At 31.7% G+C, this 102,458-nt stretch overlaps 1 protein-coding gene across 1 annotated transcript; it reads right to left on the bottom strand.

Annotated features, from left to right (window-relative positions):
* Positions 1-4,966: 4,966 nt before the first annotated feature.
* LOC148283274 (whirlin-like) lies at positions 4,967-101,938 on the bottom strand. The gene is made up of 11 exons (XM_088223751.1): positions 101,561-101,938; positions 77,596-77,752; positions 55,155-55,285; positions 21,619-21,837; positions 18,546-18,671; positions 17,872-18,050; positions 16,714-16,900; positions 12,101-12,205; positions 10,623-10,712; positions 7,082-7,185; positions 4,967-5,153 (listed from the first exon to the last, which is right to left on the bottom strand). Exons 1-11 carry the CDS (start codon positions 101,936-101,938, stop codon positions 4,967-4,969), a joined length of 1,863 nt encoding a protein of 620 aa, XP_088079877.1.
* Positions 101,939-102,458: the final 520 nt, after the last annotated feature.

Raw genomic sequence — 102,458 nt, forward strand, 5'->3', positions numbered from 1 at the left:
TTGCAGAGCTATATTTTTTATCTATTCTATAATCTAATGGATTGCAGCTACATATTAACTATTTTCCACATACGAGTTAAAAAAATATTGTGCAAAACATTGTGATTTGTACTAGTTGATAAAATAATATACTTGATCGACCTAATTTACACAATTCGAATTGCTTAATTCAGTACAAACAGAAGTAAGACTAAATGAAGTTTTTTGCCCTGAAAATATGCCGGAAATAATTATACTCCTTGTTTTATAGGATAAGAAAACCCCTTTAAATTAAAGGAATTTGTATAAACAAATCGGAATCTGAAAATCACAATAAAATGAGGAAAAATAAAGAATTGTGTTTTTTTATAAATGCTAGAAATACGTTCTTTATAATGACTACATTATATTACAACATTTGAGTTTGTCCAAATGTTTGTAGATAAAAGACTGGAGTCATTAAGATTAACAAATTACAACAGGGATGGAGAATACCTTAAATAAGGGAATATGGAAGTCTAGGCATTTACAGGGCTTGTGACCTGTCATTGGTTGGTCTAAGGTACACAGGTGTAAAGTGGCCACTTAAACCAGCCAATGACAGGTCACAAGCCCTGTAAATGCCTATACTTCCATATTCCCTTATTTAACGTATTCTCCATCCCTGTTGTAATTTGTTAACTACATTATATCTTATTTATCGTAAATATGTTGTTCGTATACGAAGATTTTAACAGAAAACACAAAAAATATTACCAATATTAATATGACATAGACTGAATTTAAAAGAAAATCCTTTTGATTGTATTTGATGATTAATACACATGTTTTATTAAAAAGTTTTTTTTTAAACACTGACAATATCATTTCTACTGATTTTTAATTACAATCTAACAATTGAGTCTGTGAGACAAGGTTGATCTGTATAAAATACAGTGTACGTATTACTTATAACTTTCATCATTTTTAAAAATAAATTAATGTGACGTCACTGTAAATAAATAAAAACATTAATGATTTTCTCGATCAATATTAAAATATAAAAAAATATAAAAAAATATACATCAATTATTAAATACACCTGACAAAAACATTTGAAAGTAATAAATACAATAAAAATAAACGAGTTAGTATAACCAAATTGAAAATAAAATCAATAGCACTGCATTTCGACGTGTATTTTAATATGTTTTTATTCTTTTATTAGAAACGTTATTTTCCAGAACTATCAACAGTGAAAAGTCCATTGCGAATAGACAAAAGTGCATATATACTTTTCACCTTCAATATAAAGGTATTTTTTACGTAGTGTAAAATAAAATGTGCCGTGAGTGTCGTAAATACGTCCAATTAAAAACGATCCTTCCGAGTAAAATTTCTACATTCTGAACACTTACTAGGCGTACTTACACGTAGGAGCACGAGAAGTAATAAGTGTTTGTCTCTCTAGAATACTTCTCACGCCATCTTGTGTCGCTTTTCCGAGCTAGTCGTGTCTTGGAAGTATCGTTTCAAAACTTTGGAAGAAAAGGTGCAGGGAAATGTGATAAAGCGGTACCGTGGAAATATTTAAGAAATAACCAACACGTATTTGGCAAATGTCAAAATAATTTAATGTACAACCGTTTCATTATAATATTATAATTAAAGTATTATTAGATACACGCATGCACTTCTCAAGAAGCAATTGTTTTTCTCTTCTCTCCTTTTTTAAATTGATTTATTTCACATAAAACTTTTCATTTTTTATTTTCTTAATGAACAATTTTATTCCATAAGTTTGCATATCAGATAAATTAAGTATTAGAAAAAATAAATAAAGTATTATAATTAATAAATAAAATATTGTTTTTTTTCTCGGGTGCATACGTTTAAATTTCCAAGCGAGTTGTTATCGATTTTGTTTTTTTTTTAAAGTTTTTACTGCTGAATCTTTCTTTCTGCATTGGGCGCTGCATTGCAACTGAAGTATTAAAAATATATAAAATATAAAGGTAAGGAAATCAGTTATATGCTTCCAGATTACACGGATTAAAAGAGCGTAGTAAAGAACGTTGTTTTATCCATTTCTGTATTTTTCTAAACCAATAAATATACATAAAATATTTTTAAACGATGTAATAATTTTAGTGAAAGTTAAGGCCCTTACAGAGTTCTGTACGTTAAGACCTAGCTAGAAAAAACCTTTCAGAAACTTCTAGATGTAGGTTCTGCAGTGCAGATAAGAAAACAGCTGTATGATGATACTTAGTATCACAAAAGAAGCTGCATCTTTTGAGGCCACTGGTTAAATTTGAGGATGTTAGAGCGCTCGTTTCCTACCCATTAGCCTAATACTTTAATGGTCTGGGTTCGGAGGGCGAGATTCAGCAAATGAGAATACTCGCTCTCCACTCAGAAGTCAGTAGCAGGGCTCTTTAAATAGCCCAATACTTAAACGGTCTGGACTTGGAGGTTGGAGGGCGAGATTAAGCAATATGAGAATATTCGCTCTCCACTCATTACACAGTAGAAAGGCTGGCTCTTTAAGAGGAAATGCGGTCTGACTTTTCTTCATACAAAAGTATTCCAGTATTTTCTTTTTAGATTATGGCACTATTTTTTTACACAGTTTAGATATTTACCATAGGCATGGCATGTCTCTATTGTTTTTAAATTTAAAAAAAGTTTCTTATGGGAGCTAGGACCATCCAAAACCTCATAAAAACGCCCAGTTTTATCTGCCATTTTCGGACGTACGGTATACAAAATGATAAATAATTTAAGAATTTTGAAAAACGAAAGTGGTACCGACAATTTTATTCCGAGAATTTTTCTAAAAAAAAACTATTAAAGACTTTTAATTTTGGAAACGTTGATTTGGTCGATATTAGAACCATAATCAGTCCGATGTGCAGTTGTCTTTTTTGCACAGTATCAGGGAAGCATTTGTGAGAGAGTGACAGAAAAACAATGTTCAAATACTTATTCGTCAAATTTGTTGAGCACCGCATACCCCCTTAAAAATCTGGGCTTGGGAAGGCGAGAACAAATTTACGGGGACCCATTACAATAGATTTACACAGACCGCAGGGATATCAGAATCTTAAATAGCAAAGACCCCCATTTTTCAGAATAACAATAAAAATATAAAAAAATCTAGTATCTACAAAATATTTCAAATAAATATAATAATTTAATGAAAAAATATTTTTTCCTAAATGGGATTCTCCCTTTCTATTAAAATATATGGCACATATATTTCTAAAGTGACACAACTCAAAAACCGATGTTTTCGGGTTATCGCTATGTGGATAATTGGAAAATATTCCTTTATGAATCATTTGAAGCGTAGGATCTTGGCTTTAAAAATCAACGGACAAATGGCTCTAGTGTCACTTTTGTTGTTTCGACTCCATCAAACAGTGTATTGGTAATGTTCTAAACTGTATTATGTGGAGTTGTGTCATTTATGTCAATGAAACTTCAAACTTTTTGGCGTAGCATTTAGAGATAAGATATTTTTGTTGACAGAATTTCTAAAAGCAAAAGAGTTTTATTTCGAGTTGTATCAGTTTGGAAATTTACATAATTAAAAAAGGGATATCCGAGGCTCGAAAAGTATCATATAAAAAAAAAAAAATTCAAAGCGTCATAAAATTTGGTTTTATAAAATAAAAAAATATATCAAGCTCAAAAACTATTTTTCGCCTTTTGCTCAAAAAAGTCGTTTTTTTCATCGTTTTTCTTTATAAATACATGTGCGATATGTCAATTTAAAAGTAATGTTCATAGACGTTTTATGTAAAATTTTATTTAAAAAAAACAGAGAATGTACCTTGAAATAAGATAATATACTAAATGTTATTAAATATTTATATATAACCACTTACCGACTTTTCTATGTCTACCGGTTTCGAGACGTACCCGTCTCTTCGTCAGGACACCAATTAAACCAACATGCAAAACCCACTATATACGTTTACCATAGTTGTTGCACAAAAATATAAAACCAACACGACATGCATTTTAATAATCACATGCACTGATTAGGACAAACATGCACTGATCAAATTATGAAAATATTCTGTTGTTTGAGAATTAGTGAAAAAAGTAGAGGGGATAGAGGGAGGGGGTAAGCTTAATAGGTTTAATAGGGTGACCATTTATTTATTTATTAATGTATTTCACAGTTTAAAAATGTACAGAGTTTCTTTGTTTCAGATCCCGACTAGCTAGGAAATTCTGGTGTTCAGGAAGGACTTTTTTTATTTCATTAAATGATGCTTAATAAATTTAAAGAATAATAATAACATTTAAAAAAAATCAATATAAATATAAATTAGAAAACATGCGGGTTAATATAATAAAAACTGAATCATAAATATAAATTAGAAAATATACCATTAATATTCGTAGTTAAAAAATGAGACATAATTATTATAAATTAGAAAACATACCGATAATAATAAAAATTGAAGCATAAATACAAATTGTAAAATACAGCATTAGTAATTAAGAAATTAAACATAAATATAAATTGGAAAACATACCGATAATAATAAAAATTGAAGCATAAATATAAATTTGAAAAAATACCGATAATAATTAAAAATTGAATAACAAATTACTACCTATTAAACCTATTAGGTTACTTCCTCCCTCCATCCCCTCTACTTTTTTCATTTATTCTCAAACAACAGAATATTTTCACAATTTGATCAGTGCATGTTTGTCCTAATCAGTGCATGTGCTTATTAAAATGCATGTCGTGTCGGTTTTATATTTTTGTGCAACAACTATGGTGAAGGTGTATAGTGGGTTTTGCATGTTGGTTTAATTGGTATCCCGACGAAGAGACGGGTACGTCTCGAAACCGGTAGACATAGAAAAGTTGGTAAGTGGTTATGTACAAATATTTGATATCATTTAGTAATTATATTAATACTCGTAGTATGGCGATTTTCCACAGTCGTTTCCGGTACTTTTTACAAAGTTTTCTGAATTATTATTCACGTTTCGCTAGAAGAAGGCCGAAAGAGAGGTGAAGTTTAAAGTAGGGTGTTGCGGGGTGCATGAAGTGTAAGGTAAGTGTTAGGGTCACCTGTCCTGGTTGGTCCACGTCAGCGGGGGGCACGGGGGCGGGGGGCGGACACCCCCTCCCGAGCCCCGCCGCACCGCGCACGGCGCCGCCCCTGGGGCCCAACATGGATTATTTATTTATATTTAAAAAAACACACAAAATAACTCAACTAATGGTTTGAAAAAAGTCAAGTGTATTTACAACCTTAAAACTGTTTTATTTTAAGTGCAACTTTCGCCGCATTCTAGAATATTTTTTGTTACAGATAATGAAGAAGGATTTTAATTTACTATTTGGATACTAAAAAATGCGTCTTTATGATTACTGTACTTTTTTTTAATGGTTAGAATAAATATTGTACCAAAAGTTAAATAAATAAACAATGAATACTTACGTTTTTACATGTTTTAAACACAGTCACGTTAGCATCAGAATTTATTTTTAAACTTTTGCGTTTCATAAAGTGGGTATACAAATTTCGCCTTGTAATTAATTAATAAACTATGTGTTAGTTTTCAAATTAAGTTGCATTTTTTAAATTTGGAGAACAAAACGAGTTCATTGAAATTGAAAGAATAAAGTTTACATCCGTGGAAAAAATACTGAATATTTTTTGTTTTCACGTTTAATCAAGTTTTTTTGTCAGGAATTCCTAGAAAATGTGTTTTTATTTTTAACTATGATGGAAGTATTTAGAAAATAAAATAATGTTTAAAATACTTGTCAAGTGATTTACCCAAATATTTATCTTCGGTCGTTTATTTCACAACAGTAAAATTAATTTCACCCTATTAAAAATGAATCGATGAATTGAGTCATCGATGAATTGAGCCAGCCAGTGAAAATTCTCTTCCCTCTTTTCCTCAATCCAATGAAGTAGATATAATGGATTACTTTCTTTAAGCACAAATATGCCAAGACTACTAGATTACTGAGAGCTTCTTCGGGCAGCTTTTCTCGCTCAGTAACGAGAAATTTTTCGCGCGGTATGTGGTGGCAATCTGTTATTAGAAACTGGATACCAAGTTGTGGAAGATCGGGGTTCGAACTCCGGACCTCTGATCCGCGAGTCCATGATACTACCATAGATCCACAAAGTCTAAGCACAACTAAACGAAATTCCCTGGAAAATTCATGTTTTGTTTATTTGGAGTTATTCATACTGATATCCAACGATTATGAATCACGATTCAAAATTATACGGGAAAAGCTTTCTGGGTTTTCCATAATACTCGTATTCTACAGTTTCAAGCTACCTTTGGTTCTTATTCGTAAAGTATTTTAAACTTGTATTTGAGTTTGTAAACAAAATTTTATGTATTTAAGTAGGCAATTTATACATTTGAAGTATTTTCTCCCTCTAATTAAAACAACGCGACGGACGGGAAGTATTTAGCACTCCGAAGAACTAGAAGTTTGATCACTTGCCAAGAGACTGAGTGCACTTCTCTGAATTTTGATTTATTCTGCTGCATATTATTTTGAAGCATATTAAACATTTAAACGTTTATTTAATTAGACGAAATTTGCATTGAGTGCATTTTGCACTCTTTCATAGTTCCGTTTTTTTTATTATTTTACTATTTTAAATAACAGATTTTAAGCAAGTAAATATACGTTTTGACCCAGAATTTATTGAAATATTGCGTTCAGCCTATAGAAAGATCTTTTTATGTTGAATGAGATTAGAATGGTATGAAATATTTTCCGAAAAAAATGTTTTAATCCAATAAATCCGCCAAAAGAAATGTTTGCTGTGCAAAAGGCATATAGTTTTATTTTTAATTTTTTTTTCCTAATGCCTTAATTTCAAATTTTGGACCCTGAGTTGGAATTTATTTTTAGGAAACAACACGATTCGCGTATGAAAAAACAAAACTATACAACTCTTGCATGCCAACATTTTGCAGAACTGTTTCTATCGATTTAGTTTAGATATTTTCATATGAACGGGCTCAGCAGATCTTACTGACTTCAGCATTATCACTTGGTGCATTAAGTTGTATGTAAGGTGCGCTCCGGTAGCGGACATGACCTCACCTGGTGGCGTGGTCGTGTGGGGGAAGCCCCAGGCCCGAGTCCTCACTGGGGGACCTGCCGTCCACGGGCCCCCCGGCGGCTGCGCCCTCCATGTCGCTACCCTCCTGAGGTCGCCAAAACAATTTTTTCAACATCATTCCACCCCCAAAATGTCCACGTTGCAACGAGCACAAAAAGCGCAAGATGGCGGAATTACGCAGTTAACTAGGGTAGATTTATATTGGAATAAAAGCTTCTCCATATAATTGTGTTTATATAGGAAATCGATTTACGCTCTTATAATACAATATTAACAACTTCAAAATGGTTTACTTAATAGCGAAACTACACGCTTGTCTATAAAAATAAATTAATATAAATATTTTTCGTAGCAAACGTAATTCACAACTAATGTTTTTTTCTTTAGCGAATTAAACAATTTTTTCTACAATAAAATAATAATTTTCTCTGACAACTAAGGAATTAATAATTTTAAACTCTGCAAAGTTAAAACTTTATCTTTAATCTCCATTCCTTATCCACACCTAATTATGCATAGGGCACTGCATTGGTACACCAATCGCAGCCTATCTTGATCATTTTTGTTATATGAAGGAAATATGATCAGTCGTACGCTTCAGGTGCCGTCCAGGGACAATGAAATATTCTTGAAACACCGTTTGAAGTCAATATTTCACATCAACCAAGTCGGGAATCGAACCCGAGACCTCTTGTATAGCAGGCAAACGGCCAAGCCATTACACCACGAAGCCGGTAAAACTTGAACTTTAGTTTTTTTTTTTTGAAATCAAACGTTTGCCAATTTTTTGAAGAAAACAGACCATCTGATCACTAAAAAATGAACAATTTAAGCACAAAAATAACTCTTTATTAAAAAATCTTCAAGGGTTTTACTATCAGATGATGATGATATTTACTTTAAACTTTTTGTATCAAATTTAAAAGTCGTTATTGCGACATATTCTTAGTTGGGAAATAATAAATTATAGATGGTAGGAAATATAATGCTTAGATATATGACATGGACGAGAATATGGTTATACATCTATTTTAAGGTTTGCTTAACAAAGTTAAAATCTAAGAGGAAAGTAAGTAGTAGATAATTTTATTTCTATATATTGTATCTACGGGAATTCGCAAAATGTCGTTCATTACAATTTTCGTAAAACATTTATTTCCATATATTTAAAAAAATAAATAAGCTCTAAGTATAAAAATGTCCAGCTTATGAAATTTTCTATATGGAAATATGTAAAATATAAATGTCTTACTTAAATTTCTACTAGTTCTACAAATACAAGAGAAACCAATATTTCCTAATAAATTGCGAAAATTCTACAGAGGGCTGGTAAAGAGTTATAAATATTGGGAAATAATGGATCAAATTACTTCTGAAATAGAAAGAACATGCTTAGAGTGATCGATGGCCAAAACTGTAAGTCAAGCAATATGAGTTTCAAAGAAAATTAAATATTTACGACGAACATTTTTATACGTTATTTTCTTCCAGCAAAAAAATATTTTTTATATGGGATAAAGTATATAATTCACCGGCACTCCCAGCTTTTTGACCTCTTTAATTTGAACGTTAAAAAATCTAATTTCTTGACACCTGATAGTTTGTGGAGTCATTTAACTCATAGATAGACTTTATGTGATAAATATAATGCATGTAGTCTACCGCCAGAGTGCAGCATAATCCGTACTATGGAGACTTTTATTGCCTACTGCAGTGTGCAGTGCCAATTTAGAATCCGATGGTGTTGGTTCTGTTTTTCGTAAGAAACGAAGCAAGGTTTTCTATCGTGATCTTCTAAATCACAATTTAAAATCTTGTTAGTGTTTATTTCAATAAGTATTTAATTTAAATCGTAGAAAATCAAATTATTGAACCATTTTAGTTTAAATTTAGCATTTGGGCATAGTGCCAAATACATCACAAAAGAAGCCTCATCCTCCTAAAAAACTTGCCCCCTACTTAATAGCCCGATACTTTACGGATCTGGGCATGGAGGGGTAAATTTAGCAAAATGTAAACTCTCGCCTTCCACACAGCCAGGCTCTTTATAAACCTGGGCTTAGAGGGCGAGAACTATTCACCAGTCACCATAGATCTTCACAGATCGCAGTGACAAGAGGAGCTTGCATAGCACTGACCCCCACCACTAAGAATAAGAATTAGAATGGTGCCAAATATCATTATAAAAAGGGAATGAGTATGTTTATCCGCATCGGCTGCAGATATTTTTTTACTAATTTTCTGTAGAAATTGTTATCCGAGAATTAAAAATATACTCATTCTTCTTGTTTGAACTATTTTTTTTTACATAAAAACGTTATTTTTATTCAAATATCATAAACGTAACTACTTTATTACTTACCCAAACAAAATATCATCTCTTAAGTGCCAACAACTGTATACTTTACCCTAATGCACATATTTATTTTCTCAATTAAAGTGCTCCGATGAAGTCATTAAAAATATAGAATTGATTGCATAAATAGTAGCGTTTCCTTTGATTTCAAGATTTATATAATATTGTTAACATAAACCGGTAAAAAATTGTTGTTTTTTTTTCACTTTTTGTTACGCTTCTTAAACGTTCATTTAATTTTACAGTAGGTTATAAACAAATTTTTATTTAATTTTGAAAACGTTTAAGGAAAATATTGAAAATCTGGTCAACAAATTCATCATAATTTTATAAATATTTTTGAAAGTTCTCATAAAAAATGTTTCTACATCCATCGTTATGAAAGCAGTATTCAGATAAATAAATAAAATATAATATTGGATTTACATGATGTTATGTTAGAATGTCGAAAAGGCTGGTGTAATATTGATAATAACCAATACCTGTTTTTACCAATTTTTGTACATCTATTTTTTTAAATAATGTATTTCGCAAAGCCTTTATGTAAAAGTGTGACCGACATAAGACAAAGAATACACTTCAATCAAACAATAATAATTTTATTGTACATTATAGGTTTGCGAAGATCGGAATTTTTTTGTAAATCGATTATATAGTTCGTTTACACACAATAATATTGGATAGTGCCATGGATCGCATATTTGTTCTCAAATTGATAGTATATTAGATATATACTGCATCGATATGATACTACATCGAGTATATTGATAAAGTAAAGTTTTTGTGATGAAAGTTTCATCCCAGTATGTTAACACGACGCGACGTATTTACTAAACGTAGATAATTGTAACTAAACTTGAAGAAAGATAATGTTGTGTAGCGGAGAAAGCAGTGAACATTTCTGTAAGTGCTGTTGTTTAATAATGTTGTGAGTTAAAATCGAAATGCAGTACAAAATCGTGATAAATAAAACATACAAATAATAAAGACTGTAAATAACCCAAGTATAGTAGGAAGGAATCAAATTGGAGTTAGCTCAAGTAAGAAATGCGTGTTTACAGTGACGCAACAAAATATCATAGAAAAACATGTTTTTATTTAATTTCGCCAGTTTTTCTGTTACGCCACGGACATAGGAATTGGCAAATTGTGGAAGCGGAACTTACCGTCGCTTGGAGATCATGCATTGTAGATGACATCATCATGTGGTGATGATGATGGTGATGGTGGTGATTGTTCTCCATGACTCCTTTTCTCTGTAGCCATAAAGGCGGTGAGGAATAAAAATCAAGCGCATTCAAATCAACTGGCTTATCTCCTCTACTGCATTTATAGTAAAATACAACCTCAACGTCATAGCGGTAAAAGCTTCTAGTACTTCATATGACTAAAGCCTGGATCCAACGAGACCAGAGTAATAAAGAAGCCTACTAAGGTGGAAAATTGAACTACAGATTTTCTTAAACTAGATTTTCTTATACTTAACTTTACGTTATTTCACAATATTTTGCTACAATGTCAAGAAAGACAAAGTAATTAATTTTACTGCATTATGAATTTTAAAAACTGCTATTGAAGATTTCAAAAGTTGTTTTTATTTACTTTGCAATAAATAAATAAGTCATGTAAATTGTTGAAATATAAAATTAATTTGTGTGAAATTCAAAGTTTCGGGAAACGCTGATGGTGTTTCCTATATTTTAATAACATTTTACAAAAAAAAACAAAAGAAGGCTGGTAGTTTGAAAAACTCTTTTCTCTATACATACGTACTTTCCTTTTATCTCGGCACGCGCAGATACCAGGCTTTAGTAGATATATTCTTTATAAAAATATCAATTAAGCAAAAAGATGGCATCGATGCCTTTCTGATAGTGTTTCAAGAAACATGTGCAATAAGAAATTCATTAGGACCACTAATTTACTCTAAAGTTGTAAAATCACTATCCGAAGTATTTTTTAACGTAAGAAGCATCAAGTTACGGCTAGTTATTTAAATTTGAATAAGAAAGTTGAGTTATTTGCAAAACATGCGAAAAAGCTGATAGAATTGGAAAATATTTGTAATGAAGCAAAAGTTAGAAAAATATTTACATTTTCAAAACAACTGTTGAGTTTTTAAGAATAATTTATATTACTATTCAGAAACAAAACGTAATCTCATCAAGGAAAAATAAACACCTACATTAAAAATAGAATATCACAGTATATGGGTTTCAACCATATTTCATAAAATTGATGAAAATATGTTTTACTAAATAAAAAGTTTTTTTTAAAAACATTTATAGGGTACATTAAAAGTTTAATAAAAATGTTATATCTGAGATGTAAATATAACGACAAACCGTCTAAAAAATTGTAATAATATAACAAATATGGACACATTTTAACTATTTTGTAAAATAATGCCGTTTCAGGTCTACATTATACGATTTATTATGACACAAGTCATAAGTAGGCGTATTAAAGCCATAATTCACAAGTATATTTTTCTTTAAAATTTGCGTATATTTTAAACCAACCATTTTCGTGATTAGTACGTTAAATTTCATCAAAAAGGTAATAGTGGTAAATTATTTTCTGACACAATTTTCCTCGTAAATACGAGTTTAAGGTAAAGCAAACATAATGTTATAAAACTCACCCGAACATGATGATCCATTGAAAAATCTCTTCTATAAACAAGTTCATCAAATCTGGATCTATCTTCAGGGGCAATTACTTCTCTCAACTCCGTCATCAAGGTGAACTAATTAAAAAAATAAAACAAACAACATTATTTATTAATTTTTTAACTTTGTGGTTATTCATCATGATAAAATAAATAAAACAACTTTGGTTTTAACAACTAATTCTTTATTATTATTTTTTCCGACCGATTAATGAATTAATTCCTATTTGATTTATATCATGTTAAATCAAGTCTTTTTTTCTTACAATGGTGGTAATTTGAAATCAGTATTTTAGAAGCTAGACAACTAGCTTAGAAATTAAAAATTAAAAAAGCGATTCACAATACGAAAAAAATAATTAATAACCAAATAAACTATATTTTTTTTAGTCCTCTCCTGTCTAGCTTCGAAAATATTGATATCAAATTACCACCCTTGTAAGAAAAAAAGACTTGATTTATTGGGTCCACGTGTAGGATTTAGTTAACATGATAAAAATAAAATAGGAATTAATTCATTAGTTACGTAAACCTTGATGAAGAAGCTTGTATGCTTTGAAACCGGTCGGGAAAAAATAATAATAAAGAATTAGTAGTTTGATACAAAGCTGTTGTGTTTATTTCATTTTATTAAAAGTTTTTTTATTAGGGAAAATATATTTGTAATGTTTACAATACAGATGTATAAATTTATGTGGGTAAATTTATCTACCACGCACCCCCACCCAAGTTAGATCTGCGTCTCGTAGTTTGGACAATACAAGTTGTTGATGAAGCATCAGCATGGTTGTCCAGGATTAAGCCTTGTAAAGTAGTCAAGCGCAGATAAAGCTCTCGGGAGGCATCTACAGTAAGCGACCTAGCCAGCCGGATGCTTTCCGCTTGATAACAGCTATCACTTATACGAGTAGATTATTACGCCCATTGTCTAACTTCTATGTGGCTTGCGCCAAACTATCCGCTTTCCACACCGAGTATCATAATATAGTCGTTAAATAAATAGTTCAGTTAATTAGTAAACCATCTTCAAGTTTAGAGATATACATAGACATTTTCATGGTCACCTGAAATCTAACATCGATTTTTATTTTTTAAGGAACCCGCTAAGCTTTTATTTTAAAGACTTGTCAGCAGATAGGATAGAGGGGATATGGAAGGAGGTTTTGAAAACACACCACGACACTAATACCAATTGAACGTAGTTATACAGAAAGCAGCCAGCCATAAAAAAGTGAAACTGAGATAATGGCCATTGTGTGAAAAGACTGAATTATAAAATCTTCACAATAGTTTGAATGTTTTTGACATTTAAAAAACGATAAACAATGAATACATAAGTTTTTTATAAATTACAAACAAGAATTTTATTGTGTATTTGACCAGTTTAAAAGATTTTTAAAGTACCATAAGATTTTTCTAGTTTTGTGGGTGTTTTCTGCAAATTGAGAAATGCCGTTTTTGTGATCGACACCTTTTTCCGGAGGTGATTAATACAGTTTTTTTTTAAATATAAAAACGGTCTGGCTGTTTTTAGCAGAACATAGAATCGACCTTACTGCATCCGATAACATCAATATCTAATTTTTCCGAAATTGTGGACTGGCTGCTTTCTGCATAACTACGGTCAATTGAACGTAGTTATGCAGAAAGCAGCCAGTCCACAATTTTGAAAAATAAGACATTGGTATTATCAAGTGCGGTAAGGTCGATTCTATGTTCTGCTAAAAACAGCTAGACCGCTTTCATACGAAAAACTGTAATAATCACCTTCTGAAAATAGTGTCGATCATAAAAACGACATTTCTCTATTAAAAATATATATATCTAAAGAAAATACCCACAACACTACAAAAATCTTACGGTATTTTAAAAATCGTTAAAACTGATCAAATACAGAATGAGATTTTTGTTTGTAATACAAAAAAAAAACTAATGTATTCATTGTTTGTTTATCATTTGTCAAATTCAAAAACATTCTAACTGTTGTGTTGATTTGATTATACCCACTATTCATAAAAGTGCTTTTATCTCAGTTTCACTTTTCTATGGCTGGCTGCTTTCTACATAACTACGTTCAATTGAAAAAGTAATCTTTCTCGACTTATTCTTTTTTTTTTCACTTTATATAAATCTACAATATATGTACATTAAGGGCGGGCATATTGCCTTAAGGCCATTTCTTCCTACCTACCCAAACCTTTCAGTTTGAGAAAATTACAAATACATGGACATATTGAATCTTACAATTTTATACAAAAATTAAAAACAAAGATTAACAAAATAAAAATATTTTAAAAAATAGTACTATACTACGAATATAAAAAAAATTACACTATACTATGAAGAGAGGAAAGGGGAGGGGAAGGAAAGAAGAAGGATAAGGAAACAATTTAAATATTTAGAAAGTGACATTTCAATCTTGACTTAAATGTAAATAAGAAGAGGCGTCTCTAATATTAGTGGGTAGATTATTCCACAATCGAGCGGTTACTAATATGAAAGAGGAGGCAATAATATTAGAGCTATGACATGGTATTAAAAGGGTTCTCTCGTTACTAGAACGAAGAGATAGTCCGTGTTGTGAAAGAGGTTGGAAGAGCTCTCTCAGAGAAACAGGCGAAGTGGGATTATTTAAAATATTGTGAAGAAGTGATAGAATGCGAATGTTTCTTCTATGCCTGATACTGAGGTTATGTGGTCAAATTTGCGAAGATCAAAGATATAACGTATACAAATATTCTTTAAATAAAATAAATAAATAAATATAAACTTCTTTTCGTGCAACTGACAGGAATCGAACCCGCGACGCCAGATTCACAGTTAGCCGTCTAATCAACTGCGCCACGGCGCCTGTCTTTTAAATTGTAAAATTTTAATTAAGATTTAAAAAATGTTTTCACAACCGATGCCGATGCGATGTTTAGTAATGACGTATATTGGCAATGTGTTTGCTTTATTAGTAAGATATTTGGAATGTTATTAAAATGATCAAAGTACTAATATTTATTTTAAGTTTACAATTTGGAGTTCGATTGTTGTGAACTCCTGAATCTTATTAACTTCGAAATATCGAATCGAGTAACTAAAATGACAGTTGTTTGCAACTACATACGTAGGTACTAACTATGCACGACACTCTCCGATTCCGCGTTTACATTCCCTGGTCAACAAATTTACTTGTGATATAGACAATTATTCATTTTTAAACGTTCTTAAATGCATTGTTTAAAACTAATTATTAAAGTCGTAATAAAACTTTCTCTTTAATGCAATTCTTTCTCTATTTTTTACTTGTATTATTATTATCTTATCTCATTCTGAAATGAATTTTTCAAATATTTTTAATATGTGTACCATATGTTATATATTATTATCTTATATACTTACTGTAAATTAACATTTATTGTTTATTTTTAATATTAATTTGATAATAAAACTATTTACAATTTGATTTTTAATTCTAAAATTTTTCTTATAGCCACATTCACTTTTGATTTTGAATTGCAGCATCCTTTTTCTGTTTCTATATGTATACAAAAAACGTGTTTTTTATTTTTAAAATTATTACTTAGTTACTATGTTTGTACTTAGATTTTTGTTAAATGCACCTTAGGCGTATTGTAAAATTATTTTTTTTTAAAATTAAAAAAAATTCCTTTGATTCCTGTTGAAGTTTTGTGATTTGTGATCTCAAAAGTTAGTCGAATAGAAGGCTTAAATACATTACTTAACTTAATTATTTTTTTAAGACTTGTCTTACTAACGAGCTGTACTATCGATATATCGTCGATCGCGCAAGTCATTTTTGTTATTTTTACAGGGCTGCGATAAAAATAGCTTATTATATTGAATTGAAGAAGAATTAGATTTAGGGTTTTTAATAAGGGACAGTTTATGGATAAATGTTTTATTTTAATACATTTTGAGTAGTAATAGGGAAATATCACATACTACGAATACCGATAAAAATATATTAAATGGATTTAGAATAATTAATTGTAATTTCAAAATCAATATGGATATTGTGAATAAATGTTTTCATACATAAATGTAAAAAAGAAATTTAATAAAATATGTTGCTAGAAAAACGCGACATGTTTGGCCATGGTAGTTGTGAACAAATTTGAATGGTCAGGAACAGATAAACACGAATCTTGACGTATTAGGGGCGTGGCCAATGGAATGACTGTTTCAGCGGGAATTCAAAATTACAAATTAAAAAATATTGTTGATGCTACTTATTATTATAAGCAAAAAAAAATTTTGACTGTACAGTATTTCATAGACCCTTATTATTTTAAAAATGTAAGAAAAAGTCATATTTCCCTATTTAATTGAGCTTTTTAATTTTTATTATTTATTGCGGAGTTTTTTCATCGTCATGTAAAAATAACAAAAATGAATTGGTACGCGGTATTGTTACATAAGGGAAGATATGCGACATTGCGAGTAACTGAGTGAGAGTCTGTTCTTCAAATACCCTTGATACTTGATGCGGCGCGGCGCCTACCAATTCCAGCAACATTCCCAGTAATAATCGAATGGTGCTCAAGTGTAATTGACCGAGTGAAATTTGGCTGGTTTACCTTGTCGGGGGAGCTAAGCAGCTCCAGAAGGACGGTGACGAAGGCCTCCACGGTCATCTGGCGGCCGCTGTACTCGTCCATGTAGTACATGAGGGTGGGGAACTCGCTGTTGGGGAGCAGCGAGCGAGCCTTCTCCTCCACCATCTGTGCGGCGGGAGAGCGGCGTGGCGCGCGGCACGAGTTCGATCTGCTCCTGCCACGGGACACATTACAAGGGTGGCCGGAAGGAAGTAAACAGAACTTATTTAGCTAGGAGAAACTCGTAAAGAGTCACTCGTTTATTGACAAAAAAACACTGCTTTTTACAATATTTGAGTTTGTTCAAATGTTTGTAGACAAAAGACTGGATTTACTCCCTCGGGAGTCATTAAGATAAACAATTTACAACAGGGATGGAGAATATGGAAGTCTAGGCATTTACAGGGCTCATGGCTGGTTTATGTGGCCACTTTACACAATGTGTAATATTCATCATTCTGCCAATGTTCAAACATCCATATTTCTTTAATTCTTCCATTGGTTGATTTGAGTGAAGTTAAAGAGCTGAAACCTTTATTGTTGTGAAGAGATTCATCTGACTGAACTATTTCACATACTAGGCAACGCCTGAAAACAATTTTCCAATTTAAAACTTCTTAGACCAGTTGGTTTATTACAATATTTGAGTTTGTCCAAATAAAATGTTATACGGTGTGTAAACTGGCCACTTAAGCCAGCCAATGATAGGTCATAAGCTCTGTAAATGCCTAGACTTCCATATTCCATTTTTAAGGTATTCTCTATCCCTGTTGTAATTTGTTAAACTGCTTTTTAGTATAAGCGGAACAAATAGGAAGATCCACTGTATTTAACCCTCCATTTCATGTTTTTTCAATGCCCTGAGAAATGGTAGAAAACAGGAAAAAATAATCATTTAATCATGTACTAGTCATATAAAACTGCACACAGAAACAGTTTGTACCAATATTGTTACAATATGACAAAGGCAATAATTATCCTCTGAACATTTGTACATTTCGTGGGTAGTGGTTTTTTGAGCTTGTAGCAAATTTGCGCCAACATGAAATGAAGGATTAACGGTTTTATTAAAAGTTTTCGGGTATGTGGAGGAACTATCACTGCACATGTTTAGTAATAAATTTCTATTGCATAATTTACCCAGGTGGGCTCAGTGGCTCCCAGGCGTCATGGTCGTACGCCGTACAGGAATGAGGAACTTTCCCCACATCTCTAACCAGGAGTGACATTCTCTTGTGGAACTTGAGTTGGTTCACCGCCTCATCATGCGTCACATCAAGAAAGGACTGCCCGTTCACTTCCAGGATCTGGTCTCCGATCTACAAACAGCAAGAAAAAATATACTTCGTTTGCAGTAAATAAATACCACCGAAATAATATTAAAAATAGTATTTACAAATAAGACGTCTACGGTAATATATTTGGAACAACTGGCTTACAAGACGTAGCTTAAGAAGCATAAATCAAAAACATATTTTAACAGACATGTCTAGATATTTTCAAGTTAATGTTGAAAAAGGTATTATAAATACATTTTTCAAATATTGAATTTACGAATGACAACCCTATTTTTCTTCTTCTTATGGTTGTCATCACTGGAATTGATTTGCAGCAGATACTCGCATCTCCTTATCCATCAAAAAGTCTCCACATTTATATATATATAATAATTTCTTGATGTTCTTATAGTATTGAGTGATTTTGTTCTTCTACTAAAAACTTATAGCGATATATTTTTATCTTAACTGTATACTATCGCTATTCAATGTACATCTGATATGACAAGAATTTATTGAACAATATGACAAGATTACCATTAGGCCAGCTCTGTCAGCCACAGAATCCTTATCCACCCCCGTGATGAATATTCCGAGATTGTATTCCAAACCCCCTCTTATCATTAATCCTAAAGATTGTCCTGGTTCTATACACAAGTCCACCTGAAATAATTAATCAAACTATTAATTTGATGATATGATGACACAAACATTTTTTGGTGAGAGAAATAGCGTATCTAAGTATAGGTAAATATTATGTATGATTGATCAACGCTCCAACGTAATAATGCTTCATCGAAAAATTATATCGAATCAATAATCTAAATAAGCATACATCGAATAAATAATCGAACATATAATCGAAAAATTATATCGAATAAACAATCTAAATAAGTACTCAATTAAAGATTAAGATAAACTAATTAAAGATTAATAAAAAAGTTCAGTTAACACGGAAATGTGAGCGTGATTTTAAAATACCAAAAAAAAAATTCCTAGAAAAATTAGGCAAAACGCTCACAGAGAACTTTGAATATAAATAAATGATGTTAGTTGATTCACTTGATCTGCAATGGCTCATAGCGTTTAACACAGTTTTTGAATCAACAGATTACCATGACTTAGTTTGTCTAAATTTTAACAAATATTTTGTAATTTACTAAAGCAATAAACTTATAAGTTTTATAATGTATATAAATACTATCCACATAATGTCACGCTGAAAATTTGTATGGCAATGTATATTTTTGTTTGTTGTTCTTTCGCTAAAAGCTCTTGAACCAGACACTCAAGCAATATGAATTTCTAAGCCAAAGTAACTGTTTTCAGTTCACCATATTGCTTCCACCCAAACTGTGAGTTTTACGTTTTATTTGAACCCAGGAACAGAATATTCCCGCGCAGCGAAGTGAAATGTTTACTAGACGAACTTTCGGAAGTATTTTTAGTTCGCATGACCCATTTTTGGAGCTAATTCTATGGATAAACTTACGTGTTTGACAATAATACTAAAATCTGATAAATAATATCCGGATAAAAACTTTTGTTCTACAAAATAATATACTCAGATGTAATATTTAACAGACAGCCCCTTGATTAATGAATAATGTTGGTAAATACTTTTAATCCGAGTAATCTAAAGAAAAACTTTTCGTTATCTAAGAGACTTGCTCTTTAAATAATTCAGTACTTAATATTATTCAACAGTATATAATAGAGAACGGTAGTGGCTACACACATAAATATAGACAAAAACCCCATTATCAACCACAATCATAATACAAGATACTCCAATAGGGATCTGATACTAAGTGAAGGGGTCAACACTCTTCTGGCATTGAGGCAACACTATTATGTTGGCAAAAAGGTGCTTAATTTTTTGCCAGAATTGTGGAAAAGCGGGAGAGTTGTCAAGTTGAAGAAAGTGTTTACCGCGCTCTTTTATGACATTGGTCGTAGGGTTAGATGTTGAAAAAAAAAAATAATAATGACAAAATACAAAAGGCAATCATAAAGTTTTGCATGTATTAATTAAATTTTATATTTTTATGTATGTATGTATGTGTACGCACATAGGTATATGTATGTGTGTATGTGTATGTATGTGTATGTGTATGTATGTATGTTTGTATGTATATGTATATATGTGTGTATGTATCAATATGAGTATTGTTATAAGTTTATATTTTATTTGTCTGTTCTTTCTTTTGACTAGTAAATTTTTAATATGTATTTAAATGTAATTACCTAGCTTGGCAAAGTGTACTAGAATGTATGTAATATGATAATATTATCTATAAATAAAAAATGCACGTTAATGTAAGCTAATAACAAAATGCGTCTTATCAGCACGCTGGTTTTATATTTTTGCGCTACTACTGATTACGAATTATGTGGGTATGTATTGTTGAAATATTGTCACACTTCAAAATCCTTTTTACCCACAACAACTGTTCACTTCCCACCTTCAGTATCCTTTGATAACCCGCCACAGCAAGACCTCGTGTCGTACATATTATTTCGTTGAACACGTGCCGCATCATAGACTTTGTCTCCACTAACCACCAGTGTTCAGCTCCAGATCGGGGGCCTGTCCTAGTGTTGGTGCCGCTTGCAATTGACCAGTCGGACCACCGCAATTCCATCAAGAACAAACCAGGTTAGGGACATCCATTCCTAATCCATCTCATTTGTTGGGGTTGTGACTGATTGACACTGCATACCGCATTTCGAGGATATTCACTTGTTATATAAAATTTAAAATACAGTCTACTATATCGTAGAAGCCCTAGAGCTTCACCTCCCGCTATTTCTCGAATTCGGAATTCGTTTTCCCACCAACCACTGTGATAAAGGTGTAAAGTGAGATTTACATGCTGGTGTAATTAGTGTCCTGAAGAAGAGACTGGAACGTCTCGAAAGCGGTAGTTAATGAAAAATCGGTAATTGGTTATTTACATTTGTATACCTTGACATAGCACATATTTCTACAGAAATTCCTTTTCTATTCAAGGTGCCAGACTTTAAAATGAGCTACCTTTTCATGTCAAAGATGCACCGCACCTTCTTAGGCCACTTTTATGAAACGACTGAAACATTATTATTAAGTATATCCTTAGAACCCTAACCTCACTTCATTTTTTTTATTCCTTCTCTTTCCTGAATCCTCTTCCTGTCTCCTTCTAAATTCATTACCTGATCCCATAATCTTCATCATTTATTGTGTAAGTTTGTATATTTTCTTAGTTTATATGTGCAAGTGTAATCTGCATACTAAATTGAGCTGTTATTTGAAATCAATTGACAGTGCATACATAGTTTTTAAAAATTTAAGTTTACAAATTTTGACCAACTTTTCTTTTGACTGGTCTGTTTTTTGGTTGGCTGGAAGATATTGCTTTAAGAAATAAGTCTGCCAAATTGCATATATTTTTGTACTTCAAGATTTAAGTAAATTAATAAATTTGCTAACATGATTAAAATGTTTGACTGCATAGTTAATCACTTAAATATTAATTATGAATTATGTTTGCGTCACGCATGGAGGTTCCGAGTTCAGTTCCCGGTAAGATTATTTAATTAAATGATTAATTATTGAATTATAAATTACCCTTCGTATGCTTCTGTCCTTGCTGCTGGAGCGAGAGCCAGGTGGGGCGGGGCGCGGCGCGGGCGGCGGGGGCGGAGCGGCGCGCTGGTACTCCAGGGGAGGGGACACGGGTCTCCCCTGGCGGTCCATCCACGAGCACGTCTGGCGCTGCGCCCCCGCCCCACAGCCCCCCGTGGGGCTCCGTACCGTCATGCTGAGCTGGCGGCAGGACTTGAGCATCTGAAACATTCAACAAATGCTTGGAAATGTCGGATCGGGAAAGCGTTATAAATTTATAGTAGCGACTTTGGATTAAAGAGATATAATGACGGCCTCGTGGTGTAGCGGTCAGCGCATTTGCCTACCATGCAAGAGGTCTCGGGTTCGATTCCCGATACGGTTAACATGAAATATTAATTCAAAAGGATGTACCAACGCAGTGCCCTAGGCACCATTATGTGCGGAAAGGGAAATGATGAATATATAATCTGTTCATTATTACTAAAATTCACAAATAAAAAAAATCAACCACGTGATATCCGACAGAGAATAGTATACTTCACACGTATTGTCCAAATCCACACAATACTATAGTATACTCGTAATGTGAGTTTCTAGAAACCGTAATATCCAATTATGATTTAAATTATGTTATTGTATTTTTTTCTATTGATTTCAATGATACTATAATTTTACTATGTTTTTTATTGTTAATTATTATGGCTCAATACTAGCATAGCCTAAAAAGCCTCAATAAGTTTATGATTATATAAACGAGTGTAATTTTGAATAAATTAATAAATAAATAAATACGATAAAATTAGGATGGATTGACATTTACTATATTTTATTGTATTTTTATTAATATTTTAAACATATAATGTAAGTTATCTCTACATTGTTATATTAAAATTAAATACATTTTTGTTTTATATGGTAGAATTGGCTCTGCTTAGCCATTTTACTGGAATAAAAGTTATTAGCATTACTATGTAAGGCGTTATCGGCTAAATCAATAAAAGAAGGGCTGCGGTGGTTTAGACATGGAGAGTAATTTGACAGCGGAAGAACGGCTAAATAACTGCTTAGAACGTCAGAGATGAAATTACTAAGGGCAATCGCAGGGAAAACCAAGATTCAAAAAGAGAAAAAAAATCAAGAGTCAAGAAGTTAGACGGACTTGCGATACCCAAGGTATAGTTCATAGATTATGGAGAGATAACGTCAATAGAGTGGACAGCTCCAGAATCGACTTAACGATGCGATTGTTGATGGATGCAAAAAATGAGGAAGATAGAAAAACATGGCATCACCAAATTAAAAAATACTTAAAGATAGACAAGTCAAAAGTAGGAATAATCATCGTGCGTGCGTGAAAAGATGCATTAATGAATTAGGAAGCAGGGTCTACCTTACTTTTCGGACCGTAAGACACACTTTTTCTCGGACAGAGTAAAGTGACGTTCTATATTCTCCGCCTACCCCTACGGGAAAACAGCGTGATGGTTTGTTTGTAAAAAAATGTTTACAGTAACTGAACAATAGAATAATAAGATGGCGGACTGCTTACAAATTACTACAACCACGGAAGTATGAGCTAGTAATCATTTGTATCCAGGGTCGCATCCGAAATTTATGGTTCTTAATCTAAAGGTAGGAGAATAAGTTTAAAGGGAAATGTGGAATACAGTCACACGGTAATGGGCCGGAATTTTCGTACCATCCAATATCCTTTATTTGCGTCCGAAAATTAGTTTCTTTGAGGCTTACGGGAAGCAGTCAAAGGAAATGGAGTTAGATTTTCGACCGCTTATTTTGGTGATAAATGCAAATGACCTCTCACTTGTGACAAGTAATAGGGAAATATCATATACTACGAATACCGATAAAAACAAACCTATGAAATTAATTAAGAAAAAAATAATTGTATGCTCAAAATCCATAGGGATATAGTGGAGAAATGCTGTCATACATAACTTTAAAAAATAAATGATTATTAGAAAATACATCCCTACAAAAATGCGACATGTTTGGCCTTGATAATTGTGACATCAAGATTTGTGACTATTTTCTTTTCAAATTTTAACCATCACAAAGTAAAAAATTTACACGAATCGTGGCATATTAGGGGTGTGGCCAATGCAATGGACCGTTTTCGTGGGAGTTCAAAAACATAAATTTAATTTACTCATTAGTGTTTCATAGATCTTTAGTAATTCAAATGTGATATCTCCACATTGGCAAACTTAGATGTTCCCTGTTTTTATATAGTAACATTTCAACGAGGAACTTCAGCCCCAAGGGAAAATTGGATACAAAAAAATATTTCTTGAGCGCGGTAAAAATTAGAGCATTAAATTTAAATGTAAGAAAAAATAAATATTTTAATAAAAACGCACTACTTTAAATAATGTCACTGGTTCATATGAACCATCCAATGATATGAGAGCTTTGAAGGATATCCGGTTTAGTCACCGTAAACGAACCAATCAGAAGAACTATCATAGAACAACCTCTGACGTAACACGCGGACTTATTTCAGATTTTTTTTTTTGATATTCGTTAAATCTATATCAAGAATGTATTGACCATTTTCTGGTCAGGCGACTACGGAAGGAGGTCCCAACTGCCAACAGAATGCCCGCACGAGGTTTTCGCGTAACCTAAACTACTTAATACCGAGAACGCGTACGATGTTTGCTCGGAGACACTTTTCATATATAGCTCCAAGAGTGTTCAACGTCTTGGATGAACATATTAAGTTCTCCAAAACAACGTCTATATTTAAGATGAACATCCATAATTGGATTGTATCGAGGGGTAGAGACCACTGTATGAGATTGCTTCGGGAATAAATGCATAACATCGCTGCTGTTTTCATTATTATCCACATACGTATATCGTATCTGTGTATGTCATCACTGTCATACGTATTATTATATAACGTTTCTACATTCCATTTTGATATGTATAAATTTTAACTATTTATATTTTTTCTATTATTATTTTGTATATTGTTTTGATTATTTTGCATATTGTTTTGATTATTTTGCATATTGTTTTGATTACCTGTATATTGTTTTAATATGTAAATAATTATTTTTGATTTATACATCGAAGAGTCTCGACTTAACACGGAATTTTCTAATAAGTCGGGACATAAAAAACGTATAATTGTGTCTATGTAAATTTGTGTATTTTGGGCATTAAATAAAAAAAATAAAAATAAATAAATAAGAAATACAAAATTTAAAAAAGTCATGGCGCTGCTAAATCGATTTATAAAAATTAAAAATATTGGCTTCGTTTGATATTCTATTAACAAATAAAAAAAATAAAAAAGACAGTGAACAACCTAATTGTTATCGCTCTTGTGAGTCTTTTTGACTCGACGGTAAAAAGTTTCAGGTAAAGTTCCTGAATAAGGAAATCAAGTGGGGATAAGTCCGCCTCATAGTGAGGATGGCGCGTTTACCCTATTTGAGGGGTTCGATTCCTAGGTAAAACTGATTTAAAAGGTGAAATTTAACAACAATATTTCATTGTTCCTGGACTGGCACCTGCAGCGTAAGACTGAAACCATTATCTTATCTTCGTGTAACAGATGGTCAATGTACGCTGCATTTAAAGTACTAATATGGTGGCCTAATCACCGCCAGTTTCGGATAGGGGATGATGATAATTATAATAAAGATTACGAAAGTAACTATACGAGTATTCGTGGACGTAAAAATATTTAGTCAATTCACAAATGCGAGACAATTTTTAAATGCCAAAAAAATTACATTTAATTAAAAATTTGATAATTTATATGGCTGCGTGCAATGCCAAATAATGCTTACATACTATGTTTAACACTTTCGATAATATTCACTTTATGAATTTAATCTAAATGCCAGTTGTACATTTTTTTGGACAATAGTAATGCCTTAAAAAACTGATCATATAAGATCAGATGTCAAATATTTAAAAGATTCAATTCCATTAGTCATTAAAACAACAATGTTTAAGTTTATTGGTTTTTAAATTTTTTAATACACTACCAAACTAAGTCAAAAGTTGAAAAATATATGTTTATTTATCGTATTATCAGCGCTATGATTTTTTAACGTTTCGTAGTTTTGAAATTACTCCGCGTGAGACGTCACAAGTTCTTCGGTGAGTTCTTCTGATTGGTGAATTGGTTTCCCGTAAACCGGAAATCTATCATCGTATCATTGATAGATTCAGAAGACCCAGTGACGGCGTTCAAAGTAGTTCGTTTTTATTAAAATTAACTTTATTAGTTTTTTCATACGTTTTCAAGAACTTTCGCCGTAAAATGGGACTAAGAAAACATTTTTTTTATCCAATTTTCCGTAGTAGTGAACTTCCTCATTGATTTACAAATATTGGCTTAACCACTCATAACTATACTGTAATTAATGAAACGTTGCGTATACGAAAACAAAAAAAATACGAAAATCAAAGAAACGTAGGAGTTTACGTATCTCGTTAAAATATCATTTTAAAAAATCCGTAGCATAACTGGAAACATAAAATTCGTTTGCAACAAAGGTGTATCATATACAATTTCATAAAGTGTGGCAGATATGCCGAGGGGAAGCTGATAATAGGCAATCATACCCAGGCACCGCTCGATCGTCATTTTCTTTTTTTAGTGCAGATAATTAAATAAGCCAACTGAGGTAACGGTCCATGAGCGTACTCCCACCCCTTCCACCCTCCCTCCACACAACCCCCTGCCAACCCTCGCTCAGACAACCTCCATATTTTTACCGTATGCAAAGTTCACCTCGGGTTTACAAACTATTTAAAGATGAGAAATTCAATTGAAATTTTACCATGGCATAATTTTCAAAACGTTTGGAAAAAGTCAATTACTCTTGAGACGTGCGCCCCACGTGGGAATAAATTTATTTGTGGCTTATTAAAAATCTGATGGCTAATCTATCTTTGTTTTAATAAATTAAAATTAATGGCTTTTTAAAAAGTTGGGTTCTGCCGATCTGTGGGCTGTTGGTGAAAATATTCATGTAAACAATCTTTAAATGGAAATCCAGTGAAGATAATTACACGATATTTGAATTTTGTCATGAACTTTTGATTTGGAAGGTAATTTTATTTAAAATATTTCATTGTTCTGACCTATACTTGAAGCGTTAGACTGATCACCTTATATTTACGTAACAGGTGATTGATATGCGCTGCATTATATATACTAGGTAATTCAATGCATAATGCACCATCGGGGCGTATATGGTTATGATTTTATGATGATGATGAATTTTATGTTGCATGTGGAAATCTCTAGGACAATAGCAAATTGATGGTTTGTCGCGTAAGCCACAATCTAGTCTTGGTTCTTAAGTAATTTATTTTATCCATATTTAACAAATAATATCGGCTGAATACCTAATGAAGTGTTCGGAATCTTGATTTTACCATATAGTTACTTGACTTATCCTTTTTTTAGTCCAAAAACATAAAGTTAATTAGATTGGAAGGAAAACGTCTTAAGGCATGAGAGTTCTAAAATTCCCTCAAAATAAAGCTCTATAAGAACCAAAATACCAGCTTTGCAAGGATGGGATGCTCCAGTTTACTTAGCTTAATCCAGTAAGTAGGCCTTACATCACGAGGCGGAGTAATTCAATCACTCTAAACTATCTTATCTCACACTTTACTACATCGGACACCTGAGTGACACATTATTTTATTTTGACATTCATTATTTTCTTAAGGCATTTTCCACAAATAAAAAACTTTTAAAACGAGACTGATGACGTGACGTGAGTAAAATTAGGGCTATTCTTTAACTTTTAGCAAAACATGTCAATTAAAAGTAATTAAGTTTGATTTGGGTAAAAAAAATAAATTATTACTCTTCCATTTCTTTTGTTTATTATTGAATGTTGTACGACGCTGTTGTAAAATTGAATATAAAAAAACAATTTCTGTTGCAGAATAAATACGGCACGTGTGTTTGCAAGTACGAGATTTTTATTTTAAGAAAAAAATCATTTGAAAAATATGAAACAAATTTCTTTAATTTTAAAAACCATTTTTACCAAACATTTCTTTATAAATTTAACATATTACAACAGAGATGAATAACATTTCAGAGAGAGGAAAATAGAAGTTTAGCCATTTAAAGAGCTTATGAACTGCCATTGGCTGATTTAAGTAGCCACTTTACACAGTGTGTAACGTTCGCTATTATGCCACTGTTTAAACGTTCGTATTGCTTCTATTTGTTTATTTTTGTGAAGTTAAAAATCTGAAACCTTTTTACTGATGGATCTTAAAAGATTACAAAATCTGTCTAGACTTCCATATTTTATTCTATAAAGTGTCTTCCATCTCTGTGTTAATATGCCGATTTTAATAACTCCCTAGGGGGTAAATTTAGTCCATGTTTACAAAAAAAAGTAAACATAAAAAATATTATACATTTTATATTTGAAGCACTAACTTTGTGGTTATTCATTATAATAAAATAAATAAAACAATTTTGTTTTTTTACCACTAATTAAAAAAAAAAAATCTCCCTACCGGTTTCAAAACAAACAAGCTTCTTCGTCAAGGTTTACGTAACTAATTCATTCTTTCCTATTTTATTTCTATCATGTTTACTAAATACTACACGTGAAGCCATTAAATCAAGTATTTTTTTCCTAAAAGGGTGGTAATTTGATATTATTATTTTTGAAGCTAGACAGGAGTGGACTTAAAGGAATATTGTTTATTTGGTTATTAATTAGTTTTAGGGAAAAAAAGATGTTTTATTTATTTTATTAGTTATATCAAAAATATTATTTATAATTTTATGTACCTCGAGGAACTCGAGTTCCGCAAATAAATGCTATGTTAGATTGAGGGATTTTTCATTATCAGATGATTCACTAACTTTATTTTTTAGAATATTATTTGTGTTGTTGACGAGGGTTACCAATAATGCTTTAGTTTTTTTATTTGTTGTCCATGCTTAATCATTTAAATTTGGGGAAAACACATAAAATATTTTTGTTATTTTTATTCGGTAATGTTAAACCGAATAGGCTCTTTACTAAAATAATGAGAGAAAGTTAGTAAATGACCTTCATGAACATCGTACTTTTATAACTTCAGACTTCATTTTCCATTAGTGTCAAAACTTCACCCTCGTTTTTACCAAGTTTAATGAAAATATGTTTACGGGTTCGAATAAGCCGAGAAACTGACAAAACATCAAATGTATTTCACATAAAAGCAGACATCCTTACCAAACTTCAAAATAACTGGTAGATAAGTTTGAGAGATTTTAGACAAAATTACATTTTTATATGTTTTTATGTCATAGACAAATTACATCACATCCCAAAATAACAATATAAAATACGTGTGGTGTAATATTTTCAATTGACCTAAATCAGATCCGATCCCAGGCCAATCCGAATAACTAAATATATTGTAGGGCCGCAGAAACAAACACTTCCAACGTTTTGAAGAAAAAAAAATAATACAGGGATTTTTGTAAAATATTTATTAATTAATTTATTTATTTACATACATTAGTTTATTGCAAATTATTTGAGACATAAGTCCCAACTCCATGGCCTCCGTGGTGAAGTGGTCAAGACGCTTGACTCACACACGGAAGGTTCCTGGTTCGATTCCCGGTGAGAACACAAAAATTAAATGTGATTTTTCTCAAGCCTGGGTGTTCGGTGATATAAATCACCACTGTAATTGGGTGTTTTGGCGTGTTGTGGTGCAAAAAAAAGTCCGATGTTGAGATGGGACGAGCAATTAGTTGACATAGACACGTGCGTATCACCACAAATGGTTTAATTATTTAATTGATATAATATGTATGGATCGGGTTGGATGTTTCGGCTGTGGTCTGTTTTAGGAGCTTCTCCGCATTCGCTTTAGTGACGAGGAAACCACAGAAAACTCGTCAGGAGAAGGCGGACTGTTGTCATTCGTCAAAAGACCTTCCGATCCACTTGAAGAGTGTTCGACATTTGGCGTCCTGCCATCATTGCTACTTTTTATTGCCTTTACTATATCTATCATGTATAATGTTACCTCTTTTGACAAGTCCTTATGACCAATTACTACATGAACGTCGTGTAAATCCTTATTTGGACTTCTGCATCGCGCCTCCAGTTGCATTCTCTGTAAACTAAAGGGGCAATGCATCGATAGATGGGAGACATTTTGAAGAGTAACATCATCGCATGGGCAAGTGCTGATCTCAGATATCTTGAATCTGTGTAAATAGCTCATAAATCCGCCATGTCCTGTCAGGATTTGTGTAAGTTCGTACCCTGCACGCTGCAGTTTCCCAAAATTAAAAGCATGATAAATAGATGGAAAAAACATTTCAATTACCTTTTCTGTGGGTTCTGCCAAATAGTGATCATTATCTCGCAAGGCAAGGCAAACGTCTGACGACAAACGACAAACGACAAACGACAAATGACAAACGACAAACGACAAACGACAAACGACAAACGACAAACGACAAACGACAAAAGACAAACGACAAACGACAAACGACAAACGACAAACGACAAACGACAAACGACAAACGACAAACGACAAACGACAAACGACAAACGACAAACGACAAACGACAAACGACAAACGACAAACGACAAACGACAAACGACAAACGACAAACGACAAACGACAAACGACAAACGACAAACGACAAACGACAAACGACAAACGACAAACTTGCGCTTGTCGACGCTTGGCAAGCGTGTGGGATAGGTACCCAAGGCTTAAAAAATACTACCTTCTACAACATACTATTTTGTTTGTATGTATTTATAGATTCGCTACATGTATTGAATTAGGGCAAATTTTCTCACTTCGCGAAAACGCAAAAATCATTCAACATTAAACATAACTTTGAATGCAACTGGCCCTTAACTGTTTAACATTTTAAAATATACTGACGACTCTACCATAATGAAATAGATCATTATGTCCGTATTCTACCCATCCTGTCCTTTTTGTAGGAGCTTAAGATGAAGAAAGTAAAAGTATTCATTTGAAGGCGGACATTTTGTCTCTGTAATAAGAAACAAAGGCGTCGTAGCCGAGAAAAGTGTTTAATAATATATCAGCTGTGAGTGTAAAAAATGTTTATTTTAGTCAGAGTGTATTATGAATCATTAAATCCAATTTCGCCCGTGACCTTTTATCTAGCATCGAATCTGAATCACGTTACTTATCTGCTTCGCGTGTTAAACGCTTTCAAATAAAGCAATTCATGTTGATGTTTTTAAGTCTAATAGATGAACGTTCTAATATACACACAACTTAAAATATATTAACATTCTACTCTCACTCATATTTTTACCTTCTCTGCTATTATGTGGTGTTTAAGCATATTTAAATCGTCCATTCGCAAAAAAAATACTAACAAAATCGTTAGTTGACTAAATTTCTCTTTTTCATTTCGTAGTTTTTTTTTTTTTAATGAATAACCCACTAAGCCTCTTTTTTGAAGCTTGTCAGCAGGTGGGATAGAGGGGATATGGAAGAAAGTATTGAAAAATACACCACAAAACCCAGACCAATTGAGAAAAAAATCTTTCTTGGGTTTTTTTCTTGCAACTGGCAGGAATAGAATCCGCGACGCCAGTTTCATAGTTGGCCGTCTTAGCAACTGCGCCACGGCGCTTGTCTTAAAGTGAAACTAATTTTTTTTATTGTCAAATCGATGTGTGACAGGGTTACGAGTTATGAAATCAGACGAGAGTGCAAATCGAAGACTAGTATAATTAATAAGATTAAGAAAGGGTCACTAAGATAGTGCGGTCGTGTAAAACGAATAGACGAAGGAAGAATAGTAAAACGGAAATTTATAAAACATATATATATAGATATACACATATGATATAAATATACGATTATAAATGGTAGCGTAGGAAGAGAACGGAGAAAAACGTGGCATGATCAAAATCTCGAGTCTGGTCATGTCAAAAGCAGACGCAATGTGGAATAGGCTAAGAATGTTTGGATAGACGTTTGTGGCATTCCACCCCCTCTGGTTATCCTTAAGTGGAAATGGCACAATGGTTGTAATTATTAATAATTAATTTTTTTTATGTGATCCAAACTAATTTTTTTTTTTACTTTTGACAATCGTAAGTAGTTTTACACAGATATGAGAAAAACAAAAAAATATTATCGGACAATCAGTCAATTTTTTACAACATGCCAAAAGCTCAGGAATATTTGTTATGTTACAACAAAATTATTTTCTAATTTCTATTTATTTACTTATCTTATTTATTTATTTTTCAGAAACATAGTCAACAATGATTAAAAGACATAATAAAAAAAAGTTGAAAGACAGACCAGCGAAGTTCCTAAATAATAATAATATATATTAAATTATGGGACATGTGTGCGTGCGTATATATGAATATGTGTAAAGGGGCGCGTTTGTGTATATTTGCATGAGAGTAAGTGTACAGGTAAGGGTGCGTGTATTTGTGTAAGAGTAAGTGTTCAGGTGTGTGTAAGCGCGTGCATCATTAAAAAGCAAGTGGGAGTGTATCGCAGCCAGATAGAATTCATTTTAATTTATTTTTAAATAAATTAAGAGGCATGTTAAATATATCCATTGATGAAAAAATACTTATAATTCGAACAAGAACGATAGAGAAAAGAGTTTTGTGTATAGTTAGTGCTTAAGAGTTTTATAAACGTGAATTAATCGATCGAAGATTTATTTTATTAATTTGGTAGTGACAAATATTTCTTAAAAATCAAAAGTACTATTATGTTTAAAATTGTAAATATGTTTAATTTTTATCTTTTAAAAGCGGGAAGACAAATTTATCTCATCATACATTTTCAGTAGGTGATAAAAAATATACGTCAATTCACCGTTGAAACGCGAATATTTTTATACATAACATCCATTCATGATTATAAGCCATTTTGAAGCATCCTTTATTTTCACACGGTATCATTTGAATGTTACTATTTTGTGAATCACGTGACTGTATCATTAGATAAAAATAGTCTGGAAAGTGGGTGTTTCAGCTAAATTATAGTTTTGCATGATGAAGGTACGATTGATGGAAATTTACGAGTAAAAACGTTTTACGAGCAAAGATAGTGCAAACCTCGGCTTTTATGAAACACGTAGGTGGTTTGTATTTATTTATTTTTTTGTTCGGTTTAAATCAATAAAAATGATATTGAAAAACAAAGTGATGGTTTTTGAAAGAGATAAAAATGTAACTAAATGTGAGATCAGTGTGAACGGAAATATTCTGAATCAGGTAGAAGAATTTGTGTACCCGGGAAGTGTGTTAACTAGGGATGGAAAGACCGAGAAAGATATTGAAAGGAGGGTGAGTGCCGGGAACAGGGTGAACGGTGCACCAAAATCTACTTTAACAAAAAAATGTTTATCGCAGGAGGCTAAACTAGCAGTTCACAACTCAAGTGCCAACTCTAATGCTTGGGAGCGAAGTATGGAATTGGAAAATGGTGATGCAAGTAGGTTGAATGCTGACAAAATGCGATCCTTCAGACGAATGTGTGGTAAAACGATGTGTGACAGGTGCACAAACGTCGAGATCCGTGAAGTGTGTAAGGCTGACACATGCATTATCGACAGAATCAAGAAAGGGGTGCTGCGTTGGTTTGGACATGTAGAGCGAATGAACAGCGAAAGACATGGCACGATCAAGTCCATCAAATACTTGAAAATGGACATGTGATGAAACGGCGTGATGGTTTGTTTGTTTGAAAAACAGAAATCATCATCATAATCATTCCCTTTCCGCACCTAATGGTGAATAGAGCACTGCATTAGTACACCAATCGCAGCGTATCTTAATCATTTTTGTTACATGAAGGCAAGATGATCAGTCTTACGCTGCAGGTACCAGTCCAAGGACTATGAAATATCTTAGTGTGAAAATACCCTTTAAATAAATATTTCATATCAACCATGTCGAGAATCAAACCCGAGACCTGTCGCATGGTACGCAAATGCGCTGACCATTACACCACGAGGCCGACAGATGTTAACATAAAAAATAATTCACCTTGCATTTTTTTTTGTTTTTAATTGATTTGTTTGTGTCTCTTCTAATAATAATAATAACATTTGTATCAATTGCATACAAACACAAATAAAACTCACATTTTTAAAAACATTTTTAAAAAAACACAATACAATATTACACCAGTCACATTATTACACCAATTAATAATGTTAGTGATTAGAATAATACTATTATTAAAATTATTTAAAAAACGCAATTCAACGCACTAAAACGAACGCCAATCTCTGAGATTTCAATACTGTTATCCATATTATATTCTGCTCATTCTTAATATCAGATTTAAAAATGATACACTATTATTGAACGAATCTTTGTAAAACGTTTCTGGGTTCCTACAGTTATGGCCAATATTTTGATGTAACAAATAATTAAACTTATAATATCAAATCAACAACATTTGATAGAAATTAATGAATTCAAATGTTTCTTTTTTGTGTGAAATACGGTTTTTTAATGTTGATGCCCATTAAAGAACTGTCTTCGGTTATATATTTTTTTAACATTAAGAGGACAGGCGGTGTCTGGGAATTTCGATAAAAAGGGAAGTATTTAAACATTATTTTTCTGTCACTCTCTCGCAAATGCCTCCCCAATACTGGGCGTAAAAGACAAATGTACGTCGAACTGATTTTGCCTAGCCAAAATCTATAATATTGACGTCTCGCTATTCCGTTTTCCGCATACCTAAACTGAACCGACTTGGTTACTTTTAAAAAAAAAGTATTAAAACATTTTTATTTATTTATTTTACAGAAACAAACAGTCAACAATGATGTAATAACATAAAAAGAAACAATTTAAAAACATACCAGCAAAGTTTCTAAATAAAAAATCATACCTATTAAATTGTGGTACAACAAAATGGTTTATTTGTGTGTATTTGTATGAGAGTAAGTTGTTATGTTGTTAAGTTGTTATGTCAATACTTATTCTGTTTTTTTATGTACGTCTGAAAACGGCAGATAAAGCTAGGCGCTTCAATGGTTTTTTGGGTGATCATAGCTCCCATAAGAAATAATTTATCAAAAAAGCAAAACTGTAAAGACATGACAATGGTAAATATAAATTGTGTCAATGTTCAGTTCTTTAGTGACATAAAATACGGGAATACATTTGTATGAAAAAAAGTCGGACCGCCTTTCCTCTTGACGTTTTAAAAATGAAAGTTCATTTTATGTTCCGAATATATTTTTTTAACAAGGTAACATACCGTATGAAAGTATACCGAATGACTAAACACGTCTATTTTTAATGATTGTTATGATTTGATAATAAATTTTTAATAATATTTTACAAGCATAATGAACAATAATTATGGTGCCTGCGGGACATGTTTCAAAAGGCATAATATTGTATTCACAACACAATCAAATAGCCTTTTCAATCCTATAGGTTGTTAAAAATAGCTGCAAATTAAGCAAACGTAAATTCATGGTCATTATGAATATTGTAATATTATTGATCAAAACTGAGTAGTTAGGAAAGGTTCATTAAACACGCGACATCTAGTTAAGCATATTTAAATTACGATACCAAAATTGTGTTTTATTTTGAAAGTTAAAAAAAAAAAAAGATTTATAAAAAAAAACGTTAAATTAGTATTTAATATATTACCTACTCATTTTTCATTCCGTTCGGAACTTAAGAGGAAACGCTGTCTCACTTTTCTTCGTACAAGCGTATTCCCGTATGTTCTCTCTGGATTATGAGGATAGAGCAATGATTTTTTTACACACTTTAGATATTTACCGTTGGTGCGTCTCTATAGTTCTGTTTTTTTATATAAATTGTTTCTCGTGGGAGCTAGGATCATCCGAAACCCATAAAAGCGCCCAGTTTTATCAGTCGTCTTCTGATGTATGGTATACAAATACGATAAATTGATTTGAAAAACAGAAAAGTACCGACTCAATTTTTTTTATTTTAAAACTCTTTCTAAAACAAAACAACCCAATCGGTTCAGTTTTGGGGAACGGAAAACGGGACAGCGAAACGTCGATTTAAGCTTCGCAAAATTAGTCCAATGTGCAGTTGTGTTTTTTGCATAGTATCGTGGATGCGTTTTCGAGAGAGTGACAGAAAAACAGTGTTCAAATACATATTCATCAAAATTCAGCATGGCTCATTCATTTATATTAATTAACATACTGAAAATGTATCATTTATATTTTATTACTTTTCTAACGATGTTTCACTGTTTTATCACAAATCTTTTAATCATTATTATTATTGTGTTCAACTATACCTATTAGCTATGTTTTTTCTTCACTATGTTCTACTGTATGTTTTAGCTGTGTGAAACATTTTGTGTAAATTTGCTACGGCCGTTAATAAATAATATTTTTTGTTCAAGCTACAATATTATTTGTTAGTTTTACATTTAACAAATTCAATTTTAGGATGTGGTTCTCTACTACAACTACTACCATCGTGACATTTCCCCGTAGGAGTAGGCAAAGAGAATGGACCACCACACACATCTATTCTGGCATACATTTTCTGCTTCTTCCACATTCATACATCTTGTCATACATGCCCTTCGGTTCTGCCTACTTTTGACATGACCAGACTTAAGATTTTGGTTTATTTGATCATGCTTCGTCTTCCTTGGTCGTCCTCTTTTCACGTTACCGTTAATTTTCACCATATATACTTGATTTACCATTCTTTCCTCGTCTATTCGTTCTACATGACCAAACCATTTCAGATACCCTTTCTTAATATTATCAATTATACCTGACTCAAATTTACACTCTCACCTGATCTCATCATTAGTAACCCTGTCATACATTAATTTCCCATACATTCGTCTAAGAAAAAGCATTATTATTATTTGTTTATTTCAACCGGGTTGGCCCGGCTTTCATTCCTTCTTTGCCAGATCCACGTTTCACTTCCATACATAAGTGTTAAGAGTAAAATTCCGTGGTGCACTGCCAGTTTAGCTTCGATTGACATATTTTTATTGGCAATTACTGTGTTTAGTGCGCTGAAATGTAAAACCTTAAGTTTATGAATTTTCTTATTAGTGGTTTTTTGTTACGAATTTATGTAAGTACCTTAACTTTTTCCTTATTTAAAAAAAAAAAAAAAAACTATCCCTATCTATTAGTTAAGTAATTTAAGACACCCATTAATCTTGAAATTCATTGCAACAGAGAGAAAAAACGTTTTTGAGAGGGGAACATTGTAGTCTAGACACTTGCCTGACTCTGGCTTCAGTGGCCACTTTATACACTGTGTAATATTCACCGTTCTGCCTATGTTTGAGCATCCACTTTTCCTCAACTCTTCTATCTGTTGACTTTTGTAAAGCAAAAGAGCTGAAATCTTTGTTGATGTGGATAAGATTCATATGAATATTTTTTTTTACCTAATAGGCAACGTCTAAAAACATTTTTTATACTCTTGTACCAGTTAGTTCAAAATATCAAAAAGTTTACAGATAATTCAGCCTTGTCTATAAACATTTTGATATCCTCAATATATTGTTAATTACCCATTAATCGTTCATTCTAATAACCATTGAACCGTGTTGTGGTAGTATTGTGGACCCACGGAGAAAAGGTTCGTAGTTCAAATCTCACTCCACAGCAACTCAATTCCCATTTTTTCAGCACAGGTTATTTACGACTTTTAGAAAATGCTCTGAAAATTTAAATATTTGTGTTGGCAATCAAAAGTTCATTTTGGATGCTCCTTACTCCTATAAAAGACAATTTAAAAAAAAACAAATGACAAGAACATGCCAATTAATTATGAAAATCAAAATCATCGCTCTAGTGTTATAATCTAGGGAGAAAATAAGGGAATACTTTAGTATGAAGAATAATCAGACCGCGCATCCTCTTCAGGTACAGATTTATGCACACACAAATATGAAATTTTATCATCCCTACATATTAATAACACTTTCTAATTTGACTTATGATTCGTATATCAGGTTGATCCAGTTCCAGCGTGTATTGCGTGCAAGTTAGTGTTCTCATCCTAGACGGATTTATCTTACATCATCTGGGTCACGGGCGCGGGCGCGGGCGGGTCCGGCCGCCTGACAATTCAACCCCTACGCCAGAACATCGTAAGGCGGAAAAGGAGATAATTAATTTAAGGGTTGAATTTATTACTAATTTCGGGAGTTTGGAAATTCGTGTATCTCCGGTATCTAGGTAATTTGAAAGGTCTTTAAAGTTTGGCTTGTTTAATATATTAAAATATTTATTAAATTTAAATCCACCGATAATATTGACAGAGAGATCTTTTATGAAAGGGAAAGGTCTTACGAGGTCTCTAGGCATTTAGAGGGTTTATTATCTGTAATAGGTTTGAAATATAAATTATCACTTAAGGTGATTCTAAACGAAAATATAAAACTTTTAATTGAAAAATGCCATTTTCACGTTTATTTTAAATGAAAATTTTACAAAACTTGGTTTGCGGAAACTTTACATTAAATTAGTTGTAACAAAAATCGTAACAATATAATTTAGGTCATTTTCACAAAATGGTGAACAAAACAAAAAAAATACTTATCTTATTTTTTGTAATCGCTCGGTAGATAAATACAGATGGAATTTGAGCATACCGCCGTAATTGTCAAAAGTCAGAATAAGAAGTAATAAAGATGTTAAAACCATAGGGAAATATCACATACTACGAATACCGATAAAAACATGTGAAATGGATTTAGAATTTAATTGTATTTTCAAAATCAATATGAATATTGTGGATAAATGTCTTTATACATAAATGTAAAAAAGAAATTAAATAAAAATATGTTGCTAAAAAAACGCGATGTCTTTGTCCTTGGTTGTTGTGACGTCAAGATCTGTGATAATGTTCTAAACAAATTTTAATGGCCAGGAACAAATAAACATAAATCGTGACGTATTAGAGGTGTGGCCAATGGAATGACCGTTTTTGGGGAAATTTGAAATTACAAATTTAATAATATTTTTCATGCCACTAATAATTTAAAAAAAACATTTTATGGACCTTTATTACTTTAAAAATGTAAAGAAAAACTGTGATATTTCCCTATTGTAAATGTTCAAGAGTGATTACTTGAACCACCCAATACTAGGTAGTTTGTAAGCACTGCAAACACTTCAAATACCGTGTTTCCTAATTAAAGAAGGTCTTCATTTCAGTTGAAATATCTAACAACGTATTACTTTGTGTTGAAAACCCCCCTCAAAACGGCTGTGTCTTGCTGCTACGTCATACGGGTAGGTATTTAGTATTTACTGCTAAAACATAAATTCCTTGTCTCATTCCGATAAACGCTCTGGCATGCTCGCAAATCCGATGAATAATTTATAGATTCCCAAAATGTCTGGATACAGAATAATATACAATTGAAATTTCCTATTCATCTCTATCAGAATACGACATACATAATTTATTGTATAATCAAAACAAATTTTAACAACTAATGTTTCTTTTTTGATAAATTTCCAAGCTTAGAATATTAAATATATATCTATTATTTCAATGAGGTTATTTTTTTGGTTCAACATCTGTACATTTTTAAACACCTTTGCTGGGTGACAATCTTATTAAAAATATAATCGAAAAGGTGTATTTTATCGTTTGTTAAAAATCAAATTAAACACTCCTATTTTCATCTCAAAATTTGGCAAAATCTTTATCAAATATTTTGTGGTTGAAACTAGTTAAGGCTAGTTTAATATTTTTTAATAAAATTTTATCAAACCATATTATGTAGATCTTGTTCAAATAAACAAAATTATTACACAAGTCCTCAAATAAACAATTTTATTCCACAAAACAACAACTTGCGTAATAATACTGTCTTTGCTATACGAAATTTTCGAACCAATATTAGCTTTATCCCCTTTATGTAGTATGTTTAGATTTTACAGAATTTTTAACTGCGTAGATTATGTCTTCCGGAAATTTAAGAAAGGGGCAGTTATTTCCCTACTTTTAGAATGACAATAAGTATCAATCATGTCATCCTAGAATATACTTTTTGCTGTTTATATGTTTAGTTTTTAGGTTAAGTATTCTTTCGTGTATCTGTAATGTAAATTTGTAAAGGGTTTTTAAAACCTGGAAATTGGATAATAAAAACAAAAAAAACAAATTAAGCGGTTTTTTAGTGTGTTAAATATAATCAAAACCCTAAACTAGTGTTTTTGCCTCAGGTACAAACATTTTCATCTCATACCTACCCGAAGTGGGTCCGATTAGACCCATTGGGTATAATCGACTGTGTGAAAAGTATTTTTTATACAACATTTTCCTTAAATAAATCACTAAAACTTGTACATAAAACTTTACCTCACGCACTTTCATTATTCAGGGCATATTGCGATAGAAGAATAATATTATAAAACCCACGAAAATGCCTTTATATTTAACACATTTAAAACTAGGTCTTATTTGACCCAATACCGCCACGCACGTATTTTTTTGATGAAGCGAGCTTTAAGTGATACAAAAAGCAGCCTGTCTACAATTTTGAACAAATGAGATATTGATGTTATCGGGTGCAGTAATGTCAATTCTATGTTTTCTTTAAAACAGCCATACAAAAAACTGTAATAATCACCTTCTGAAAATAGTGTTGATCACAAAAACGGCAAAACACCCACAGCACAAGATCAATCTTACAGTATAGATGCTGATGGGAAGATTAATGCCTCCAGAAATATAGTTTTCTTTAATAAATTAAATTGGAAAAATACATAAGTATTTCAATTTCATATATTCGTTAATTTAAAAACCTCTTTTAACACAGAATGTCATCCCATACATTCAAAGTTTGAATGAGAAAGCATTTAATATTATATCTGGCTGTTTTCTGGCAAATGCGTAGCTGTATGAAACAGTACTTGATTTTCTTGTTGTATTACTGAAGAATGTTTTATTATTTAATTTTGTTTTTTACATTTATTCTTGTATTATTTGAACTTTCTACTGAATATGCTGTATAATGTTTAGGTTAATTTATTTATAAATCTTGGGTATGGGAAATTTATGTTTTTAAAAAAAAAATACTAAGCCAAATATGTTAGTATTATAAATTTTTGTAAAAGGCAGATTTGCCGTTTATGTTAATAAAAAATAAAAAATGAAAAATGCATATTTTAGGTTGTGTGGGCAGCCAGACTTTAAAAAATTACCGAAATTCCATTAACACATAGTTAAATTACTATTAAAGTTGTCATAACAAATAAATTGATTGATTCTTTACAATTACGTACTTACCCAATAAATATGAAATAATATGTAAGGCAAATATACATAAAGAAAATTTTAAGACACTTTCATCAAAAGACTGACAAACACAATGACGGACAACAAAATTTCGACGCTAGACAAAGACAAAAAACAATACTTCTGATCCCAAAGAAAAAAACAACTTACGGACAAAGGCACTATAATTTTCTGGCCCCTAAGCTTTACAACTTTTTAAGTATGGACATATCGGTAAACAAAATGAAAAACAATGTTTTTAAAACTCTTGTCCATAAATGGATTGCTAAAAAGACTAGACAAGAAGCTGAGGAATATGTTTCATATATCACAATATAATTTTAATTTCTTGAAAATTCTTTCTCATTTTAGGAATGTAGGTATATTTTAGAATCCTTTTTCATATTTTTTTTGAATTTTTACACTACAATTGATGTGAAAGTGTGTACTATTATGATTGTATAAAATCAATAATACACTGACACTCCGGAACGTGCCTGCGGGCCAGTGGAGTGGTTACATCCATAAATAAAAAGGAAATTGCATTGAATTTGTATACACATTTTCTTTTGTAAACTATGTACTTGTATTATATATTGGAATAAATAAATAAATAAATGTTCAATACATAATGACACAACATACATCGGTGTTTTACTAGGGCTGGCTGTTTTCTGCAAAATGCACATCTGAGATTGTGTGGTCAGCCAGTCTTTGTAAATCATGAAAACTGGTCAAATGTAAAAATAAATTTTCTTTAAAAAAAAAACAAATGGATGCATTATTTATCATTTGTCAAAGTAAAAAGCATTCCAACTGTTGTGTAGATTTCATAATTTACTCTTTTCACAAAAATGCTATTATCTCAGTTTCACTTTTCTATGGCTGGTTGTTTTCTGCTTAACTACGTTCAATTGTTTATTTTAAACAAAAATATAGTGTTTTTCTAATTAATTTGTGTTTATCTTAACACTTGAATCAGTATGTTTTGTGGATAGTTAAAGTGCTTGGCCTAGTACCGCAGTATCAATATCAGTTGGGCGATCCTCATCTTCCCGGTCTGAGTAAGTTGACAAGAGTGTAAACAGGGTGTGGGTATAACCCTGGAACAAGTGGATAATACTGGTTAGCGGTGTGTACTCGTGTAAGGTGTACAGACATAATATTGTGTACACATTAGAGCGATAGTTTGCCACCCGAACCACATCATAATGACCCATCATTTGCCACGACTAACCGAGAAGTTGGCTAAATAAAGGCGTCCGTGAATCTTGAAACCAAAATATTATTTGAATCAAACATAAAAGAAATTCAAATTATACATTTTTCTATTTACTATTCATATTATAGTGAGCCAATTGTTTTGTTTTAGCCAAGTGGTCAATGGTTACTTTTGCATTTTAATGCTCAATATATACGAGAGCTTAGAACTTAGCACAGAAGAGACGAAGAGATTTCGATTGCGTTAGAGTAAAGTTGGGTTAGATATAATACATGGGATATGAAAGAACTTACGAAACGAAGGCGTGACATGCTAAGGGGTATGAAGCCAAACATTTTTTTTTGGCTTTCAAAATGAATCAATTAACTATTTCGATTGATCAATGATCTATTTTTATTCCATTTTGACCATACCTATAAAAACGAGTTTGTTAATGCTGTTTTAACAAAATTAAAAATGATTAATTTCGTATTTTAATACGTCTGAATTAACAATCTAGATTTTTTTAAAGAAAAAAAGACAAATACTCTAGTTTTTATTTACTCAAATTTGAAATTTTTTATACCATTTCAATTACAACAGTCGTAAATAACTTGTGCTAGAAAAATGGAAATCGAGTTGTGGCTAAATAGGATTTGAACCCCTGATCTTTGGTCCGTGAGTCCACAATACTACCACAGAACCACAACCCAGCCCAAAGGTGTGTAGATATATCGGTTTTTGTGTCATATATGCACGTGAATCTTTAAAATTATTACCAAATTTGCTAAATTATCATTAAAATACGTTAATTTCAAATAATATAAAATTGTATACCCTTTAATTCGATTCAACACTTTTTAGTATTACACGATAATATACTAAATAAATAACTGCTTTAATTTTTTCATTCATGTATTAAGTTTAAACCATAGAACTGAGATATACGAGTATATAAGAATTTTAATGTTTTTTGTTTTATATTTTTTTTAAATAATTTTTAAACGCCTTCACTGATTGTTTCGTGCACTATACTAAAATATGACGAAAATAGGCATAAAAATTCTGAAAAATAATATCCCTAGGCATGTAAAACCCTCGCCTCCGAGAGGATGTTACGTAGACTAAGAAGGGTAGTGGTTTTAACATGGCAGAAAGGATTCCGTAATAAGTGTACCTGCTAAACGTGATCTAACTCACGGAAGAAATAAAATTACATAAGCAAACATAAAGAAGAAACGGTTTTGTTTATAAATTTTTGAATCTACGTAGAAATATAATATATGAATGGGGAAATTTTGTTACGAGTAGGTTTGTTATTACACTTAATCGCCCTTTTCCGTCTTTGGGATTGAAAATGTTTATAATGATAACATTGAAATATATTTATACAAGGTGTTTCAGGGCCAAACCGCGAAACTTTAGAGGAACATTCCTCATGGTAAAATATTTTTTTTTTCCAAAAACTGGTTTTTTATGTTTTTATTATTTGAAAATTGAGTAAATATTTGATTTCTCGCATTAACATCCCCTCCAAAAACTCCTTCCCCCTCTCAATAATAAAAAAATGTAATTGACTTAACTGAACTCTACTGACTTAAACGTATTTGGCCAACGAAGCTATACGCACCGGACGCGGACAAGAAAAACGGCTGGTTAGGGGAGGAGTAGGGATTTGTGGAAGGGATGCTAGTCAGACAAATTAAGTATTTACTGCATTTTTAAATTGCTTATTTTTTACAAATAATTTTTCGAAAAAAAATATTTTTTTAGAAAGTTTCTCTGAAGTTTCGTGGTCTGGTCTATAAAACTATAAAAAATAAATCAAGAAAAACGTGATAATTTGAAGTATAAATTTTAAATTATCCATCTGCCAGACATGTTCTTTATAAATAAAATACTGTTTTAAAAGAGGTAGAGGTCATATTTGGTAATACGATCACTTAATGTGTTAGCAAAAAACAGATTATCTATCATAAGAAAGTCAGAATGTATATTGAAAATTACTTATTTTAACTGTAATACAACGAAACAGTAATGTGACGGTTTGAAAATTAACGTTTTCCGAGCTCTTGATTCTTAATAAACAAAGCAGTAAACGTCATATTTAGATATGTATTAAACTAAACTTTGATAAGATTGAGTCCTATTAAAACTTTTTCTAAATGACTCTTTAAGTAAGATCTTTGAAACTTTTATGTCAATTTTATCATAATTGTAATAAAAGTTTAGAACGTAGTTATAAAAGCAGTTTGGATGTCAAATCCTTTAAGCGCCAATTTAAAGTTGAATCCCCAGAAGAAATGAGTCAAAACTCCGTCAGGGAGAGGGAGAATAGTCCAACAATGGAACGCTTCGATACTGAAACTTGACAATGCATTTTCAATCAGTTTTCAGCCGTTGCCAATACCGTTCATATGTATAACAGAAACTAGTTTCTGTGGATATTGAAAGCCCATTCAATTTTATCGTGTAAGGTTATTTTTAGAACTTAATAATAAATAACTTTAATAATTATTCGTCATATAGCGTATGTGTTATTAAGAGAACTTGATTCACTTATTATCTCACATGATTTGATTAATTACACGTACATATACAGTAATTATCAGAATATTAATTATTACGTCAGTCATTTGAAGTCAGTTGTGGTCTTATGATAGTCTTGTAGACTCCTATTATGGTTCAGAGATTCAATCTTCAGGCCAAACTCTAGTGCAGTTATTATAAATTGCAAGTACAGTTTTTAAAAGTAACATTAAAAAATTACGAACTTTAAACATTGTATGATAAACATTTCTTTAAAACAATAGTATTGTAGTCTCGTGGTTATTTTGTAGTTTTTGATACCTTTTATTTATTTCAAACGTTTTTTAAAATTTCATTATTTAACTAGCTTTGCATTATTTTATTTTTTTAACCGTGTATATTTTAGAAATATCGGATCTACCATTTGCATCTTAACAAACAGTTGGAAAATCAGCGATGAAAAAAGTCAGCAGGCTGTAAAAATGTATCATTTTAATTAAATGTCATCTAAACGGATTAGACAAAATCTTCTGTTTTACACAGTTAACGCATCAATGAACTATTTAAAGCAATTTATGATATTTTATTATAATTTACGCTTTTATGATTTACCCGAATATTTAATTTTGAAAGCCATTTTCAACGAGTTGTAAATAACTCACTTTTGGAAAATGGGAATCATTTGGGGTAGAGTTGGGTTCGAACCATGGACCTTTGAGCCGTGAGTCCGAGACACTAGCAACGAGAAAACCAATAGCTACAATGTGCGAGCAATAGACTTACCGAGGCTGATATTTTTCGTGACAGTGAATGTAAATTTAAGTCAAAAGTCAATCAGAGAAAGGCAGATATTTAATTAATTTTATTATTACAGACATCTTTTTAATTTCTTATCTTTTTTAGCTTTCTATTCTTTTTCATTCGTCTTAAGTGTAAAATTTTTTTTTGGTATGTACATGAATGTCTTATCCTATAATAATAAATTTTCAATATATTTTTTAACGAATACTAGTAATAACAGGCTACGTAATGTAGCAAAATTTTTGTTAAAAACTACCTCAAGAGCGCTATACAATATTTATATTAATGTGTTTGATTATCATTTCTTCTTATCACCTAATTAGTAAAAAAAAAAGTGAACACTTTCTGTGGGCAATGTAGGAATGTGTTTTTTCGGGCTCTAAAGAAAATGTTTTTCCTTACTCCAGTAGCCTAATTTATATTCTTTCCAAGGATTTGCTTCTTCAACCCCTCAAGGTATCCAAAAGAAACGTGAAATGTAATACTTCATACATTCGTAGTGTGTTCATAAAATATGTACGTGTTCTTCGGTAAGGAGCGTTAGAGAACCGTGTAAACTACAGGGTTATTTATATATTTAGAGTAACAGCGTCGATACTTGTACTAGGTGCAGCAAGAAAACTTACGAATCGAAGAAGTTTCTATAGTCAAAAGAACATTAGGTGTTGAAAATTAAAGTAAGAATACTGTTTATTGGGTGAAATGGATTTTTAAGTTTTTTCATTTTTAATTTTTTTGTTTTTTTACAGTATACATAAGAGGTAAAACAGAGTATAAAAAATTAAGGATAATAACATAGAAATAAAATACATATTAACAGTAAAAACAGTACACAAAAAATCCCACAAAGGCATGGCCTGTTTGTGGGTATACAAGAAATGTTTTTGAATTTTTGCTCCTACAATAAATAGACAGTTTTAATATGTTTGTGTAACATAAAGGGAAAAGAAAATATTCTGTAAAAGTTTCTAAGGTTTTTTTTATATTTATTAAAATTGGCGGCCTCCGTGGTGTAGTGGTCAAGACGCTTGACTCACGCACGGAAGGTTCTGGGTTCGATTCCCGGTGAGAACACAAAAATTAAAATGTGATTTTTCTCAAGCCCGGGTGTTCTGTGATGTAATTCACCACTGTAATTGGGCCTCCTAGCCTGTTGTGGTGCAAAAAAAAAAAGGAAATAAATTTTTTAAAAACGTAAAATTATTCCTTATTCTTAAAGGGCAACAAAATATATCATAGAAAAAAAGAGTTCATATCTTTATTTTGAATCTAGGATAGTGCGTGTTTTTTAAAAGAAGGAAAGTTTGGGATCAATGAAATATTATCAGTAAAAAAGGAATAAAAAAAAATTGGGTCTATAAAATAAGCATGTGTCTGTGCTATCCTCGTTTTACAATGTGGTATTTCTACATAACACACGATTCCTTCTTTGACTTGATCTATTTGAATTACTTGTAAATAAATTTTCGTTATTAAATATACATTTTAAACATTGAAAACAATATGTTTGTCGTATATCTAAAAGTTTAGCTTCTTCGAACAATTGGAATTAGGGAAAAGTGCAATTTATAATAACACTTGAAGTTAGATTGTTGAATTAGAAACTACGTAGTTATTCAATTTGAAAATAACACAGCGGTCTCAAAAAACAAAAAAAAAACTATTTACAATTTGACAGATACTAAAAAAAAAACTTGAAAATTATTTTCAAAATATTATAAGTATTTGTATGGACCATAGTTTTACATTTAAACGAGGAAATTAATCAAATTTTAGTAAATTAATAAGTTTTAACATTCATTAATAACTGATGAAGTCTAATTATTTAGATATGAGTTATGTTGAATATTATAGAAAATATTTATTTGTATTTTCTGGCTAGTGCACTACAAAACATAAGGTTTTAAAAAAGTTTAAAGTTTAATAATAGTTGCGCTTTTGTCAAAATGACCATAATGGGTTGTTTTATATAATTTTTTTCATGCGACCCATTTCAACTTAGCAATACAATTTAATAAACGTATTTTTTTCTTCTAAAATTGTTTCAACAAAGAGGGATTTTTTTTTTGAGAAGGTAATATGGAAGTCTAGACATTTACAGAGCTTATGACCATTTATTGAATGGTTTATTTGGCCAATTTACACACTGTGTAACATACACCATTCTGCCTATGTTTAAACATCCATATTTCCTGAACTTTTCCATCTGTTGACTTTTGTGAAGTAAAAGAGCTAAAACCTTTATCATGTGGGTGTGATTCATTCGACTAAACCATTTCACCTACTAGGCAACGCTTGAAAGCAATTTTTCAATTTTTATACTTCTTTTACTAGTTAGCTTAGACAACAATGTTTTGAGTGTGTCCAAATGTTTGTCAACAGGCTGAATTTCCTCCCTAGAGAGTTATTTAGATATAAAACTGTTGCAACAGAGAGGGATTTTTATTCCAATCATAACTTTTTTTGGTGCAACTTATAAATTTATCATCCTAAATATTTAAGTTTTCTTATTCGTCAATCCATCTGGATTCATTTAACATATCATTAATATACTTATTGAAAAATGTTTTAATAACTTGAATCAATAAAAATTTAGTACATACGAGTACTTTAATAAAAAATACACGTGTTGAATATTATAGTATGATTTTGCCGACGCCCGCTGAACTAATAACCTACTTAGAATAAATACTCCAGTACCTAACTACAATTATAATACTTTCTATCCCGAAGCCATAGAAGTATGTAGATGTATTATATTCCGTCTAATATCTATGGTCTCACCAGAATTGCTTATATTCCAAACCTTCCTACACCCGTTGGCGATGTATCGATTGGATTAGTTATTATGTCAGAGTATACTTATTATAACACATGGGTATGTCAATATTATCTTGTAATGCGATTAATCATTATATTACTAGTTGAAAATTATTATTTGTCAAATAAACACCAAAATAAGTAAGCAAAAAATATAATGATTGAAAATACGAAAGCAATGGATTGAATATTTGATTTTGTATTGATTTTTGCACACTTAAACTTTTTTTAGTTTTAGTGATTCTATAGCATTTTAAATATATATATATATATATATACATATGCAATTGTATATTCATTCTGGTGGTAGTATCGCGGATTAACAACAAAGATTCAAGGTCCTACCATAAATTGATTTAATTTTTCAAATGCAGTTATTTACGACTTTTAGAAAATTTCTTTTAAATTTAAATAATTGGTTAAATAATTAGATGCAAAATATGTATTGTGTCGTTTCTAAGTTAATTTAATTAATTATAATAATAATCATGGTTTATTAACATAAAACTACAATTGTTTTATCTACTACATACTCGTATATACATAGGAATCAGATATATCTGGAATATGTCTAGTCTGCCTAACTAGATACAACCTGTTTAAGACAAAATATAAAAAAAATATTTTTACGTAAAATAAAAAAAAACATCACTACCCACTAGTTAATTTATTATACCGGTATACAATATTGAATTAATACCATTTATAATTATGGAATGTTTTTAAGTAAATATTCCGATTTTTCTCTACCTAAATCCACGACCCCTTTTTTACAAATTTATTTAATTCAATCCGGGTCACGCTTTTGCAATGTACGGGGAATATATTTAATATTTTGGGGCCCAGAAACCTTATTTTTTTTGCTCGAATTCAGAGTTTGTGGTGGACCCCATGACCTATCCTTTAGTTTGACTTCTTGTAGTGTGGGAGTGTTCCTTTTGGGATTCGGTAGAATAATTTGCTTAGTTATCACTTCAATAAATTTTTATAATAATACTCAAATCAGCGAACTCAATATATTTTTTTTTTACTGATTTAGTAAAATAATTAAATAAGCGTTGAAAATATATAGATTTTTAATATTTTTGTAAATCATTATTATTTGTTGAAAAAAAATGTTAACAAAATAAAGTATAAAATTACAAATGGTTTGAACATACATAATTAATAATAACGTCTCTACCTCTCTTATAGAGTGAAAACTCGTGTTTAGAGATCGAGTTCGCTTTACATTTATTATTATTGTATATATATGTATTACATAAATACATTTATTTTTTTTAATCTCTTTTGTTAAATTTTACTATATTATTTGAGTCGGGTTGTGGTCGACTCGATGGCTGCTCTAAGGTAAAACTCACGGATCACGGAGGACTCACGGATCAGAGATCCGAGGTTCGAACCCTACTCTACCCCAACTTTATTTCCATTTTCTAATAGTGAATTATTTACTCCTCGTTGAAAATGGTCACCAAAATTGAAATATTTGGGTAAATTATTGAACTATGTTGTCAGTTGTTTCTACAATTTCACGCAAACGATTCAGTAGAAGGTTTACGTTTAGTATCATTTCAATCGTAACCTTCAGACGTTAAAACAATGCATAATTTATTGATGCCTGGAAAATAGAAATAAAGCAATTCGAGTGGATTAAGAAATTATTATCCTTTGGCAATGCAAATAAAGCAAAGGCGCCAGGGAACATTGCCAAATGGGAGTAGCAACAAGTTCACCAGTACGTGACTAATACTAGGCAAAACCTCCAGCATCTATTTCAGCGGATTGTCAACAGCTTTAAATTGTGAAAATATGAAAGACTCGTGATAAATGAACGAGGAAAATCAATTTGCTAAACAAGGAAGTTTAGTGCTACAGGTGACTGGATATAAAAAAAATGTTTTCTTACACGCGATAAAAATTAGAGTATTTAATTGTACCGCGCAGTTTCTCTAAAATGTACGAAAAAAATTGTAAAAATTAACTACTTTAAATGTCACCAGAAGTTCTTCTAAATCAAACGATAAAAGAGTCTGTTAGAATGATAGATTTCTGGTTTCCGGGAAGCCGACCCACAAATAGGACAACTCATCGAAGAGAACTAGTGTCGTCTAGTGAGAAGAGAACTAGTAAAATTAATAAAAATATTTTTTATAAAAATAAACTTCTTTGAAACATCACAAGTCCACGTAAACACGCCTTAGCAATTAAACGCTCGTCTACATAAGAGCAACGTCCTGCAGTACATTAACTTCATGGCACATTTCATACACACTATGGAGACTTAAAAAACAAGGGAGCGCGGCCTATAAAGAGACCTCAGAGAGTGGCGATGCTTAGCCTAAAAAGTCAGTCCAACCAAGTCAGCTCAACCCGGCCGTGTAGCAAATCCATTTCAACATGTAGTCCCAACTGCAGTCAGTTCAATACATCATCGCCGTTTCTCTAGCACTTCATAAAAAAAGTAACGTATATTTATTCACCATGAATTAAAACACCCATCGAACATCAACCTCGTGTTTTCTGTCTACCCCCCAACTGGGGTAGGAACTAAGAACCAACCCTCAACGCCACAGCCAGATATCTAACAGCAATGTTTTGATCTTCTCGGTTTGCGTAATTTTGTATACTTTCAGAACATGTAACTTTATATTAGTTGTCAAGTGGATTGAGTGATTTGCACGATACTCTACAAATTGGAACATTAACCTTGCTCTAAATAGTTTTAAATGACCTTAAGAAAGAAGCTGCCTCCCTTCGTAAGTAATTACACTAAATAATAGTTGACGCAAAGATAATAGCGTCCTATTATTAAGTCAAGATTACACTAGATATTGATGGTTGAGGCTCAAGTTTCCCTAGTCAAATTTTATGAGTAAGATATCCTTGTACTTATATTTTATAAATTTATTCAGATAAATTAGTAATTAATAACTAAAACACTTGCAATAATTATATGAACTAATTAAAACTGTGCTAATAATCATATTAACAAAAAAAATAGTACTAAGTGTCTTTTGGTACGGGATATTCAAGGTACATTTCTTTGTTTCAAATCTGTATCTGTAATATAATGTTTTTTTTTTTCTAAATGGCAAACAAACATACCCGCTCAATTTTTAGAAAAACCTGCTCATATTTTTATGATACAATAATGTCCAGGTAAATGAAAAATACAGTTGTGTTTGTGAAAAAGAACCAGAATCCTGGACGAGTGCTTTCGACTCGATGGCTGCTCTAAGGTAAAACTCACGGATCACGGAGGACTCACGGATCAGAGATCCGAGGTTCGAATTCCGCTCTACCCCAACTTGAATTCCATTTTCTAAAAGTGAGTTAGTTAAAAATGCTCACCAAAATTTAAATATTTGGTAAATTGTAAGAGCGCCAATATTGCTTTTTTCTAAAAAAAAAAAGAACTGCAAGATTTAATTGTTTCTGATCTGGCATCTGAAACGTAAGACTGATCATCTCACCATCATGTAACAGATAATTGAACAACGCTGCATTTAGTCTACTAATACTGTTTTCTTATGTACGAAAGGGTGAGGAAAAGGGGAAAATGATGACATTCTAAACACTGTTTATTTTAACAGGTAGATCCTGTTCTAAAATTGGACGAAAAAAATATCTAAAAATACTGTAAAAGGAATGTTTAGGGTGTTGATACAATAAAAAATTAAGCATCATTTTATACTTCAAGCGAATTCTGAGTTCTCAATTTAAGAGCCCAAATAGAAAGCATTTTTTTCCTGAAATAAGATATTATTTTACTTGTAATATAAGGGTGATTAATTACCGAGGGAAGCGAGAATAAGGGAAGGAAACGAAACAGGAAAAGTATAATATCGAATTTTAAGAGAAAATATTGCGAGAGAAATATTTTCAAATTATTATCGTCTAACAGAGTCGTATTTTCTAGTATGATATTATTAAAACTGGATTTTCACTGTAAATTTATAAGTGAAACCTGTGTGGAATCAAAAAGTAAAACTAGGTGCGCATTTATTTGCATTTTTATAAAGGTTTCAGCTTTTTAACTTCACAAACATCAACAGATGATGGAATTGAAGGAATATAGATCTTCACATATGGGCAGATTGGTGAATGTTACACAATGTGTAAAGTGGCCACTTAAACCAGCCAATGACAGGTCATAAGCCCTGTGCATGCCTGGACTTCCATATTACCTTCTCTAAAATGTTCTTCATCTTGGTTGTAATGTGTTATTATTAAGTGTTTATTTAAATAAATTATATATTAAAAGCACAAACTAAACGCAAATATTTAAGCCTTGTTTATGGCAAAATCTTACACCGTCGTATTTGACCCTAAATATATTTATTTATTTTTTTAATCAAAGAAATATTAGCGTTCTTATAATTTAACCAAATATTTCAATTTTGGTGGCTATTTTCAACGAGATTAGAAAATGGAATGGAGTGGGGTTTGAACTTTGGAACTCTGATCCGTGAGTCCGCAACACTAGCCACAGGACCACAATCCGATTCACCACACCAGTTGCAGTGTCATCTTGACTGTAAATTGCGTAATATAAGATAGGCATTCTTACACTTCGCGAAATTCACAGTTGTTATGCATAATTATGGTAACTTTATTTTTGAAACCTTTAAGTTCGGAATAATGCTTCGTACTGAAAAAGCTTTAGTATCGTATTTATTATGTTAATTCGATAAAATTATCCTAAACACATGAAAAGTAATAAATTAAGAACGGAGCTCGACGTTGGTTTGGATATGTAGAGCGAATGGACAACTAAAGGACGGCTAAAAAGATTTACGATGCGAATGTTGATGGATGCAGAAATAGAGGAAGACCGAGAAAGACATGGCATGACCAAATCTAAAAAATATTTAAAGATGTACATGTTATTTACAACCCGTTGAAAATGGCTCTCAAAATAAAATATTTGGGTGTATCATAATAACGCAAATATTTCTTTAAAAAAAAAGTTGGAATAATCGGCGCGCGTGCATGAGAAGGTGTATGAATGTAGAGGGAGCGAGATCTGTATGAAAAGACAGAATAATTTGGCGTTCTATACTCTCTGCCTACACGCACGGGGAAACGGCGTAATGGTTTTGTTGTTGTTGTTGAAAAGTACTACTTTTATTTTTCAAATTTTAAGAACTGAATGTTCACTATAAAATAAAATATCTCCATTTTGAGAATGTCTATATCTTGGTACCCAGTAATAAGGCAACAAAAAAATGGGATAATGGAAGTTTAATGGTTTTTTAAATATATTTTTATTCGTTAATAGACTATCAAAATATTTATTAACATTTTTATGTATCGTATTCTCAGCGTAACATCTGTTTAAAGTTTCGCGATTTTGAAATTACTCCGGCTGTGACGTCACAAGTTTTCTCCGGTGAGTTGTCCTGATTGGCGAGTTGGCTTCCCGGTAACCGGTAATGAATGTTCAAAAAATGCTTATAAATAAAAAACAAAACGGAAGTCTATCACAACACATTATTATTGGTTGATTTCGAAGAACTAGTGACGTCGTTCAAAGTTATTTATTTTTATTAATATTTTCATATATTTTAAAAATATTTCACAGTACAATTAAATGCTCTTATTTCCACGGCGCGTAAGAAAACATTGTTTATATCCAATTTTCTGTTGCACTGAACTTCCTTATTTACGAGATATTTAAAAAGGGTTTAACTTTTCATCGGCTGATTTATGAAATCACTTAACGAATTGTTTAAACATACGCGAATGTTACTTTATTGTGTTGGTTATTTATTTTTTTTCTTTAGTGCAATAAGTGAGCCTTGTAAATATAAAAATCTATGCATAATGCGTATGTTCCATGGCAAATATAAATTAATATTATGTTTATACTGTATTTATATTATTATTATATATTTTATATTTTTTTCATATATTTTTTTAAACGCCTTGTAGGCTTTTACATGTTTTCCATACATTTATATTTAAAGAACAGACATATATTTTACACAAAAGTAGCAAAAAATTGAAAATAAAGTAATAAAAAAAAATATATAAACTTATCTTACATATAGTACATACATACATATATTTTAGTAGAGAGAACAGAAATTCATTTTTTCCTATCGGTTATATTAAAAGAATCTTAAAATTAGAAGAATTTAGAAAAAAATATAATTAAGAATACAGATATAAGTTAATAAAAGGTATACAATATATAACAACATAGTATTATTTAAGTATTTAAATTTGAAGATAATAAATTGATACACTGTACACTTATGTATGTAAAAGCCGTATTGGCGTGAAAAATTATGTACCTAGCTGCTTTTAACCTTTAAACTGCATTTCTTTGAAATGTTTGTATTTTTTCAATATCTAGCTTCTACAGCCTATTTTTTTTATTTTTTTAAAATTTTGTTTTTAAAACCAACTATACTTCTAAACACAGTTCTATATTTTATTTCTTTACATTGTATTTTTTTACATTTATGTTGTTGATACACTCATCTTTTTATTTTTATACCAATTATACTTCTTAACACTGTTCATATCTTTTATAGTATTTTTTAAAATTTATGTTTATATACTCATCTTCTTTTTTTAAACCAACTTTACTTCTAAACACTGTTCTATCTTTTATTGTTTTATATTGTATTTTTAAAATTTTGTTGTTTATATACTAGTGTTTTATATAACTTTTATGTATGTCAAGCCTTATGGGCGTGAAAAATTAATAAAATAAAAATAAAATTCTAATTACTACTATATACTAATCTACATTATTAAAACAAACATAACACCTTTTTTTAAATCAATAAGTTTTCTTTCATTCTTCTCACTTTCGAGCATTATTTCTAGTTCTACGTTGTTAAAATTGGGTAGTAATAGGTACGTACATAAGCACTTACTTTAAGGGCCTCATCATGCGAGATACCGGTGAAGGGGGTACCGTTAACTTGTAATATGGAGTCTCCGGGTCGAAGCCCGGCGCGTTCTGCCACAGAGCCTTCTTCAATTCTTGAGATGTAAACACCGACTCCTGTAATCAAACAATAGGTAATGTATATTTAACAACGCATTTCTTAAGATTGTTGTGCGGTATTATTGACAACCCTGAAATTACGCGGAGCATCAGCTTTTATGTTCCGGATAATTTATCTAAGACAGCGTCAATATTTTGCTGTTCATTTATATATTCAGGATCAACCTGCTAATATTTCTGTAGAAAAGGCTATCTCTATGTTGAACAATATTACTTCGGACATTTGTCAGATTTTTTTTTTCTTTGCATTTTACTCAATTATAAATAACTCATGTTAGGCGCCGGTCTCGTGATGTAATGGTCGGCGCGGTTGCCTACCATGCAAGATGTCTCGGTTTCGATTCCCGACATGGCTGATAAGAAATATTGTTTGAAAAGGGTGTTTTTACACTAGAATATTTCATAGTCCCAAGACTGGTACCTGAAGCGTAAGACTGATCAATTTACCTTCATGTAACAAAAATGATTAAGATACGCTGCGATTAGTGTACCAATGCAGTACGCCATGCACTAGTAGGTACGGAAAGGAAATAATGATGTTGATGTATGAGTTACAAAAACAAAAATCACCGTAATGAAAAAACACTATAACGTTTATGTAAACACAAAATAAATCCCACAAAGGAATGACCAGTGTAAGGATATTTTCATTTTAATTTTTTATAAAGGATACTGGAAGAATACGATAGATATAAAAAATAAAAAATAAACGCCGATTTTAGAACACATTTTTTTGTTAATAGTTAGTAAATGAAAAAATTATTCTTCACGTCTCTGAGAGAGTTTTTTGTCACAAGTTTCACTTACTTTTCTAACATCAAGATATTCTGTATACCTATAATTTTATTAACTTTTAATTTATATTATTTCTCCATGTATGAATTACGACATTTTGTTTTGTAATGTACATTTATATATGAATTAATAAATAAATAAACACTCAAATAATTATAAAATATGAAAGACTAGCTTTTACCAGCGGTTTTGTTAGCATAGTATTAAAAAAATAAGTTTTGTCATTTTACAATGAAAAAATCCCGATGGAATTATGTCTTTTTTGGCAAAAAATTTACTTGTATCGATTACCAGTCCTCCAACTACTGTTTTGCAAAAAATACGAACATTCTATGTGAACGTAGCATTGTTATTCTGTTTTGATATTAATTCATTTTTCCACTAACAATTTTCCCGAGGGAGTGGTTTTCTTTTCGCGACGAAAAGTAGCCTATTTCCCATCTTATATTCTTATCTCACGGCAAACATCACGTCAATCGGTCACTCCGTTGCGACGTAATGGAAACACAAAGAAACAGACAAACACACTTTCGCATTTATAATATATTAGTATGGATTATGTAGATCTATACATATAATAGTAAACTTGTTTTAAGGGAAAAGTTGTATTAACAAATACAACAGAGATGGGGAACATTTTAGGGAAGGTAATATGGAATTCTAGGTATTTAATTAGTAAACGTATTTATTCAATTCTTTTTTAAATGTGAAAATAAATATTTCCGTTCTTTTGATTTGCCTTAATATTTCAATTTCGGGAACTATTTTTACAAGCAGAAAATTTGTAAAATGGGAAACAAGTTATAATATAGCGGGATTCGAACCGCGGACCTCTGATCCAAGTGTCCACGTCACCAGCCACGAGACCATAATCCGGTCCTTTAATTTTCGAAATTAATGTGTATTTTAAAACAATTTTTTAGTGTAAATTTTAATTTTGAAATATATATCTTTTAAAATAAACAAACTCTGCGTACCCTCTTCAACAGAGGGCCCAAAAATTAGTTACATATATTGTGGACAGTGTTAAAGAATTACTACTAATTACCAGAAATCTTTTGTTTTGTATGTAAGAGTAACGAATAACGTACTATACTCGTAGTTCCAAAAATAATTCAAATGTACCAATTTGAACCGAGGGTATTTTCCTGTTAATGAGTTTAAAAATGGCAAAAATAAAAATGTTTGTTTCATACATTAAAAGATAGTAATTAAAAGATAGTAATTAAAAGTTACAGTAATTATAGTATAAACCAGGAATTTCAATTTAAAAAAAAAACATAAGATCAGGTTTAATGAAGAAAACGTTAATTTATAAAATATATTAGTAGGTGTGCTATAAAGCTTTACTCTTATATAACAGATCTAGAAAATTGACGTTTCAGTTAACAACCTGTCCTAAGTAAACATTTCTCAAAGAAAAAGTTAAGCAAATATGGTTACCTTACTCACAGAGTATTTGCTTTGTACCTGTACTTTGATTTAAACATCAATTTTACATTTTAACATTTCTACGCGTAGGTAGATATAAAATAGAATGTTCATAAAGACAAGTTATCTAAAAGAGGTAGTTATTTTATCATAAAAGAGCTAGAGAGTTTTACTATCTACTTTACTCAGGTTGCTTTCTGCGAGAAGCCGTAAAATTCAGAGCAAAATAATTGTCTGCGCTAATAGAAAGAATAAAACATCTTTTGCCATCATTTGTAAACCGGACGAACATAAAAATCCCATAAAAATCTCTTGTTCGTAATACTTCGGGATTTTTATTGTGAACGTGTCAATTTTGCACTGAGGGTTTATTAGTCATAGATGTGGTAATACTGTAGATTTTTCTGTTGTCTAAAGATAATATGAATACAAGTTTGTTATTGTGTAAGCTATTTGTATGGCTCCAAGGAATACATTAACGTGTTTTCCAGTTGATCAGAAATTCATATTATTATTTGTTATTTATACAATTTCATTTTGCTATCGGAAATAGTAGGAAAATATAATACTGTGCTGCTGAATTATATCTACGTAATATGTATTTATTCGAAGATGCCGTGTAGCAGTTAGTTGAATATCTGACTGGAAGCTGAAGTCGCGTATTACGTCTGTCAAAATATTTGTTTGAAAATGTTAATCTTTTCATCTTCTATTCTATAGATATAAAAGGCAATGTTCGTTTGTATTTCCCCGATGAACTGAATAACTACTGGACCGATTTACGTGCGGTTTTCACCAAAATGTTCATGTTTGCCGTGAGCATATTTAAAGCTCTAAAAATTTTCAATTTATTAAGTACAAAAAAGTTGGAGCGTAAATGCTGTTTTTATCGTTTACCAGGGCTGCAAATATGAAAAAAATTGGAAGGATGTTATTTTTTGTATTTAAAAACGTGTGTTTGTGTATATATATATTTTCAAAGGAATAACCCGCTAAGCTTCTATTTTGAGGCTATTCAGCAGAGAGGATAGAGGGGATATGGTAGGAGGTAACGAATAATACACCACAACACCCAGACCAATTGAGAAAAAAATATTTATTGGATTTTTTTCTTGCAACTGGCGGGAATCGAACCCACGACGCCAGTTTCACAGTTGGCTGTCTAACGAACTGCGCCACGGCGCTCGTCTACAATGTTTACAAACAACATTCATTTTTAATAGATGCTAATCAGATTATTTCCTTACAATTTCTACCCATTTATTCCTTTTTACTGGATTTTCGGTACCTAATACAAAAATAATATTAACTGACATTCCATACATTTTTCAAAATCGCATTCCTAAATCAAAGTGCACCCCTGTTAGTGAGAAGAGCAGAATTTGACATTTGCAAATGATTTTATTTAAGAAAACTTTTGGTTACGTAAAAGCATTATGAAGCAAACTTTGTAAGTATACTTGAAAATGTTTTATTTGGAGAGAAAAAGCGGGCTGACTTTTCTTCTTTCATACAAACGTATTCACACATTTTCGCCCTGGTAAGTATTTACCATCCGCGTGTCTCAATAGTTTTGCTTTATTGATTAATAGTTTATTATGGGAACTAGAACCACCCATAAAAACGTTCAGTTTTATCTGCTGTCTTCGGGCGCACGGTATACAAATATTATAACTATTTTTGAAAAACACAAAACGTACCGATACAGAAAATTTTATTCTGATACTGTTTTTAAAAAATAATTTTAAAAATAAATCAAATTTATGTAATCCGAAACACAAAAATAATAATGTATATGTACTATGCGCGGTCTGTTCATAGAACGCATAAAAACCATTAGTTCCCCTACATTTTGGCAAATAATATTTATAAAATAGCATATTTAATAAATAATTTGTAATTTATAATACCTAACATTTAAATTACTATTAACAAATTATGTAATAAGAATTTGAATAATAATCGAAATAAGTTGTGAAGGAATTTTACTATCGCCTTATAAATATATGTGAAAAAGCAACATAATCTACTGTAGATCCATTTACCAGCGCTGTCATGCGCGTACTGATCGGCGAGTACTTGCTACCGGCTGGCTGGGTATCGATTTAAAGAACGATCGCGGTGGAAGCGAATTCGAAATTCCGTTCTAGCGCCGTACTGAACGCGCAGTTCGGGCGCAGGCGCAGAATCAAATTCTCACTGGGCAATGGAAGCAATCGAAACATACCAATACATTATTTTCCATGTAGTTTACATACGACGCGAACGCAAACGCAATTTTTTTCCTTTCCAGTGTCGACATTCAATATTTGTAATATAACGATTTAATGGATTCCATATTTGTACGTTGAAAGTACCATTCTACTAATTACTCAGTTACTCAAACTGATGTGCTATCCTGAACCGCTCTAGCGACACAAGAAAAAGGTTTTTCTCGTGTATTTTGTATGTAAATACGTGAGATAATAAGGCCGCGAGAGCGTTTGGCATACCATCCCTGGAAAATATGAAATGATTATTATTACTATTTATTATGGTTTATCGAATAAAATCAAGACGTATTTTCTTGAGATCGCTTTTACTGACTGCAACTGAAGAAACGAAAAGAGCAGCTTATTTTGCAAGCTAGTACCTGCTTCTGGATAATTTGAAAAGTTTCTGGCGAAGCTTTCAGCACACATTGTGTAAAAATACCACCAGAACCTAACTCAATAACACAACAACTAACTTAGTCACTCTAAACTTCACATGCACCCAGAAAAACAATATATCGGGGGCCAAGAAAGGAGAGAAACAGAAACACGATTAATTCAATGTTTCACCTAGTTGTTTTCCTTTTACTCGCAACAAAATCAGAATTCACATTAACACCGACTGAGAATAGTTGTAAAATTTTGCAATTCAACTTATAAAAATATTAATTTCATACAAGAAGAAATTTATAAGGAGCCCAGAATATTGTTTTGGCAATATTGAAAATGATTACGGCGCATCTTTGATCAATTTTAATATAGAACCACTACAAAAAAGGCGCCTTACATGTGATTTAATTTTTCTTTTCAAAATTCTCAATAATATAGTTGATTCGCCGTATCTTTTACAAAATATTGGTTTCCATTGCCCTCTTCGCTATACTAGATTAAATTCCCTTTTTTATGTACCAACTTGTAAAAACAATTATACCTCGAATTCATTCATCAGACGTACCTGTAGAAATTATAATGGACTCAGATTGATGTAGACATTTTTAACTGCACGTTGCATTTGTACAGAAAATTTCTTGATGGGGTCGATTATTTGAGATAGTTGCTGAATGTGCATCTTGAGTGGTTTATGCTATGTATATGTGCCGCATGTAATGTATATGTTTGTGTATGTTTTAAATGTGCGCTCATGTGTGTGCGTGGATGGCTCGTAGTGTACATTCGGTATTTTTATTTATTTTAATTTACTACCTCCATGGAAAACGCAAATGTTAACAATTATTCTTTTCTCACTTAAAATTCTTATTTATTTATTTTTTTGTCACATTTAAGTTTACATCTTTTTCATAATTTATGAAAAATTAATTGGTCTTTTTATGTTAAAAATTGTTGTTTTTAATACTTATTATGTATGACTGTATGTTTTCTGAATAAAAAAAAAAAATAAAAAAATAAGAACACAGAGGTATAATTAAATAGACATGATGCTTCATAGAACGATATTTTGAAATAAGGTTCCAAAAAATAAGCGCTTTCCCGTGAATATTGCCGTGCAAACCGCGAATTAGAGTAAAAAGACTGTATGTCGCCCCTTTTTATGCTGCTTTACGTATACTGACTATAACTTATGTTTCGGAACATAAGTTGAATGGAACACAAGACGAGTGCTTAGTGCTACATCTAGTGTATACATATATATATATGGTGAAATTTTTAGAGCTTTGCAGCTTTTTTAGAACTAGAGCAGCGGTGGCCAACCAGTCGATTGTAGCCATTGGGGCTGTCGACTGCGATGAGGTAAAGAAAAAAATAAGGTTTCACAAAGACGATGACTTTTAAGATCTAGTTCATGTAACAGATGATCGAAATACGCTTCATTTGATGTACCAATGTAGTGCTCTATGCACTATTGAGGGTGCGAATAGGAGTATGATGCTGATGATGATTAAGTTATAGTATTTTTAATACACAGAAATCATCACTTAAGCGGCAACATGACTATCACATTTTTTCGCATTATTTATTTATTTATTTATACATCAACGATTCAAAGAACCTTTTACAAAAAATAATAATTTACAGAAATAATCACAGCAGTGCACAATAATCATGTAGTACATAGTATGAAATAATAGAATAATTAAAACTAAAAAAATTAGTAAACATTTAATACAAAAAATTAAAAAGAAACTTAACATTTCTAAATAAAGATAGCAATAACCATGATAAAATCTTACGTACTAAATATAAATATAACACAGTAACGTTGAGAATAACTAGATAATAATAATAAAAAAAATATTACAACATAAGTACTAAAAATAAAAGTTTTTTGAGCAATAAAACAAAAACAAAAAATAAAAAAAGTTAAATTACCAAATAATAATACCTCTATTTAGTGAAATCATCATTATCAGTTGGTTGGAAGAAATTGCCATTTGGCAATAAATCCACCAATGTACAATTTAAAATTATGTCTAACATGTTAAATAAAGAAATAAAAAAATCACGTATTCCAGGAAACAAAGTTAAATTTAATAATATATTTAAAAATAAATTCATTATTTTTCTAAAAAATAACGAGTGAGAATTCGTTTTAATTCATGAACAGAATTTGTATTGAAGATATCGAATATTTGTTCTAATTCATTTCCATACCTATGTATTCTGGGTACCGGTGAGTACATTTCAAAGTTGGTCCGTGAATTGTTGCAAAAAAATAATTCCTTACTTCTAGTGCACCTACCAGGGATACAGTTTTAAGCAGCAGATTTACATACCTACCTACGTTATGCAAATTTAACCTACCTGTACATATAATCTAATAGATTTATCTTATAAAACAATTAGATATTTCTATTAAAACCAATAGAACTATTATAAATATCATTGATTAATGGTATCCCCATACAAATTCTTTCCAGCTTGTAGGTGCTTAGGTCAGGACGTTTCAAATTACGTCGGGAACCAATACAAAAAAGCCGACGGTCATGCCACATGTGGACCGCGTGATAATCAGCCGTGCAAATGATATGCACTTTTTGCTGTCAGCGGTTCAGTAGCAACGGTCACTGCTATAAAAAACGTGCATATATACGAAGAAAATTGGTATGAACATAAATCAACGTTTTTAAAAATAGACGCAGAGAGATCTAATTTGACAATTCACGGCATAAACCCGGGTCGCCATTTCCCTATTGTCTAATTTGCTATTCAAAGTTGCACCCGTACAGTAATAACGTAATTTCTTTCATATTAGCTACTTAAATCTCACGCATACATTTCAATTAATTTTATACTATAAAAGCATGATTCCTGAAATTCCTGGCATTCTTGGCGCCCCAGTTTCTCTCGCGATAGTTTTGGTGTGATTTCAGTCAATTTGGAAATGACAGAATATTTCATTTATACTACGTTAAACTGATAGTAGAGATCATTATGTCCGAATTATTTTTTTTCACTCTATCCCGTCGCGTCGCCTAGACGTTATATCAGAGTGATTTAAAAATCAAATCGCTGTCTACCGGTCTAAAAATTCCGGAAATGTTAATATGTATTTAAGTCAGTAATTGAAACCGTTCCGCTTGAGTTTTGTCAGTCAAAACATCTAAATGTCTAAACATACTAAAAACATTTTTGATTAAAACGAGACAGAAGCATGCAAAGGTCCTTGCTCCTAAACTGTGTAACTCCTACTTTGAAGACAAAACGTTAAATGATAATTTAAGCCTCTCTTCTTCTAAAAATGCATTTATAAACTGGTTCAAAAATATAAATGTCAATGTTTTCTTCTCCAGATAAACTTTCAGTTTGCTCTCGTATTTTTTCCTAATTTGATTATATACTTTAATTTAATAATTCTTTGCTCTCCATGTATTTATATTTTTCCTATTTCTTGTTTTCCACATACTCGTATTAAAAAAAAACAACCTGAATGTAACTTTCAATTTTTATTTTGTATGCTTTAAAAAAAATATTATATGATATATCCATTTACCTTAGATTTAATAATCTATTCTAGATTTAGTATACTCACGCACAGGCCATACCTATGTGAGATTTTTTGTTTTATGAAAAAAAAAAAATATTATGTAATAAAAAATGTACCAAATGTAAACAAAAAAATTAAATAAAATAAAAAATAAAAACATTTTTAACTTTTGTACAGTTTTTAAATATAAAAACCGTGTAAAAAAAGGTTCCGGTGTATTATAATGATTCTACAGCCTAGACAGAGTAAGTAAAGTGACAAAGCCAGTTTTGCATTAAAAATTTTCTTGGCTGTCACATCCAATAACAGGTTATAAGAGCAGAATTCTGCTTTCAACACATTTATCTTGTTAACATCAATAAATTCCCGTGCCAAGCGATCTGATTACTCCTCTCAAATTTAACGAATTCCAGTAATTCAGCCATTGCTATATTTGCCAATACTTACTCGTTTTTTTTCTTTTCTTTTGATTCGTATTTGCAGTATCGAGGGAAAATCTTTATATTACTAATGGATCGTTGAGTTCGAGATATCGGTTTTCGTTTTAAAGGGGAAAAGGCGAAATGAAATCTTTTGATATGCGAGTTTAGGTGGGTTGATCCACCGTTTTATGGGCAAACAAAGTCATAGGAAATATGGCCAAATGATTATAATAAGTGAACCATATTTATGGTTTTTGATTTTATAAAGAAAATGGATGGGAATAAAAAAAACATAATAAGAAAACCGATAAATATTAGATACATTAAATTAAAAATACTTATTTATCATCATTCCCTCTTCGTACCTTATGTTTTATGGGGCACTGCATTGGTAGACTAATCGCAGCGTATCTTAATTATTTTTGTTACATGAAGGTAAGATGATCACTCTTACGCTTCAGGTGCCAGTCCAGGGACTACGAAATATTATAGTCTAAAAACACTTTAAAAATAGATATTTCATAGCAACCATGTGGGGAAACGAACCCGAGACCTCTTGCATGCGAGGTAAACGCTCAGACCACTGGACAACGAGGCAGACTTATTTATCAGTCGAGGGATATTTACGAAAATGTATTTACCTATCTTAATCTAAAAAAAAAGCTAGTTACAATCGAATAATTTATCGTCATCATCATTTTACCTATCAGCACGAAGCTTTTATACGCCAAATGCGGCTTATTTTAATAATCTACTACATGAAGTGATCAACCTTACAATTCAGGTGCCAGTTCACGGCAGTAAAATATTGCAGCGAGCACCTTTAAAATAAATATTTCGTATTGACCCTGCAAAGATTTCAACCCGCGGCCTCAAGCATGTTAAGCATGCTTGCGAAAAAATTTTTTTTAGGATTTTTTTTGTAACTCTTTTTTTTAATTGTACTTTCACGCATAAAATAATCAGCTTCGTTACATTAATGAAAGCTACAAAAGTTTTGACCTAAAATGCAGAATTTAAGTTTGAGCTAGTCAAACTTCAACTTTCAACATTAAAGTAAAAATTCATAAAGGCCATTCTTTAGTTTGTAAGTAATTATAAAAAAAAGGTATTTGACTTTTTTCTTTTTTGCTTTATGTCTTTCTTGTCTTTTTAGTACTTGACAGGCTGAAATCAGCCTTCAAAGATACTGAAGACAAAAATTCCCCAGTCATTTTCATCTTGTGTTTACTGCTACTCGTGTTGCCATTTTATCTCTAACACTTTTTTATTAGTTTACACACTTTCTCTCGTAATTATTCTTAGGAATTTTAAAAACCTAAGTATCTTTAAAGGCTGATTTTAGGGAACAATAGCTTTTTAAGTACTGTTTTTTTATTTTGTTACAAAAACTTAGAGTCTATCGCAGTTTTAAAGTTACTCAAAAACGAAGGGATTGCTTTTTTAGATTTTTAATTTAAAGCTGAAAGTTCAAATCTGACTCACTTGAACTTAAATTCTGCATTTTAGTTCAAAACTTTTGTAGTTTACATTAATGTTACAAAACTGATTAATTTATGTATGAAATTCTAATTTAAAATAAATGAGTCGCAAAAAAATCCTGAAAAAACATTCCAGAAATTAAAAAAAAAAAAACGAAGCGTTCGAAAATTTTTAAAAACTCAATTAAAAAAACTCGAAAACTATGCGGAACTCCGTGGGGTGTTTTATTGCTAAGACTTCAGAGAAATATTTCTCATGGTAACATTAAAAAATGGAAAACATTCCTGATGGTTAACTCGTTTTTTACTATCAAAAAAGATTATTATTATAATTTTAAAATGGAGTAAAATTCTTGATGTTTTGGACTAGCATCCCTTTCACAAACCCCTACCTCTCTCCTACCCAGCCGCTTTCCTAGTCCGGGTCCGATGCGTATCTCTTTGTTGGTCAAATACGTTTTTTAATGTCAATAAAAAAAAATAGATCTTTTTTAATGTACATCATAATAAATGTTCCTCTGAAGTTTCACGGCATGGCCATGAAAAACGGGTATTTATTATACTTCATACTTATTTATTTGTGTATTAATTTTTTCCCACTTTTTTTTATTAATAATAAAATTATTGTGACCTCACTGGAGTTACCCGTGCCGAGGACACTTAACAATAAACTTTTTTCTAAAAATATTTTTACACGAGAGAATATAGAAAGAAGACTTTAAATACAGAGATAATTAACAAAATGTTCAGGCAGTTTTAAGCACTACGTATTTATGTTTATATTTCATTTATGTTTACCCACCTTTATTATTTATATTAACAAATGCACAATAAAAGATCAAAAACATAACACAATACATTTGTGGAGCAGTCTATTCAATATTAGTTTGGGCGAATGAGACGATCCATTTTACTTCTACTCAGCTCCAATTTCATTTTTTTGTGGCCTTTTTGAACATTTACTCGTTACTAGTTGTTTTAATGGACAATGGAAGTATATTTTAATTGCATAATAATCAAAATCTCTTTTTCCATAATAAGTCCCAATTCCGTGGGACTGAAAGTTCTGTGTTGAGATGGGACGAGCAATTAGTTGACACAGACACATGAGTATATCACCACAAATATATTATACACTTTTCCCATGGTAATAAGATTTTATTCTTATAGAATTAAGAGATATAATATGTATATATCACAATAAGACGAATTGTATTGATGATATTATATAGGAGTTAATTGTGTTACATATTTTTTTGTTGAACAAAATCAAATATATAGGTACATTTGTATAAAAATTTTAAGTATCTTCATCGGTAATCTGTAATTAAACATGTTTCAAAAATCTCACAAATACCCATGTTTTTGTACAGATAATTCGACTTTATCATGACTTCATTTCACTTCAATTTTCAGAATACTTCATGCTAGCGATATCCCATCTCTGTTGCAATCAATTTCTTTTCATGATCCTTACCGTGTCACCAGAAGTCAAAATCTGTTATTTATTAAAACTTCCAGGAGCAACTTTTGTTTTTATGCCCCATTGTCCAAAATGTGTAGATTACTAAGAATTATTTGGTTTAGATCTTCCGGCTTTTCATATATCTCTTTGCCATTAACTCAGTGTGAGATAAAGATGGATTGGCATGGGGTAGCTCGAATTATTATATATATTGATCGTGTTCTTGAATGTACTGTATACCATTATTTTATTGCTCTTGTTTGTTTTTGCTACATAGTTTTATGTTATTTTTGTTCAGTTTCTTGTACATACGTTTCATTACATAACTGTTGTAATTGGCTTAGACAGGATATGTAATAAATAAACGACAATTGAAGATAACTCCATTAATTTCCCATTATAAGCGGAGCCTAGGGTTAGGCAAATTAAACTTAATTTTTGATAATTAATTTATTGATTTATTTTATAAAGAATAAATTGCAGTGAAAACACAATAAAATAACAATTTTATGCCATTACTGCCATATTTTTAAAGGATAATAAAGACGTAAAGGGATCGAGTTGACCGAATAAATCGTGACACTGAGTGGGTCTAAGAACTTTTTCCTGTATAAAAAGAAAAAACATTCTGTCTCGCGACACCGCAGAGATGAATACTAACTTATATTTTTTCCTACCCCCTGATATGGTATAACCAAACTACCCACAATATTGGAATATAAAGCCACAGGACAGATGCGACCTACTTTTTGCGTAATAAAAATTTAAAAAAGCTTCGTTAGAGGTAAACTGCGAAGATAAGAAAAAATATTCCTCAGTTTAGACAATTTTTAAAAAACCTCGTTCCATTTCACTTGTCTCATATCTTTCCATTATATCTTAATTTTCCTAATCTGAATTTAATTTTGCTAACTTATTATATGCTTGCGAGATATTTTATTTATTTTTAAATAAATTACAGAACACACTTTTTAGAATTTTTCGTGCATATACCTATCCATACATTTTTAATACATGTAGCAAATGCATAAAAAATAATAGAAAAGCGTAAGTAAAATAAATTTATTTTTTGCTTTGAAACCGTTTATATTTTATTGGTGATAGGCTGATAGTATGCGATGTAGTCAATTAAGCTTATTTTTTTGTCTGTGTTCGGGCGGTTGAAAAATACAGTTCTGTGTGTGTGAATTAGAAACAGAATCCTAGACGAGTGTTTTTGAGTCTCAGGTTTTGAAAAAGGTAATCGAATAGAAAAACTTCCACCTTGTAGTCTAGTAGTCGGCACGTTTGCCTACCATATTTTAGATCTCAGGTTCGATTCCCGCGAAGGTTAACAGTGTCCAATGATCGAGATACCCTGCATTTTATTTTAAAATGCAGTATTGTATGCACCATCTATGTTTGATTATGGTGTATGGATGGGTGCGCGTGACTTGATTTGAGGTTAAATGAGAAAGATGGATTACAATTGAAGTTATTTATTGAATAGACACACACAAGTTACATCCTTACAATTTTGTACAGAAAGGATTTACAATAGCGAACACTGGCGAGGAGCTGGTGGACGGGAGACACGAAATGCCAAGATGAAATGTGCATATTCTTTCGCTGCACGACGCGACGTTTAATTACGTGCCCGAGCTGACGTTGCATGGGGTTCACGCGTTGTGGGCCGAAACGGTGTTCGGCCCTGTCAACTTTACAGCTTGATGGTGATGTCCTCCACAATGGAGATGATAAAATATTTCATAAAATAAAATTGGAGCCGAGGCAATGAGGACCGACATTTGATTGACTTGTGAATAATAACATTGATCACATGAGACAAAATTCAATTTTATATAAGGCAGTAAAAAATATTGTTATATGGGAAAAAATATTTATGATGAAAGAAAAAAATAAAATTCAAACTGACGGTTACAAGGTAATGAAGACATATGTGTTGAAAAACTTATAAATATAACACCTTTACAATGTTATTTTTGAGCACACATAAGATTATTTTTATATGTGCCCTACTTCAAGATTCAAAATTAATTAAAACAACAATATTTTGAGTTTGTCCAAATTTTTGTAGACAGCGACTGGATTCTACTGCCTGGGGAGCTGTTTATATTAACATATTACAACAGAGATAAAGAACAGTTAAGAGAAGGTAATATAGAAATCTAGGCATTTACGGGCTTATGACCTGTCAATTGTCAATGGCTGGTTTGAGTGGCCACTTTACACACTGTGTAACATTCACCATTCTGCCGATATTTGAACATCCATATTCCTTCAATTGTTTAATTTGTTGATATTTGTGAAGTTATATCTGAACCGTAAGATTGATTACCTTGTCTTCTTGATTTAGATAACGATGAGTCAGTTTAATGGAGTGCCCTTTTCTCATTAACTTGTAGATAAATGAATAGGAAACTAGGAAAATCTCTTTTTGTATATACTATTTAGATACTAAAATAATAGCAGTTTATTTAAATGATTTAAGATGTTATATTAAAGTTATTAAAATATTTGTTTAAATGGTAATTTAATCAGAAATCAATTAGAGCAACATGATTTAAATACGAATGAAAAAGTAACATAAGTTCTAGCAGTATTTACGTATGTTGTCATTATTCACAAAATAGTTTGCCAAACACAAACGACTATTAGTTCATCGCAGAAAAAATCACAGATTTCTTAACTAAGGAAAAGAGTGACGACAAAAATAAAACTTAAAGTGGGAGAAAAATTATTCGAGTGAAAATAACACGAAAAATATTATTTTGGCTATCAGGTAATATTAAAAAAAAACCACTTGGTTTACTTCCTTATTGAGACAATTATAATACTTTCAAAACAATAAAACAAACCCCGTCTCAATAACTACAGCTATGTGCTATTAAATCGGGTTGTGGTCCTGCGGCTAGTGTCTCGGACTCACAGACTAAAGGTCCGTGGTTCGAATCTCTCTCTACCACAAATCGATTCCATTTTCTAATAGTGAGTTATTTACAACTCGTTGAAAATGGCCTTCAAAATTAAATATTTGGGTAAATCATAAGAACGCAAATATTTATTTTTAATAAAAAAAAAATATATATATATTTTTATATATTTTTTTATGTATTAGTAATACAATTTTTCTCTGGGTCCAGGTGGGTGAAGAATAAAGTTTTGAGTGTGAAATAGAACCAGAACTCTGGACGAGTGCTTTCGAATCAGCTACTTTCTTTACTTTACTTACTTCATTTCCAGCTATCTTTCATTTGCTACTCTCAGATAAAAATCTTGAAAAGGGAAATCGAGTGGAGATAAATCTGCCTCGTAGTGTTGTGGTTGTCTAACCATACTTGAGGTTCTAGGTTCGATTTCTGAGAATGTGGACGTGAAATATTGATTTAAAGGGCGGTTCTACATTGTAATAAATAATTGTTTCTGGACTGGTACCCGAAGCGTAAGACTGATAAACGTACCTTGTGTGTAACAAAAAATATTAAGGTACGCTGCAATTTAAGTAAAAAAATTGTGTCCCATACATTACTGAATTCGGATAGGGAAATGAATGATAACAAAAATTAAATCCGCGCCAGAGTAATATTATGGGACTTCCGTTTTCAATACTTTACAGTTTTTATTGGTATCTGAGAAAGTATTTTTATTTTAGAGATGGCTTTTTTGCTATCTTCATTTGAATTCCTTCAATATAAAAGCCAAAAAATATTCCAGAGCATCCCCGAAGGAAGAATAATATTTTCATCAGTAGCAAAATATTTCAATGCCGTAGATAGAAGTACGCCTTTTGCCTCGTTATTCATTTTTAGTATTCCTGTTGCCACGTTATAATATGTTTTATATATAAATATCAGTAGATATATATCACGAGTCTCCTAGTAGTACTTTCATTCAATGGTATTACGCTTTATCAAATTCGAATTAATGTTTTTTCTTGTTTCTTGAACCTTATTTATTTTAGTAAGCAAAATTAGAACAGATATTTGAATTTGTCACAAATAACTTAACAATGTTAACTACTCAACATACACAAATCACACATAAACAGATGAATAAAAATAGCTGCAATTTTGGCGTATTACGGAAGGTCTTAGAAATTATTATTTATGTTCGAATTAACTATGCACGTGTCCATATATTAACTAATTCACTAAAAGAAATGTTTAATCATGTTTATGTACCTATAAAACTATTACCGAAACAGAAATGAAAAGCAAAGAACATTTGGCCATTTTTGAATTCACCAAATAAAGAAATGAGTTGAGTACCTATACAAATCAGCAAAGAAAGGACACAAAAAATAAATAAATAAATTTCTCGCAGCCAAAAAGTCTCATTTGGGAAAGTTTCGGAGTCTGTTTTTACTTACGTAGTACGCCGCCGGCTACGATCGTAGAATCGTAGAACTTTCACATACTCGCAGATTATATAGTAACACCCACCCTTGCTATATGAGCTGAGAGACAGAGTTCAGAAACTTGGCAAGCATCACTTTTTGCTCGACAGCAAAAATAAAACGCTTTAACTGCCCGCGTACATCCTCCTTGACGGTAACTAACCTTCTCAGCGTCGCAACCCTAACATAGCGACGCGCAGCACTTTTTCAATGACAATCGATCAAATTTGTTTTGTTAAGTGCGTGACACATCCAGTTATTTAATATTTACTTAATAAATATTTTAGTAGCGGGTTTGGCTTCCGTTACTTTAAGAATTTCAACAGTTATACACAAACCGACAGTAGAGATCGGTGAACGTTCATTTTTTACCTTTTAATCACATTTATAATATTTTAAGTTTGTCCAAATTTTTGTAGACAAGGACTGGATTCAACTCCCTGGGGAGCTGTTCATATTAACATATTACAACAGAGATGAAGAACATTCAAGAGAAGGTAATATAGAAGTCTAGACACCTACAGGGCTTATGAACTGTCAATGGCTGGTTTAAGTGGCCACTTTACACACTGTGTAACATTCACCATTCTGCCCATATTTGAACATATATATTCCTTCAATTCTTTCATCTTTTGATGTTTGTGAAGTTAAAGAGCTGAAACCTTTATTTATGCGGGTGAGATTCATCTAATTGAATTATTTCACCTACATACTAGGCAACGCCTAAAAATGTTATTTTTTCAATTTCTATACTTCTTCATGGATCAGGTGGATTTATCAACAATATTTTGAGTTTGTCCAAATTGTAATATCTTCCAGCCAACCAAAAAACAGACTGATCAAAAAAAGAATTGGTCAAAAATTTGTACTAAAAAACGAAAATATATATCAAAAGATACATTAATTTTAAAAATATTTAATTAATAAAAAGTAACAGCGGTTTTTTAATAGGGAGATAAAGCTTGCACATACTTACTTTTAAAAGGTACATATTGTAATACATATTAAAAGATAAAGAATGTGGAATTAGAAAATGAGCTTAGAAAGAGAGAAAAAGAGGAACCAAGAAAGAAAAAGAAGAAAAATTTATATTTAAAAAAACAATAAAATACAAAGATTTAAAGATTCCGAGTAATGCTTCAGGCGTTTTTTGGAGGTGACTAGAAAAGGTGCATTTTTTATATAAAGAGGTAGCTCATTTCAAAGTCTAGCACCTTGAATGGAAAACGAATAGCAGAAAAATGATGTGTCATGTCGTGGAATGGAAAGTGTTCTCTCCCGAGAAGAGCGAAGCAAAAGACCACGATCAGAAAGGTAAATGAAATTCTCAGCAAGATATTTTGGAGAGCAAGGGTTGTGAAGAATATTATAAAGAAGTGAGAGAGATTGAAAGTTTGTGCGCTGATAAAAACGAAGCCACTTGAGTTCGGAGCGAAAGGGTGATACATGGTCATACTTTTTTGAGATTAAAAATGAAGCGGATGCTTTGATTCTGCGAACGCTCCAGACGAAATACGAGTTCTGTATTGGCGTCAAGATAGCAAATATTAGCATAGCACAGAGAATATAATAGAATAGATTGGAACAGTTTTTTTTGTTGTGGTTAGAAGAAAATTCTGAAGTCTTTTTAGTGAATGGAGGGTGCTATGAAACTTCTTCCCAACCTCAGTTATCTGTTTTTGCCACGTTAAGTGTAACAATTATCAATGCCAAAAATGACGCGTTTTTCTAAGGCCGTATTTTTACATCAATTCATCAATTTTTTAATATATATGAATACATTTTTCCACAATATCTATATTGATTTTGAAAATACAATTAATTTTTCTAAATCCGTTTAATATGTTTTTATTGTTATGTGTAGGATATTTTCCTATTGTTTAAAAATTGTAATTATAATACAGCCATTGATTTATTGGCGTTGAAAACAATATAATATGCAAATTTAAATAAAATATTTAACCTTCCATATCCTGATATTCTAGAAAAAACCTACGTCGGGATAATTAATAAAGTAGTTCGCTTAGTTAAATAATGAAAATTTAGATATTATTTCATAATAATTCGGTTTAGTGCACGGGCTATGAGATGCAATCAAATGTAATGAACGTGTTGATGGTCAGAATAAAAAAAATACAACATAAAATCTACGGAACAAAAACAGGAAACCCGTTTCGTTCCTTGAAATTGAAATATAAGGAAAAGCTGTGAAGGTTTAGATCATCAATCTCAATAAACTTAATTTAGGCTCATTTTGTGCCAGTTCTTGATAAAAAATAAACCTCGACGTCTTTATTGCAAATGCGGTTTAAATTCTTTATATTTATTTGTCTTCACGTAGATCAAATTTTATCATGTAATATCAGTCATGGTGGATGAAGAATACAGTTATGTGCACGGAATAGAACGAAAACTCTGGACGTTGACTGTTTTCGACTCGATGGCTGCTGTCAGGCAAAAATCCGGAATACGGAAATCGAGCGGAGGTAAGTCCGCCTTGTTATGTAGTGGTTGACGCGTTTACCTACCATTCTTGAAGTCCTGAGTTCGATTCCTGGCAGGGAAGACGCGAAATATTGATTTTTAAGGTAGTTTAAACTGCAATATTTCATTGTTCGTGAACTGGCACCTGAAGTGAAGGACTGATCAGTATCTTCATATAATAGATAAACGAAATAAGCTGCATTTGGTTTACCATTACCAGTGTCCTATGCACCATTGGGTGCGGAAAAGAAAATGTTGATAAATAATAAATTAACGTTTATTTTAGCGAAATTTTAGAACTCACGCATCACGGGTGGGAATCCTGTATTTCTCACAAAATGTGTTCGAACCTTATTTTTTTTTTCTTAAGTGTAAATAGCAGTTTCCACAAGAGCATAGATGAACAAGATTATTTGCTTTCATTTTCGATCTGGCACTAATTAAGATTCGTGTTCGTGTATGTTGTAATATAACATAATTAAAAAACACTTTAAATAGCATAATATTATTTGTAACAAAATCATTTAGAAACCACAAATATAGAAATATCACATACTACGAATACCGATAAAAGTATGTGAAATGGTTTTAGAAAAAAATAATTGTATTTTCAAAATTGTAGAAAAAGTTTTCATTCACAATTTTTATAAGAAAATTGATTAAAAATACGCTTCCACAAAAAAGCGACAGGATTGGCCATGAAAATTGTGACTTTAAGATTCGTGAAACGCACGACGGTTAATTTAAACGGTTACAAACGACAGTGAAAAATTAGCCGAATCGTGACGTATTAGGAACGTGGCAAATGCAATGAAGCATTTTCGCGAGAATTTAAAATCATTTTTTATGTTTCTAATAAGCACGAAAAAAATGTTTTTTCACTCAAAAATATTTAATAGACACTTAATAATTTATAATTGTAAAAAAAAGTCATATTTCTATATTGTGTTTGATTTTATATACCGTTTAAATTTACGTTAACTACCACATCAAATCTTTTTAATTAAGAAGACATCGATAATTGATGGTTAATAAGTTTTGAATGAACTAAACACAGCTTTGAATATCTATATACCTTACGTGTATTTGAATGTGTGAGTAAGGGTGGATAGTAATTTGTGTTTGTTTAGGAAATTCAACGGAGGGAGCCAGAAGACGTTTTCAATTAACTCCCACGTTACGAGGGAGCTTAACTATTTTTAGGTATCGTTAAATAGAAATGAACAGCTCCGCTTTGGAGTATGGAAGGTTGCTTTGGATCGATATTATTTATTTATTTAGCCGTTGGGATTAGAACACGTTTTCCGTCTTTCCAGCCTGAATGTTTACCAGTCAAGTCGTATATTTTTTGCGTCTGAATAAAGAGACAAACTCTTATTTACAAAAATCGTTTCACTTTCTCTATCTGTATTTTGCAGGCTCTTAGATAATCAAATGCTGAATAAAGTGGGGTCTCGGATAAGATTTCTGACTTTCATTAACTTCATACAAATATATAAACTCAACCTTTAAAAATTTCGATACAAAATCGATATTTTTCTAAAAAAAGACTCTCTTACAAAAAATCGGTGTAAGTTTACCGATACAAATTAACTACCATCTCGGGTTCAATTCCTGACATGATCGCCGTGAAATAGTTATTTTACAAGATATTTTTATATTTAAATATTTCCAAGTCCCTAGCCTAGATCATCTTACCTTCATGCGACAAAAAATGGTCGGAAACCACTTAGATAAAAAAAAAAAAAAAAATACCAATGAGGAAAAAAACAGAATCTTAAAACCCACTGTACAAGGGTTTTAAACTGTCCGATGTGGTCGCGCCACTTGCTCGTTGGCAGATGAACGCTCTAAATTATCTGGTTCGCGGAATGTGTTATCTTTATGCTTTGCCACCGAACCCTAATACAATTAATGCGATTTCCTACCTTGCACTGGGGTTCTGGTACCTTTTTGTTTGGAACTTGTTTTGCGGCAGTCAGGATCAGATCAGATCCTATGGTCAGGAAGGAGGAGCACTTGACGTGGTTTCTTGATTATTTTTATTTAACGACACAGTAAATTAAATTAATTATTGATCGCAAAAATAACTGATTCGCTATTGCGGTGAGAAGTGAGAATATCTTATAACATGCACACTGACATTTCGGTTATTATATTTTTGTTCTTTTGTTCTATACATTTGAATAATTTTAAACATTGATTATGTTGGGCCGGAGACAAAAATGTAGTACCTACCCACAGTAAGAATCGCAACATCTGAACCAGGGCCCAGTGGCAGCAAATAAATCCAACAAAATAAATTTGGGGTAATGACGATGAGTTACCTGAAGAAATAAAAAAAAGGAAAGCCTCAAAATATATGAAATCATTTTGAAAAAACATGCTCTTGATATTTTTTTATATAAAATGTAATATTATGCAATTTTCATATTAGTTATTAGCGGACTCGACATATTATGTTGTCCTGCCCGAACGTTGACCTTTCTGCTATTAGCTGGGTTAGCAAACGTTTTTTCGTTTTCGAATTTTCTATCTTAGTATTTTAAACTATACCGTGACATTACTGGTGTTTGTTACCAATTGCAGCGCCAACATCCAATTGTGAATTTAAATCATTAAGGGACCCACTCAAAACACACACATTTTAAAAAATCAAAATCGGTCTAGCCGTTTAGAAGGAATTCAGTGACATACACACGTACAGAAGAATTATTAACATAAAGGTCAAGGTGTTATTAACTGACTTAAAAAAGCATCAAGCATTAATAAATAATGTTCCAATGCAGTGTCCTATACACTTACCATTAATTAGGTGCGGATAAAATAAGAATGATGATTTAAATTACTGAAAATGATTAGATTTCCCCTAATTAAATAGATTTTTTTTTCTGTATAATCAGAGTTAATTTTATTTTATTTTGTAACCTCAAAAATCTTAATTACCTATTTACCCATATTTTTTATCTTTATTTCTTAATGTGACAATTGTAATATTTTTTATTCCTAAGTGTAAATGTTTTACTTTATTTTTTCTTTGTTACTCATGCATTGATTTTATTTTTTGGTAAACATGTAAAAAAAATGTATATTTTTTACTCATGTAATCTTTTATTTGTTAGTGATGGTTATAATATTTTTTATTCCATACTGTATAATTTTATTACTTAATTTTGTTATTACTACTCTTATATAGATTTTCTTTTCTTAATTTTTGTATTTTTGGATACCTATGTAAAAGAAACATCATTCATGTATACTCATAATTTGTTTACTTTGTTTATGTATTTTTATAATTTATTACTATGATAATTATTTTTTTGTATTTTTATAATTATTATCAAAATGTAACAATCCTCATGGGCGTTTAAATAAATAAATAACTAACTCTCTAGAGCACTGACGAGTAACCTATGACACCTCAAACGTTTTGGGTGACACGCATCGTTTACGGACGATCTTCGTCCAAAAACGAGCAAAGCGATCCTTCGTTTAGTAGGCTTACTTTGTCAGGTTTATTCAGAATTTCGACACGGCTCGATGAGCTAAAAAGGTTACACATCATTGCCCTAGAGTCCATAGGGTTGAATTCGGTACTTTTCAGCATTTAATAAAAATATTGGAAATAGTTGGTTTACCTGCATCCTTGCCACCCTTAACGCAGATGCCGAAGCCGTGCGTTCCGTCAGGAGTGTCCCGAGACATGGTGACAGTGCGGGTGGACAGCTCGGGGATGTTGGGGGCGCTGCTCTGTAGGTAGGGTCTGCCGGTACCCTCCACCCCTCGGTACCCCGCCTGGAATCAAAATAATTTGTCATTTTAGGTTGGTTCGTTAATTTGCACAGGAATGCTATTATTGATCTTATCGAAATGGACAGAGGAGAAAGAAATTTGCGGATTTTTTGCATGCGAGTACACTTTGGTTCATATTTATTTATTTATTTGACTAAAGTTGTCTGCATTACTTTACAGACTGTTCAACCCATTACTGAAGGTCTGTGGTTCAAATCCCACTCTACCCCAACTTGATTACTATTTTCTAATAGGAAGTTAAAATTATTCAATCAATTATTTGGGTAAATCATAAGAACGCAAATATTTATTTTTCTTGTTTTTTTATATTTATAAATGATGGATACAAGAATGGACCATTATTAATCTACCATTACGACCATTACTAATCATTATTTAATTTCCATCTTAGAACAGGCTGTGCCATGTTAGATGAAGACTATCATAAACAGAGAACACTCCGTTTTCATTTTACATTAATTGATTTTAAATAGATTCCCCGTTATTAAGTATGTATATTATTTTTTTGCAATTAATTTATAAATATTTTTTTTTTTTCTTCCTTTATATAAGTATCGCCAAAATCGCTTTTGAACCTTTTCTATTTCAAGAATGTGGTTTGATTCTAATGTGCTGCGGACTAGTGTATCATACAATGTGCGAATTGCGGTAGTTTTATTGAAATATCTAGTTTCGAAATTCAAAATTCGCGTACGCTTAGAAAATAATACTAGGATCTTTAATTTGGTGGTTGCGTGGTAAAAGTAAATTATTCATATTGTAAGGAAACAGAGATGTTTCTTTGGAGCAATACAAGATAATGCAGAATTTTAGTAAGCTAAGAAGTAATTTGTTAGATACAGACCTATACCATAAATTACTCAAATCATTTTGGAGGCAAGATACGTCCTCAGCTTATTATTGAAAATGTCGACATCGTCAGCAAAGGGAGTAATTGGTGTTTTTGATAGAGTCGCCGATATCATAAAGAGAAGGAAAAGAAAGAGAACTACACAAAACGAACCTTCTCTTTGTCAGGACACTAATTAAACTAACATGTCACTATACGTACACCTTGTGCATGTAAGGGTTGCATACTTAAAGCGCGTGGTTTCAAATCGGCATGTTGGTTTCATATTTTTGTGCAACAACAATGGTGAAGGTGTATATTGGGTTTTGCATGTTAGTTTAATTTGTGTCCTGGCGAAGAGACGGGACACGTCTCGAAACCGGTAGACATAGAAATATCAGTAAGTGGTTATGCACAAATATTTAATAACATTTAGCAAATTGTTTGACCACAAAGTTAATGCTTTGAATGTTAATAATATGAAAATCACAATGTTTGATTTAACGTGTTCATATTTATTTGACGTTTAATCATCAGTGTGGCCTCATATGAAGCTTCAGAAAACCATTCTAGGATAAAGAAAACGTCCAAACGCAAACTTGACTTTTTTACGTATTAAAATGATTTTGAAAAATAATCAACAAGTAAGTCAAAATGTTTGTAGACGAGGTTAGATTTCACTCTATACGGTGTTATAAAGATTGAACTATGTTACAACAGAGAGAAGAAACATTTTTAAGAGGGGAACATGAAAGTTTAGATATTTACTGAGATTATAACCTGCTATTTGATGATTTAAGTGGGTGTTTTTGTACATGTTGTTTTCACAATGAATAATACCTAAACTTTACGATTGTAATAATACTAATTTATAGTACAATATAATTATTTATTTTAATTTAATCAATTATTTTCCCTACATAAATTATTATGGCTCTACATATGGATTTATACAGCATTCGAATAATGTTAATTATTTTGATTTCATATTTTAATTTTTTTACTTTAAAAAAATGATGATGAAAAACGAAACATATCAATCTCTTTATATTCGTTTCCGAGCCGGTGTAGTCTGACGATTGTAATATTTACAGAATAATTGTGTATACCAGACTCACAACAAAGGTAGACTGCAATCTTGTATATTTATTTGGTACTTAAATACTTATCAGTTTCCATCATATCATCATATCAGGGACACCCAGTTTTTTATAAAACTGGACTTTTTGTAAACTTTAATAAACAATCATTTGTACCGTGTCGGAGTCGGCAGCAGACATGTTCCGTGTTATTTTTGTTGAGTGTAGTGCCGGGGCCATGTTGAGTTTAATTTCAGCCCGTCATCTCTGTTTATGTTATTTCGGTGTTTGTGTATTTTAATTGCCTCTTTTATTATTCGTACACTGTAATTTTTAAGTTTATGCAAAATCTTTGGTTCGAAAGCGAAAAGATGTTCTATTCTATGATTTTTTGAAATTTTTATTTCCATAAAATACACAGTTCACCCTGAAGATGGCTCCTGCAATGGTAGCCGAAACGTCGGAATGAATCCAAATTACACTTATTTTATTTTTATTTATTTATTTAAATACAACTTCACAACAATAAAGGTTTCAGCTCTTTAACTTCACTAAAATCAGCAAATGGAAGAATTGAAAAAATATGGATGTTCAAACATAGGCAAAATGGTGAATGTTACAGAGTGTGCAAAGTGGCCACTTAAACCATCCAATGACAGGACATAAGCCCTGTAAATGCCTAGACTTCCATATTCACTTATTTAAGGTATTCTCCATCCATGATGTAATTTGTTAAAACAATATATTCATTTAAACATTTATTGAGATAAAAGTCCTAACTCCATGGAAACAAAGTCCTGAGTTGAGTTGGGACGAATATATGTATAAAACATTTACAGTAAATATTACCATATTTACTGCATACTCGTATAACAGTATATATATAGTATATCCCTCCTGATCCCAACAGTTTAGATAAATTTAAAGAAATTAATTTGCAGAAAAATCCACTTTTGAAATATAAACCTTGTATATAATAAGCAAGGTAAATAATAAAGCAACTCCCATATAAAAAAATATAAAAAAAATACTCGTATAACAAAAAAATACATCCTGAAACTCTTTTTTGAAAACATATTTTGTCCTTGCCCGCTCTTTCAAAACATTAAATACACTCAGTAAGATTAAGGAGAGGTGTCTTTGAGCAAAAGTCGTCCGGGTTTCGGGTTTGACATAATTCATTCCCTGGGAAAACCTCGTACTAACGTTTTGCTGAGTCCTCTTCTTATTGTTCAACCAGAAGTGTGTCAATGCCTCTTTTAGGTAAATTTGCCTCACATCCAGTACCCTCCTGGACTGGAACAGCTGTTCTGATGGATATGTTAGAGACTTTAAAATGAATGTCGATAAAATATTTAATAGGTAAAAGTTAAAAAGATTTTTTTCGTTTAAAATAAACTTCTGGTGGATTTAATGACAGAATCGAAAGGGAGAGTGGAGTGAAAATAATTAACAAATTATTGGTTACATTGTGGAGAGATCAATAAGAGAACGCTTATAAAAACACTGTATTTTTTCCGTTTATAGGTAAGTGTACGAATATAGAATATGGCTGTCCAATTCGATAAAGACCATTACGCTTCGTATATAGCCCGTTCGAAATTGGATATTGGAATTGCACTGCCTGTCCAGCGTACAGAGCTACAGGGGGCTTGAGATAACGCGAACAGAATAGATATTCTACGGGCCTAGTATTGATATTTCGGATTAACTTCGATTTAAAAACAGCGAGTGGATTTGAAAACGAAAAAAATGAAGCCGGTAGAAAGATCGTTTGAGAGTTATGCAGAAAAATGCAAAGCTTAAGTAGATAGAATGTTGCATGAATGATTAGTTGTCTTTTTTATTGCGTCACCGTTCGAAAAATAAAAAAAATAAAAAGTATGTTTAATTTAACCAATGCGAAACTGCCTATTACAAAAGAGATGGTGAATATTTTCATAATCATTATAATCATTCTCTTTCCGCACCTAATGATAGGACACTGTATTTGAGCACCAAACGCAGCATGTCTTGATATTTTTTATTACATAAAGGTAAAAAGATAAATTTTACGCTTCAAGTGCCAGTCTAAGGACTAATAAATATTTTGGTGTGAAAACACCCTTTTTAATAAATATTTCATATCAACCATGCCGGGAATTAAACTCGAGACCTCTTGCATGGAAGGCAAACGCGCTGACCATTTTAGAGAAGGAAATTTAGTTGTCTAGATATTCACAAAGCTCATGACCTGTCATTAGATGGTTTAAGTAGCCACTTTACACACTGCGTAACGTTCAGCATTTTCCTATGTATGAACGTTCATATTTCTTCAATTTTCTGTCTGAAATTTCATTCCTCCACACATCCTTAACCGTTTTAAAGACCGTGGGTTTTCCTATCGGTTTCCTTTTTACGAAGAGGCGTTTTGTTTGTCAATAAAACGATTTACACTTTTAAAATGTTCAATTTCATATATCGCGATTTTAATTGAATTTAACTCTCCTACTTTCACTGTCCCTCTCACTGTGAGTTTGACAAATTATAAGGAAAGCCTTTATCTGAAATCGTCATTAATTCTCATGACCATATGTAAACACAAATTTCTTCCATCTGTTGATTTTAGGAAGAAGTTAAAAAGCTTAAACCTTTATTTTTTGTGAACTGATTCATCTGATTAAATTATATCACATACTAGGCAAAGCCTGAAAACCTTTTTTCAATTTCTTCTAAGACCAATTGGTTCAATCAATGATATTTTAAATATTTCCAAATATTTGTAAACAAATGGCTGGATTTCCCCCCGTAGGGAGTTATTAAGATTTACATATAACAACAGGGCTAGAGAACATTTCATAAACGAAACATGGAAGTCAGGCATTTACAAGGTTAAAAGCCCGTCATTGGCTGGTTTAAGTGGCCACTTTTTAACTGTGTAACATAAACAAGATTAACGTCTTTGGTTTCAATAATTGTCTTTGGATCTAGAGATTCAGCAACAGCACTTAAAGAAAAAGCGTTCCTCTGTTACTGATGACGTCCGTCTACTCCCAACTGAAGGAATGTCTCAATAGGATATAAAAAATACTTTAAATGCTATTCTTGATGCTTAGCAATCGCGATGGGAATCTTCCCCTTCAAAAAGGGTTACCTTTTTTTTCCCGTCAGCACTTGAAATCTTATTGGATTATCCCCTATCACTAGACTACGCAGTTTTTATCAGGTCATGGTAAATTTAATGAAACATTATTTGTTTTTAATAATGTTGATTCCCCTTCGTGCTGCTGCTGATATTCTAATCAATATTTTTAACACATCCTGTGATCTAGTCTTTTTCTCTTCTTTATGATTACCAAACGAAGCTTTTTGCTACTATCCGTGACACTGCCATAGGTCCTGTCATATACAATCCGGTGGCTTCTAAAAATGATTTTAAGTCTTTTAAATTTTTTTAAAATCATTTCGGCGAATCGATCGTGTCCAATCAATTTAATCCTAGTCAGTGAGGAATTAACTTCCTACGGTTTTGGCTCGGTTGATGCACAAAGTCAACAAATGAAAGGATTGATGATATATGAAGCAGAGTAAAAAATATAATATTATAATAAATACAGAATAGATAAAATAGTTCATGAAACGTAATTTGCAAAGTATTGACTTGAAAAGCAGTCAACGACAGATCATAATGTTTTTCTAGTATTTTTATTTATTCCCTTCGTTGCTTTATTTTCTTCAAAAGTATATTATTTAAAGCGAAAATAAAATTATGCAAAGATAATTTTTATTCTGTTTTTATTTTAGAGTGTACAAAAGTAAGTTGAATGTTTCAACTCTTTGTTTAGTAAAATGTGTGCAAAACAAGGCCTTTTCTCTTTTATACAGGAACATTAAAACAATGCCGAAGAACTAATTTGCACTAAAGGAACTCGTTAAGAAGATACCCAAAACTCTTTTGTACGTTCTTTCACAGCGGTTATTTGAGATACCAGATTTAATAAGTACCTTCAGTTATTTCAACATTTCATCATGGAGTACAATATAAATGAACGTTGATATGCAAAATACAATTTTGAAAAAATGAAATATTGGTGTTATCAAGTTCAAGCAGCTCAATTCTTTGTTCTGCTTAAAACGGTCAGGCCATTTTCATGGAAAAAAAATGTAATAATCACCTTGTGAGAATTTTATGATGTCAAAATGTCATGAAAATGAATGTCACCTCATACATTCTGAGTTTGTATGAGGTTTCATTTAATATTAGATCTGGCTGTTTTCTGCATATTGCACATTTTAGGTTATGTAATCAGCCAGGCTTAACTTTTTAATTTTAACTTTTGATTTTAACTTTTGATTTCAACTCTTAATTTATACTTATTCATATGTACATCTACTACCTGCACCTAATAAATTATTGTTGGTTGTGTATTTTTACAAAGAAATTTAAATGTTCATGGAAGCAGAGAGAGAGGGAGGAAAGTAGAGTTGGAGCTATATATATACAATGTCTTCTCCCCTTTATGTACTTTTTATTAAATATTCATATTTTTACTTTTTTAGAATTCAATTATTTTTCCCCTCTCCTCCTGCATTCATAATAAATTAGTGTGAAATCTGTAATTGGTCTTACTTTTTTTAATTGTTCTTCTGTACCTTGTTTTATATAAAGACTGCATGATTTCCTTAATAAATAAATAAATTCTCCAACTAAATATATAAGATACTTTAAATGTTAATGCAAATATATTCATTTTCGTTTACAAATATCGATTTTTCTTTATAAACAGTCGAAGATAACTATTATCATCGAGGCCCTGGTATGAGACAAGCTTAAAAGTCTTGTGAATGCTTGAACTTCCATATTATATCCTCAAAAATTTATGTTGTTATTTAAATATCTACCTTTGTTCATGAACTACTTAATTTGGTATACCGATTAAGTTTCCCAAGTAGCAAAAGGCTCGGATAAAAATGACAATATAAGATTTATAATATTGGACAAACTTTAGTTCACGTTAATCGTAAAGCATTTACATAATATTATAAATATTTTATATATGTTGAATCAACGCTTTAATGTCACTGTAAATCAAAATTACGCATCTAAACATAATATGAAATAACGGAAAGTCTTATTTTTAATATGTTTATTTTCAGCGTTACGTTACAGGCGTATTAAGATTCAACGTTTTCTTGCCACACACTAAAATCAATAGGTAATAAATACATTCAATCGACTCAAATGGATGTTTATTTTGAGATAAAAACGAACTACGTGAATCGAATCTAGAAGAGAACATCGATTATTGTTTTGTTTTAATAAACCACCCAACGAATAAAGACAGTATTCGACAAAGACTGTTCCACTAGAGCGGATTCAATTCTGAAAGCTTTATTCAAACTTTTTGCTGTGTACTTTAACAAAGAATACACCTAACGAGCAGAAATCCATGCGCTTTTGAGGATTTATCAATTTCAAGAAACTGGGTCCTGATGTTAAAATAAAAACATTTTTTTTTTTTTTCTTTTTTAAATTTGCTGTCGCAACCCTCTCTGTTGCAACAAATTTACATATGAGCAACTCCCTAGGTAGGAAATCCAGCCAGTCTGCAAGCATTCGGACATACTCAAAACATTGTTGAAAACTTTTTTCAGCATGGCTGAATGAATGATGAAATTAACATATCTTCATTTTTTTTTTAATAACGCAAAATGACCACCGAATAGCGAACCGCGATTGGCTACCTCGCTTGAAATTCCAAGTTTAGTTTTTTTTTAAATTAGTAGGTTTTTTTTAATTATAACATTTTGCTATCCCTAGATTATATTTTATGCGCAAGTATTTTGCTTTTACACAGTAAATGATCGTGATGCGCTGCAATAAATGCACGAACGGAATACCCTACACACAATATTATGATTTTTGATTATGGAATTTTTGCGTTGTGTGCATGTGCTTCTGATATTCTCACCACGATCGCATATGAGTTATTTTTGCGATCAATAACTCACTTAATCTACTGTGTCGTGTAATAATCAAGGAACCACGTCAAGTGCCCCTCTATCCTGACCACGGGGTTTGATCTAATCCTGACTGGCGCGAGAGAAGTTCCAAACAATAAGGTAACCCCAGTACAAGGTAGCAAATTGCATTCATTGCATTATATTATTATATATGGCAAAGCGAATAAAAGATAATACATTTCATTAGAATTTCGAGCGTTTATCTGCCAACAGGCAAGTGGCACGTTCATTTTTTGGTTTATTAACACAAATATTTCCGTTTTCGAGCCATTTTCTTATATTTATCAAAAACCGTATAAGAAAAGTAAAAACGAGTTGTGGTATACCGGGGTTCGAACATTGGATTTTCTAATTTGAGTCCACGACACTACCCACGGGACCACAACTCGAATCAGAACATCAAAATGTCTGTAAACTGGATTTCAATTACAAGGAGACAATTTCTCAGATTAAACCGATTTATAAATTAAAATAACTATTTTTGAAAAGTACAGCAACCATTCAGCGCTCCGCGACTTTTATATTTGTTTTGTTTTTCAGATGTATTTGTATATGGTTGTATAAAGGGGATGAATGTGGGATCGGTAGGGGTTTATATTGTGACATAAATTCTGAGTAAGCTCTAGCCCGCCAATCAAATGAGTCTAGATATGGCTGTAGCTTTATTACATTCAAAGCTATACGGAAAATGCCGGGAGTAGGTAATATCAAAAGTCAGTACTTTATTTTACCAAAGCATAAATTCTATCAGGTTGAGTGGTATCCCATACTATGACGTTCAAAAGAAGTATTAAAATTTGTTACCAAGCTGAATTTTTTTTTTTATAAAAACAATATTTTTATTGCAACAAAAGCTAGATAATAAACTTAAATAAAAATATATAAAAAACAATAATTCGTAATAGGTTTCAATGATGAATTTGTTGAATTCGTCAATCTGTTTAGGGTAGTGAATAATAAAAAAATGCATTTTCAAAATTATATTATTTATGTTCCAGCCAGACTCATGATGATATGTAAATGTCCATAAAATAATTTATTATCTTAAAAAATGTATTATTGATCTGTAGGTGCCTACTAATTTATATTTTGGATGATTTTAGCACTAATTTGGTGGTTCATTAAAATAAATAAATAAAATAAGTTTGTTTTATAAACCAATTTATTTATAGTCACACCCGACTAGTTTCGGCAACTAGACGTTGCCCTCTTCACTGTTATATTTATTTATTTATGTATTTTACAGTTTTAAAATGTACGGAGTTTTTTTGTTTCAGGTCCCGACTAGCTAGGAAATTCCTGTGTTCAGGAAGGACCTTATTTTTTACATGTGTTTTTTTTAAATCTATTATTTCATTAAATGATGCTTAATAAATTCAAAGAATAATAATAACATAAGAAAAAATCAATATAAATATAAATTAGAAAACATGCAAGTAATAATAATAAAAATTAAATCATCAAAATACATTAGAAAATATGCCATTAATAGTAAAGAAATGAGACATAATAATTATAAAATAGAAAACATACCGATAATAATAAAATATTGAAGCATAAATACACATTATAAAATTTAACATTAGTAATAAAGAAATTAAACAAAAATACAAATTGGAAAACATACCGATAATAAATTTGAAAATATATCGTAAGTAATTAAAAATTGAGGAACAAAAATAAATTACAGAATATACCATTTATAATTAGAAAATAATAACTAACTATTATAACTAAACATTCATTTGTGAAAAAAAACAGACTTGCCCAGAGACGTAAGACCGGCATTCTTCACTAATAACAATAAAGGAAATTTTGTTAACAATAATAAAGATAAAACAAAAAAATTAGATAAATTAGGGGAGTACAAACTTGCTTACCATGATTGCAGAGCCTTTTATATTGGAAAAACATAGGGGTCATTTAAAATCAGAATAAAAGAACAGATGAACACACAACAAAAACAATTTTTCTGTTTTTGCTGAAAATATTTTAACAAATAACCCCCCCTTTAATTTTGAAGATGCAATCGAAATATTACATTTGAATAATAAAACTCGTTAATAGAATAATATGGAAATTCTTGAAATAAAAAAAGCCGCCAAACAAAATTTTAACATAATAAATAATTTTAGTCTATGCCCTATTTTTAATATTTTCCCTATAAAGTCAAACCCTAGCTTAAACACAATTACCCCCTCCCCTTCTCCTACAACTACCCTACTTTAAACACAATTACCCCCTCCTCTATCTTAATCGACACCCACTAATCTATTTACTGTTTCTTTTACAAATGTATATTTAGTTATAATATAACCCCGAAGAGGGCAACGAGTAGTTGCCGAAACTAGTCGGTTGTGACAAAAAAAAAGTTGTTAAAAATTGCCTTTTTTTTTTTCAAATGTTGGCATTGTTGAAATGTTAAATATTTTTATTCGGGTGTTTTATAATATTATTTTGTAAAAATACCCTACTAATATTTTACGCCACTTAGTATAAAAGCTCCCAAAAATGGGATATGCAAATTTAAAAGCTCGCATAAGGGACCATCCCTTATGTAGATCGACCACGACACGTTATGTGGGAGTACGCAAATGAGGGAAGATCATAATATGATAATAACCGTAATATAATACACACACATCCCTCGTACCGAGCGCTTGTCAGGATCAGCTGGGAGGATTTAGTTGGGAACGCGTGACACGTTTTGATGAAGAACTTAATCTGGCTTCGGGGAACCTACTAACAGTTTGACGTGATCGTATTTGAAGGCTCAGAAAGTTTTTGAAAGGAAAATCGATTGGAAACAGCTACCAGCTCACGTTTAAGGAAATTGCGTACCTTAAAAAAGTTATCTAAAGAAATGAGGAAGTGAACACATTTTATAAACGTACCCGTATTATGCAAAAACTTTTACTGAAAGAAAAACATGCTTTAGTTCGTTAGAGGTTTGCAGAAGCAATGTATTATGTATGTATGTACCTATTACACAAATTATTACAAAAATAAATCAATGTATATATCATCATCGTCAAACCGCCACAGTATTGGAATACCAAATGTAGCGTATCTCGATCATTTGTTACGTGAAGGCAAAGTGATCAAGTCCAGGGACAGTGTAAAAACTACTTAAAAATACTGTTTCACGTCGACCCTGCTGAGAATCGAACCCGGGACCTTGTGGGCGAATACATTAACCAATACGCTTCGAGGTGGACTTTTCCTCACTTGATTTCCTGTTTCAGAATTTTTACCTGAGAGTAGCAATCACATCGAGAACACTCGTTAAGGGTTGTTTCTGTTTCACTCATAAACTCAAAATATTTATATTCTTTACTAAAATTGATTTATGAAACTTAAATTTTAAAATTCAAAATAATATGTACATTTTCCGATACTAATAATGCAAAGGGATAAAATTCACAAACCGACAGCAACATTTTCTTTCTTATTTTTTAAATTGACCAAATCGGTTTAAAGGAAATATTCAAATACCAGAAACCTCATGTATTTTAACTGAACGCAATCCACTACACTACGAATGCACTAAAGTAATCAATTAAATTTCCTTAACTGATTATCGGAAAAAAGAAATGGATCAAAATCCTGTGGATTCGAATTCATAAATGTTGCAAACAAACCATTAACTGGAGTATAAAATGACGTTTGGTATTAAACGTAATAAAATCTCCAATCCCGGATAACGTTATCGCCCGAAAATGACCACCTTTACTCTAAACCGAGCAAATCGCCATTTTCACGACCTTAAAAGGGCGGCAAAACACGAAGCGGTCAAATTGGAGAGGAAATTAAGAATGATTTCACATATTTAGCGTTAGCGCTCGAAATAAATCCCAAACTAGATTACCTTTTAAGAAAATATCTTTGGGAATATTTTTTTTGATAACAAAGCACAGGTATTCTGCCGTCATAAGAAAGAAGGACGGTTCTACATGAAACAAAAAACGGAGAAAATAAACATTGTAGAATTAACTACCTGGTAAAAGAAGAAGTGTAAAAATTGGAAAATTGTTTTCAGGCGTTGCCTATAGTAGTAGGTGATTTGGTTCAGCCGGATAAATCTCACTCGGTTTCAGCTCCTTTACTTCACAAAAGTCAACAGATGGAAGAGTTGAGGAAATGTGGATGTTTAAACATGGGCAGAATGGTGAATGTTACACAGTGTGTAAAGTGGCCACTTAAATCAGCCAATGACAAGTCATAAGCCCTGTAAATGCCTAGACGTCCATATTCCCTTATTTAAGGTATTCTCCATCCCTGTTGTAATTTGTTAATCGAAGTTAATTGATTATTAGGTCGGCGATACTAGTTTGAAAAGCAGCATCCATGTTTCTTCAATCTTCCATTTGTTGATTTTAGTAAAGTCCCTGTTGTAATTTGTTAATCTTAATGACCCCCGAGGGGGTGAAATCCAGTCTTTTGTCTATGAACATTTGGACAAACTCAAATATTGTAATTAACTTCGAAATTACCAGCAGATCTTAAATAATTTAATTGAAATTGAGTATGTACATTCATTTCAGATGTTTTGAAAAACGGAATAGAAGAAAAAATAAGTATTTTAAATAAAGTCTTTTATAATTATAAAAATCAAAACAACCTTTTATATTAAGTAATCTTCAAGACATTTTGCAGTTGAGTCTTATCTATTAGTGAAAGTAATAGGGTTGTGGTTATTTTAGGAAGATAGATGTATTTTTAGTAGACGCGTATTTTTTTCTTGATTCCGAATATGTATTTAACACATTTTCAGTGGCATTTCAGACGGCAGTATTACAAAGAATTGATATGAGGTATTGAAGTTCTCGCAATAGATATAATTCATTAAAATAAAGCTATTTTAACCCAGAATATTTAAAAATTATTCAGAATTTTTTAAAATAATAATTTACAAATTACACCTTTTTATTAACGCTAAAACAACAAGCAAATGAGTGGAGGCATTTAAATTAAGATTTAAGTTTTTAGAAATTTCAATTTTTTACGTGTTTTTAATTTATTTATTTTTTGTTTGGTGTCTGCTGCCCAAAATATCTTTCCCAGAATGTTCCAAAAGCACCAAAAATAGCTTTTGCAAAATATTATACTTGATATAACAAAAAGCTTATTTAGAGAGTAAGTGCCTGATGAGAATATTAAGCATAAGGTGGTTCAATTTCATAACTAACATTGAAGTCCACGAACGGACGCAGAAGCCTCCTCTGACGAGCGTTTTGCGGGTGCGGCGGTGGACCTGGCTTGGACACGTGCTGTGGTTGCCTCAAAAGAGCATTAACCCAAGCTCCCTCTTCTTCGAACCCACGGGCTCGCTCTGTAAACTATGGTACGCGGGATTGACTTGGGAGAAGGCGAAAGTACTGGCTAGCGATAGGGTCTCCTGGAGGCGTTTTGTGATATCCATATGCTCCACTTAAAAACAAATGTGGAAAATGAGATTTCGAATTCCTTTAAACATTTTTTTTTTAATTTGAATTGTTTACATTTTTATACATAACATAATATTGTTTGTGAGTAAATTTATTATTACATTATTTTTTTATTATTATTTATTTATTGGATATTAACGTCAATTTTGTACGTTTTTATCTAAATTTAAAAATGAGCACCAAAAGTAAAAAAAAAATGGTAAATGGTCGGTTGGTGTTAACATAAGTTGCGTCCATTTTTTTCCAAATGAAGAAAACAAGAGGAGACAACAAAAAAAAAACAGATCAGTCCATAATGTATTCTCCTTTATTATTTTACAATAAATTAATCAATAATTCATAGTATTTTCACCGTGCACTGCGCAAATATCGCGAACAGCTTTGGCAGTTTTATTATCCTTATTATTATTTTATTTCTATCTTATTTTTTTCCTTTACCTCCTGACAAGTTGTTTATTTTTATTCATTTCTGTTTTGAAATTTAGTTTAATTTTTTGAAGAAGTTTTAATCTTTTATTTTTTTATTAGTAGGTTATTCATATTCTACATTGTTATATTTGAATTAAATATGTTTTTTTTGTAGTGTATAGTAGAGTAGAAAATTTTCTTTCGAATGAAGTGCATGTACTATTTTAACCTTTACCTTTACTTTTTTGTTTGAACTGTTTTAACAACTTATGTTAACACCTAATACATAATCCACATGTATATGGCCTGTGCGTGAACATTCTTAAATTTTTGAAACACTGAGTTAATTACATATTATATTTTAACTTGCTTTCTGAAACATTTTGCAATTTGTATTTTTGGTTTTATTAATTTATTTCCATTCCCAACTATTGAAAATAATCTCTTAGAAGTAAAATATTTAAAAAAAGAATCCTTTGTGCGCGGTGATGTAACATCGTGTTGCCACAAGAAAAAGACGGAATATTCTAATCTTCAGATATTTGACAAAAAAACATGGAAACATAATGTTTAATAATTCCTTTTCGTAATTTATAAAAAATAACATAAAATTTAGCCAGTTCTTAGCAAAATAAATTCAAAGTTATATTTATGCCTGTCATCTTGCATACGTGCGTCCCCTATCACTGTCAATAATCGACTGAATCCCATACAAACACCGACCACAAAACAGCATCTCTGTTCATCCTTGTTATGATTTCCATCTTTGTGCTCTCTTTAATACAAATTAATTGCTGTATTGGCGTCTCATTCATTCTTTGCGTAGCAAGGATAAATATTTTTGTATTAAAATCAAACATAGTTATAAAAATTTACTTTCCAAATCCGGTGTGAAAATGTCCATTTGAAGATTTTTAAAAATACAAATGTGCATTTTTTTAAATAAGAGAGATATTGTGTATATATATAATACAAGTCTTGTATTGGATGCAGACTAGTGTGAAATTACAACCACATAATAGTTAACAATATATGTACTATAGGTCCACATGCTCGGTTAATTTTGTAAAATATATATTTTTTTGAATATTGAATGTCAAATGTAATTCAATCGATTCTGAGTTATCGTGTTATTGAAATTATACGCATGTGGAATTGCATCGACAAATATCTATAAATTGCATGTGTTAAGTACGTATCTCTGTCGAATAAAATAAATATGTTATATAAAAAAAAGCATACAAAAACTTAATTGATAGACCAAATTAATTCTTCAGCGGAATTTTGTTTCATATTGTTCCTTAGTTTAAGCTTCTCGTTAAAATGGTGGGTGGAAAAATTATTATCAAGGGCTGTTTCAACTATTATCGTAAAGTATTAGAGATCCCAGTTCAAGACGTTTACACGGCCTTTGCAGATGGCCACCAATTGCTTGGAAATGTCGGATCGGGAAAGCGTTTTAAACTTATAATGACCACTTTGGATTCAAGTTATATAATGAACCTAATCTAGTTACTGTCCCAAAAGCAAATTTCTAACACAAAGTGCACACTGTTGTTATAGAGAGAATTCAAAGTGATGAACGTCAAATACGGTTAGAAGTTGTAAGAAAAATATGGAAATTAGTAAGTTGAAAACAATAATTGATAGATTTCAAGAGTGCTAGTGAAATGTCTATGTGTCTAGGCGGGTGAAATAAACAGTTCTGTTTGTGGAATCGAACGAGAATCCGGACGAGTATGTTTGACTCGATGGCTGCTCTCGGGTGAAAATCCTAAATAAGGAAATCGAGAGGAGAAAAGTCCACGTCGTGTAGTGGTTTTCGCATTCGTTTTCCATGCTTGAGGTTCTAGATTCAATTTCTCGGATAGTTGACATGAAATACTTGTTTTCAAAGGTGCTTCTAAACTGAATTATTTCATTGTCTGTGAACTGGCACCTGAACAGTAAGAATAATCAACGTACCTTTATGTTACAGATGATCGAGATTCGCTGCATTTTATTAAATAATGCAGTGCCCTATGCACCATCGTGTGCGAATAAGGTTATGATAATGATAATGAGTGGAATGTTAGTCCAGGTATTTACATAGCTCATGACCAGTCATTGGCTGGTTCAAATTATCATGTTACATAGTGTAACATTCAACATTCCGCCTCTATGTTTGAACATCAATAATTCTTTAATTTTCGTAGTCTGATATATTTTTTATTCATCTTTTTCTATTCGACAACAATCCTCATGAACCCCTAAATCCAGAATTTGTATATAACCATCATCCCTCTTTAGTGCAACTGCATTGATAAACCAAATGCAGCGTCGTTCGGTCATCTGTTTTATGAAGATAAAGCGATAAGTCTTATGCTTCAGATTCTAGTCCAGTAACAATGAAATTTTGCAATTAAAAAAACCCACTAAGCAAATATGCATTAAAACCATATTTATTTATTAATAATCACAAAAGAGAATTTCATTTATTTATTTTACGGGAAACAAACAGTCGACAATGATATAATAACATAAAAAAGATACGGTTTAAAGACAGACCAGCGATGTTTCTAAATAAAAATCATACATATTAAATTATGGTACAACAAAAGGGTGTGTTTGTGTGTACTTGTATGAGAGTAAGTGTAGAGGTGTATTTGTGTGGGAGTAAGTGTGCAGGTGTGTGAAAGCGTGAGCATCATTAAATAGTAAGTGGGAGCGTATCGCAGCCAGAAAGAATGAGTCTTAATTTATTTTTAAATAAATTAAATATACCAATTGATGAAAAAAAGCATTATATTTTGAGCAATAATGATAGAGGAAAGAGTGTTGTGCAAAGATAGTGCTACAGATTGGCAGATGGAATAAATACTTATTTCTTTCATATGGAAGGGGTCATTATTAACATTAAGATTAATTTTGGAAAATATGTTAAAAGAGTCAACTTTATATTTTAATAATTTATATAAATAGCATAATTCAGATATAGCGCGTCTATTTTCAAGTGTAAAAAATCCATCTTGTTTTTCTTGTTCAATATATACAAGGTGTCCAGCGGCAGATTTCCGATTTTGAATATACATCATATTGGCAAGTGCGAGGAGACGCGGGGGTGTTTTGGTGTCGTGAGCGTTGCGGATTTGTCAGCACTGTGGAGCATCGAACAGGAGAGCGGTGTGCTTACGCTATTAAGGCGTACCTTACCAACGGCTTTTCGCCCATTACCACGCGGCGTAAGTTTTGTGCTCGGTTCAACATACGCCGCATTCGTGAAACGCTATCCACTAAATTATGGTTGAAATGAACGAAAATATGTTGAGGGCGGTTTTTTCTTCAATTTAAACAAATGATTTCAACAAGATGGTGCAACTGCTCTTACAGCCCGGCCATCAATGAATTCAGTTAGGGCATTATTCCCAGGAAAAGTGATCTCTAGGTTTAGCGGCATTGCCTGGCTCGTAAGATGTCCCGATCTCGGTCCACGTGACTTTTTTGTGAGACTATCTCAAAAGTCTCGTCTTCAAAAATCAACCTACCAGTATTGCACAGTTAAAAGACAATATCCGATCTGAAATAAACGTACTATTCAGTGCACTGTGTAGGCGTTTTTTTGAAAATATGCGGATTCGGTTGGAGGACAGTAGTCGAAATTAAGAAAATCTTCAAAAACTAAATCCGCTTTTGTTTTCTATTAATAGTAATAAATAGTTTTAATATATACGAGTATGTTACTGTTTTATTTTTAACTTATTTTCAAAATCGGAAATCTACCGCTGGACACATTGTATATTCATCATTGTAAATGTATATCTCTCCTCCCTCTTTCCTCCCCTCTTCACCCCCTCCTCTCTTCATAGTATAGTGTTAATAATTAGTCAATTTATATTTCTTGAAAAATATATTTGCTTATCAGTATTTTGTTCCGTAATGAAATTATTAATATACCAACAATATGTTCATATACAACTAATTTTATCGAATTGAACGGTTTAGGTAGGTAGGAAAAAATTGCCTTATGGCAATATGCCCGCCCTTATGCATATGTTTGTAAACTATCTATGCTTATAAAGTGTTTAAATAAATGAATAAAATATTTATATCTAATTATAGGCAAAATTCATATTTATGGCGAACTTTTAATAATTTTAATGTAATAAATAAATCATAAAAGAATAAAATTGTGTAACACTGATAACAAAGTTTTATTTTCATAATAATTTATAATGAAGTGTTACGAAGTGAATGCCGATTCAATTAAAAATATCATTTAACATAGACTTATTTGCAAATAATCTTAATAACGTGCGGCGTTTGCTTTCGAAATAACTCGTAGTATTTTTTTCTTTTCTTTTAAATTTACATTTAATTACTATTCATTTTATGTTTGAGAATCTTTTTTAACTTACTGTGATGCTACTTGTGAAAACCTGTATTTGGCTTATTTGTTATTTGTTTTGTTATATAAATATGAGATAATTGTAGCTGTTGGTTATCCATATAAATAAAATAAAATAAAATAAAAATAAAATAAAAATTACGTACGTTCTATTTTATTTTAATTATAATTAACAATAATGTCTGCGTACCCAATGATTATTATTTGACAGTTTATCGGGACAAATATTGTTTAATACTTTTTGTTTTATAACGAAAAATAATATTGTTATAACATGAATATTTCATTGAATAAAGACTCCAAATAATTTTTAAAAGTTTATAACTTTTCATTAAAAAAAAAAAAATTGTTTAAGAATTGAGATATTTAAATTGTTGGCCACCACATCACGTATGCTGAGAGTATACCTGAATCCATGCGCATTCAAAATATGAATTTCAATATTATTTTATTATCCTTTCTAACAAATCCAGCACATGGTATTTACGATCTCTGCAACCAGCACAAAACCTGTACCGCAAGAAGGCAAATTGAATTTCCCCAACAGGTTTTTAAATTTTCCATACAAATACGGCTTATTGCCAAAACAAAACAGCTCGAAGTGAAATCTTGTTATACCGACGACTGAAAGAACAAAAAATTCCACCGTAAAGGGGCGTAATTTAATCATCAAAAAGTGTTGTAAAATATGGAAGGAAAAGGTTTCTTTGAGTCGGAGATTATTTTTAATCAAGAAAATCTGCTCGGCTCTTATTCCTACAGGCAATTAGCTTTAGACGTGCTTAGAAATGAGAAATCCCGGGAAACGAAACATGTTAATAGGATAATTCTATTGCAATTCATTGTACACCGTACTCTGAAGTTCACCATAAAATTTTATATGCCTTAAGTTTAAAAATATTTATTTACAAAGTTTGAATTTCGTAGCTTTAAAATTTGTTCATTCGGTAGATATAGATATGTTTTATAAAGGTTTATTTTTATTTTTTTTAAATTACTATAGAATTAAGAATAGTCCAGAAGAAGCGTAGAATCATATTTGAATACATCGGACTGTGTCCAATAATTCCCCCACTATGCCCTTCTTTCACCGCGAGCATTCGTGAGGTCGCATCGTAATGTTGCTTGATGGGGAAAAAATCATAACACAAATGTAAGGAAAAAAAAGCATTTTGTTAATTTCTCTAAAATTTTATTGTGCACGTGGAAATATTGATTGACACAACAGAGTAGATAAATAAAGGGTCATTTAATAAGAGAAAATTAGTTAATGAACTTTAAACTTACAATAAAAAACTAATTTTATTTTACATAAAACGGATATTTTTATATCATGTTAAATAATATTTGACGTTTTGAAGATAATGTCGGTCAAATGTCCACCACAGAGTTGTTTTATCCGAGATCCAATTTTAATAAAATCTTTCATTAGGTGAGCAAAGTAGGGTAAAAAAATTTACCACCCTGGCAACACTAACGAAATTTCCATTTTGTTTCTTCGGCAATCTGACAGATGGAAAAATAATTCAATTTTTCAGTAATGCATGTTTCTGGACTATTCTAAATTCTATGAAAATCACATTTGTATACATATTCACCAACATATAATGCCTTTTTAGGATATGCCCGTGTTAAGCCATAGTAAATAACAACAACAAAATATAAAGTAAATTAAAATAATTGATAATTACATAATATGATACAACCATACAATGAAAGCATCCACCCCTTTCCCGAAACTGTTCATAAAGACTCGAGTCTTTCTTCAGTTTCGCATATCAATATCAATTTTTTTTTTTTTTTAAACTAATCAAATGAAAATTTAATATTTCTTTACAATCAAACCGCGAAAATAACAAAACAAATAAACTTTAAAAACTTTCATTGTACCCCTCACTGCAGTATTGTCAGTTTGTTTGTCAGATACAACCATAGAATTAAAATATACCAGAAGGCGCGTAGAACCAAGTTTGAATACATCGTACTGTGTTCAAAAGTCCCCCCTCTACCCGACATCCCGCCGGGGCGCATGCGTGAAGTGGCCCCGTAATGTTGCCAGACCGTGAAAATATAGAGAAATATAAGATAATTTTGTGTTATGTTATGTTATATATTACAACAAAAAATATTTTACTGATTGGACTTTAAAAAAAACAGATACTTTTAGTAGGCAAACGTGAAAAAAATAATCGTTTATGAATTAAGTAAATTAATAGCGTTTAAAATATTAAACTAAGGCTTACTAATAGAAAGCCGGGTGAAAAAAATCGATTACCCTGGCAAAACTAACAAAATATCCACGTACATTTATTATACAATCTGACAGATGGTAAAATAATCGAACATTTAAATAATATTACTTGTGAATTCGCTTCTTACCCATGAAATGTGATCCTACCGTATTTCCCTTTAATCCCAGCAGTATTTTGACTCTTGCAAACGACACAACACGGCATGATTGAATTTAAATCGGCAGTTGCGTACTAAGCGACGTCTACGGAGTACCTAATGGTCAAAACGTAAAACTACTCATTTGTGAGTAGTTTAGTCGGATTCAGTTCGATGCGCGTATGCGGTTTCTGGACTATTCTAACTTTATGGATACAACACAGATATTTTTTAAATTTTATTTTAAAATCATATTCGTTCATTAGAACTCCGTTTATTCGATTTTCAGTCATCCGGAATGCCAAATATCAGGATCGTTATCAAGAAATAAAAAAGTAAAGAGATGTTTTACTAGCAAATAAAAAAGGCTAAACGAGTTTCTTTGTCGAAGCAATTAACTTTTCTGGACATGTTTAGGTAAGTTTTTAATGTGAATCTAATTCGTTGTATTATTTCAAAGGCAATCAAAAAGTTATCTTAGAGTAAATTTTGGGTTTTCTTTCAAAACATTGCCTTAATTTGATTGTTAATCCAGCTATCCGGATTAAATCCGGAAAAAATAAAATAAATTATTTTAGTTGAATAAAATCATTGTTTGATTATAATATTTAATTATAATATTCAGTTCTACAAAATAAACGCAAAGTCAATAAATTGATCATATGTTCAGTTTTAAAAAGCACACCTGAACGATATGCTTTCATGTTCTCGGCTACATGAACATTGCTTGTGTGAAAAATCTTTCAGAGTAAAGTAAAAACATCAAAGGAAAAGCGTCGCATGGCTGAACATTGAAGGAATGTGGATTACAATACCTACTTCGCCAGGTACCCACGTGAACACTCTTGCACTAGAATGCAGCTGATGTATGCACTAGACGACTAGACACAAGAGTGAAGTCTTAATAACATTAGTATTTTTTTGAACACAATATCCCTCGAGTAAATCGTTTCCGGACTAATCTACATAAAGAAAATGCAATATTCGTATGTGTGTCCTCGATAAACTTAATACTTACTGGACCGATTTATGTGTTTTTTTTGTAAAATGTTGAACTTTGGCATGGGCATGTTTAAAACCCTTAATATCTTAAATGTAATTAGTAGGAAAAAAGTGGGGAGCGTATTTGTTTTTTTCATCCATCACCAGGCTAGCATTCGAAGAGAATGCATATACGAGTGTGTTCAGAAAATAACAGGAATTTTGATTTTGTCGGGGAAAAAAATGTCTGAGGTACCCGTTAAGGTTAGACGTGTTCGGCGATTTTAGTCTTGGCAATCCAGAATCCCTCCACTGGGACGATTGAGTCTTAGTTTATACGTCATATCCGTAAACCTATGTTTCGTCACCTGTTATAACACGTTTCAGTAATTCTGCCTCGTCGCTGACTTCATTTAGTGACACCTGAGGAACTTCCATTTGCCGCTGTTTTTGTTCGAAATTCAACCATTTTGGAACAAATTTAGCTGCCACGCGTTTCATACCCAAAACATTCCAAAAAAATTCATGGCATGAGCTAATCAATATTCCAACCTCATCAGCGACTTCTCTGATTGTGATTCGACGATCGTTATTAATCAAGTCATTAATTTTTCATCGGTTGTTGATGTGCTCGGCCGTCCGGGCCGTTCGTCATCTTTAACGTCTTTACGGCCATCTTGGAAACGCTTATACCCCTCGTAAACTCTTGTTTTACTCATAGCAGACTCACCATAGACCTTGGTTAACATTTTACGTACTTTGTTACACTTTATTTCATTTTTTACACAAAACTTTACACAAATTCTTTGATCTATTTTTTTTAACAAACAATAATCTTGAATGTTTACAAACAACATTCGTTTTAAGTGGATCCCAATCAGATTCTTTTTTAATATTCCATATAATTTCTACAAATTTATTTCTTTTTAATGAATTTTTGATAATACTAAGGTTGAGGGTATATTAAAAAAATACCGTCTCTTAACTCTGCACGTGGAAATCAAACCATAGGTTGTGGAAAAAATCGCATAATGACATAACGATTATACCATGGTAATATATAGTGAAAGCACAAAAATCGTTTTGAAGAACGAAGGTCTTCCCATCGGTTTCGCTTATACTTACTTTTTAAAAAAATATTTTTTTTGTCAGAAATCGACTTTAATTTAAATTTCAATAACTCTAATAACTTCTAATAACTCTACTGCTTTAATTGCTCCTTTCACTATAAGTACGTCAAATTATATAAAGGGCCTTTTAGCCGTTATTTTGCCGTCCATTCACTCAACATGTCCAACCAACGCAACCCTTCTTTCTTGATTTTGTCGATAATGCTTATCTCGGCCTTATATAATGCATGAATCTCGACATTATCATACATACGATCCACATGTGTCGGAAAAATAACATGTATACTGCCGAAATCGTAATTTTCAAGGAAATTGTCCCAACTTTTGCGAATAGTCTCTTAGCAGTAAATCATAGTTAATCAGTACACATGTACAACTTATTTTTTAAATTTATTGTATAATAAATTAATCTAAAATATAAAAAAATAAATGTTATTCTATCTATAGTGTATAATTCTAAAATGAAAGATATATATGCATGTGAAATTGTATCGACGAAAACCTTAAAATTGATTATTTTCTAGTATGTATCTTTGTTGAATTACCGTATAAAATAAAATTTATATAAATAAAAAAATTGTTTCACGACACATTCGCTTGATAAATCCCATTTTGACAGCATTCAGCCCACTTTCATTCTTGTTTTTCTAATTCCATAGCTCACTCCCGTACGGGTCGGCAACAGGACTCCATTGTAAACTGCAGTTTTTGACTCCTGCGACAAACATTCATTTGCCAAAGTTCATCGATCACCCTGGTCCCAGCGCACACCCACCTTAGTCACTTTAATGTCAAATGTAAATGGGGGTCTAGATTTCTAACCGCCCGTGCACTCTGTAGCTGCAAGACGTGCTGAAATCTAGCTCATTTATATTATTAAAACTTCACATAATTTGTAACGGGGAACTAGAAAAAAAGTGGAATTAATCGGCGCGCGTGCATGAGAAGATGAATGAATGTAGAGGAAGACAGATCTGTATGCAAAGATAGAGCGATGTGGCGTTCTGTTCTTTCTGCATGCCATTACGGAGAAACGGCGTGATGGTTTGTTTGTTTCAATTTTATCAAGTCACAGTGAAAAGACGGTTAGTAGCTACTACATTTTTAGTTCTATATTCAAACGACGCTAGTAGGTACTCACGTGGTGGGTGGTGCTGGGCGGGCTGGAGGCGGGAGCGGGCGCCGGAGCGGCCACGGGCGGCGCGCGGGCCGCGCGTCGCGGCCCGCCCTGCCCGAGCAGGCGCAGCACCTGCTCGGGCGAGATGGGCCGCTTGCGCGCGGGGCCGGGCGGGCCGGGCGAGCGCGCGCCCAGGTGCGTGCCGCGCGGGCGCGCGGGCGCGGCGTGCGAGGACGCGGGCCGCTCCACGATGGTGTAGGACGTGCCGGGCGGCGAGTAGTACAGCCCCGGCTGGCGCGCGTCCCCCTGCGAGCGGGACAGGCGGCCCAGCCCCGCGCCCCGCCCCCCCCAGCCCCGGCCCAGCTCCGCCAGCTCCGCCAGCTCGGGCTCCCCCATCCTCATGACGGGGGACGGCCGTCGCTTCTGCAACAAAACATTACCTAATTAGCACTTCAAAACACATTTTTTAAAAACATATTAACAAAAAAAAATATTAATAAAACATATAATACATATAGACCTATTATACTCCGAGAAGTTCATTGAAAACTTAACAAGGACGATACATATTTTTGTGAAAATACTTAATAATTATCAATCAAACACAATTTACAACATCAAAACACAGTAAGTATTTAAAAACTATTTACACAAACCATATCTTCTACTACTAGGCATTACATTATAAAGTAATGCCTCGTAGTAAATGACACATTTACATTAATGTTTAATTTTTTAGTTATAAATGGAATAATTTCATATTTATATGTGTGTTTCAATTTTTATAATAATCGGTATGTTTTACAATGTTTTATTATTGTAGGTATGTTTTCTAATTTATATTTATTTTTCATTTTTGGATATTATTATTAGAATTTTTAAAGCATCATTTAAGGTAAAAAGCCCATGTAAAAACGAAGGT

This window comes from Micrasema longulum, unplaced genomic scaffold, assembly GCF_059751315.1.
Source record: "Micrasema longulum isolate JH-2025_06_02 unplaced genomic scaffold, ASM5975131v1 h1tg000251l, whole genome shotgun sequence".
NCBI lineage: Eukaryota > Metazoa > Arthropoda > Insecta > Trichoptera > Brachycentridae > Micrasema > Micrasema longulum.

Bases quoted from the DNA above. Each gene is read 5' to 3' on its own strand.
- LOC148283274 (XM_088223751.1), bottom strand. From the start codon at position 101,938: ATGAGGATGGGGGAGCCCGAGCTGGCGGAGCTGGCGGAGCTGGGCCGG. The intron at 55,286-77,595 runs GTAAACCAACTA...GTTTGATTACAG, and splicing joins TAAGGGTGGCAAGGATGCAG to GAGTCGGTGTTTACATCTCA. The intron at 16,901-17,871 runs GTAAATTATGCA...TGGCAGGAGCAG, and splicing joins GAGCCACTGAGCCCACCTGG to ATCGAACTCGTGCCGCGCGC.